The following is a 144,179-nucleotide window of genomic DNA, read 5'->3' on the forward strand; positions in this document are numbered from 1 at the left end:
GAAGAAATAGAAAATATGAACAGACCGATCACAAGTAATGAAATTGAAACTGTGTTTAAAAATCTTCCAACAAACAAAAGCCTGAGACCAGATGGCTTCACAGGTGAATTCTATCAAACATTTAGAGAAGAGCAAACACCCATCCTTCTCAAACTCTTCCAAAAAATTGCAGAGGAAGGAACACTCCCATACTCGTTCTATGAGGCCACCATCACCCTGATACCAAAACCAGACAAAGATACTACACAAAAAGAAAATTACAGACCAATATCACTGATGAATATAGATGCAAAATACTAACAAACAGAATGCAGCAACACATTAAAAGGATCATACACCATGATCAAGTGGGATTTATGCCAGGGATGGAAGGATTCTTCAATATACGCAAATCAATCAATATGATATACCATACTAACAAAATGAAGAATAAAAACCATATGATCATCTCAATAGATGCAGAAAATACTTTCACCAAAATTCAACCCCCATTTATGATAAAAACTTTCCAGAAAGTGGGCATAGAAGGAACCTACCTCAACATAATAAAGGCCATATAAGACAAACCCACAGAAACACCATTCTCAATGGTGAAAAACTGAAAGCATTTCCTCTAGATCAGGAAAAAGACAAGGATGTCCACTCTCACCACTATTATTCAACATAGTTTTGGAAGTCCTAGCCATGGCAATCAGAGAAGAAAAAGAAATAAAAGGAATACAAATTGGAAAAGAAGAAGTAAAACTGTCACTGTTTGCAGATGACATGATACTATACATAGAGAATCTTAAAGATGTCCCCAGAAAACTACTAGAGCTAATCAATGAATTTGGTAAAGTTGCAGGATACAAAATTAATGCACAGAAATCTCTTGCATTCTTATATACTAATGATGAAAAATCTGAAAGAGAAATGAAGGAAACACTCCCATTTACCATTGCAATAGAAAGAATAAAATACCTAGGAATAAACCTACTTAGGGAGACAAAAAACCTGTATGCAGAAAACTATAAGACACTGATGAAAGAAATTAAAGATGATGCCAACAGATGGAGAGATATACCATGTTCTTTGATTGGAAGAATCAATATTGTGAAAATGACTCTACTACCCAAAGCAATCTACAGATTCAATGCAATCCCTATCAAATTACCAATGGCACTTTTTACAGAACTAGAACAAAAAAATCTTAAAATTTGTATGGAGACAAAAAAGACCCCGAATAGCCAAAGGAGTCCTGAGGGTAAAAAGCGGAGCTGGAGGAATCTGACTCCCTGACTTCAGACTATACTACAAAGCTACAGTAATCAAGACAATATGGTACTGGCACAAAAGCAGAAATATAGATCAATGGAACAAGATAGAAAGCCCAGAGACAAACCCACGCACCTATGGTCAACTAATGTATGACAAAGGAGGCAAGGATATACAATGGAGAAAAGACAGTCTCTTCAATAAGTGTGCTGGGAAAACTGGACACCTACATGTAAAAGAATGAAATTAGAACATTCCCTAACACCATATACAAAAATAAACTCAAAATGGATTCAAGACCTAAATGTAACACCGGACACTATAAAACTCTTAGAGGAAAATATAGGAAGAACACTCTTTGACATAAATCACAGCAAGAGCTTTTTTAATCCACCTCCTAGAGTAATGGAAATAAAAACAAAAATAAACAAATGGGACCTAATGAACTTCAAAGCTTTTGCACAGCAAAGGAAACTATAAACAAGATGAAAAGCCAACCCTCAGAATGGGAGAAAATATTTGCAAATGAATCAACGGACAAAGGATTAATCTCCAAAATATATAAACAGCTCATACAGCTCAATATTAAAAAAACAAACAACCCAATCCAAAAATGGACAGAAGACCTAAATAGGCATTTCTCCAAAGAAGACATACAGATGGCCAAGAAGCACATGAAAAGCTGCTCACCCCCACTAATTATTAGAGAAATGCAAATCAAAAGTACAATTAGGTATCACCTCACACCAGTTAGAATGGGCATCATCAGAAAATCTACAAACAACAAACGGTGGAGAGAGTGTGGAGAAAAGGGAACCCTCTTGCACCGTTGGTGGGAATGTAAATTGATACAGCCACTATGGAGAACAGTATGGAGGTTCCTTAAAAAACTAAAAATAGAATTACCATACGACCTAGCAATCCCACTACTGGGCATATACCCAGAGAAACCCAACGACAGACGAATGGATAAAGAAGACGTGGTACATTTCTACAATGGAATATTACTCAGCCATAAAAGGGAATGAAATTGGGTCATTTGTTGAGACGTGGATGGATCTAGAGACTGTCATACAGAGTGAAGTAAGTCAGAAAGAGAACAACAAATATCGTATATTAATGCATATATGTGGAACCTAGAAAAGTGGTACAGATGAACCGGTTTGCAGGGCAGAAAATGAGACACAGATGTAGAGACAAATGTATGGACACCAAGGGGGGAAAGCCGTGGCAGTTGTGGGGGTGGGGGTGCAATGAATTGGGCGATTGGGATTGACATGTATACACTGATGTGTATAAAATGGATGACTAATAAGAACCTGCTGTATAAAAAAAAGTTCACTAATTCATAGCTTTACCTTATATAATTAAGGTGTTATTTATAAACCACTTTTAACCAACCTGTCAGAACTTACTTTGCTACTGTTCACTGTAGTATCACTGTATATAATTACAGTAGAATGTTATCTATAATTTATACCTTTCATTACCTTGTAATCTGGTCTTTGCTTTTCTTTCACGGAAATAACCAGATCTGTAGCTTCCCCACCCTGCCCCCAAACTCCTATACCCCATAGGTATATGAATGAGCTCACGGTGAAATGCTTCTCCTGCCTCACTCCCACTTTTTCCTGGGCTAACGGGTTTGTACTTAGATGCCATCACTGTTGCACTTTTTGCTGACACTTGGCAGAGCTGAAAGGCATCTTCTGCACACCTCTGTACAGAATGACCAGAGCTCTCTGTATGTCCTGTACCACAACCCTTTCACTCCTACCTGGGCCTTCAGAAGCATGTTGGTGGCAGGTAGGAGTATGTTTCTCAAGCCCACTGGAGCCATCACTCTGCAGCTTTCCAGCAGCCCCTTTCCCACTCTCCAGCCTCCATCCTGGAGCCCATGAGCATGAAGAAGGGATGCGGTGGTGCATTGAGAGCAGGGTATTTAACAGGAAGTAAAAGAGAACATCAACGAATTATCATTTTTTTGTATGTAACTCACAGGTGAATTAATCAGTGTACTTGTGTAGAAGTGGATTATCTATTCTGGTGCAGTAGCAGAAATTAAAATTTCTGACTTGCCTTGTTTTGCCAGTATTAAAGCATTTTGTTCTATTGAATGTGACATGTACAAACTTTTATTTAGTCTCACACCTGAAAAGAGAAGGCATAAGGCATGTAATTCACGTGGTTTCTCATCCAATCATTTTAATCACTGATTACTAAATCTAGTTGAAAACACTAGGAAAAAGGATACAGTTGTCCCTCCAACCAAGGGGGATTGTTTCCAGGGCCCCTGTGGATACCAAAATCCAAGGATGCTCAAGTCCCTTATAAAATGTTATAGTCTTTGCATATAACCTACACATATGGTCCCACATACTTTATTCATTTATTTTTTATAAATTTATCTTTGGCGGCATTGGGTCTTCATTACTGCATGCGGGCTTTCCTCTAGTTGTGGCGAGCGGGGGCTACTCTTCTTTGCAGTGCGTGGGCTTCTCATTGCGGTGGCTTCTCTTGTTGTGGAGCACAGGATTTAGGCGCGCGGGGTTCAGTAGTTTTGGAGCACAGTCTCAGTAGTTGTGGCTCGCAGGCTCTAGAACGCAGGCTCAGTAGTTGTGGCGCCCGGGGTTAGCTGCTCCGCGGCATGTGGGATCTTCCCAGACCAGGGTTCGAACCCGTGACCCCTGCATTGGCAGGCGGATTCTTAACCACTGTGCCACCAGGGAAGCCCCCCACATACTTTAAATCATCTCTAGATTACTTATAATTCCTAATACAATGTAAATGCTATACAAATGGTGGCAAATTCAAGTTTTGCTTTATGGAACTTCTGGAATTTTTTTTCTAATATTTTCGATCGGTGGAGGCAGAGCCTGTGGGTGTGGAGGGCTGATTGCTATTTTCCCTACTATTTGTTCTATTAACCTAGCTTCGCAGTATAGACTATCTTGAACTGTAAAGTCTTCCGTTTATAAAATAACATTTCAGTTGTTGCTGTATCAAAAGATCAGCACACTCACCTGCTAAAAGTAGGAAATAACTGTATGTTCCTCCCTATAGAATGAGTATTTCAGAGGTCTAAGAAGGAAAGAAAATTCTGAAAAAGAATTCAAGAAAAATAGAAAGGAGAATGCTTCAAAGTAATGTGTCCACATCATTTCCCTCCAAGGCTAATTAGCAATGAAATACTTTTTGCCGACTATATGGCACTTCAAACCTTTTCCTAACTAACATTTAAATAGGTGATGACAGCAACTGTAGTAAAACTAGAAAGCCTTTCTACAAATGAACGTCAGAATTTACAATTTAGAAGGTAATCTGGAATACTAATTATTATATTCATTACATGGTTTGCTTCAGATCTGCTTGTTACAAAGTCTGGGTTTGAAAAACATGCAACCTCATTTCACGATGCACTGTAACTAGTACTTAGTTATGCTAATAACTCTGAATTATGTAAAATAATAGATAACCCAAACATCGTCTCAAACATGTTTCAGAGATATTTTTGGTTATTTGGATCTCGGTATCCTTGATCTGAAAATTCACTCAATCTCAAGTAAAATAACAAAGCCGCAACCGAAAAATCTGAAGATGTGAACGTCAAGAAATTCCCTACTTTTAATAGGCGATGCAGCGCATTCTTGCTCTCTCCCTTCCCTTAAATCAGCAGGTGTCTCCGCAGCTCCAGCAGACTGAGAAAAGCAAAAGGAGGGGCGGAAAGGAAAGGAAATGTCTATGTGGCTTCATCGTGGGGGTGGGGATGGAGGCGGGGCTGGGGGTGGTTTAGTATCATGATTAAAAGCTTTCCTCCTCGGTTTTAAAGTTCGTTCCCATATTAATGATGACATTAATGCGGCAGAGCTTGGGTCTGTCCATCTGTAACTTATAAAAGGAAGGGATCGGAGGCAGCAAAGGGATACAGGGAGAGAGCGAGATGTAGGCGCGTAGGGACGGGAAGGGAGGCGGATTTGGCAGTCCAAGTGGGGACGAGAGGAACAGGAATGGAAAGTGTGGCCTGGCCGTCCCACCCGGCGGTGCGGAAGGTGGGGCCCACGACGTCTCACTTCTCTTCCCCCCACCCTAGGCTTTTCCTTTGTAGGTAGGGGATCTCTGGGCTTCTAGAAAGGGTCGGTCGACTAAAAAAGGATGCGCAGGCTCGAGACCTCTCTCCTGGGGCAAGCGGGCGTGTGGGCGGGCAGGCGTGGCAGGGACAAGCATTGGCCCCAAGGCGACGGCTTTGCGGGCGCTGGGGAGGAAAAGGCCACCAGCCTAGATCCCGCGGGTCTACGCGCCCCACGTCAGGGCCGTCCGTGCAGAGGAGGCTACCGCGCTCGCCCCGCCCCACAGGCGCCACTCGGGAACGCTCTATCCCTGCGCGACCCTTTGCAGGCCTCGCCTTGTCCCCCCCAGTCCCGAGCCTCTAGTCCGAACCCCCTCCTTGCCATCTGGGGCGACAGTCCGCAAACAACATGGCGGCGCAGCGGCGGCGGCGCCTCGTCTCCTGGCCCCAGGGGTTAGCAAGGGCGGCCGCGGCCAGCGTCCAGGACGCGCGACCCGCGAGCCCAGCAGGGGGCGGGGCGGGGGCGATTGAGGAGAGCAGCAGCCGGGAGCGGCTGCCGGGTGGAGCGAGCGGGGGCGGGGGCGGGGGCGGGGCATCCGGGCGCGCGCGCGGTGCGGGTGCGCGGCGGGTGCGCGGGCGCGGGCGCGGGCGCGGGCGCGGGCGGGGGCGGAGCGGCGGCTGAGGTTGGACGCGACGGCGCAGAGCCCTCTCGCGGCCGCGGCGGCAGCAGCGCCAGCCCCAGCAGCAGCCCGGCCGCCGCTGCCGCCGCCGCCTAGCGCTCCCGCTGCTCAGCTTGACATGAGTGAGGTGGATCGGGTGCCCTCGCCCGCCGCGCCGCCGGCTGTGGCGGCGACTGCGCCCGAGGAGAAGAAAGGGAAGGAACCGGAGCGCGAGAAGCTGCCGCCCATCGTGTCGGCTGGCGCCGGTGCGACTGCGGTAGGTGCCGGGCGGGGGCCGCGGGGCGCCCCGACGGCAGGTCGGGACGGGGGGAGAGGGCTGCCCGGGGACCCGCGTATCCTCCGGGGAGCCCCGGACCCGCCCGGGGAGAAGCGCTCAGGCTCCCCTTTCTCGGGCCGAAATCAAAGAGTTGTGCCTCGTGGGCAGCCGTGATCACTTCGCGATCTGCACCTTCCACCCTCGGGAAATGTCGGGGTGGCCGGATACGCTGGCTGTTTTCGGTTATTTTCTGGCTTGGGGGGTTCCCACTTTCTCTAAGGAAATGACCAGCATCTTGGAGTCGGCATCATCTGTTGGATAAGGATAAGGTGTCAGGCAGGCGGGAGTGGGTTTTCCGCTGAGCTTGGGAGAGCGAATATTTCCCCCTTTTCCTCGCTTTTCTTTCCTTCCCCCTTCAGATTGAACAGTCTGCGGCGAGTTTCCACCTAATTGTGACCTTTCCGTTACTGTCAGCCTCGATGGTGGTTTTATTTTTCATATGATACAGGCGTGTGACGTAAGGTGGGGAAGCTTTTTTAACCTTTTATTTAAACTCAAGTGATCTAAGCTTCACGGGGATGATTTCCCAGATGGATTTTTTTAAGGATTATTTGGAGAGCGCTCTCAGGCTTCAAACTACATATTGCCAGATGATGTAATGGGACAGCCCCTCTTCCCCGTTTCTACTGGTGGTTTTGACTGTTTACTTAGGAGCACACACACAAAATTAACCTCTGATTTTTGAGATTTTTTATTTGACATCATATTTAAATACTTCTTGAAACTTTAGTACATTTAAAGCGCATGACTTGTCATGCAGCCGTGCATGACAAAATGGTAAAAGTTTAGAGACCATGGTACATTTTGTTTATTCCTGCTTGCAATTCATTTCTTAAAACCTTCCTCTTAAATGACTAAGAACTTACTAAAATAGCTCACTCTAATTTAAAGTATTATAGGAATAATGTTTTGATTTAGTAGGTTTTTCGAAAATGTCTAAGGACTGTGAACTGGAAATTGTTAGAACAAGCTCTTTACGTTAAATGAGCACAGCAGAGTGTAGACAGTGATAAAATGACACTTTAAAAAACTAGTACAGTTGATTGATAAGTTGGAGTTGCGGGTAGAAATTACCTTGGGAAATGCTTTGAAGGAATTTGTCACCCAACTGCTTGTAGACCCAGTTCTTGCTGTTGGTTTCCTGGGCTTTCAGAGCTTATCTGGGAAGTTCTTAACTGGCAAATAGGCAGTGTTTCAACAGTTCATTTCTAAGTCAGTTTAAAACAGTGAATGCATACATGCTTATAGGAACAGTTATGTGAATGAATTTAGGTCCTCAAGTAAGCACGCTCCCCCAAACTTATTTATTTCTGTGTAATTGAAAAACTGAAGGCTTGAAATAAAAACTTGGAGAAATTGATACAGTGTGGATACAGGTCTACAGACTGTTATCTGAAAACCTTGGGGCTTTGAAATTCAGAGTTCTTCGGATTTTAGAAAGGTAATTCAGTACATATATTATGTATAATATCCACAGTGGGGTCCTGGCCATTTCCCCATAATCAAGCATATTAACAGCTCTGCAGTGAAATGTATGTGTTGTTCACACCAAATGAGGTAAGGTCTATAAGTAGCTTCCTGTCAGTTCAGCTCAGGTTGGATTGTCGGAGAGTTCAGATCAGGTACATGTTTTATCACCAAATAAGCTCTTTCAGTTTTAAGAGCTTAGAGGATTTTGGAAGTGTAATAAAGGAATATGGACTTGTACTGCTAGACAAACAGAAGAATAGAGTGCAAGAAGTTTTTTAAGATCTTGAATAAAACCTTGAAAAGACAGGTTAAATCAGAAGAGGATACGAATGAATAGCAACACTTGAGATTTCTGAAGGCAGTTTCTGGTGCCTTACAAGCAGGGTTGGTAGCATTGTTTTTTTGTTTTTTTAAGTGACAGAGGTTTATCATTAGCACTGATGTTCTGAGTCACATCAGGAGAGAAAAGGACTTAGGTTTTGCAGCAAGAGTTAGGAGAGCAAGGGAGAGATGAGCAACTTATCGATGATGATATGTGGTATGTATTTGTCAGAGATTTCTAGAGCTGGAATTCTGAGCTATAGCAATGTAAAGCCTTAGTCAAGAAAATCTGTGCTTGGTCCTCCAGAGGGCGAGAAAAGCAGGGAGCTGGCACCATGTCCGAATTCATCTGTGGGTGGAGAATGCCTCGGTGTGGGGGGCAGGGAAAGACAGCTTGTGGCCTGCTTGGTTGTTTTCCAGCCTCCATGTGGATCAAATAGAGCTTCTGGAGGTTTGCTTAGGAACCTGATTGCCATCAATAACTTAGCTCTTTGAACCATTTTAGTGATTCTTCCTTTTTGCCCCAGGTTAACAGCTCTTTCTTTGTAGATTGAGTTTATGACTCAATTACTGTAGCCCTACAGTACTAGCTTTTTCCAATAATCATTGTATCACATTTCTGTGAGTTTAGTTTAGAGTGACGGTTCCCTGAAATAAGTAGAAGGTCAGGTTATGATGACCCCAATTAAGCTTAAAGAGTTGGGATTGTATCCCAAAATTTTTTAAAAAGGTGCAGGGGCGGGATTGAGGGTGCAGGAAAGAACAGGCCTAACATGATTGATCCTAAGACTGCCTAAGTGTGCAGGAAGTCCATTCTAGCCAGCAAGTGCCTAACACGGTGGTCTCAAACCTGGCCATCATTGCCCAGGCCCGAATGCAGGCCAGTTAAATCAATTTCTGGGAGTGGGGCTCAGGCATCTTCTTTTTTTAAATTCTCAGGTGTAGCTAAGATTGAAAATTGACGCTCTGTGTAGTGAATTAAAAGCTCCTTGGAGTCTGTATTTTAAGTGCACTGCCCCGAGTCTGCTTAGTTAATGGAGCAGCATTTGAAATGGAGTAGGGAAAGGTATGGATTAAGTGAATGAGGCACAGCAGAAATCAGATTTAGTGGGGAGTTGAGAGAAATGGCAGCAAAGGTGGTTCTAGTTAGAGATGCTCACAGGTCCAAGATAGAGCCCCCAGAGGCCTCTCAGTGTTCGGGGTTGGCCTTGCTGCTGTGGAGAGGTGATGTAGGCCTACAGAGCTAAGGGGAATAAGGAATATGAAGGGCTAACGATGTGAATATTTACTGAAGTTGACAGATTAGAGTGGAGAAGAATATTATAAAGTAGTTGCTGCTGTAATACAGAAGTTAGAAAAAATTGGTGAATGGGGAAGAAGAAAAGGGTCAAAGGAGGAGCAGATAATAGTGATGAGTGAGGATGAGTTTGTCTACTTCATCATTTAAGTCAGGTGAGAAGAGAAAGGGAGATTCTCCATGGCATAGGGTTCAAGAAAGAGCTAGACTTTACTTAGGTCAGAGAGGTGAAAGGAAACGGAGGAAATCATTTTAGGATGGTAAAGGGAAGTTTGCCCACAATGAAGGTCAGGAGACTTGTCAAGCAGGGGGAAGGTGAGAGCAAAGCTTAAGGTATGTGGAGAGGATTTGGTAGGAAGTCGGTAACAAGAGTGAGAAGTTTGTACATGTTGTGTCAGGAGTGTTTAAAGGGGCTTGATGGAACCTCTGGGCCAAAATGTAACTACCAATTATTGAACATCTATTATGTTGAGCTTTGGGCTAGATGCTACAGAAAACACAAAGTTTAAAAAAAAAAGATTCCTGCCTCAGAGTAGGCAGGGCTGACACATGAAAACACAGCAAAGCAAAGCAATGTGTAAAAGCCACCATGTGCCATAGAAACAATTTGCTCTATAGGAGATCAGAGAAAGGATATCAGTGGGTGCAGAACTGTAAAGAAAGGGCTTAAAGTAAAGGTAATTATTTAGGCTGGCTGGCCATTGAAGGATGATAGGATTTGGATGGGCAAAAGCAAGTGGGAAAAGTAATCCAGTGGGGAAAACAATGTGAACGAGGCTTAAAGGGAAGAATTAGGGAGTAATAAAGTAAGCCCAATGGGAGCATGCTGGCAACTTGTGGGAGGTAAGTGAGATTGCATGGGGGCTGGACCAAATCAGCAGGTGGGGAAGTTGGGACTTTTTTTTTCCTGTTCTTAGCAGGAAACCATTGGAGTTTCTTAAATAGAGGAACAACATAATGAAATTAGTGGTAGTAATTAGAGGTAGTTAGACTGGAGGAGGAAGGAGAAAGAGGGCAAGGAAGGAGCTCTGCAGTTCATACTGGAGATCATGGGGCATCCGCTAGAGTTGTGGCCATGTGATAAGGTATAAGGGATGGAAGAATCCACACGAAGTGGAATCTAGTGGAACCTAGATAACAGGGATGAAAGAGAAGGAAGATTAATAAAGAAAAAGGATTCTAAAGTTTGCGGATGAGTTCTCTCAGAGAAAAACATTTACGTAAAAAGGCAATCCAGCCAACAGCATTCCAAATAAACGTGTATGTGTGAACTTCGATAAAACTTGCCCATCTAGGTGTTTGGAACAAACTTATTTTTGGAAAATTTTGTACCCTTTTCAAACGAGATGAGATGGGAAAGAATGAAGGCTATGGTGGTAAAAGTGTCTTAAGCAATTTAATAAACCACAGATATTACAAAAATGCATCATTTATGCATATGTGTAATACATATAAATAATACAAGTGATTGCCACCGTTTACTTCAGTACCTACTCTGTGGCAGGCATTTTCCATGTATCTTTCATCTAGTCAGTTAGTGCAACCAAAGCCAATCACCTAACTGCTGTGACCATGAGGAAGATACTGTTCCCACTTAACAGGAATCTGAGAGTCAGGTTATGTGTAGTATACCTTGCCAGAGGGTAAAATGGCTAGTAAGGGGCAGAGCTCGGTTTCAATTGAGACTTTTCTGGCTCAAAAAAATGCCATGCTCTTTGCCTTATTCTATGTACTCTGTATCTGTGGTCAGAAACCATGGGGTTCAAAGAACCCGTACCTATAGCAGTATTTCCTAGTTTAGAAGAAAGGATGTGGCCCAGGGACAAATTTGTTCAAAACTTTGTTCCTAGAGATAGAACTGTTACGGGAGAGAAATATGTATTCTAGAATATCTGATAATATCAGTTTTAATTATGGTATGAATGTATCATTAAATTCTATGTAAAATAAAGCAATCTCATTAAAGAAGAGTCATCAGAGATTCATAAGACACAAAAAGGGAAGGCTGTCGCTACATAAATACATAACCAAGGTGTATCTAATTTTGAGTGGGTTGTAAAGTCGTCTGTCAACTTTTTTTTTAATTGCAAAGCCATATTGTAGTTGCTACTTATCCTCCCATTCAAAATTAACTCAGGATGTTAGGACATGAATAATTTGACTATATTTACAGTTGAAGAAAAATGGTCATTATAAGTTACAAACCAGGGGCTTCCCTGGTGGTGCAGTGGTTGAGAATATACCTGCCAATGCAGGAGACACGGGTTTGAGCCCTGGTCTGGGAAAATCCCACATGCCGCGGAGCATCTAGGCCCGTGCACCACAACTACTGAGCCTGCGCGTCTGGAGCTTGTGTTCCGCAACAAGAGAGGCCGCGACAGTGAGAGGCCTGCGCGCCGCGATGAAGAGTGGCCCCCGCTCGCCACAACTAGAAAAAGCCCTCGCACAGAAACAAAGACCCAACACAGCCAAAAATAAATAAATAAATTAATTAATTAATTAATTTTAAAAAAAAAGAATCTGCCTGCCAATGCAGGGGACACAGGTTTGAGCCCTGGTCTGGGAAGATCCCACATGCTGTGGAGCCACTAAGCCCGTGTACCACAACTACTGAGCCTGCGCTCTAGAGCCCGCGAGCCACAACTAGTGAGCCCGCGAGCCACAACTACTGAAGCCCGCGCGCCTAGAGCCCGTGCTCCTCAACAAGAGAAGCCACCGTAATGAGAAGCCCGCGCACAGCAATGAAGACCCAACACAGCCAAAAATAAATAAATAAATTTATTTATTTATTTTAAAAAAACCATAACTTATGAACCAGAGAACCTCTAGAAGTGTCCAGTATGATACTGCCTTGCTATTTGTAGCTCCCTTTCTATAAAATGGGGAAAATAGTAATAGAACTTACCTCACAGGGTAGATAAGAAGACTAACTTAGTTAATACACATAAAATATTTAAGAAAGAGCCTTGACAAAGTAAGCATTCACATAAGCCAGCCAGTCCTTTCCCATCCTGTCCTGTGGCTTCAGTACTTTCCTTTACAAGCTTTCTTGGTTTTTTTTTTTTGGCTGCGACTTGCACGCATCTTGCGGGATCTTGGTTCCCTGACTAGGGGTCAGACCCGGGCCACAGCAGTGAAAGCCCTGAATCCTAACCACTAAGCCACTAGGGAATTGCTTTACAACCTTCTATATCAAGCCTCAAGCTCTACAGATACCACCTTTGTCAACCTACCTGCACCACCCCCCCTACACACACACACACACACACACACACACACACACACACACACACGGGCCCTCTCTGAATTAAGGGATGTCATGTGCTCTCTGAACTCTTCAGGACTGGGGTATGGTACGTATGAATTTTTCTGAAAGGGAAAAGTAATGGCTTCAGAAAGGGGTACTGCTCACTGTTCCAGTGTAGCAGCTTAGTCTGGCATAGTGTACGGAAATTAACTTGCTTATATTTACTTGAATTGAGGAAGAGAGAGTAGCGAAAGGTCAACAGAAGATGAATGAAGAAGGAGGTGGAGCTGAAAAGCTCTGGAAAGTTTGGATTTTTCTACTTTTTCTCCTGTGATAAGGATCCCTTCTTGCACTATAAAAATGTTAGACTGCTAAGCCTTATATGAATAACTAGTTGTTCTTAAGTTGATATTTATAACTTGGTGACAGTTTAGTAAGCAGTCAAAAAACGTTTTGCAGGGAATAATTATAATAAATGTCTGTGCCTTTTAAAAATAGAAACTATTAAAATTTTACTAATTCACCTTAATTGAAAGGTCATTGTGAAGTTTGAACCTAGTCATTAAAGAAAGCTGTGTTTCAAATTAACTTGGTTTTGATCCAGACATTTTTATTAAAGAACAGTAAATTGGTTGAGAATTGTGACTACCTCAAATCACACATTTTAAAAGTAGTATTTTATCCTATAAGGGTAACCTGTTGATGCAATTTCCTTTTTTCCCATCTTGTGAAATAAGTGAATAAAATCACCCAAGCCAGTTTGCCTTTCTGATAAGCAAACACTGAAATTTCTGAGCATCAGGACTAACATTTCCTTTGTATTAAGTAGAGTTAGTTTTCAGTTATCTATAAGGTCAATCGCATTGTGATTTTTTTTTTTGAGTGTTAAAGTTTTGTTTCAGAATCCACATCCTTCCTAGTCTCCTTTGAAAGATGTGGTTTACATCACTTAAAGAAAGCAATTTCACTTGGGCCGGTGCTATTTAGTTGGGGAGGGAGATTCTTCACACCTTGAAAGTAGCCAACTTTTCACATCTTAGTAGAAGGTTATAGAGCACTGATTTTATAACCTAGTATCCGAATAAGGAACTGTGAAAAAACATACAAAAAAGAAGAACAAAATACCTTTACCCAGGAACAGGGCCTAAAATAGTCTCCTTTGTAGACTCTAAATACGGTTAAGGCCTCTCATCTGGTGTGGCCCTAACTGGTAGTTTAGGTCAGTTTATTTTAAAAGTTGGTAAAGCAAAGTATATTCAGTGCTTTTTATTTTAACTTAAAACATATAAATGTACATTTGTTCACCAATCTTTTGACATAGTAACATTTGCTTAGTATCTCAGGAAGCCACTCAAGTCTTTTGTAAAGTAGTTTTTCTATGCACCATAGGTATTCCCTGGACTCATTGAGACTGAAGGATCCCTGCTTTATATTAAGAGCACTTAATGTATTGCTGAACTATTCATCTTTGGGTTTGAAAAATAAATTTCATTGAGGTGTGACCAAAGTGTACAGATTGCCATTGTCCCTATATACATAACTGAAATGACCAAAGCAAGAAACTCAGTTTTTATTACTTCAGATATCTTTGATTCTTTGTCTATATTTTATACCGTATTTAAATTTGTTACCTGTCCAGCAAATCTTTTCTTCCAGAATGATGCAGGGAAATGATGAAATCAAAATAATAATTCTGTCCTAATTCCTAAGATTGTATGTTGGATTGGATCTAGTTTAGGAAATTATTCTTTCATCTATATCAGCTCTGTCCAATAGAAATAGAATGTGAACCACATACATAATTTAAAGTTTTCTAATAGCCACATTAAAAAGAATAAAAATAAAGACGTAAAATAAATTTTAATAATGTATTTTATTTAATACAGTATATCAAGAAATTTACCATTTCAACATTTAATCAATATAGACATTTAATGAGATATTTTATCTCTTCTTCATACTAAGCCTTTGAACACTGTGTATTTTACACTTACTAGCACATTTCAAGCGCTCAGTAGCAAATGGTTATATTAGTGCAGATTTAAATGTTGTCTTCTTGTTCTCCAAAGATTTCTTAGATTCATTCTTCGTTCTAATTACTGTTTATTCCTACTGCAGCAGTCCTCAACATGTGGTCCTCAACATCCTTTTAGATGTCCATGAGGTCAAAACTACCTTTGTAACGATACTGGGATGTTATTTGTGTTGCCTTGTTCTCTCTCATTCTCTCGAGCGTACGGTGTAGTTTTCTGTGTGACACATGATATTGCAACAAATTGAATGCAGAAACAGATATAAAAATAGATTTGCAAAATGTAAACCATGCCACTCTTCTCACTGATTTTTGTTTGGGAAAATAGTTAATTGTCCATAAGTGGGTTTATTATATTTTAAAAGGAATTGTACATACATACAGTAATTTTTAAGAATGCAGAGAGGTCCTGAAACTAGAAAGTTTGAGAACCACTATGCTAGTGTATGTAGAATTTCCTTTGTATTATTACCATTAATGCTTTTTATTTGGTATTACTGATGACAGATATTCTACATAAGTGAATTTTCCAACTAGCCAAGTGTTGTTGGACATTTTAGAATACCCAGTCATTGATTGTATGGAACATTTTCTGAAATAACATTATGTACATCTCTTCTCAAATAGAAGATACTGAACATAATTTAACATATCCTGGTGACTGGATCCCCTATGACAACTTTGCACAGCCAACTAAACCAAAGAGCTCTATGGAGAATCCATCTACCTGTGCATTTGTGTGTGTTGTCTCTATAGTAAATAAAACTGCCAGTCTCACTTATCTAATAGCTAGAATGCAACATTAATTTTTACTTGATATGATTTAAAATGCTATCATTTCCAGCTGGTTGCAAAGCTAGTAGTTTAAAATATGTTGTGAATAATGAATTTTGTAAACATTACAAAATAATGAATTTTGTAAACAGTTAAAAAAATTTTACTTCAGATACTCTAATATAGTGAGATATTATGACTTTAAAAAGTGTTTCATGATGGAACAGAGCCAGCAATTATTCTTTTATCAAAGATTGGTTTAGGGACTTCCCTGGCGTGCATTGGTTAGGACTCCACGGCTTCCACTGCAGGGGGCAGTTATAACAAGGAATGATATACTTTTTCAAATGTATAGGCTATTTTAATTTTATTTTTCTAATTAGCTAGGTCTGTGAACTTGAGCATATTGTTTTAATTTACCAAGATTATGCAAATTATGTAATTTACAAAGACTTTTATAGAAAAGTATTGCATATCACTATTTTATTAATCTCTTTCTCCAATTTTCTCTGTCCTCCTTGGGAATCTACATCTCTGTTAGAGATTAGAACTGATAGATGTTAAATGGCTTTATTGATTGAATCAGTTACTTGTGGGTTTTTTTTTTAATTATTTGAAGATTCCACAAGTGAACCAGGCAATGTTCTTTGGGATCTCCTTTTATTAAGAAGGAGTAGAGGAAGGGGGAGAAAAATAAAATAAAATATTGAGTCTTTCCCAGATTGCTAGAATATCAAAGATTTTCCTAAAGTACAGTTAGTTTTTCTGCTTATGTTAATTTCCTCTGGTTAGGTGAGTTGCTCCTGAAGCTATTATATTTCATTCAGCATATATCTATAAAAGTAGAGAAGATAACATCAACCACAAGAGTTGTGAAAACAGGCTGATATATGTAACATACTTCCTATCGCATGATAAATCCTTAATAAGTGATAGCTACTGTAGTGAGAAACTCTGAGCTATAGTGGTTTAAGAATACAGACATTAAGGTTATTCAGACTAGTTTGAATTCCCACTTCCCAGCTCTGTGAACTTCGGCATGGTACTTCAGTTTCCTCATTTGTAAAATGAAGTGTAAATATGCAACTCATAGGAATGTTGTATTAAAGCACCTAATATAATAGTAGGCATATACCTAGTACTCAATACATGACTTGTTTTAGTGAGTTATTATCATAGGAGTAACCATTTGTGAAACACTCAGCGTGTCATATGTTCTGTACAAGACCCTAGATGACGTTGTCTGTGATTCTGAAACTTCAGATTCATACCTACATCTGTTAGAAGATGACTTTATTTCAGTTGGGCAATATGTTTAACTTTTTTTAGGCTGGATCATGTAGCCTAATCCTAACACAGAAATATTGATTCAGACTTCACTGAGCCTAAATCTAGCCAAAAAGCAAGCAAAAACAAATAAAGCAAACAAACAAACAAACCCAAATTCTTTGAGCAGCCAAAGATGTCACACACACAAAATCGCATATGTACTTTCCTTATGGAAGCATTCCTCAAGTTCTCATTTAGTGCCCCTCACATCTCTGTTGTTTTGTTAGCTGAATGACTTTAGGTGAGTCTCAATTCCATTTTCCTCATCTATGAAATAAAGGAGTTAAATAACTAATTTCTAGAAATCTCAAGTCCAGAAACTTTTAAATTCTATGTGTATAGCATCTGAATTTTTTATGGCTTATTTTTCTATACTAATCTCTTAAAAAGAAAAAACAATAAATTTACTCTGAAGTATAGGATCTATGCACAGGATTCCCTGGACGTCAAGCTCTGTGATGAATAAGGAATTTCTAGTCCAGCATGAAGGACCAGTATGACACCAATTATAATTTCAGTGGAATAATTTAAGTAAATCACAAGTATAAATAAGAGTGATTGATTTTTGTGGAAATGGTGACCACCAGAAAAAGCTTTGCAGAGAAGTTATGATAGAATGGGTTAGGCTGCATTTACAAGGTAGTCCCAAGTTTCAGTGTTTGAAAATTGTAAAGGTGCATTTATTGCTGATGGTATAATCTAATGTTGGTCAGCAGTGGCTCTGCCTCACATAGTGATTCGGGGACCCAAGCCAACGAATGCTGTAGCATCTCAGCTTGTAGCCTCTGGGATTATTACAGTGGAAGAAAAGAGAGAGGAACTGGAGATTGTCCCACCAGCCTTAAATGCATCAGTACTTTCTGGTCCCAAAATGGCAGACATCACTTCTGCTTCTGGCCTGTTAGAATTAATCAGATGGCTGCATTTAGCTGTAAGAGAGTGGGCGATGTGGGAAAGTGAATATTTGGTGAGTGTAAATGTTTTTGCAACATGGCATCTGAGTTGATTCTAAAAAGCTAAGTGGAAATCAGTCTGGTAAATGAGGAAGGAGGAAATGAAAAACTCTCTACTCTGAAAGCAAAGAATGCCTAGCCATATTTTTCTTAAGTCCCCTTACACCCAAAGTCCAATCTCGTGTTTAGAGAAATAAATGAACTCTAAAAGATTTATCTTTTGACCTGAGCTTTTGAAGTTGCATCAAGGCTAGAAAACCTTTAATCAATCAACCTGCGAAGTATCATATGCATGTTAACTACTGAAAAAATATTTGTGGAGGTCACAAAAACAGTGTTACCTAAATACCAAGTTAAAATAGCAGATAACATGAATGAAACGTGTACTGTGGGCAAGGAACTCTGCTCATTGTTTTACATGCATTATCTCAGTTAAACCTCACAGTAACCCTGTGAGGAAGGTACTGTTATTATCCCCATTTCCAAACTTTATCAACCTGTAAGCAGTTAGATGGCATGACTGTTTTCCTTTTATACTTAAAACAATTTGGTCCTGGAAAAGGTAAGTCAATAATATATACAGGCTTTATCTATCTATCTATCGTGCATCTATCATCAGATTAAAATCTCTATTTTAAATGTTTACGATTTTTGCAGTAAAATAATTTAAATAGAGTGACTAGGAATTATGCTGCAATGTTAACTTTTCTGTTTTTAGGGTTTGGACAGGGGATCCAAAGGCCAGATTTCTACTTCCAGCAGTTTTGTTTCAACTGTTAACCAGAAGAAAGAAGCTGCTGAAAACAGAAGTTCACCTACACATCTTGTTTTCCCTAACATCAAGAATGGTAAAAAATTTTTAATTTAAAAAATTAATGTAGTTACAATTATTAAAAGTATATGTAGTATGTGTATCTTGGCGCACGTATATTATTGAACTATTAAAAAGTAGATTTTAATTATTCAGTGTTGTTCTACTAGGTCTAGTTAGTTAATACAATAAAAAATAAGCTATAAATATTTACAGAAAGGAGCAAAATCATTATTTTTAGGTAATTGTTACCTAGAGTAAGAGAATCACATACAAAGCTCATGAATAAGAAAGTTTGGTTAGGGTGCCTGACACAATATAAACATACAAAAATTCAGTAGATTTCCTTTATTTGAGCAGTAATCAATCAGAAGAGTTGATGGAAAATATACGAAATATTTAGAAATAAACCAAGGAGAAAGTGAGCAAAACCTATACGAAGAAAAACTATGAAACTTTATCAAAAGACTAAAAGGTGGTTTGAACGGAAAAACTTAAATATCATAGAGATCTCAGATACACCCGATTTACTCTCTAACATTTAATGAATTTTTCAACAGTTTTTTGGGGGGAAACTTAAGAAAATGATGCTCTATTTGATTTATAAGAATAAATGAGAGAATGCAAGGAAAAGTAATGAGGGAACCCATTCCTTCGTATTACTATATATTATAAAGCTGTACCAATGGTAGGGCTACCACCAAGGTAGCCAAATACATGGAGATGGATCAGTAAAACATAGTGTATATAAATGATATTAAATTATTCAAAAGATGGAATTAGGCCAACTAGCCAACTTTTTGAAAATGGTAACTTTAGATTTTTAAAAACTACAAAAGTACTAGAAGAAAACACAGGAAATTGTTTTTATAATAAAATTCTTGGAATGATAGCAATGTGAACAGCCATAAAACAAAAAAATTGAAAAGTTTGAAGGCATAAGAAAGTTTAAAAGTTCTATAGGAATTTTAGAAGGTCATAAACAAGTTAAAGTAAGATGTCATAGTCAGTGAAAACAAATCCTTGAATCATAGAGATCATTAATAAATCAGTAAAATGAACATTTCATTAGGAAAAAAAGACAAAGTGTATGAACAGACCCATCAAAAAAGGAAATATGAATAATTAATACACGTGAAAGGATGCTCAGTCTCACTAGTATTAAAGGAAGTACAGATTAAAACAAGTAGTTAACATTTCCCTACTCAGTGGCAGAGAATGAAGACATGTGTATCTGTGGGGTTGTCTAGGGAGTGTGAAAATGGGCACTTTTATGAGTAGAGGGCTTGGAAATTGATACAACTTTTCTGGAGAGCAAATTATTTGACATACATTCAATTTTTAAAATGTTCATATACTCGCTGATCCAGTGTTACATTTCTAGGAATTTATTCTAAGGAAATAATATATGTTGAAAGACCTATGGAAAGAATGTACATTGTTTATAATAGTGGTATTTGAAGCAATCTAAATGAATTGGTTGACTAAATTATGGTAATCCATATTGTAAATGCCATGCTTTTATTAAGACGTGACAGGTGTATAAATTTTCTAGGAGAAATACTTATAATACATTGTAAAATGAAAAGTGCAAATTACACAGTAATAGGTAGAATATGACTCCAATTTTTTTAAGTGTGGGGAAACCTTTTATACTTCTTTGAGCAGAATAAAGAAGTATGGAAGGATGCCCACCAGCCTGTTAATGGTTTCCTCAGGAAAGTAGGATTGGGTGGATATTATTAATATGCTCGATTTCTCTATATAACTCTATATTGTTTTATCACAGGGAATATATACTACTTGCATAATTTTAAGTGCCCCTTGCCCTGTAATGAAACAAAACAAATCTGCAAAGGTTTAGATGTCCCTCACACCTGGACAAAAAAACAACAAACCTCAGAATGTTTAAGGACCTTGTTCCTGGTAAATTGCTGTGTCCATAAGCTGCACATGGCATAAATTATTCTTGCGCATATTTTCTGTTGACACTCCAAAGGATTGCTAGACCTATTCTACACTCTTGCAAGTTAGTATTTATATTGTCTCATTTATCAACCTTTGCCTTTGATAATTTCTTTCTTCTTTTATTTATTTTTATTTTTTTATTTATTTTATTTTATTTTATTTATTTTATTTACTTTTTTATACAGCAGGTTCTTATTAGTTATCTGTTTTATACATATTAGTGTATATATGTCAACCCCAATCTCCCAATTCATCCCACCACCACCACCACCACCACCACCACCACCACCACCCCTGCCCCACTTTCCCCCCTTGGTGTCCGTACATTTGTTCTCTACATCTGTGTCTCTATTTCTGCCTTGCAAACCAGTTCATCTGTACCATTTTTCTACATTCCACATATATGCGTTAATGTACGATATTTGTTTTTCTCTTTCGGACTTACTTCACTCTGTATGACAGTCTCTTGGTCCATCCACGTCTCTACAAATGACCCAATTTTGTTTCTTTTAATGGCTGAGTAATATTCCATTGTATATATGTACCACATCTTCTTTATCCATTCGTCTGTCAGTGGGCATTTAGGTTGCTTCCATGACCTGGCTATTGTAAATAGTGCTGCAGTGAACATTGGAGTGCATGTGTCTTTTTGAATTATGGTCTTCTCAGGGTATATGCCCAGTAGTGGGATTGCTGGGTCATATGGTGATTCTATTTTTAGTTTTTAAGGAACCTCCATATTGTTCTCCATAATGGCTGTATCAATTTACATTCCCACCAGCAGTACAAGAGGGTTCCCTTTTCTCCACACCCTCTCCAGCATTTGTTGTTCATAGATTTTCTGATGATGCCCATTCTAACCTGTGTGAGGTGATACCTCATTGTAGTTTTGATTTGCATTTCTCTAATAATTAGTGATGTTGAGCAGCTTTTCATGTGCCTCTTGGCCATCTGTAGTCTTCTTTGGAGAAACATCTATTTAGGTCTTCTGCCCATTTTTTGACTGGGTTGTTGGTTTTTTTAATACTGAGCTGCATGAGCTGTTTATGTATTTTGGAGATTAATACTTTGTCCATTGACTTGTTTGCAAATATTTTCTCCCATTCTGAGGGTTGTCTTTTTGTCTTGTTTATAGTTTCCTTTGCTGTGCAAAAGCTTTTAAGTTTCTTTAGATCCCATTTGTTTATTTTTGTTTTTATTTCCATTACTCTAGGAGGTGGGTCAAAAATGATCTTGCTGTGATTTATGTCATGGAGTGTTCTGCCTATGTTTTCCTCTAAGAGCTTTATAGTGTCTGGCCTTACATTTAGGTCTTTAATCCGTTTTGAGTTTATTTTTGTGTACGGTGTTAGGGAGTGTCCTAATTTCCTTCTTTTACATGTAGCTGTCCAGTTTTCCAGCACCACTTATTGAAGAGACTGTCTTTTCTCCATTGTATATCCTTGCCTCCTTTGTCATAGATTAGTTGGCCATAGGTGTGTAGGTTTATCTCTGGGCTTTCTATCCTGTTCCATTGATCAACATTTCTGTTTTTGTGCCACTACCATATTGTCTTGATTACTGTAGCTTTATAGTATAGTCTGAAGTCAGGGAGAGTGATTTCTCCAGGCCCGTTTTTTTCCCTCAAGATTGCTTTGGCTATTCGGGGTCTTTCTTCTTTTATTTACATACACACATACAAGCACATTTCATTACCTCAGTCTTATTCTAAGGAGGCACCATTGCCCGTATGTCACAGTCCTGCAACACACAACAAAACAAACTTATAATTGTGATACCATTATACCATAAATAAATAAAGTGAGCCTATTTGATGGGGGAGAGGAGTTGAGAGAGATGATTTCTATTTTAGACATGAACTAGATACTAACTGTAACCTTTATTTGTATAATATTTACAATTTAGGGAAACCTTTCATGTAATTTTCTTTGAGCAATCACATAGAATAGGTATTAGAAACGTTGCCATATAGTTTTCTGTTGCTGCTTAACAAATTGTCACAAACCTAATGTCTTAAAAACAACACCATTTATTAGCTCACAGCTCTTTAAGTCAGAGGTCTTTGTGGGTGTGGCTGGGTTTTCTACTTGGGCATCTCTCAAGGTGGAACCTGGGCTGGACTCTGGGGAAGAATCCTCCTCCGAGGTCCTCAGGTTGCTGGCAGAACTCACTGTATGCAGTTGAGACTGAGGTCCCGTCTCCTTGCTGACTGTCAGCCAGGGCTGCTCTCAGCTTCCAGGGACCCTCACAGGTTGCCACGGGCTGCCCCCAGGCCCTTTGGCTGTATCCCAGCCTACTGTTTCAGGGCTGGCAGCAGGATCCCTTGTGTCGAATCCCCTTAGTACTTCCAGTGCCTCTGCCTTTGCCTTCTGCAACCAGTGGGAGAAAGCTCTCTACTTATAAAGGCCTCACGTTACAAGGTTTTGCCTACCTGGATAATCTCCCTATTTTAAGGTCAACCAGTTAGTAGCCTTTATTAGATCTGCACAACCCCTTTTGTCATGTTATGCAAGGTGATCAGGATGGAACACCAGGAGGCTGAGAATCGTCCAGCCATCTTAAAATTCTGCTTCTCACACCCATAAGAGAATTGGCTCAGACAGGGTAAGTGACTTGGCCACAGTCATGCTGCTAAGTGACAGAACCACAATTCAATCCCACATTTTCTGACAACAGAACTCTTGTTCTGAGAGACAGAGGAAACTCCTGATTGACTTGTTTCTCTTGGCTGATTAATCATATCACATTAATCACACAACTCTAATTACATCATCTCCATACTCCCTAGCTTCCAAAATTAAATAAAAATTTTTTACTTTGACACACAAGGATATTCGTAATATGACAGCTTTTCAACTTTATCTCCTGTCTTTCTCCTACATACTTACATTTCAACTATTCTCTGGGATGCCTCACACCTTTTTACCACAGTTTTTGCAATTTTTTCCCACTGCCTGGAACACTCTGTCCCCTCTTCCCTACCTGTCAGATCCTGTCTGTTCTTCACAGCTACCTTTTTACTAAACCTTTACTGATTCTCCCTAACCAGATGTAATTCTTCCCTTCTTACAATTTAGGGTTTTTTTTCTCACCTCTTTTAGTCTCTCAACCTTGTGTAGTATCACTTGTGTACTTTAATCTCCTAGACTGTATGTTTCATGAGGGAATAAATACCTTTGTAACCCCTGCAGAGCCTAGGACAGTCCCCTTATTCATCAGGGGATCTTAGCAAGTATTTATCGCATAGGGTGAAACAAGAGAGAACTCGGGACTGGAAAGAGCTGTGCGAGTGGGCGCACCAGAGCAGTATCAACAGCAGCCACACCAGCGACTTCATATAGTGCCCACTGCGTGTCGGGCACAATTCCAAGCACTGCACAGATATAGACTCCAGTAGTCCGTACAGCAGCCTGAGATAGGAATTATTTTCCTAGTCCAAGGGTAAGGAAACTTAAGCCACAGAGAGTTGTAAGTGCTTGCCCTGCATGAATTTATGTAGCTAATGAATGGCAGAGACAGAAAAAGGAAAAGAGAGTCAAAGGTAGTTTAAAAGAAGGAGAGTTGGTAAAAAGAAAAGGAAATGAGCCCTGAAGGAGCTAAGAGACCCAGGTTGTGCTATGACTTGGAAATTCAAGGGAAAAGAAAATTTAAAGAAGAGGATTTAGTCAATAATGCCATTGGTAAGAGAGGACAAGATGAGTAAGCACTGCGGCAGAGCCAAGGATTTGTTGGTTAATGTGTTTATGGTGACTTTGAGAACAGTTTCAGTAGGATGGGATGAGGAGAATTCAAATTGTAAAAAGTTAAGGGTAGATCTAATTAAGGCTACTAATTGGTTGACCTTAAAATAGGGAGATTATCCAGGTAGGCAAAACCTTGTAACGTGAGGCCTTTACAAGCAGAGAGCTTTCTCCCACTGGTTGCAGAAGACAAAGGCAGAGGCACTGGAAGCACTAAGGGGATTCGACACAAGGGATCCTGCTGCCAGCCCTGAAACAGTAGGCTGGGATACCGCCAAAGGGCCTGGGGGCAGCCCGTGGCAACCTGTGAGGGTCCCTGGAAGCTGAGAGCAGCCCTGGCTGACAGTCAGCGAGGAGACGGGACCTCAGTCTCAACTGCAAACAGTGAGTTCTGCCAGCAACCTGAGGACCTCGGAGGAGGATTCTTCCCCAGAGTCCAGCCCAGGTTCCACCTTGAGAGACTCCCAAGTAGAAAACCCAGCCACACCCACCAAGACCTCTGACTTAAAGAGCTGTGAGCTGATAAATGGTGTTACCACTAATCTGGTAAGAATCTAGGGGCAGTGGAGACAGCCTTTAGAGTAGCTTGGACTGGAAGGAAGAAAGAAAGAACGGTGGAATTTTTTTTTTTTTAAAGCCAAGTCAAAAAAAATTTTTTTTAACATCTTTATTGGAGTATAATTGCTTTACAATGGTGTGTTATAAAGCAGAAACTAGAACAGTGGAATCTTGCAGGGTAGTGTGGTCAAGCAAAAAGATCTGGCACCGGGAGAGGTTAAAGTTGCAGTAGGAATGTAAAATAATAAAATGAACAGAGAGAATAGGATCCAGGATGAAGACAAGCACAGGGGTTGAGGTGTTGGCTCCAGCAAGGAAAGAAGGGCACCTCTTGCTCAGACTATGGACTTGAGGGAGAGAGGGAGTAGGAGAAGGAAATGGAAGTTTTTCTTGCCATGAATTTAGTCATCTCCTTGGAGAATGTGTTCGTTTCCTAGGGCTTCTGCAACAAAGCACCACAAACTTGGTGGCTTAAAACAATAGAAATTTGTTCTCTCCTGGTTCTGGAGGCTATAAGGCTAAACTGCAGGTATTGGCCGGGTTGGTTCCTTTTGAAGCTTCTGAGGGAGAATCTGTTCCATGCCTCTCTCCTAGCTTCTGCTGGTTGCCAGCAATTCTTGGTGTCCCTTGGGGCTTGTAGATGCCTCACTGCAATCTCTGCCTCTATCTTTACGTGGCCTTCTCTCCTGTATGTCTTTCTGTGCCCAAATTTCTCTCTTCTTGTAAGGACACCAGTCACTGGATTAGGGCCCATCCCAATCCAGTATGACCTCATCTTAATTCAGTTACAACTACAAAGACCTTATTTCCAAATAAAGTCACATTAACAGGTCCTGGGGGTTTAGGACTTCAACATATCTTTCTGGCTGACACAGTTCAGCCTACAGCAGAAGGTTAGAAACCTTATGAACACTGAATTGTCTGCTAAGGAGAATGATAGGGAATCAAAAGGAAAGGATGCATAGCCATAACCTTCTTCGTTTGGGCTGTTTGTTCAAATTCCTTAGCTTTTGATTCCCACTGACACTATACTCCATTCTTTCTACACTGCTACTATCTTAATCTCTGAGCCCAGCTCACCAGCGTGTTGCCCACACCTGCCTGTCTCCTCCCTGGGTGCATGTATTGATTCAGAATGTGGTCCACCTACTTGGGCTCCCGCCACTTGTCTGCTTCCCTCTCATCTGTTCCATTATTGTGGAATCTGCAGTCAGCCCGACCCTAAACTTGGAGTATTTGTATATATGTCACTCTATAGGAATAGGCCTGTTAGCAGACTTCCTTTACCATGTTGGAACTCCTAGTGCTGACTTCTCCTAGCTGTTCTGTCTGGATGCCGCTTGAATTCGGCATGGAGTTCATATGTCAAGGCTGCTGCAAAAGAAGTCTTTTATTGAGTGAGGAGTTAGACAAAGTCTTCCAAATGTAAGTGTGTTTATAATTCCATGATCTTTTGCAAAGCCTCTCTTGCCAATAAGTTTGTTGCCTCAAAGATGCCTCATTCTTGGCATTTATTACAATTTCCCTCCCTCTAGCGGGACCTGTGCTGGGTATTCTCTAACAGCTTGTCTCCCCGTCTGATCTTCAAATGGTATTAGAGAAGCTGCAAAAGCCCAGCGTGGGTTTACCTAACAGCTGAGGGATGCCTTTCCTCCCTGTAGATCACATGACTAGGTATGCCTCTCGAGTTGGCTGTCCTTTTAAAGATCAGACAAGTGTGGGAGTTTTACCTACTATAACAGCTGCTGGAGATGATACATCTTCAGAAAAACAATGTAAATGGTAAGTAATGGTGTGGGGTGGTAAGCACTACATCCTCTCTTACTCTTTTGTACCTTCCTTTCTACAGTGATTGTGCTCCTGTCAGATTATTTAAAACATCTTTAAACAGCACAGACCATCTTTAAAAGAAAGGAAATAATTCCTCTCCAAACCTATTAAAATATCTGTGCGCTCTTGGTAATTCAGAAGGAGTTGACATTAACTCTGACAGTGCTCCGGGGCACTGTTCCTCTCCCGGCTCAGTCTGTTTTATGAGTTTACTCTAGAAGAGCCCTGAGGTGACATAATGAACTGTGCAGTTTTTACACGCTCTGGAGAAATGCATCCCATGCTCTTTGCTGCTCTGAAAGAGCCAAGAGAACAGAGTGGTCTTCAGCTCAGATGGTGCTGGATCTGTGTGTGGTGGGATGCTGTGATCTATTCGCAGGTGAAGTACCACAGCGTTTTCACAGTTTCTCCAAAAGCAGCTTTAGAGGCAGACAGGGAAACAAACTGTGAGAAGAAACCCAGCACAGGACTTGCCATCTGGGGAGAGAAAAGTACTCCCAATAACTGCTGTAGGATTTCCATCTTAGAGAAAGTATCTCCAAGGCCTCAAATGACCCCATTTCCAGGATTCTGGGAGAATGAATTGATTTTGGACTAAATCTCCAAGATCCTTTTGTAGGTCCCTCAGTAATCTTGGACTTAGCTTTTCTTAACCATGCCTATGGGAGCGATATATCTGTCAAGAACTTAGAGTACCTTGCTGCATTAATTTGTTGATTCGTCTGTCTCTTTACTAGTCTATAAACTCCTTAAGCTTCTTTTTGGAGAGGGAAAAGCCTAGTCTAATTTTTTTTATATTAAAGTTAATTTTTTGAATGGATAGCACACTTCTGTGTTTCAAAAATCAAAACTATAAAATTAGGTATGTTTCAGATGTCTCACTTTCACACTCTTCCCTGCTGTCTTCTGTATTCTTTCCTGTGTTTCTTTATGTAAATGAAAGCAAATATAAATATTCATTCTGATTTTCCACTTTATCTTAAAATAAAGTAACTACCTACACATTATCCAGCATATTGGTTTTTTTTCTTAATGTACCCTGCATAGCTTTCTATGTCAGTACATAAAGAGCTTCCTTACTCTTTTTTTATAGTTATATTCCATTGTATTGGGCTTACTAAGAGCCTATTAAAATAAATTAGTTGTTTTTTTGTCTTTTGCTATTATAAACAATGCCACAGTGAATGGCTCTGTACATTTGTCATTTTGTTCCTGTGCAGGTTTATCTGTAGGATTTCTTAGAAGTGGAATTGTTGAGTCCAACAGTAAGTACCTTTGCAATTTCTGTGTATCTCCAGGATCCAGTGTCCATGGTACACAGAGTCTTTACTCAGTAAATAATTTACTGAATGAGGAAATATATGGGAGGTACTTTTTCTGGGTTTCTGGCCAGTTCACCCTGTAACCTATCTCAAGGCTACAATAAGTTCTCTAAGATACGTCCAGTATAGGGCATCTATTCTATTAGAGATAACCTTGTATAAAAAGGACTTTTGAATATTTTTATAACTAGACCCATAAAAGAACATTTTATGTATGCTTTCATTGTAGTTTTACAAACACACATACCATTGAACTTAGTAAAAAGTACATCTCCAAACACTAATGAATGTGTCACTTTATTTGGCTCTGATGGTTAAAGTCCTGTGAGTCAGAGTGGGTTTTTTTTTCCCTTCTTTCTTCCTTTCTCTCTCCCACCTTCAATTTTATTTTTGCCAAATGTTCAGAAAAGTCATCCTATAGACAAGGATGTAAACACCACCTGTTATGAATAATCCACTCTGGTCTCTCCCTGTTTCCACAGCTTGCCACTACTGAAGTAGTCAGAAGCAGTACAGAGTACTGAACTGCTAGAGGGATCCTTCAGATTGTAGCTCGCTTATTGCCTGCCCAGCACTCGCAGGTTGTCAACTATGATACTAAATAAGAACTGCGTCTTTGAGTTTACTACTGCTAGTAGCTGTCATTGGGACCTTAGACGTTAAACCTAGCCCTCGAGACCCTTCGTTTACTCATCTATAGACTGAGAAAATGGAGAATTATGAGTTGTAAAATATCTTCTGCACCTGAGTTTTTTGATTTAAAGGGTTAATTTTCCAACATACTGATTTTGTTTGATCCTTGTTGAGTTTTGTTTGACATTTCATAGTTTACTAGCACCTACTTCCATGTAAATTTAGGATTCAGTTTTGCTACTTGTTTTTATACATGATAGAAAGTTCAGCTTTATTCTGTAATCTAGTCATACAGCATTCTGCCACATTTTTCATCCACAGAGAGCCACTAAAGCTGGCCCAGGTTCAAAGGGAAAAGAATTAGACTCCATCTTTTGATGGGAGGAATATCAAAGAATTTATGGACATATTTTAAAAGTACCACATCATGCGAATTGTAAGATGCAGATCCAGAAAGAGAAGCCAGGTCTTCTGAGGCTTATTTCAGAACTTTTTCCTTTACCCTGTTGTAGGGCAGGAGGTTGTAACTAAAATCAGGTGTTTAAATGACATATTCATGTTAAGTTTCCAGGCCCCTTCAATTTTTCTATTATAGGTCATTATATTATATTGTATAATAGAGAATTTTTACCTTTTTTGGTCGGTTTATAAGTCCTGTCCATTTTGTTCTTAAAAGTTTTAGAGATGGAAGTTAGAAATTATTGAACCAGTGGTTTTCAAACCTATTTTTGTTACTTTTATTTTCGGAGCAAAATACTTTTTGAAAAACAATTTTTCTCAGACCATCAGTATATTAAGCAGAGAAAAGCTTAGCTTCCCTGAGTAGACACGTCGACACAGCACCATTCCCCTGAGGTGGCCCTTGAAGTTCTTCTTAGGAGCCTTGGGAACAACAGACTTAGGCCATCTGTTTCATTTTATAATGTCACAGCTGAGGCCCAAGGAGTTTCACTGACTTGTCCACGGTTATGAAAGTTAGTAACCTAGCCAGCAACAGGACCTAGGGCCTTACTTCCAAGGCTGGTGCTTTCTCCATTCCTTATTACTTATTTAATTACAAATTATTTGAGATGACACTTAGGGTATAGCATTTTGCAACAGTGTGTCACCAGCAGCAAACCTTTATATCAGTGTTTCCTCTCCAGCAGTAGGGGGTTAAGGAACAGAGACCCAGGTGACTCCTATTGGACACCTAACCTACATAGAGACTCTTGTTACCTTTGATGCTGCTCTTGCTACCTGTGCTGGCCGACCAGGAACTGTCTTCAGTCTCCTAATCATATGACCAGTTTACAGTGTCAGTCTTCATCCTGGTGGTGCAGCTGTGGAAAGCTACATATTACTCATCTCCAAACAGAGTCAACCTGCACTAGCTTCTTGAAAACAGTGAGCTAGTAAAATTTGGCTAATAATCTCACACCCATATATATCGTTATATTATGATCTTCACATTTTTAAAAATACACTACCAGCCCCCACCATAACCCTTATTCTTCTTGCATGGCATTAAGTGTTTTACTTAATGTTTCTAAGCAACCAAGTAAAATTGGCAACACTATATTAAAAGAAAGGGAGAATGATTACCGTTTATCAATTTAGTACAGAGTAGTCCCAAGTATTGGCTGAATGAAACCTAAATGACAGGTTCACTGGTAAATATATTTTGACTTTTCTCAGTGTATTACGATATTCTGTATTGCAAAGAAAGCTGCATATGATAGAACAAAGATTTGCCTGTTCTATTTATAATATCGGTTTGAGATTTAATTAATCCTTCATCACCACAGTTATTGATTTTCTCTTTTGAATTAGATTTTAATAACCATCTGCGAGAACAGGCTGAAAGCCTGTCTCTGGAAACAATGCCTTGATATTGGGGACGCGAGAGCAGCTGTGAGCTGTTATTCTTCCTTTCTTAATAGCTGAATGTCACATCCTGTAGATTGGCTTTCATTCACTAATGTGAGCAAAGGAGTCTGCCTTTCTTTCTGACTCAAGTCCCATTAACATCGTACGTTAGCATTCTGCATTACTCTTCAGTCCAAGTTACCTTCCAAACTAAAAATAAATTCCATCTAGGCCTCTAATTCTAACCTCACCCTATAATCCTCTCGGCTTTGGCATTGCGATTTCTCTTATGTAAGAATCTCCCCACTCTCAGTCTTTGCCAAAATCCAGTTCTCTTACTAAATAAAATTTCACTCTTCCACCTCAGTATGGTATTAATAAAAATGAGTGGGTATAAAAATGTGTATATATGCTCTATGAGTGAATAAGTTAATTTATATATGAATGAGTTTGTTTGTTTCTAATAGTGGGTGTTTATAGCCAGGTTGAGAAAGGTGTGCAGGAAGAGATAGGAAAGGGTAAGCCTGGTGAAGAGGAAGAGAAACTGTAGAGGAGCCTCAAAATATAATAATAAAAGACTGGTGTTGGAGAGAGGTTCTTGTCTGCAACATTCTTTCCCTTTAATAATGATTGCCAAACATAACCCATAACAAATAATTTACAGAGATACCAAATTTTACTCACTAATAAATTGAACTTCTGTCCAATTTGTGCTTAAAGTACAAATTGCTAGAAATTAGTTATTTCCACATTTAATAAAGGGTTTAAAACTCAGTTATAGAACTAAATTAAAGAAATTTAATCATCTGTTTTATGTTGTCGGCATCATTGTTCTCTCCTTAAACCACTGAACATTTCTCAGTGTGATCCTCAGACTTGCATGTTAGAAATGCAGATTCTTGGGCCCCACCCCAGACCTACTGAATCACAAACTTTGAGAGGGCCTAGTAGTCTTTGTTTTAGTTCAACAAGGTCTTCAGGTGATTCTGATAAACAGTAAAGTTTGAAAACCGTTGCTGTTGAATATAAGAAATTGGCATCTCTGTACTATCTTCTAACGTGAAAGGTTATTTTAAAAGATACTCTTGGGACTTCCCTGGTGGCACAGTGGTTAAGAATCTGCCTGCCAATGCAGGGGACACGGATTTGATCCCTGGTCCGGGAAGAACCCACATGCCACGGAGGAACTAAGCCCATGCACCACAACTACTGAGCCTGCGCTGTAGAGCCCACGAGCCACAACTGCTGAGCCTGCATGCCACAACTACTGAAGCCCGTGCACCTAGAGCCCGTGCTCCGCAACAAGAGAAGCCACCATAATGAGAGGCCTGTGCACCGCAACAAAAGAGTAGCCCCGGCTTGCCACAACTAGAGAAAGCCTGCACACAGCAACGAAGACCCAATGCAGCCAAAAATTAAATTAAATTAAAAAAAAAGATACTCTTAACACTAATAAAATTTGAAGTCAGTGATAGATCCAAAGTTAGCTGCTTAATTGGGAGAGTGAATAAGGAAGGAAGGAGGACCTTATAGCTGTGTTACTGCTGTGATGATTGATGATTCTGTTTGCTTAGTAGAAAATATATTTTGATTACGTTAGAATGGAATTACATTTCATTATTGTAGAATTTAGAATCTATAGAATATTCATCTATTCTATTGGTTTGGAAGTATTAATACTTGACAAAATACAGTGACCAAAGTAAAATGCTTAGTGGATAGACTCAGCAGCAGAATGGAAGAGACAGGAATTAAAGAGCTGGAATATAGAACAATGGAAATTACCCAGTCTGAACAATAAAGAGAAAATAGACTGGAAAGAAAAAGAGAATCATCTCAGAGACCTGTGGGACTATAACAAAAGACATTACATTCTTTTTTTTTTTAACATCTTTATTGGAGTATAATTGCTTTACAATGGTGTGTTAGTTTCTGCTTTATAACAAAGTGAATCAGCTATACATATACATATATCCCCATATCTCCTCCCTCCCACCCTCCGTATCCCACCCCTCTAGATGGTCACAAAGCACCGAGCTGATCTCCCTGTGCTATGCAGCGGCTTCCCACTAGCTATCTATTTTACATTTGGTAGTATATATAAAAGACATTACATTCTTGTCATTGGAGTCTTAGAAGGAGAGGAAGAAGAGGGTAGGCTGCAAAAGTACTCAAAAAGTAATTGAAAGCTTCCCATACTTGGCAAGAGACATGAACCTGTAGGTTCAAGAAGCTGAGCAAATCCCATACAGGGTAAACCCAAAGAAATCCTCATCAAGTCATATCATAATTAGACCTCTGAAAACTAAAGACAACAGCAACAAAATGTTTAAAAGCAGCCAGAGAAACGGGATACCTTTACTGCTAGGGGAAAACCTTTCAAATAACAGCAGATTTCTTATCAGTAACCATGGAGGCCAGAATGAAGTGGCTGGGAGAACTCCCAGCACAGAATCCTACACCTGGTGAAAATGTTTTTCAGGAATGGAGAGGATATCAAGACATTCTCAGATGGAAGAAAACAAATAGAATTTGTTGCCAGTAGATGGTCTAAAAGAGTGCATTAAGAGGTCCCCTAAACAGAAAAGAAACAAAAGAAGGAACCTTGAACATCAAGAAAAAGAAATAACATGATAAGCAAAAACTAGGTAATACAATAGACTTTCCTTTTCCTTTTGTGTTTTCTAAATTATGGTTGACACTGGAAACAAACATTATAACACTGGTATGGTTCTAAATGTATGTAAGTAAATACTTAAGATAATTATAAACAGAGAAGTGTAAAGAGATGTAAAAGCAGGTACAATTTCTACACTTTACTCCAGCTGGTAAAACGATGACACCGTAGACTAAAATAAGTTAAGTGTATGTAATGTAACATCTAGAGCAACCTTTCAGTAACGCTACAGATAAATCAAAATGGAATTCTAAAAACTGTTCAAGTAACTCACAGGGAGGCAGGAAAAATAAGAACAACTAAATAGAAAACAAAAATATTAAATGATAGAACTTAAGCCCTAACATATCAATAATTATATTAAATGTAAATGGTCTAAATACATCAATTAAAAGAGGTTGGCAGAGTAGGTTAAAAACATGCCCCAACTATATGCTGTCTACAAGAAACTCAATTCAAATGTAGCAATATAGGCAGGTTGAAAGTGAAAGGATGGAAAAAGGTATACAGTAATGGCTATATTAATATCAGATAAAGTAGACTTAGAACAAAGAAAATTGCTGGAGGCAGAGAGGGATATTATGTAGTGATAAAAAGGATGATCATCAAGAAGATATAGCAATCATAAATGTGTACATACCAAACAATAGAGTTATAAAATATGTAGAGCAAAAACTGGTAGAACTGAAAGGAGAAACAGAAAAATCCACAGTTGGGTGTTGAAGTCTCTAACTGTAACTGTGGGTTTGATAGACCTAGACAGAAAAATCAGCAAAGATATAGAATATAGAAGAACTCAACAGCATCACCAACCAACAAGATCTAATAGACATTTGTGTTCCACCCAACAACAGTAGAATACACATGCCTTTCAAGTGCCCACAGAATGTGTACCAACACTGACCACATCCTGGACCATAAAACAAATCTCAGTAATTTTTAAGAACTGAAATAATGCAGAATATGTTCTCTGACCACAGTTGCATCAAATTAGAAATAAATAACAGAAAATAAAAGGAAAATCTCCAAACACCTGGAAACCAAACAACATACTTCTAAATAACCCATGGGTTAAAGAGGAAGTCTCTAGGGAAATTTTAAAAAATGAATGGAACTGAATGAAGATTAAAATACAGCATATCAAAATACTTCTAAAGCAGTTTGGAAAGGGGAAATGTATAGCAATCAATGCATGCATTAGGTAAAAGGGAAAGTTTCAAAACCAACATCTAAGCTCCCACTTTAAGAACCTAGAAAAAGAAGATCAAAAGAAACCCGAAGCAAACAGAAGGGAGGAAATATAAAGATAAGAAGGAAAGATCAGTAACAAAGAGAAAAGAGAAAAATCAGTGAAGCAAAGAGCTGGGCTTTTTTTTAACAAATGAATAAAATTGACAAACTTCTGTCATAAAATTGACAAAAAGAAGACATAGCTCATCAATATCACAAATGAAATGGGATATCACAACAGACCCTACAGGCAGTAAAAAGGGTGGGTGGGGGATGCCACAAACAACTCTGCATAAATTTGACAACCTACGTGAAATTGACCAATTCCTCAAAAAAATACAAACTACCACAACTCATCCAGTATGAAGTATATAGTTTGAATAGCCCTTTAAATATTAAAGAAATTGAATTCATAATTTTAAAACTCTTAAAAAAGAAATCAGGTCCAGACAGTTTTACTGGAGAATTCTACCAAATGTTCAGAAAAGAATTAACACCAATTTTACCGAGTCTCTTCCCAAAGTAGGTAAGGAGAGAACATTTCCCATTTCATTTTATGAAACTAATGTTACTCCAACACCAAAACCAAACAAGCATAGTAAAAAAAAAAAAATTATAGACCAATCTTTAACAAAATATTAGCAAATAGAATTCAGCAATATATAAAAACAATTATACACCATAATCAAGTGGAGTTTATTCCAGAAATGCAAACTGTTTCCATATTTGAAAATCAATCAATGTAATTTACTATATTAACAGTCTAATAATACAAATCATGTGATTATATCAAAAGCATTTGACAAAATTCAACACCCATTCATGGTAAAAAAATAAATAAACAAAACATAAAACAGAAAGTCTCAAAAAATAGGAATAGAGGAGATCTTCCTTAACTTGGTAAAGAGCATCTATAAAAAATGTACAGCTAACATTTTACTTAATGGTGAAAGACTAAATGCTTTCTCCTTTTAAGATTGGGAACAATGCAAAAAAATGTCTGTTCTCACCACCCTTATTCAACATAGCATTGGAAGTTCTAGTCAGAAAAATAAGGCAAGAAAAAGAAGAGCCATCCAGATCAGAAAGTAAGAAATAAAACTGTCCCTATTTGCAGATGACATAATTATCTACATAAAAAAATCCCCAGAAATCAACAACAAAACTCCTAGGACTAATAGACGAGTTTAGTAAGTTGAAGGATATAACATACAAAAACCAATTGTGTTTATGTTAGCAATAAATACATGTACACTGAAATTTAAAATATATATCATTTATAATCACATTAAAAAATAAAATACTTAAGTATAAATCTAGCAAGCATTACAAGACTTATATGCTAAGAATTACACATTGCTAATGAAAGAAATTTTAAAAGACTTAAATAAGTGGAGAGACATACTGTGTTCAGGGATGGGAAGACTCGATGTAGTAAAGATGCCAATTCTCCCCAAATTGATATACAAATTTAATATAATTTGTATCAAAATCCCATAAACCTTTTCTTTTTTTTTTTTAGCAGCTATAGACAAAATTATTCTCAAATTTATGTGGAAGGGCAGAGGAACTAGAAAAACAATTTTGAAAAAGAATAAAGTGGGAGAAATCAGTCTACCTGATTTCAAGATTTACCATATAGCTACAAGTAATCAAGACTGTGAGGTATTAGTGGAGGGATAAATACAGGGATCAGTGGAATAGAATAGAGAGCCCAGAAATAGACCCATGTAAATATGCCCAGTTACAATTTGACAAAGGAGCAAAAGCAATTCAATAGAAGAAAGATAGCCTTTTCAACAGTTGGTACTGGCGTAATTGAACATGTATAAATATCGACCCAGATCTCACACCTTATAAAAATATTAACTGAAAATGGATAACTGACTTAAATATAAAACTATAAAACACTTAGGGAAAAAACCAAAACAATAGGAGACAATCTTCAGGATCTAGGGCTAGAAAAGAGTTCTTAGTCTTGACACCAAAAGCACAATTCATAAAAGGAAAAACTTGTAAAATCTGACTTTTTGGTGATGGCCATTCTGAGTGGTGTGAGGTGATACCTCATTGTGGTTTTGATTTACATTTCTCTAGTAATTAGTGATACTGAGCATCTTTTCATGTGCCTGTTGCCCCCATCTGTATGGCTTCTTTGGAGAAATGTCTATTTAGGTCTTCTGCCCATTTTTTCATTGGGTTGTTTGTTTTTTTTGATATTAAACTGTGTGAGCTGTTTGTATATTTTGGAAATTAATCCCTTGTCAGTCGCATTGCTTGCAAATATTTTCTCCCATTTCATAGGTTGTCTTTTCATATTATGGTTTCCTTTGCTGTGCAAAAGTGTTTAAGCTTTTAGGTCCCATTTGTTTATTTTTGTTTTTATTTCCATTACTCTAGGAGACAGACCCAAAGAAATATTGCTGTGATTTATGTCAGAGAGTGTTCTGCCTATGTTCTCCTCTAGGAGTTTTACAGTATCCAGTCTTATACTTAGGTCTTTAATCCATTTTGAGTTTATTTTTGTATATGGTGTTAGAGAATGTTCCAATTTCATTCTTCTACATTTAGCTTTCCCAGTTTTCCCAGCACCACTTAGTGAAGAGACTGTCTTTTCTCCATTGTATATTCTTACCTCCTTTGTTGTAGATTAATTGACCATAAGTGTGTAGGTTTATTTCTGGGCTTTCTATCCTGTTCCATTGATCTGTGTGTCTGTTTTTGTGCCAGTACCATACTGTTATTACTGTAACTTTGTAGTATAGTCTGAAGTCAGGGAACATGATTCCTCCAGCTCTTCTTAAAAAACTAAACATGCAATGACCATTTAACCCAGCAATTGCCCTCCTGGGCATTTATCTCAGAGAAATGAAAGTTCACCCAAGAACCTATACACGAATGTTTATAGCAGCTTTACTCATAGTAACTCCAAGCAGATGTCCTTCAATGGGTGAATGGTTAAATAAACTGTAGTGCACCCATGCCATGGATTACTGCTCAGCAATGAAAAGGAATAAACTGTTCATACATGCAACAACCTGGATGAATCTCTGGAGAATTATGCTGAGTAAAAGAAAGCCAATCCCAAAAGGTTACATATATGTGATTCTGTTTATATAGCACTTTTGAAATGACAACATTATAGTCATGAAAGAACAGATTAGTGGTTGCCAGGGATTAAGCAAGGTGGAGACAGGGGGAAGTAGGTGTGGCTATAAAGGGTACCATGAGGGCAACACGGTGATGAAATGTTCTATATCTGACTGTCTGTGTCAGGGGTACATGGGATGTCTCTGTATTATTTCTTACAACTACATGGAATTCTACAGTTATCTCAAAATTTAAAAAGTTTAATTATAAAATTAAGTATGGCAACCCTAGAAGTTTAGGGAAAAACAGTTTTTTGATCCTCTGATGTACAGAATTTGATTAATCACAATTCTGGTTCATGACACTGACCTTGGTCCATGCAGAGCTCTATTGGTTGCTTTATTTTAATAATACGGATATGAAATAGTATAATATAGTATAATATAACATATTACAGTGTCATAGTTTATTTCCACTGCATGCTGTGTAAATACTGTGTTGTCTAAATATACCACAATGTATTCAATTCTCTGAGTAATGGATAACTGGATTATTTTCAGATTTTTTTTCCTGAAACAATACTTTTGTGAATATTCTTGTATATGTCTTCTGATGTACTTATGCAAAATTTCTCTTGGACATGTGTTTAGGAGTGAATTGCTATAAATTATTACCTTTTTTTTTTTGCGGTACGCGGGCCTCTCACTGTTGTGGCCTCTCCCGTTGCGGAGCACAGGCTCCAGACGCACAGGCTCAGCGGCCATGGCTCATGGGCCCAGCCGCTCCGCGGCATGTGGGATCTTCCCGGACCGGGGCACGAACCCGTGTCCCCTGCATCGGCAGGCGGACTCTCAACCACTGCGCCACCAGGGAAGCCCTGCTTTTCAGTTTTTTGAAGTGTTTGTGGAAGTTAATACACCTACCAACAATACGTGAAATATCAAATTAATCTACATCCTCTCTAACATTATCATACTTTTTAATTCTTGCCAGTTGAGTGGATATGATTGTGTCTCATGTTCTTTATTTGCATTTTCTTAATCACTAATGAGACTGAATGTCTTTTGATGTGTGTATGGTATATGTGTTTCTTTCTCTAGAATGCCTGTTTGATTCTTCTGCACATTATTCTATTGGATTATTTCTCTTTTTCTCAATGATTTTTAGGAAATATCTCTCTATTCTTGGTGCTCGTCCTTTGTTGTATGTGTTTCAGATTTTCCCTCCAACTTGTAACTTATATTTTTAATTCAAGATATCTTTGATGATCAGAAGTTTTTAATTTTAACATAGTCAAAAATGTCTGTTTTTTTATAGTTGCACTTTTTAGTTTCTCTTAAAGAAACATTTCTCTGTCCCGAAATCAGAAGGATTTTCCTATTCCTAGTTTTTAAGGTATGAGATAGGAATCCAACTTCATTTTTTCCCCATGTGGTTAACCATATTTTCAAATCCTTTCTTTCTTCCAATGATCTGCCATATATTTCATATATTGAACTTTCATGTGTGGATGGATATGATTCTGGGTTCTCTAGTCCACTGGTCAACTTATCTAATCCTGTGTCAGTAAAACACTGCTTTAGTTACTCTAAGCTCAAAATTTTTGATATCTGGTAGAGCAAGGTCCCCACTTCTTACTCGTGTTTCTTTAGAAATGCTTTAGCTATTCTTGTGCACTTCATCTTCCATATGACATTTAGAATCAGTTCTATGACTTTTAGAATCAGCAAGTTCCAAAATATTGCTGGGATTTTTATTGAATTGCATTGAATCTGAAGAACAGTTCAGAAAAATTGTCTTCTTTATGATCGTCAGCATTTCCAGCCATAAACATGGTATTGCTTTCTATTTGTTTAGATGTTTTTTCAATCTCTCAACAAAGTTTTAGTATTTTCTCTACAGAGATTTATAATTTATTTATTAGTATTAATTTTTAATAGTTCTACAAATTTTTAAAAATTATATTTTCTAGTTGTTTGTTGCTGGTGTTTACAAATGCAGTTGACTGTTATATATTGATTTTTTTTTAATCCATCCACCTTGCTAAACTCCTCTATTATTTCTAATTGTAGATTCTTTTGGATTTGTCTGTGTTTATAATCAAATCATTTGAAAACGACAGTGTTTTATCTTCCTTTCTAATCTTGAGTCTTTAAAATCTCTTTTCTGTCTTTATATATGCTAGGACCTCCAGCACGGTGTTGAATAAATGTGCTGATAGTACCTTTATTCCCATGTTATTCCAGTCCTTATTTAAAAGAGAATGTTTGTAATATTTCTCCATTAATTATGATGTTTGCTGTAGTTAACTCACTTTGTCCCCTTCAAATAGAATATAAATCTTTTAAAAAACAAAATTTCATAATATATGGACAGAGTTGTTTTCAATAAATTATTCATATGAGGAATTGTTAAGTTTATATTCCTTGACCGCAATGGCACAAAACTAGAATTAATAATAGAAATTTAAGCATACTGGCTGAAAAAAATTTTTAAATAGATTCTTTAATTTCTACATTAAAAAAATTAAAACTGAACTTATAGGTTTAGAAAATAGCAACTATGAGAATACTGCATGATGAATTATGAGATAAGACTAGAGCTATATTCAAAATAAAAGTCAAGCCTTTAATATTTTCACTCTGAAATAAAAGAGGGAGAATTAATTAGCTTCCAGTGTTGGATTGCTCCAGGGCTCAGTCCCCAGAACTCAATTCTCAGGCTTCTTCTCTATTTACACTCTCCTTAGGAATCTCATTAATCGAGCATTTTAACTGAGCTATAAACCTTCACACTTCCCTGAACTCAAGATTCATATCTACTCAACATCTGCATTTAGATGTCTCATGAGCATCTTACCTTTAATGGGGCCAAAAGAAAACTTTTGACTCCTCCCCCAGCCCCACTCCCCCATGCCAAAAAACTTTCTCTAGTGTTCTCCATTTCAGTAAATGGTCTCACCGTTCACCCAGTTGGTGAGGCTAAATTATCCGTCATCTTTGGCTCATCTTTCTTTTAACAGATTCTGGCATTTCTACCTTTCTGCCAATATACCTTCCAACAGCATATCCTATTAATTCTATATGCAGAATATGTCACAAATTCAACCATTTCTCATCAGTTCTACTACCACCGCTCTGGCCCCAGCCACCAACCATCTCTCACCAAGCCTACTGCCTTACCAGGTATTGATAGATATTATTAAACTATAGTAATTGAAATTGTTTGGTACAATAATAAACAGGTCAGTGGAATCATATGCATAGCCCAATAATAGACCCCCGTATATAAAAGAACTTAATATATGATAAGAGTATCAAAAAACATTGTGTAATGACATACTTTCATAAATGATACTCTGAAATGGGCCATTTAGGAAAAAATACTTATATTTTATGTTGTATTACCTCTTATAAAATAAATTCTAGAAATGATAGAGAACATTTATTGAGCATTTACTCTTTGCCAGGCAATGTGGTGAGTGTATCCTTCACAAGTACTATAATGAAGAAAACAAATTAAAATAGATAAAAGGTTATCTGATCTCTAGAGAGGGAAGGCTTGGCTTACTAATCATAAAAAATACTAAAGGAATAGGTTGATAAAATTAAACTAATACAAGTATTATTTAAATACTTTTCTGTTTTCAGAAATAAAATTAAAAGGCAAAAAGATTTTGTGAAGCTAGCAGGAGAAGCAGCATTGTTTTTTAATCTCCCTGAATCCCCAATGAAACATGCACACCACTTATATAGCAGAATTAAACATCATGGACATCATTTACTATAAAATTAGCTCATAAGATGTTCCTATAAGCCCCAAAAGACAGCAGGACAGATCACCAAAATCAGAAGATCTCTATGGTATAAGCAGAAGAAAGCATCTGGGCTGTTTGATGGACCCGAGAACAAGAGAGCTTAAGAATAAGCAACATGTACCTGTCCAGTTTTCCCAGCACCACTTACTGAAGAGGCTGTCTTTTCTCCACTGTATATTCTTGCCTCCTTTATCAAAGATAAGGTGACCATATGTGTGTGGGTTTATCTCTGGGCTTTCTATCCTGCTCCATTGATCTATTTTTGTGCCAGTACCATACTGTCTTGATTACTGTAGCTTTGTAGTATAGTCAGAAGTCAGGGAACCTGATTCCTCCAGCTCCATTTATCGTTCTCAAGATTGCTTTGGCTCTTCGGGGTCTTTTGTGTTTCCATACAAACTGTGAAATTTTTTGTTCTAGTTCTGTGAAAAATGCCAGTGGTAGTTTGATAGGGATTGCATTGAATCTGTAGATTGCTTTGGGTAGTAGAGTCATTTTCACAATGTTGATTCTTCCAATCCAAGAACGTGGTATATCTCTCCATCTATTTGTATCATCTTTAATTTCTTTCATCAGTGTCTTATAGTTTTCTGCATACAGGTCTTTTGTCTCCTTAGGTAGGTTTATTCCTAGATATTTTATTCTTTTTGTTGCAGTGGTAAATGGGAGTGTTTTCTTAATTTCACTGTCAGATTTTTCATCATTAGTGTATAGGAATGCCAGAGATTTCTGTGCATTAATTTTGTATCCTGCTACTTTACCAAATTGATTGATTAGCTCTAGTAGTTTTCTGGTAGCATCTTTAGGATTCTCTATGTAGAGTATCATGTCATCTGCGACAGCCTCTTCGGTAAGTGGTGCTGGGAAAACCGGACAGGTACATTTAAAAGTATGAGATTAAAACACTCCCTAACACCATACACAAAAATAAGCTCAAAATGGATTAAAGACCTAAATGTAAGCCAGAAACTATCAAACTCTTAGAGGAAAACATAGGCAGAACACTCTATGACATAAATCACAGCAAGATCCTTTTTGACCCACCTCCTAGAGAAATGGAAATAAAACAAAAATAAACAAATGGGACCTAATGAAACTTAAAAGCTTTTGCACAGCAAAGGAAACCATAAATAAGACCAAAAGACAACCCTCAGAATAGGAGAAAATATTTGCAAATAAAGCAACTGACAAAGGATTAATCTCCAAAATTTACAAGCAGCTCATGCAGCTCAATAACAAAAAAACAAGCAACCCAATCCAAAAATGGGCAGAAGACCTAAATAGACATTTCTCCAAAGAAGACATACAGATTGCCAAGAAACACATGAAAGAAACACATGAAAGGCTCAACATCATTAATCATTAGAGAAATGAAAATCAAAACTACAATGAGATACCATCTCACACCAGTCAGAATGGCCATCATCAAAAAATCTAGAAACAATAAATGCTGGAGAGGGTGTGGAGAAAAGGGAACCCTCTTGCACTGCTGGTGGGAATGTAAATTGATACAGCCACTATGGAGAACAGTATGGAGATCACTTAAAAAACTACAAATAGGGCTTCCCTGTTGGCGCAGTGGTTGAGAGTCCACCTGCCGCTGCTGGGGACATGGGTTTGTGCCCCGGTCCGGGAAGATCCCACATGCCACGGAGTGGCTGGGCCTGTGAGCCATGGCCACTGAGCCTGCGTGTCCGGAGCCTGTGCTCCACAAGGGGAGAGGCCACAACAGTGAGAGGCCCGTGTACCCCCCAAAAACATAAAAAAACTACAAATAGAACTACCATACGACCCAGCAATCCCACTACTGGGCATATACCCTGACAAAACCATAATTCAAAAAGGATCATGTACCAAAATGTTCATTGCAGCTCTATTTACAATAGCCAGGACATGGAAGCAGTCTAAGTGTCCATCATCGGATGAATGGATAAAGAAGATGCGGCACATTTATACAATGGAATATTACTCAGCCATAAAAGGAAATGAAATTGAGTTATTTGTACTGAGGAGGATGGACCTAGAGTCTGTCATACAGAGTGAAGTAAGTCAGAAAGAGAAAAGCAAACACCGTATGCTAACACATATATATGGAATCTAAGAAACAAAAAAAAAAAGGTCATGAAGAACCTAGTGGTAAGACAGGAATAAAGACACAGACCTACTAGAGAATGGACTTGAGGATATGGGGAGGGGGAAGGGTAAGCTGTGACAAAGTGAGAGAGTGGCATGGACATATATACACTACCAAACGTAAAATAGATAGCTAGTGGGAAGCAGCCGCATAGCACAGGGAGATCAGCTCAGTGCTTTGTGACCACCTAGAGGGGTGGGATAGGGAGGGTGGGAGGGAGGGAGATGCAAGAGGCAAGAGATATGAGAACATAATGTATATGTATAAGTGATTCACTTTGTTATAAACTAGAAACTAACACACCATTGTAAAGCAATTATACTCCAATAAAGATGTTAAAAAAAAAGAAAAGAAATGAATAAGCAACAGGTATTCATTGGAAAGCTCAGGAGCCCAGTTTGAGAACAAAAGCTGAAACTGGGAGGGGTTTTGCCAAGAACAGGTGAATGCAGAGGGCCCATGCTGAGATCTGAAGGGAGCAGGTAACCCCTGTGAATTCTCCAAACTAGGGATCCCTTCCAGGAAGGGGGGCGGAGGGGCGCATTCTGAGATTAGAATCAAATTTGAGCATCACTGGGACAATAAAGATTAAAGACAGAGATCACCTGAACAAAAGTGGAAGAGGGAAACAGGGCCTGGAAATCCCAGAAAGAAGCTACCATGTATTTGAGTTCTACAAAAAAAACAAAAAAAGGGGGTGCTACACCTCCTTCTGAAAGTTTGGGAAGATGAATTTCAAATAAAATTGGCTAGAGGAAAGAAACAAGGTCAAATTCTATAATTTTTAATTACAAAATTGTATTATAATAAAAAAGAATAAGAAACAGAATAACAGCCTCTTGAACAATGGGAGCACATCAGAAACACATGCCCACAAAAGTAGATAAAATACTATTTCAAAATGAGCTAAAGCTCATTAAGAAAATGATATGACACTTGAAAGAATGCCATAAATCAGAATTGCAAAAAATGAAAAGTGAGGTGACAATAAAGGAAATAATTAGATTTTTTTTAAATTTTAGAAATAAACTAGAAGGAACACAAAAGCAAACAAATGTAACAGATAATGCCTTAAGAGAACTAGAAGATGAGAAGAAGGAAGTATTTAAAATTTTAAAAAGAAATGAGGAAAGAGATAAAAAGAAATTGAGAGAAATTAAAATTAGAATAGGCAGAACAAGAAAGGGTTGGTAGCACTATTCCTTGACTGGTTAGTGGTTTCAGAGGTGTTTGCCTTATAGTAATTCATTAAGCCATACATTTGTTTTGTGAGATTTTTCTGTGTTTGTTTTATTTTACAATTAAAAGGTTATAAAATGCAACAAAAAGGCAAACGATGAACTGGCGGATATTTGGAAAAAAAGAAAAATACATAAAATGTTCATGCAAATTGATGATAAAATGCTAAATCTCCAATAAAGAATTGCAGAGGATATAAATAAATGATGTACATACACAATTGACCCTTGAACAACATGGTTTTGAATTGGGTGGGTCCACTTAATGTGCTGACTTTTTCAATAAATTTCGATAAATACATAGTATAGTACTACAGAATCTGTGTCTGGTTGAATCCGCAGATGCTGAACCACAGATGTGGAGGGCCAACTGTAAAGTTACATGGGGGATCGGTGCCCAAACTCCACATCATTAAAGGGGCAAGTGTATTCAAAAGCTAATAAACACTAAAAACATCTAGTCTCACTGAAATAATCCCTGAAAGAAAATTTATGGGAAGGGAGGCGATGAAAGAAAAACTCTGTATTGTATCTACAGATAACTTTTAATGTCAGATACAGCCTAATTTATCTGCTATGGGTGAAGTTGGGTAGGTGGCAACAGACCCTCCAGTAAGTGCCCTTCAGTGTGCTGGGTGTTTCTGTTATATGATCCCAAGGGAATGCAATACAAAATAATCCGTTGTTTTCTGTTCATGTTGAGTTAGCCTGGCATTTTATAATTTGGAAAGATTTTATGATCAATTACATTGAAAACTTTTTTATCCTTCACAGTGAGAGACCTACCACCAATTTGCCTTGATGTTAGACAGAAACAGCGCACCTCTATAGATGCTTTATCATCTGAAATGAAGACCCCAGTTCTTCCAGAACCCATCCTTCCCGTTCAGCCAAAAACTATGAAAGACTTTCTGTAAGTTTCGGCTCACTGTTACATGTAGACACATAGTCATCTGCCTGTCAGCACTTTACATAATTTAATATTTTTGTGTGAGAAATTAATTGAACTTGTGGCTCATTATAAAGTATTAGCCAAGAGTGAAGACACAAAAGACTACATGTCTCAAGTTGAAGGTGAAAACAAACATATAATTAACCAGTAAGGGATAGATAATGTTACAGCAAAAGACACTAAATAAGAGAAAATGAGTCAAAACAGGCAAGAGAGACTTCCCTGGTGGCACATTGGTTAAGAATCTGCCTGCCAATGCAGGGGACACGGGTTTGAGCCCTTGTCCGGGAAGATCCCACATGCTGTGGAGCAACAAAGCCCGTGTGCCACAGCTACTGAGCCTGCGCTTTAGAGCCCGTGAACCACAACTACTGAGCCCACATGCCACAACTACTGAACCCCACGCTCCTAGAGCCCATGCTCCACAACAAGAGAAGCCACCACAGTGAGAAGCCCGCACACCACAACGAAGAGTAGCCCCCGCTCGCCGCAACTAGAGAAGGCCCACGTACAGCAACGAAGACCCAACACAGCCAAAAATAAATAAATTAATTAATTTTAAAAAAGAAAAACAGTCAAGAGGAGCTAAAGGTGGTAATAAAATAATAGAACGTGACATATAAATCATAAAAACCATGTTAGTAGTAAAAACTACTAAAAAAACCCAAATGGACACTTGAAGGACTAAGTGGGAAAGAGAAGGTAGGGACAGAATGTAAACAAAATCTGTCAAGAAATTTGGCTCTGAAGTGAAGGAACGGAAGAGTGATAATTGTAAGGAGCATGTCAAAAATTAACTTCTTAAAAAGCAAATAAATGGGGAAGTTGAAGCTGGATTAATATCTTAATGCAATTAAGAATTATAAATTCATAAGCTACCTTTACATTAACTGGAACATATTTCTGTATTCAGCTTCATTATTTCAAGTTGCATATTGGGTGACATTTATCTATAAAGAATTAATGCTATTTTATCTGAATAACATTTTTATCTGTTATGGCTAATAAATGTTTTTATTTTAGGGAAGATGTAGAAAAAGCTAAGTCATCAGGAGATTGGAAAACAGTACATGATTTTTATCTCACAATGTTTGATTCTTTCCCAGAACTAAATGCTGCATTTAAGGTAATGATACATAAAGCACATTTTTCACTTTTAGTTTAAATTTTCCAAAAAAAGATACTATAAATTAACTTCTTTTTCTACCCAGTATTGGCTTAAGCAGCTGTTTAAGCAAACATAAATAGGTATTAATTCTGAAATTGTATGTATCACAAATAAGTATTACTTAAGTGATATCTTAAAGATTGTTTTTAGTTGTACTAATGTTAATGTTTGACTCCATTCTTTCAGTTTTAAAAAAGAAAGTTATTAAAATAACCCTTATATATTTATTTTTAGCAATCTTGCCCTGACAGTCCTTTTTTATCATCATACTAGGAATATTAGAAATTATGTAGGAATAGTTATGGTTCAGATATTACTTAGATTAGTTCTTAAAATGTTATATACACTTGGTTCTTTAATTGAATTTGCAGAAAGATGCCTCTGCCTCGTTTAATACTATCGAAGACTCTGGGATTAATGCTAAATTTGTGAATGCTGTATATGATGCCTTACTTAATACTGTAAGTATTATTTATGAACACATGCAAATAGCATAATTGTTTGACTCTTCTGTATTTTAAAAGCAGCCAGACAAATATTGTAGAACTCACCTTGTAACATAATTACATGAGAAACTCTGATATAATTTTTGGTAAATTTAGTTGAAATTCTCAGAGAGTTAGATTATTCTATTCTTATATTTTTCTAATTAAATGAAAATTCAGTAGAAAATACTTTTATGTTCAGTCCTTATTTAAAGGCTTGCTAAGATAAAAATCATGCTTTACTGACTCAGCAAAAGGAGGTAAATTATTTGGTTGTATTGGAATTACATTGAATCTGTAGATCAGTGGTTCTCAAATTTTAGCATGTATCAGAATCACAGAAAAGGCTTCTCAGTATTCAGTAGGTCTAGCATTAGAGCCCCCAAATTTGTGTTTCTAACAAGCTCCAGGATATGTTGATTCTCCTGATCCGGGGGGCTCTCTGTGGCCATGTGAGTTTGAATTTCATTGTAATTATAATTGAAAGTCATTGAAAGATTTGTGTTTCTAGCAAGTTCCAGGATATGTTGATTCTTCTGATCCGGGGGCTCTCTATGGTCATGTGAGTTTGAATTTCATTGTAATTATAATTGAAAGTCATTGAAAGATTTTAAGCTGGGAACAAAGGGATGACGGACATGATTTATAGTTTAGAAAGATCTCTCTGGATGTTATGTGGAGGATGGTCTATAGTGGGGCAAGAGAAAGGAGTTAGGAAGGCATTGCTGAAACCTAAACGACGGTCAGTGTTTGGACTAGGGTTTTGGCAGTGGAACTAGTGAGACGTATTCAGACTCTGAGTATATTATGGAACAGAGCTAAACATACTTCTGTAGATTGGATGTGGGACTTGAGGGAAGAAGGGAACTGAGTGGATGGTATTGCCATTTAATTAGATGGATAGGGCTCAGCTATCAGCAGAGAGAAAAAAGGTGTTTCAAAGAGGTAATAATTAATCCTGTCAAATGCTGCTGAGAGATTTAGTAAGATTTGGACAGAGAATTGAGCACTGTCTTTGATAAGGTGAATAATTGATGACTGAGTTTAATAAGAGCTGTTTCCGTGAAGTTGTGAAAACAAAGCCTACTTGGAATGGGTTGAAGGGACCATGAGAGGAGAGGAAATAGAGATAGTGAATACAGACAGCTCTTGGAGAGTTTTGCTGTGAAGGGAAGCAGAGAAATTAAGGGTTAGCTGAAAGAGTACATGGGTCCAAATGAAAGGTTTTTAGCATGAGCAATATATTAGCCAGGGTCCTGGCAGGAAACAGATGACACACTCTAACTGGTAACCTGGAGAGGACTGTTTACAAAAGTATTAGCAGAACAAGGGAGGCCCTTAGGAGTAGTACAGTAGAGTGAATCTGGAGATGAGCTGTCGGGGGGGAGAGGGCTGCCTTACAGGAGATGAGGGGCATAGCCAGCCCATGGTGACCTTGCAGGGAGGGCGTTGGGGGAATAAATACCCCAACTTTCCTCTCTTCCCTCTTCTGTCAGTGTTCCCTATGGCTGAATCCAACCAGAAGGCAAAAAAAGGCAAAGGAGTCTGGTTGATGTAGTCCTTAGTAGTCAGCCTCTTAGGGCATAGATCAGGGTGGAGAAGAGTGAAAATGCAGAGACACATCTGTGCAGATGGTATTAGGATGTAGTGTTCTACTGATGGGAACGACCTAGTAGTGTGGAAGAAATGGATGATATGGGGGAGATAGAAGAAAACTGAATAACCAGGTCCTTGACAAGGTGAGAGAGGATGGAGCATAGGGCTCAAGTGAGGGGGTTGGGCTTGGTCAGTTGTAGTGCAGGTAAATGATTAGAATAATAGTGGCAAGATGAATCTGTTCTCATTTGGGTGCATCTGTTTTCTCTCTAAAGTGTGTGGCAAGATCAGAGCTGGGAGTGATGATGGGAAGGAGGTGTTGGAGGTTTGAGGAATGAGAAAAAGGTTTGAAATAGTTGTCTTGGAGAGCAGGGAAGTAGATGAACTAGGGAAATGTTGAAGGACTGTCAGTGGTGTTGAGTGTCCTTTTGAGATTTGTGACATAAACTCAGTGTGTCTAGTCAGCACATTTGTGTGATTTTTCTCCTGCAGCCTTCCATTGCTCTGGGGTGCTGTTTGCCTGCTGGGTGTGAAGGGTCACTGCAAGCAGAGGAGGAGAAAGGAATGATGTATTAAATAGGTATATGAAGAAAGGTGCTAGGCTGAATGAGTCCTGACAGACATGTCTTAGAAGTGATGATTGTGTTTTTTAAAAAAATAAATCCATGATATATGCTTGTTTTCTTGACATTTGCCCCTTTCATATAACAATATGACAGAGAAATTTTAATGACTGTTTGGAGCTTCTAGTTAATGAAGGTTTTAGTCATTACTTCTTATAAGCTAAAAGCACCATCTAGATGTGTTTTCATTCATTCTTATGGGACATGTTTGGTAGTAATTAACTTTTTTTAGTATTTGAATTATTAAACTATAAATGATGTTATTTAGTACCTTTTTTGGATCCTATAACAAAAAATCTTTATCTTGTTATTTTTTTATTGAACATAATTTGGTTGTACTTAATAATGAATTGTGGGCTTAACTGCTAATTATAACATGGTATTGGTAGGACTAAATATGTCCAAAACGTATGCAGTCATTTTATATTGTTAAACATGCTATTCTTAGACTTATGTTCATGATTTTATCCTGTCAATCCAGAGAAAGTGAAATTGTTTTTCTTTTTCTGTTTTCAGTGTTATATAAAACTGATGGTAGTCATCAAACAGCCACCATGTATGTTTGTGCAGGTTGTACAGTGCACATCCCAGGGAGCATTCTCATTATAATCTCTCAGATGTGAAATTGAGACTACCGTTAAGTGGTAGTCCTTGGTCATCAAGTCTGGTTTTAACTATTGAAACAGATCTGTAAATATAATTAACATATAAAAGTCACCTAAATAGCTAATCCTAATTATTTCATGATTTTCTTTTGCCTACAGCCTCAAGACATTCAGAAGACAGTATTAAAGGGAATCATTAACAGCCTGTTACGAGAATGGAAAGGGTAACTGAAACTAATATTTGGCTAATCAGTATAGATGGTTAATATACACAGCTCATCCATCTTTAATATATACATATGTGTTTTACTCTCAGAAAAGATTTTAGTTGCTACAATAAAAACATAGATCAGAATGAAATTATAAACCATGTATAACAAAGCTTTTTAACTTGAGACTTACGACTTCTCAGGATGGTCCACAGGTGAGCTTCAGAGGATCTGTGAATTCTTTAAAATTGTATATAAGATCTGTCATGTACAGATATATGTGCTTTACAAAAATAGGATGGGTACTTAAATCAGTCACCTAGAATGAAATAATATGGGCGTTAAATTTAGCCTTGGGCTTTCTGGTAGCAGAGCAAAATTTTTCTTATTTCTAATATAAGAGAAGTAAATTTAGCTACTGAAATATTTTTTCCTGGAACTAAATATTGAATTGTTATGTAAGGAATGATGGACAGTGTAATTGATAATGTTTTGAACTGTGAATATGCAGAACACAAAAATATATTTTTAAAAGTACATATGATTTAAATTGGTGTTACTTAACATTATAATTTAAATGATAGCTTCTATTAAAGCCAAATAATACCATTAAATTTTAATTTAAATGTTTATATTAAGCCCAATTTGAAAATACCAAACTAGAGTTCTTAACGATAATGTTAAATGTACCCTATATATTTTAATAACATTGTTCCAATTTTCAGAGAAAATTGTGGTTTTTATAGAAAATTGAGAAAAGTCAAGGTAGTATAAAAAAGTAAAAATGTAACATTTTGCAGTTTTTTTCTAGTCATCTTTTTAAAACAATTGAAATCATACTGTATTTTTCATGTGATTTTTAACTTAACAGTATTTTCCTAGTTTATCATTCTAGTAATACTTTTGCATTTTCCTTGAATTTTATGTTTCTGGTTGAATACATAATGCTTCATTGAACATGAAGAGGAAAATTTGGAATGTAAAGTGCACACTTAGGAGAGTGGGGAAGTCCAGTGGTCCGAAACTGCTGGGACCTCAATCCCCTCCAAGCATGCTCACACAGCTTTCTAACCCCTGCTCCTCAAACGTGTGCCGGAGACAGATTAAAATAATTTGATGCAACTTACTTATCAAAGGATCATGTGGTCTTTACCCCCAAAATCTTGTTTTATTTTGGATTTATAATAACGACAACAAGATCTACAGTTTATTGACTATTTACTATGGGCTAGGCACCTTTCAAACGATTTTGCATGTATTTCTCATTGAATCTTCACTACAATCCTGTGAAATAGGTAATATGATTAGTTTCATTTCACAATTGAGGAAACTAATTTACAGAGAAGTAAATTGCCCAAGTTAACACAGTAAGTGCCTGAGTCAGAATTAGAACCCAGGCTGTCTGGCAAAAGAGCCTGTGGGGCTTCCCTGGTGGCGCAGTGGTTGAGAGTCTGCCTGCCGATGCAGGGGACACGAGTTTGTGCCCCGGTCCGGGAAGATCCCACATGCCGTGGAGCAGCTGGGCCCGTGAGCCATGGCCGCTGAGCCTGCACGTCCGGAGCCTGTGCTTCGCAACGGGAGAGGCCACAACAGTGAGAGACCTGCGTACCGCAAAAAAAAAAAAAAAAAAAAGAGCCTGTGATCTTAACTACAATTTCTGTACCCAGAACTGTATACTGTACTAAAATACTAGTGCATAGAACAGGAAAATGGAAGTTTTCATGGTACAGCTATAAACTGGGAAAACAAAAAACGAACTCTCCTATCACCAGGAATTTTAATATTTATGAATTGCTTTGAGCTTTTTAAAATGTTTTCAAATATAATTTCTAAAACAAAACAGTAGTCCTATTGAGAAAATAATCTGACAATTATGTAGAATAGTATAGAAAGAAATAGTTTAGATTTTATTTAAACCTAAATAATTTAAATCATTATTAAGATAATTCTTCCACAGAGAAATATTACTGCTAATTCAAAAATTATATATATACATGTGTATATATATCAATTTCAAAATGTGATACATATGTTATATATTTATATTTCAGATGATGTGGCTTTATATCTTGTAAAGATCATCTAGTACACTTTGGGCAATGATTTATGTTTTCAGGTTTAAGTCTAGTTTTTGGCTTTTATCAAGTCAATTCTCACAGAAACATTGATAATTTTTTATTAGATACTGTAAGATTAAACATTCATCTCTAATCAATTAAAATTATTTCTGTTTCAGTCCACGAACAAAAGATGATCTTAGAGCATATTTTGTACTTTTACAGGTAAGAAAGCAAAAGCATAGTTGAAGTGTGTAATTCATATCTCAATCTATGCATGTGTAAGTGAAATGATATCAAATACTAAGTATTATTTTGAGCAACATTTTTGATACTTTTTTAGATTATAATTACTTGTAACCAGAGAATTAAAGCTATAACAAATAAACAGTGGAAGGCTAAATTAATCTCCAGGATTAATATTTTAACTTGCCTTCCTGCTGTGGGATTCTGGAACAAACAGAATGGAAGCACTTTTCCTCCTCCAGTCAACTTCCTTTCTTGTAACTAGTTTTTTAAGGGACTCCAAAACTTTCTCTTATTTCCCAATTAGTGGGTTTCCAACTTTTCTGTGTATTTTCAATAAATGTTTAAACTAGAATTCTAATGGAAAAATCAAAGTGGTTGTTTATATTTGCTAAAGCAAATATGATGAATTTTTTCCTCTTGAGAAATACAGATTCACTGATACAAAAAAAAAAATAAGGTCCAAACAAATGAAAAGCAATTTTAGTTTTTATAATTTTTTGAAAAGTACATTATTCCCATAGCTAGCATACTATGTTTGTATTATTCTTTACAATTTACCAAAGGTGTTCATATAAATTATTATCTCATTTAAAGATAAGAAAAAATTATATTAAATAAGATAGGATATTTAGTTCAATATTATGTCCAATAAAAGGAAATATGGAAGATAGGGGTAGAAGAAGGAGGAGAGAGGAAACAAAAAAAGGGGAAATAGATAAGAGGTGGTTGAGGGATGTAAGGAGAGGAAGGGAAGTAAAGAGGTAAGAGGAGAAAGACAAAACTAGAAAAAAGAGGAAATATACCTGGAGAATAGTAAAAGCTAGAAAGTGACAACATGAAGCTCAAATTTTTAAGTGAGTGTATTGGTCAACAGTAAGCTCTGCTCATGACATCTTGTTCTTATGAGCTATCACTTGATGAGTTTATCATCTGGGGTCACTCCCTCATTTTGAACTATCCTGACCATAAGTCAATTTTGAAAAACACATGGTGCTCTTTCATTTTTTACAATTTTGGTTTATTGTTCACTAATACTCATTTTTTCCATGGAGCTCTGAAATGTACACTGCGATGGAGTTTTAGATTTTGGAAATATAACTAGAGGTTTTGCTTGGTTTACAAGCTCTACTCTAACGCTTAAAAGTTCTCTGAAGCTATTATGTGGTTCTCCCCTTGTTCTTTGTGAAATATGCAAATAACTCATTTCACAATGGCAAATGTTTCATTACCAGCTTTTATTTTTCTAGCATTCTCTCTCCCCTTTTTTTTTAATCAAAGAAGAGCCAGGTTTTTGTTTAGTTGGATAGTAGTGATTGCCACCATTTATACCAGGCAGTGAGCTACGTGCTTTACATACAGTTTTTTTTAATACTCAAAACAACCTCCAAGATAGATGCTATCATTCCCATTTTTCAGATGAGGAAGTTGAGAATCAAAGTTTAAGGAACATTCCTAAGGGCATATAGAGTAGTAAGTGGTAGAATTAGCCCTCAGACCCAGATCTGTCTTAATTCCAAAGCCACTGGACCATAGTGGAAATCCAAGTCTCTGGTAATTAAATAATTAAACAAATAGATTCTTGTTTTCAAGGATTTCACCTAGTATTTCATAATCTCAAATTTAGTTTTCTGAATTCGCCACTTAGCTCATTAAGCATAGTGTCTTTCCTTTTACATGTTAACAAAATTTTAACGCAATTATCTTTAATATCTTTTTCAGAATCCTCAATTTAATAACACATCTACATATGTCATCTATGCTCACTTGCTACGCCAGATAGCTACCTTAGTGGAAGCTGACCATCATTTCCTAGTTCACTGGTTTAAAAAGTAAATTATTCTATGATATTAAGAACTTTTATAATCTTAAAGTTTTAAGTTTGTTAGTAACTTTATAAGAGAATATATTAAATGTTTTCAGGTCTTGAGAAATGATACTTATAATTCACAGTGCTTCAGAAGCCAATTATAAGCATATTCTTTAGTACTACATAGAGGATACATTAAAGATCTGTTTTGTATGTAAGTAATCGTTTTGCTTGTGCCAGCTGTTGTTGAGATCTCTGTCCACTGCTTTCGCATTTTATACAGCACATTCCTATCATTGATTTTTCATATATCTCAAAGATGGTGACTGGATTTGCTCATACATTACTATTTTAATTTGTGTCTTTTTATTTCCTATCAATAAATTTTACCATTATTTACACAATGCCTTTTCCTTACCTAAAACATCATTGTAAAACATACTAGCCATCAATATCAATTTATAAAAGTACAGTACTTTTTTCCACAGAACAATACTTACGTTAACATTTACATTTCCCCATGACTAATAAAAGCTAAAGAAGCTAAATAGTCCCAAAATTAATTTTAAATACGGTTAATTCTTATTATTAACAATAGTTATGTTCTACAAAGCTACTGGGAACACTGAAGTGGTGAACAGTGAAATACAGGGTTAGCTTCCTGCGAGCCTTTGGTCACAACATTTTTATCAACCAATCAGTACATAACCTTGCTTTATCTGTATTTCTATTTAAAGACACCTATTTGATATAAATTTTTGTTTTATTAACATTGAACTCACGGCCAACAGCACCATAACTCATGTCTGAGCAAATTTTATCTGACATAAGTACCTTCTCCATAAGGCACATCACATCCTTCTTTACTTAGGAACACTAGACAGAACTTTAGCACTATAGTTAAGGGCCGTTTTAAAACAGCAGAATCGCTAACAGAAAGCACAAGAATTTGAAGAACATGACCCTAAGTAGACTGCATAAAGGACACTTGTTTGCAGTATGAGAGCTAAAACAAGAAGGCAGAGCGTGGCCTTGTTCAGCCTCGGCATAAGCAAGTCCCATTTTTTGCCACTCTTTGCACAGCCATGAAATGACCACGAAAGCGCCACAATTATTGATTTGGGGATTAGAATTAAATTGTAGGGAATGGGTGAATTTGCAAATACAAAGTCTGCGAATGAGGATTGACTGAATACTAAAAGCCTTAAAAGTGAAATGTTTAATGCTAACTTTATAGTAATTTTGGTGTTTATTTCTTATTTAAGAAATGATATTCGAGGTAAGATTTTGCATCTTTTCAAAATTTTGGCAATTTAAGAAATAGAATTTGGGGGAATAGTCTAAAATTTTATGTATAAAGGATGAACTTTGATCTCTAACAAATATATTGCCAAAGTAGAAAATGTGAATTTTGATTGGAATTATTTCAAAATCTTTACCAGATTATCCCAGAAGAGGTTCAAACAATTGGTAGAGAGATTGCTGCAGTTTATTTCTTTACGCCTGTTTCCTGCAAAGCCTGAAGAATTTCCACCTATATCAAAGTGTTCCTGGTGGATCCCATCAGCATCTAAAGTGTTGGCTTTACTTAGTAGGTTTTATTATTCAATCATCTTTACTTTTCTTTTGTTAAATATAAGAACATTTCCATAAGGATCTCACAATACTATAGAGGCATTCTTACATCTTAAACCATTCCTTTGAGGAGAAGAGTTGTAGTGATTTATTTTCTATTTTGCTAATGGATTTCACAATTAATGTATAAGCATGAAAAAGCTTTATGCATTTTATTGGGCAATATTCTGTTTTATGGCTCTCAGCTGCATACTACCTGCTAAGTAGTGATTCCTAAGAATACAAGAACTTCCATTCATTCCTGCGGACCCCGAGAACACCCTGATGGGGAAATAGGATGCATAGCTGGCCATCTGCGTACTCCCTTTACTATACGATTATAATCCCCACGATTCAAGTTTTTTTTTTAAAGCAGGAAATTATTGGCTGCATTTTGACCACAATTTTAAAACTACCTTTTCGTTTGGCACTACAATTGCTTAAAATAGGAATTTCTAGATAAAGCTTTCTGGTGGGCATTAAAATGTTCTTCTTATTATTAGAATGAATCATGTACATGTTAGGAAAGATCATTATGTTAGAATTTATCTTTACAGATACTGCAAACAATTTGGTTCATCCTCCCCTTATTCCTTACACTGATTTCTATAATTCTACATTGGATCATATTGATCTCATGGAAGAATACCACACCTGGCAGAGCTTTGGAAATTCTCACAGGTATGATCAAAAGCTTATCTGATTACTCACCTAAATAAAATGGTATTCAAAATAATGACTGGCTTTTAAGTTTGTGTAAATAAATTTAAATATACACATACCTTTGCATATAAACTTATAAATGTAGTTTAGATATCCAGCCTTGAAATATCATTATATTTCTTAAAGCATTTTCTTTTTCTATTACATTTTGAATTTATAGTTATGTTAATATGGTTTTGGCTTGATTAGTAGCATCTTTTTAAGAAGGGAAAAGTTCTATCTTAGTATGCAGTTTCTTATATCTTCTTATTCTATGTGCCATCACCTAGCACAGAGGTCGACCAACTTTTTCTGCAAAGTACAGGATTATAAATGTTTCTGGCTCTTTGGGCTATACAGTCTCTGGTCTACTATTATAGCACGAAAAACAGCCTTAAAAAATATGTAATTGAAGGGGTATGTCTGTGTCCCAAAAGCTTTATTCCCAAGCCTATGTTGTAGGCTGTATTTGTCCCATGGGCCATAGGGTGCCAGTGCCTGATCTAACACAATGATCACACATGTGTGCACATACACACATACATTCACTCTTTTTCTCCCTTTTTCTGTGGATGAAGTGTTTGTCCTTTATACACAGTATTAAAAGAACGGATGTTACAGAGAAATGGCTTTACTAGAAATGATTTATCACAGTAGTATAATAGATTTTGGAAACACTTGGCCGAATTCTTTATTACCCTGCACCTTATATCCACACTTACATTTTGGATTAAACCAGCAAGACTATCCCAGACTTAATTTATTCCCAGACCACAAGATATCCTGCAGAATGCATTATTCTAAAGGAGACTGACTAAGAAATAGGATGTGGATATAAGTAATCTAAAACGTCAGGTTACTTCATAAATTGATTCGAGCTCCCAGGGACCCTTTCTACCAGAATTGGCCTAAAACATAGACTAGCTTTCTGGACGTATCTCAGTCCACACCTGACCTAAGAATTCCGTTTGTGGGGACCTTGGTCAGTCTGATGGATATTTTCTTGACAAAGTTTATTTTACACTTTAATGTAATTGTAATGTTGTGGACAAAACCACAATACAGTTGCGAGAGTTATTGTGCATATTTCAGTGACATCTTTTAATGCAGAGCTCCTCTAAACACTGTGCCATAGCATTGTTGTACCAAAAAGGAGTTAACAGAGGTTTGATTCTATGATCCCTTGAGCCCTTGGGAAGCCACACTGGACCTAGAGGGGGACCTGAGCCCCAGGGCAAGTCACATGTCTGGCCATGGGCAGCCTCATCTGTTTATCTCAGTGTGTCATACACATAGTATGGTGTCTACGTGCCGTGACTAGGGAAAGGCTGAGATGCACTGTTTTAAAGTACATAAGACCAACATTATCCTACTAAGTTCATTGCACTTCCTTTTATTTCCAAATTTCTAGTTAGCACTTAGTGATTCAAAATTATTACACATTAATACTGAACAGTTTTCTTACTGCTTTTTAACAGTTTCATCCCAAGGGGAAAGCCATTTCATTTTCAGTTCGCACTAGGGCTATTTCCTTTTTCCTCGTAATCCCTATCTTGCACAGTGGTCACAGATGCACTGCTTCACTGTCCTCAGTGCATTCCAACTGTAACTGATGGATGCATTACAGCCACTTCTGGTGGGAGTCTAACTCCTGAAGTGTCATTGCTACGATACTAGTTCTCTCTAAGTGCATTTCTCTGTGTGGTTTGTGGCTCTTTTATATAACATAGAATGAGCTCTGAGCCAGGAAAGAAGTTATTTTCATAACTTTTGATCATATGTTGTATTTTTACAAATACATACCATTTCATCTTACTACATCATTAAATACAGCGCTAAAGCGACATACCTTTTTCTAACTTTTATTTTATTGCTCTTAAATTTACTACTTTTCCTACCATAGTTATTGCTAGATTTCCTCATTTCTGAAGCTCACGCATCAGAAATATCCATATAGTAATGGATTCTTATATTAATTTCTGCACATGAATTTTCTGTCCTAAATCCTTCATCAACACTTCTGCCTCCTGGTTCTGCTGTTGCCCATATTTTTCCCAGGTAATGATATACAAGTGACTATCTAAACTGAAATTATTTGTACAAACAATATAAGCAGTTAGCACATATTTCAGAACATTAGGTGTAGCTTCCTCTAGAGAATAAAGGCACTGCACATCTAATAATGAAGCATACTTCACAGGGCTGTGGGGATTCAAAGAAGTGATGACCATAAAATCATTCTGTGAATGGTAAAACACAATACAAAAGTAATGTTTAATATTGTTAGAAGGGGTACCTTAGATTCCCTTAGTATAATTTTGCTAAAAATACACCATTTTGCTTTTTCTGTTTTCACTTGTTGAGCAGGTTTTCCTTCTGTCAGTACCCATTCGTTATTTCTATAGCTGCAAAAAAAATCATTATTCAAAGAGACTCAGAGCAACAGATGATAAGCATCGCAAGGGTAAGCCAGCTATGAAAACATTTATGCTGACTATAATCAATATATAGTAAATAATTTAACAAATAAGTCAAATGTCTTGTGAATTGTTCTAGCATAATCAGGAAATGTTAAAAGTAAAATTCATATCATGCTCCCTCAAAAAGTACTTAAACCTGTTCATGATATGGGGAAAAGATACCCCTCATCAACTTCTCATTATATTATAAATATAGCATGGAGATTAAATGCCTCTCACAGATCCAAAGTACTCGGAACTTGTTGGACATCATTTTGTAGATAACATCCTCCAGGGTCACTAGCAGAGCACTGGTGAGAAAAAAGTACAGTGAGGACAAGGAAAGGAGTGTCCTTAAGAGCAAACTACTCAAACCACTGACACATTTTCTAGATTTTATGACAGTCAAATAGAAACAACTGAAAAATTAGAAAATGTAACAAAAAGTATAGTCTTGAAAAACTGAGAAAATATGTCCAAAGAAGGCGAGAGATGTTTAATGATCCTTAGGGAACCAAAATGCTTGGGGGCCCATTGAAACAGGGGTAGCAGTCAGGCTGGCTTTAGACAAATTAATGGAGCAGGATGAAGTTCATCTCTGGGCCTGTCCTGTTCACAGCCTACCATGGTTTCAGCACAGCACAGTAAAGTTAGGTACTTTAATATATATCAGATTGACTGAGCTTTTTTGTTTTAGGTTAGAGCTCTAGACTATACATTTAAATGCTCATATATTTTGAGTATCTGCTTTTGTGACATGATTACTTGCAACTTTAAAACTTAGAGGGAAGGTTTGGCTGTAGTCTTCTTAAAATAAAGAGACCCAAGACAGACCCATAGAGTAAAAGGAAATGATTTCTGTGTCTTGTCCAAGAATATAAAAAGAATCCTAATGCATAAATTGTAATACTTCAAAATACCATAAAAATAAGAATTGTTTATTCTTCAGTAATTCACCAGAAGGTGAGTATTTTTTCCTGTCACAGAGCGGGACAAAAGATTCGAGTGACTAGTGACATCCGAGAGTCAGTTTACACTGAGTATTGGAATATTACAAGAAATGTTATTGCCTATGTGTACCAAAGGAGTAACATAGCCACATTACCCTGCTGAAAAGTAGATTTCAACAGGTATATTTAGCACCAGAAATATTACCTAATCTTGGGTAGATATTGGCTCAACGATTAGTCTACATAGCTTGTCATTTTGACGTTTTCGGTTAGTTGCATTTATGCAATTTCATGTGCCTTTTTAGTGCTTTTTTTTTTTAACCTTGGGTTATGATTTTTTATATTTATAAGGGAAAAATCCAAAGAGCTAGAAGTTTATCTAAGTTCCTCTGAGCAGTCTTCTGCTGTGTCACTCACACTTAAAATATTAAATAATCTTCTTTTAACTTTTCTTCCAATTAAAAGGAGAGTGACAGCTGTAGACTGTGTCCCAGGCTATCTTCCACAAGGCATGGGCACAAATGAGTAGCAATTGAAGTGTCAAGTAGCATTGTCGGTTATGGGTGTTTCCCAGCATTTTAACTTGTAAACTGCCATACCACTTGGAATTAATGACTGGTAACTATTTTGACACAAGGACAGCCTTATAAGTAGTTAATGCAAGCAAGAGCTTATGTAGTATACTTTAAAGTTGCAAAAGACATTCCCCAGCCTAAAAATAACTTCCTCATCAGACTATGTCTAAAATTCTACCATTGTTAGTTATTTCTTTCATTTGAAACACTTTCTATTCAATATGAATTCCTGATGGGAGGAGTAGCCACTAAGCCTTGTCTTCCATTAGCATCCTAATTGAAATTTGTGTGTTGGATATTTCCAGTGTGACAGCTTCCCAGGAGCTAGACTGGGAACAGAAGATAGTAAAGGGTTGGAAAACAGGACCATGACACAGCATACTATCCTGGAAATATAGATCTCTTTGAGCACAAAAGAGAGGACACAGAGAAGAAATAAAAACTACTAAAAGCCTTTAGAATTGAATATTGGAGAGATGAGGAAGGGCTCTGAATTAGTGTATTATTATAGTAATCTACAAAATCATGAAAGTAGCCTTATATAGATTTGGGGTATTAAAATTTTACCTAGTAAGCAAATTGCTGCATGTATTTAAAATGTCTGAAGTGTTCATCTTTAATCTGTACAATAATCCATTTTCTTTGTTACCAAAGAGGATGAGGTAGTCTGAAAAAGATTTAGATAAAGTAAATATACAAGCATGATATTTATATATTCCTTATATTTTTTAAATCATATTTCCATCACTCAAGCATAACTATTGTTAACAAATTTTCTTTTGATAGTTTTTACCTATATTGTCTTTAAAAGGCAGCAGAGTTTAAACAATATTGTGTATACAATTTTGTTTCTCCACTTTTTTTTTCAGTTGTATATTCCCTAAACATTTTCCATGTTATTTACATAGTATTTATGAACATCATTTTTGATAGCTGTATTATATTCCATTAGAGAGATACATACTTAAGATATTTCTAAAGTTTTGCTCTTATAGATAATGCTGTGATGAACATCTCACTGTATAAAATATTTTCTGTGTTTAGAATTCCCAGAAGTGGAATTACTGGGACAAAGGATATGAGCATTGTTAATGGTTTCTGAAATATGTTGAAAATTACTTTCTAAAAGTAGACTAATTGTGCTTTTAGAGTAAATCCAGTATCTAAAAAAGCTTAAGCCAAGTTTATCGTCAGAAGTATATACCTTGTTTCCAATGTTCCCACTTTGTTTGTATTTACTAAACAGAAAACTTTGCCATTTAAGAGATGAGACATACAGAAACAGTAATGCAACATTATTTTACTAAAGAAGATGAATTATTTTAGGTCCTCCATTTTGGATCCCCTTTGGTTATTATTGTCCCCAAATGAAATAATTGTAGGGCATTTTCATAAATCAAAATGTGTATAATCGAGTTTATGAAATTGTTTATGAGAGATGGCAAAGAGAGGAATATAAGTGATTTTTACTAAAATGTTTAAATGTTTTAAATGAGATTATAGTTTAAGTATAAATGAAAATGTTTGCTTTCTTTTTTAATTAGCAAAGTCTGGTGGATAAAGTATCTCGAAGACAGAGACCTGATATGAATATGTTATTTCTAAATATGAAAGTAAGGCGGACACATCTGGTCAGCGATTCTCTTGATGAGGTATTGATCATTAATTCCAGAATAGTATTATTTGATTAAAGCTTTAAATAAATTTGATAATATGGCTTATTACTAAAATCTTAGTAAGCTATCTTTTGTTTCTGTATGCCAGTAGTGTGCCTGCTTTTGTGTGTGTGTGTGTGTATGTGTGTGTGTGTGTGTGTGTGTGTGGTACACGGGCCTCTCACTGTTGTGGCCCCTCCCGTTGCGGAGCACAGGCTCCGGACACGCAGGCTCAGCGGCCATGGCTCACAGGCCTAGTCGCTCCGCGGCATGTGGGATCTTCCCGGACCGGGGCACGAACCCGTGTCCCCTGCATCGACAGGCGGACTCTCAACCACTGCACCACCAGGGAAGCCCTAAGATAATATTTGATTTAGTTATGTGATTTTTTTTAAGTTTAGCGTTGAAGGCAATGAACTACTTTGTACTGTATTCTGCTAAATTAAAATCTTGGAGACAATATGATGCTGGGAGACAGTAACCTTGGGCAAGCTACCTGAGCTCTCTAATTCTGTTCCTTGATCTCTACAACAAACATTACCATACCTGACTAATACAGTGTTGGGAGACGGATGGATGGATGGAGTTTTGTGACATTGTAAATAAGATAATACATATTCCAAAATTTTAAAAATTAATTTCCTTTTTACTGCCCTTTGTTCTCCTCTACTTTATAATTTCTTCAAATAGTTAACCCGGAAAAGAGCAGACTTGAAAAAGAAGTTGAAAGTTACGTTTGTAGGGGAAGCTGGTTTGGATATGGGCGGCTTGACTAAAGAATGGTTCCTTCTTTTAATTCGCCAAATTTTTCATCCAGATTATGGTGAGTAGTTAATTTTTATGAAAGTGTTTTCTCCCTAATTGTTAGATTCAAGTAGTCGCTCTTATTTTTAATTTAGCCTATGATTTTACAGATTTTTTTGTCAACCATAAATGTTGAATGATTTTTTAAAGACTGTTAGTTACATTTTTTAAACTGACCAAATTGATGAACCTAATAATCATTATCTTACTGGGAATCCTACACAAGATGTCTTTGCAAGGAAGCATCCACATGTTTTCTGACTAAGCCAAATGCATGAAAATTTGTCACTGAAATAAAAAGAACATTCGAAATTAAAAAACAGAACTATAGTTTGCTCTTCACTCATATTCAAAGTCTCTTTCATTAAAATATGAGCCATTTTAATAAATAAGAATCATTAAATAAACCTTTGAAATTTAATTATATTTTATTTAGAGAAAACACCTATATAATCCTTAGTATCATTAAATGTTTTTCTTCAAAAGAGAGTTTTAAGTGTTTTTCTTATTCTTTATTTTTCCTAATTTGGTGTATATGTATATACAGCATCTCTCTGGTAATGGGAAATGAGAAGACAGAGGTAAATTGAAACCTCCAGATAATCCTCAAAATTAATTTTGATCATAACTTATAAAGTATAAAATTATAGTTTTTATAAATCAACTGATTAATTTAGTTTCTGTCTTTTTACCCTGTTTCTACCCCTGGTTCAGGATACCAGTGAACAATAAAGTGCTCTTGCAAATTCGTTGGACGTGTATTTGATACATTTTAACATGAAAGGTAGTTTCTAACAGAACTGTTGCTGAAATGTGTTGCTTCTAATAGATGAGATGCCATGTACATGTTTACTGCTCTGGGTTTTTTTAATCAATCATATTGATGAAATTATGCTTCTATTTTCCAGGCATGTTTACGTATCATAAGGACTCATACTGCCATTGGTTTAGCAGCTTTAAATGTGACAACTATTCTGAATTCCGATTGGTTGGAATTGTATCCTTTAAACTTTCCACTAGGAGGTGCTAGTAGACTAGAGAGTTTTAAGAATTTTATCTGAATTTTGGAAAACTGTTAATAAGCATTTTATTCAGATTAAACATTCTTGTCAAATTACTGGTAGATTTTTCAGTAATCTTTATTATTTTGTAATATCACAGCTATGTAATATCAGCAGATTTAGTTAATTGGAAGGAGTGACTGAATTGTTCACACTTTTCTCTGAAAACCTTATCTCAAAATAAATATTATTTCCTATTTCATATATAACCTAAATTATCAGAAATTTAAGACATTTTTTAAAAGTCATAGTGTCTTTCCTATTCATAGTGAACTATTTTTCTGTTAGTTCCTTCACTTTGTGCTTATTTCACCCAGTTTTCTAAATTGAAAGTATGGAAATTAAGTCTAACTCTTAACGTGGCCTCAAATCCTGGGACATTCATAAAAAATTAAAAGTTGAATGGAATGGGAACATTTAAAGCATATGGCATTATTTTATAGTGTTTTTTAAAATTATATAAATTTCTATGCCATCCTCTGATCCCTATCAGGTGTGTTGGAGAGGGCATTCCTGCATTGGCTGGGAGACTGGACAGGATGACTTCTGCATTCATTTTTAAATTCTAAAAAATATAATTGTGGAAGAAAGGAGGGAAGAATAAATAAATAAGCAAACACTGGGGATACATAGGTTAAAAGAAGGAAAAGAAAACTACCTTTAAGAAGCTTACCATCTAGACAGACAGATGACCACCAATTCAGGGTGGTCTGTTCTCAGAGTCAAATGACCATTTGGCATTAAGTTCTGAAGAGTTCTGAGAAGGAAACGATTCAGTGTGTTCTTCCCAAATTTTAAAATGGAACCAATATATTTGATTAACGCAGGACTGGAGAGAGTAGGGCATAGACTGGGAGAAAGGCTGGGGACAAGTCCGCGTTGTGCTGGCCCTGTTACAGAGCAATGTGGAGGTCCACTTGATGGGAGCAGAGGGTGCTCCGAGAGTTATGGAAGGTGCTGGCAAAATAAGAATTAAGAGCCATCTGATGGAGAGCTTTGAATGTCTGTCTTTCTTGCATTTGTTGGAGTAAATCCTGAAGAATGTATATGAAAATTGAGAGGCTGGATGGAAGAAAAGGTAGTGAGGAAATCCACACCTTGTGATGGTAAACTTAATCTGAAATTTTGTATGTGTTGTCGTATCTAAAGGTCCAAAGTGCTAAGCCCACAGTAAGGAACGTTTAACAATTATTAGACTCCTGTTTTTACTCTCTTATCTCCAGTAGTCACTTGTTGAATATTTCGACTTCATTGAAGGCCTGAGTCATTGATGCTTCTCACCACACTAGGAGCTATTTGAATTTCCTGATAAATATGTTTGTCATTACTTTACATTCTTATCATGGCTTAGATTTGGCTGATACTTTGACTTTCTAATATTTGTAATAAAGTATCAGCTCTTATGCCACATTTTTAGAGTGGTATATGTAATATTGTGAATTTGCTTTTTGTGTGTGTGGTTTTTTTTTTTTGCAGTAGGCATTAGTTTCTATTCAATCATTACCCAAAAGAGCATATTAAGTGTATTTACATGTTGTGTATTACAAGTTAAACAATTAATCTAAAATTAAATTATAGCCACTATTATCTCATTATTATGTGTATTTATCTCACACACACAAAAGAAACTACAGAAAGTAAGTTTGATGCCCTAAACAGCATGATAATATATACAAACATGTGGGATGACAGTGGATTGTGATCACGTAAGTGGTGGAGAGATCTGTCAAAGATGAGGAGAACAAAAAATTGAGAAGTAACAGGTATGATGATTTAGAAAATAGAGTTGGTTCCATACATAGTTCCAGTTTCTAAATTTCAGGACCAAAGATTTATTGTTCTAGTAGTTCTCACAGTATTGTATTTCTAATATAATTATTTTTAAATATTAAGGCCTTGGAGTTTACAAGAAGTGTTATAGTAAAACCTATAGAAATAATTATAAAATGTTTTGAAGAGTGTATGAAGAGCCATAATCTAACAGTTTTTTAGGAGTAGAATTACCAAAGGGGCACTGGAACTAAGGGTAGCGGGCGACATAATATAGTGCAGGGTTTTCAAAGTCGGCTCTGTTTGCACCACATGACGCTTCAGTGGCTCCAGCAGAATTCCCACATCCCCACCCCTGCTTCAACCAGAGCAACTTGATTTAGTGCGAAATGCAGCATGACTCTTCTGGGTATGGAAGTGCCCTGAAGCAGATCCTATGAACCTACTTCCTCATCTGTTAAAAACCTTCCTTCAGGATTATAAATTTTTTTTGTAATTTTTAATGAAAAATGCTTAGAACTTGTCACTATAGTAGATGATCATAAATGGTAACTACAGTAGTATCATGCTTATTACTGTTATTGCTGCTATCACAATTACAGGCATATATTAGAACTTAATTTCAGTATCTTTACCCTAGAACACATTGCTCAGTCTCTGTTGATATGGTTACCTGTAAAATCACATATCTGTTCCTTAAATTATTATTAGCCTTCATTCTGCCTTAGCAAATTGAAATATTGGCTGTCTTCTAATCCTTTAAATTGTTTTCAATAATTTATCCAGCCCATATATTTAGATTTCCTTTTAAGTCAATAAAATTTGACTTCCTTAAGCACTTGATACTATAATGTTTATTTGACAGTTGAAATATTATGAAATTTGATCTAAAACACCGTTTTTAGACAATGGATAAATTACATTCTGCTGTATAACTGATAAACAAAATACAGTCGGGCAAAGTTTATAAATATAACATCTGTAGCTTTTTAACTTTAACACTTTAAGTAAACTCCATATCAGTAGTGCATGTGTATGTAGATGTCAGTGTGTGTGTATCCATAGGACTACTCAATACAGCTCTCTCTACATAGCCTGTATTTAGTTGGGGTTTTTTTTGTTTTGGTTTTTGGCTTTTTGGTTGTTTTTTTCTTGCGGTATGCGGGCCTCTCACGTTCCGGAGCACAGGCTCCGGACGCGCAGGCTCAGCGGCCATGGCTCACGGGCCCAGCCACTCCACGGCATGTGGGATATTCTCGGACCGGGACACGAACCCGTGTCCTCTGCATCGGCAAGCGGACTCTCAACCACTGCGCCACCAGAGAAGCCCTGTATTTAGTTTTAAAATAGCCAAAATGATCACCAAAATCAATGGTGTTGTTCTGCAGTGAGTTCTGAATAAATTGCTGCTGCTTATGAAATCACCTACATCTTTGTTTAAATTTAGAAAGTTTTCTTATATGTTAAATACTTTACAGAAATGTATGAAATTGCTATCTATTGTGATCTTAGATAAACTTTTCTAGGGAAATGATTAAATACTCTCACCTGATCCTCTCCTTTTTACATGATTTTTGGTAATTGTCAATATATTATGTAAAATAAAGGGAAAATAAATGAAAGGAAAGAGGAAGTATGTGGGATTAATTAGAAAGTCAGTGTTAGATCTGAAAGAAGTATGCGAGAAATAGACTGATGCATAATTCAAAACTCATTTGTTGTCATGGATTTTATGTTAATGCTTAACATTTAGTATGCATAGCTTATGGGACTAGCTGTTTATAACAGCATTACTTTGGATATTCGTTTCCCCCCCTGCTGCTACAAGAAATTATTGAGCCCTCCCATCGTTCCTAATGACCAAAGTATGCCAGTAGGCATCTGCAGTGTTACCACTGATGACCTGTGTCAAATTATGCCTGTAAGTATAAAGTCGTTTAGCATCTTATCCCGTAATTCTAGATCATCTCTCTTCTACTGCAGTCTCTCTCCTCCTAACACTATTCTTATGTTTAAATATGGTTTCCCTCTACCTTTGTAACCCATCTCCTTTTTTGTCTAATTTTCTCCTTCCTTATAGAGACACATAACCCGCTTTGCAGCACTTCTAAGTTCCTCTAACATTAGTAGAACAGGCTTTGAGTCAGGGACAGAGATTTGAATCCAGCCTCTGCCACGTATTAGCTCTGTGAATGTGGATAAGTTGTTTATGTTTCTGAGCTCTAATTTCCGTGTGTGAACAATGGGATAGTAAAACTTCCATACTGGGAAGATTACATGAGATAATAAAGTACTTAGTACCTGATCACTACTGTGGATTCTTACTAATGTGTCACTGTTGCAGATGTTATCGTTAACAACATCTGCAACACCATCCCTGAATAAAATTAATGAATTTCACAGGCCTGTCTCTGATAACATTCCTCAATTCAGAAATTAGATTTCCAATCATCAAGTTTAATCCAGTGCAAAAACGTAGTAGAAGAATGGATAGTATACACATCATCCTGAAAATCCTCTACAGTAATGCTTTTTTACAGCTGGGTTTTGGTAGCCATTGGTCAGCAGAGAATTCCCCATAATATTCTTAGTAAGTACCTGGATGTGGATTAAGGGCCTGTTTAAATATCTCTGTGTCTGGATGGTCAAATGAGTTTGGTGTAGGGTTGGAACCTTCCTATCAAAGTTGAGAAACCTCTCCAGAACATGTGACTAATTAGAAAACCATTCTTCATGTGATATCAGATACATTTTTGGAAATTGGTTTGGATTCTTTCAGATTAAGAGCCTAAATCTATATTTTTATAAGACTCAGTAGTTGGAAAAAATTGCAAAAGGTATAGAGCAGACTACTTAAGAAACTGAAAGGTTTGCCCTTTATAGTCTTGTATTTTGGCCACACACTACCTATGAGCCCTGGACGATTCAATTAATTTCCTTATTTGTGTAACAGTGGGAGTTATTGTTATATCTATACACTGATATATATAGTAGTTAGTATATATTATATTTATATATATATATATATACACACTAACGGATGAGCTACCTTCTCATTTAGATTTCTGTGATTTTTTAGTCCCATATATGCAGTTTCTGTTAGATCATTTACCAATAAATTTCCTAATTTTATTATTGGTTTTTACCAATAAATTGTCTAATTTTATGATTAAAGCTATTTGAATTTGACTCATTTAGATCCAGGTGTTTTTAGTCAATAATAATGGATATTTTATGAATGACTATACCAATACGTTGTTTTATATTATGGAGCTGAAGGTGATACTGAGTTAATTTCATGTTCTTATATTGCCTCTTTAATAGTGAATCAAGATTGTGCATATGCTATGAGATCAGCTGTAGAAAAAACTGAGTCTCTATGCATGCATGAATAAAGATTGAAAGGAAGCAAGAAAACAGCCATGTTAGGATAGTGGAATGTGGGGAATTTTTTTTTAATTTAAAAATGGATTATCGATTTATTAATGGCATCTATTAAAAATTAACACCTAATTCCCATTTCATATATGGTAAAATATATCGATAAAAAAGTTTTAAGTGCTTTTTTATTCAGTACTTTGTTTACCATTTGTATTTGTCCACTATGTGTTTTAAGAAGAGTAAACAGGAAAGCAAAGAGAAACCTATAGCAATACATTTCTTAATTTAAACACAGTATCTGTGAATAAGGACAAAAAATAGGGAAAGTAAGCAAAATATTCAATGTTGGAGCCTTCAATAAATACAGTGTTAATAGGCCAGTGCTTTTCGATGGCCATGTTAATGAAAACTCCATTGGTTTTATAGAGACGGATCCGTGACTCAAAGCATCAGAACTGTCCGGCAGCAGCAACAAATCTTCCCCACACAGCCTTGTGAAAATTACCCTTGAGGTTTTTAGTTGAGAATGGAGGAGAGGCTAAGTGTAACCTTGAATCAGGAACTGCAATAGCTCTTTTCTTTTTGCTTAAGTCACTCTCAAATATACTCTATTAAATAATACCAGGGTATTCAAACAGTGTGTAAAACCAATAGTCTGTATCTTCACACACTCTTAATTTTACATTTACAAAATTATAAAGGTGTTGAACTATATGGGTAATTAATATTTTAGAGATAACATATTACAGTTAAGAGTCTAAGAACAGATAAACAACAACAACAAATCAACAGAAATTGGGTTTTGAAATACATAGGCTGGGAATAAAAGGCACTACAGTCCTGAATAAAGCAGATCTGAGTATATAATTTTACTACCTAATTGACTTTGTATTTTATCATTAAAAATTTAATCTTTGAAAGAAGATGGTAAATACTTTCCATTAGATTCATCTACTAGTCCCTTGAATTGTTTAAAAAACTGCAAATCTCCCAATTATAATTTTCAGCATCCGTAATTTTATTAATAATTGAAACAAATGATGAAAATCATATTGGAACCTATGCCAGACTAGATTTGTTTAAATTTTTCTTATTTTAATGGAATGGAAATTTTAATATGTAAAGTGTGTAAGGTCATTCTAATCATGCTGTTCCTTATATTTTCTACTAATATTTAAAATAAATTAAAACTTTTTTTCATAAAACCTGAAATTTTAAAAAATACTGGCTTAGTTTTTCTATTTTTCAATCTCTGTTCAGGGAAATCATGAGTTACAATGTAGGAAAATATTTCCTCCAGTGTTCTCAAGTTGTTCTTGGGAGAGGAAGGCACTGTAACTGAAATGTAAAAGCCACTTAACATGTATGAACTGTGTATTTTTATGTTTAAAAGATGAATCCTAAAACATTAACAGAGTTTTTTAAGAATATAAACTGAAAGTGAGAAATACTGCAAATTCATAAACAGTGATGTTACAGATAGCAGTGAATTATGATGGAAACTGTGCTCTTAGCTCACTGAATAAGAATAGACCCCAGAATTATTCCTCTGTGGGTATAATTGGGTATGTTCCTTTATGTGACATTTTCCAATAAATTTTTCCAAGCCCTTTACATGGTAGAAATCATTAACCAGCATTTTGTGCCCTGGAAAAAAAATATCAAATATTATCATTATTTCAAAGTCTGCGTTTATCTACTCTGTCTCACATGTAACTGAACTGTAGTAGATCTGCTTAACTATTTTGGGTAGTACTATTTGATTTAAAAACACAGATAACAGATTTCTCTTTATAGGAGTTGGCCCATGGATTAAGTGAACTCCTGTCATATGAAGGCAATGTTGAAGAAGATTTCTATTCAACATTTCAGGTATCCTTAAGGGCAAATAGCTTTCCGTTAACCAGGTATTTCATATGTGAAAATTACCCTTTGTTACCATACACCCACCATTAGAAAAGATGAACAAGGCCTGATCAGTACATACCACCCCCTATCTTAAAGGATCTTAACCTGATAAAGTAGAGATAAAGAGGCAGACACATATAGGTGAGCAGTCAAGGAAAGTGCTTAAAGAACATCAACAAGGGTGAGTGCACTCTGCCAGGCACCTGGCCTATGTCCTTGACTCAGTTACTTTCTCAGAGCTTTTCAGCTTCTAACAACAAGCCCCTTCTATTGCTTCAATGCAAGAAGTTAGAAGCAGAAGCTAATCGACCAGACCAAAACTCTCTCACTTCCACTCCCCTGACAATAATCAGGAGGTGGGAATTGTAGTAATCCACATGGCTCCAAAGACCTGAGTGCTTCCCTAAATGCCCGCGCAAATTTTGTTAACATCAGTAAAGTATTTAACTGTATTCAAGAGGGTTAAGTCCCTACCTTTTTACCCCAAAATGCTTCCACGACTCTATTCTTAATACAAATATCACAAAAGCCTAGCCATTCTGTAGTTTGTATATTTAGAAGAGGGGGGAAAAGGTTTTCTTTTTAAATTTTACAAACCTGTTCACTGAAGGCTGTTAATATATCAGCATACCAGTAAATACACTGTGTTGGAATCTCCCATCAGGTGTTTCAAGAAGAATTCGGAATAATTAAGTCCTATAATTTAAAGCCAGGTGGTGATAAAATTGCAGTTACCAATCAAAATAGGAAAGGTAAGTTAAAACACGATTTATTAATTAAAGCGCATTAGTATTTGCCATTTACTTTTACTACTTAACAGATATAAAATTGTTTTCCAGAATATGTACAGCTTTATATTGACTTCCTTCTCAACAAATCCATCTATAAGCAGTTTGCTGCATTTTATTATGGATTTCATAGTGTGTGTGCTTCAAATGCCCTAATGGTGAGTTTAAAACTTCATGCTTTCAGTTAGGTTTTGTAATACTATGATGTTGACAAATAATTCCTTAAATATTTTAGTAGATAGGCTTTTAAAATTAAAAAAAAAAAGGTTTCTAGGGTTTTTTTTTGTCTTGAGGAAAATAATAAAGATTTTTTTAACGTCTTTATTGGAGTATAATTGCTTTACAAAGGTGTGTTAGTTTTTGCTTTATAACAAAGTGAATCAACTACACATATACATATATCCCCATATCTCCTCCCTCTTGCGTCTCTCTCCCACCCTCCCTATCCCACCCCTCTAGGTGGTCACAAAGCAATGAGCTGATCCTGTGCTATGCTGCTGCTTCCCACTAGCTATCTATTTTACGTTTGGTAGTGTATATATGTCCACGCCACACTCCCACTTTGTCCCAGTTTACCCTTTCCCCTCCCCACGTCCTCGAGTCCATTCTCTACGTCTGCGTCTTTATTCCTGCCCTGCCTCTAGGTTCTTCAGAACCATTTTTTTTTCTCTTTTTTAGATTCCATATATATATGTGTTAGCATACGGGATTTGTTTTTCTCTTTCTGACTTACTTCACTCTGTATGACAGACTCTAGGTCCATCCCCCTCACTACAAATAACAATTTCGTTTCTTTTTATGGCTGAGTAACATTCCATTGTATATATGTGCCACATCTTCTTTATCCATTCATCTGTCGATGGACACTTAGGTTGCTTCCATGTCCTGGCTATTGTAAATAGAGCTGCAATGAACATTGTGGTAAATGACTCTTTTTGAATTACAGTTTTCTCAGGATATATGCCCAGTAGTGGGATTCCTGGGTCATATGGTAGTTCTATTTTTAGTTTTTTAAGGAACCTCCATACTGTTCTCCATAGTGGCTGTATCAATTTACATTCACACCAACAGTGCAAGAGGGTTCCCTTTTCTCCACACCCTCTCCAGCATTTATTGTTTGTAGATGTTTTGATGATGGTCATTCTGACTGGTGTGAGGTGATACTTCACTGTAGTTTCGATTTGCATTTCTCTAATGCTTAGTGATGTTCAGCATCCTTTCATGTGTTTGTTGGCAATCTGTATATCTTCTTGGGAGAAATGTCTATTTAGGTCTTCTGCCCATTTTTGGATTGGGTTGTTTGTTTTTTTGGTATTGAGCTGCATGAGCTGCTTGTATATTTTGGAGATTAATCCTTTGTCAGTTGCTTCATTTGCAAATATTTTCTCCCATTCTGAGGGTTGTCTTTTGGTCTTGTTTATGGTTTCCTTTGCTGTGCAAAAGCTTTTAAGTTTCATTAGGTCCCAATTGTTTATTTTTGTTTTTATTTCCATTCCTGTAGGAGGTGGCTCAAAAAGGATCTTGCTGTGATTTATGTCATAGAGTGTTCTGTCTGTGTTTTCCTCTAAGAGTTTGATAGTTTCTGGCCTTACATTTATGTCTTTAATCCTTTTTTTTTTTTTTTTTTTTTTTTTGCGGTACGTGGGCCTCTCACTGTTGTGGCCTCTCCCGTTGTGGAGCACAGGCTCCAGACACGCAGGCTCAGCGGCCATGGCTCACGGGCCCAGCCGCTCCGCGGCATGTGGGATCTTCCCAGACTGGGGCACAAACCCGTGTCCCCTGCATTGGCAGGCGGACTCTCAACCACTGCGCCACCAGGGAAGTCCTTTAATCCATTTTGAGTTTATTTTTGTGTATGGTGTTAGGTAGTGTTCTAATTTCATTCTTTTACATGTAGCTGTCCAGTTTTCCCAGCACGACTTATTGAAGAGGCTGTCTTTTCTCCATGATATATTCTTTCCTCCTTTATCAAAGATAAGGCAACCATATGTGTGTGGGTGTATCTCTGGTCTTTCTATCCTGGTCCATTGATCTATGTTTCTGTTTTTGTGCCAGTACCATACTGTCTTGATTACTGTAGCTTTGTAGTATAGTCTGAAGTCAGGGAGCCTGATTCCTCCAGCTCCACTTTTCTTTCTCAAGATTACTTTGGCTATTCGGGGTCTTCTGTGTTTCCATACAAACTGTGAAATTTTTTGTTCTAGTTCTGTGAAAAAATGCCATTGGTAGTTTGATAGGGATTCCACTGAATCTGTAGATTGCTTTGGGGAGTATAGTCATTTTCACAATGTTGATTCTTCCAATCCAAGAACATGGAGGAACATCTCTCCATCTCTCCATCTGTTTGTATCATCTTTAATTTCTTTCATCAGTGTCTTATAGTTTTCTGCATACAGGTCTTTTGTGTCCTTAGGTAGGTTTATTCCTAGGTATTTTATTCTTTTGTTGCAATGGTAAATGGGAGTGTTTCCTTAATTTCTCTTTCAGACTTTTTCATCATTAGTGTATAGGAATGCAAGAGACTTCTGTGCATTAATTTTGTATCCTGCTACTTTACCAAATTGATTGATTAGCTCTAGTAGTTTTCTGGTAGCATCTTTAGGATTCTCTATGTATAGTATCATGTCATCTGCAAACAGTGACAGTTTTACATCTTCTTTTCCGATTTGGGTTCCTTTTATTTCTTTTTCTTCCCTGATTGCTGTGGCTAAAACTTCCAAAACTATGTTGAATAATAGTGGTGAGAGTGGGCAACCTTGTCTTGTTCCTGATCTTAGTGGAAATGGTTTCAGTTTTTCACCGTTGAGAACAATGTTGGCTGTGGGTTTGTCATATATGGCCTTTAGTATGTTGAGGTAAGTTCCCTCTATGCCTACTTTCTGGAGGGTTTTTATCATAAAGAGATGTCGATTTAAATATGACAAAGGATCTGAATACACATTTTTCCAAGTAAAATACACAAATGTTCAAGGGCATATGAAAAGATTCTGGATATCATTAGTCACCAAGGAGATGGAAATCAAAACCACAGTGAGATTCCACTTGACAACAATTAGGATGGCTAAAATCAAAAAGTGAGGCAATAAGTTTTATTGAGGCTACACGGAGAAATTTGATCTCTCATATGGGGTGGAATGAAGATAAAATGGCAAAGCTGCTCTGGATAAAGCTCTGGGAGATCCTCAAATATTAAACCTAGAATTATCATAGGACCCATCAATCCCACCTAGGTACACGCTCAAGAAAATGAAAACACATGTTTGATCAAAACTTATATATAAATTTTATAATAATGTGATTCATAGTAAGCAAAAGGGAGAAACATCCAAATGTCCATTAACAGGTGAATAGATAAACAACATGTTTTATCCAATCAGTAGAATATTATTCTGACATAAAACAAAGGAAATAGTCACACATAGTTGTCTCTTGAAGAAATTATGCTGAGTGAATGAAGCCCTTCAAGAGGCCATGTATAATTCTTTTAATATGAAAGAGCAGAATATGGAAATAGAAAGTAGAGTAGTGGTTTTCTAGGCTGGGGCATTGGAGGAGGATAAGAAGATTAGCAATGATAGCTAAAGGGCAGAGGAGTTTCTTTTTCAAGTCACAAAAATCGTCACAAATTGTGGTGATAATTGTGTGTATCTGCAAATATACTGAAACCATTAAAATGTACACTTAATGGATGCCTTCTAAAGTATGTGCATTATATCTCCATAAAGCTGTTAAAATAAATCAATGCATGAAGTATTTTGCAATGTAAAAAAAAAAAAAAGTGTTGAATTTTGTTGAAAGCTTTTTCCGCATCTATTGAGATGATCATATGGGTTTTGTCCTTCAGTTTGTTAATACGGTTTATCACATTGATTGATTTGCATATATTGAGGAATCCTTGCATTCCTGGAATAAACACCACTTGATCATGATGTATGATCCTATCAATGTGCTGTTGGATTCTGTTTGCTAGTATTTTGTTGAGGATTTTTGCATCTATGTTCATCAGTGATATTGGCCTGTAGTTTTCTTTTTTTGTGATATCTTTGTTTAGTTTTGGTATCAGGGTGTTGGTGGCCTCATAGTATGAGTTTGGGAGTGTTCCTCCATCTGCCATATTATGGAAGAGTTTGAGAGGGATAGGTGTTAGCTCTTCTCTAAATGTTTGATAGAATTCGCCTGTGAAGCCATCTGGTCCTGGGCTTTTCTTTGTTGGAAGATTTTTAATCACAGTTTCAATTTCACTGCTTGTGATTGGTCTGTTTATATTTTCTATTTCTTCCTCGTTCAGTCTCGGAAGGTTGTGCTTTTCTAAGAATTTGTCCATTTCTTCCAGGTTGTCCATTTTATTGGCATATAGTTGCTTGTAGTAATCTCTCATGATCCTTTTATTTCTGCAGTGTCAGTTGTTACTTCTTCTTTTTCATTTCTAATTCTATTGATTTGAGTCTTCTCCCCTTTTTTCTTGATGAGTCTGGCTAATGGTTTATCAATTTTGTTTATCGTCTCAAAGAACCAGCTTTTAGTTTTATTGATCTTTGCTATCATTTCCTTCATTTCTTTTTCATTTATTTCTGATCTGATCTTTATGATTTCTTTCCTTCTGCTAACTTTGGGGTTTTTTTGTTCTTCTTTCTCTAATTGCTTTGGTGTAAGGTTAGGTTGTTTATTTGAGATGTTTCTTGTTTCTTGACGTAGGATTGTATTGCTATAAACTTCCCTCTTAGAACTGCTTTTGCTGCATCCCATATGTTTTGGGTCATCGTGTTTTCATTGTCATTTGGTTCTAGGTATTTTTATATTTCCTCCTTGATTTCTTCAGTGATCTCTTGGTTATTTAGTAGTGTATTGTTTAGCCTCCATCTGTTTGTATTTTTTACAGTTTTTTCCTGTAATTGATATAGATAGCATTGTGGTCGGAAAAGATACTTGAAACGATTTCAATTTTCTTAAATTTACCAAAGCTTGATTTGTGACCCAATATATGATCTATCCTGGAGAATGTTCCATGAGCACTTGAGAAGAAAGTGTATTCTGTTGTTTTTGGATGGAATGTACTATATCAATTAAGTCCATCTTGTTTAATGTATCATTTAAAGCTTGTGTTTCCTTATCTATTTTCATTTTGGATGATCTGTCCATTGTGAAAGTGGGGTGTTAAAGTTCCCTACTATTATTGTGTTACTGTCGATTTCCCTTTTATGGCTGTTAACATTTGCCTTATGTATTGAGGTGCTCCTATGTTGGGTGCATAGATATTTACAAGTGTTATATCTTCTCCTTGGATTCATCCCTTGATCGTTATGTAGTGTCCTTCTTTGTCTCTTGTAATAGTCTTTATTTTAATGTCTATTTTGTCTGATATGAAAACTGCTACTCCAGCTTTCATGTGATTTCCATTTGCATGGAATATCTTTTTCCAGCCCCTCACTTTCAGTCTGTATGTGTCTCTAGGTCTGAAGTGGGTCTCTTGTAGACAGCATATATACAGGTCTTGTTTTTGTATCCATTCAACCAGTCTGTGTCTTTTGGTTGGAGCATTTAATCCATTTACATTTAAGGTAATTATCGATATGTATGTTCCTATTCCCATTTTCTTATTTGTTTTGGGTTTGTTATTGTAGGTCTTTTCCTTCTCTTGTGTTTCCCACTTGGAGAAGTTCCTTTATCATTTGTTGTTGAGCTGGTTTGGTGGTGCTGAATTCTCTTAGCTTTTGCTTGTCTGTAAAGCTTTTAATTGCTCTGTCAAATCTGAATGAGATCCTTTCTGGGTAGAGTAATCTTGGTTGTAGGTTTTTCCCTTTCATCACTTTAAATATGTCCTGCCACTCCCTTTTGGCTTGCAGAGTTTCTGCTGAAAGATCAGCTCTTAACCTTATTGGGATTCCCTTGTATGTTATTTGTTGCTTTTCCCTTGCTTCTTTTAATATTTTTTCTTTGTATTTAATTTTTGTTAGTTTGATTAATATGTGTCTTGGCCTGTTTCTCCTTGGATTTATCCTGTATGGGACTCTCTGCACTTCCTGGACTTGATTGACTATTTCCTTTCCTGTGTTAGGGAAGTTTTCAACTATAATCTCTTCAAATAGTTTCTCAGATCCTTTCTTTTTCTCTTCTTCTTCTGGGGCCCCTGTAATTCAAATGTTGGTGCATTTAATGTTGTCCCAGAGGTCTCTGAGACTGTCCTCAATTCTTTTCATTCTTTTTTCTTTATTCTGCTCTGCAGTAGTTATTTCCACTATTTTATCTTCCAGGTCACTTATCCATTCTTCTGCCTCAGTTATTCTCCTGTTGCTTCCTTCTAGAGAATTTGTAATTTCATTTATTGTGTTGTTCATCATTGTTTGTTTGCTTTTTAGTTCTTCTAGGTCCTTGTTAAACATTTCTTGTATTTTCTCCATTCTGTTTTCAAGATTTTGGATCATCTTTACTATCATTGCTCTGAATTCTTTTTCAGGTAGACTGCCTATTTCCTCTTCATTTAAACCCTCTTCTGGTGGGTTTTTAACTTTCTCCTTCATCTGCTGTGTATTTCTCTGTCTTCTCATTTTGCTTAACTTCCTGTGTTTGGCGTCTCCTTTTCTCAGGCTGCACATTCGTAGTTCCCATTGTTTTTGGTGTCTGCCCCCAGTGGCTGAGGTTGGTTCAGTGGGTTGTGTAGGCTTCCTGGTGGAGGGAACTGGTGCCTGTGTTCTGGTGGATGAGGCTGGATCTTCTTTCTGGTGGGCAGGACCACGTCCGGTGGTGTGTTTTGGGGTGTCTGTGACTTTATTATGATTTTAGGCAGCCTCTCTGCTAATGGGTGGGGTTGTGTTCCTGTCTTGCTAGTTGTTTGGCATAGGGTGTCCAGCACTGTAGCTTGCTGGTCGTTGAGTGGAGCTGGGTCTTAGCGTTGAGATGGAGATCTCTGGGAGAGCTTTTGCCATTTGATATTACGTGGAGCCGGGAGGTCTCTGGTGGACCAGTGTCCTGAGCTCAGCTCTCCCACCTCAGAGACTCAGACCTGATACCCGACCGGAGCACCAAGACCCTGTCAGCCGCATGGTTATAAAGAGTTCCACAGGGCTTCCCTGGTTGCGCAGTGGTTGAGAGTCCACCTGCCAATGCAGGGGACGCGGGTTCGTGCCCTGGTCCAGGAAGATCCCACATGCCGCGGAGCGGCTGGGCCCATGAGCCATGGCCGCTGAGCCTGCGCGTCCGGAGCCTGTGCTCCGCAACGGGAGAGGCCACAACAGTGAGAGGCCCGTGTACCGCCAAAAAAAAAAAATATATATATATATATATATGTATATATATATATATATATAAAGAGTTCCACAGATATGGCTTGAAGTCTATAGACAAATCATTGATCATCAACTTGTATTGTCCTCTTCCCTCACAGCCTGGATACAAACCTCCAAGCTCATTTAGATTGATGGCAGAATTCAGTCCCTTGTGGTTGTGGACTAAGATTCCCATTTCCTTGAAGACTTGGATGGGGTGACTGCCAGCTCTCTCCGATTCTCTCACATGCTCCCCTCCATTTCAAAGCCAGCAGCAACATGTACTTGGAAACTCTCTGGCTTCCTCTTCGGCTACCAGCCTGTGAAGACTCTTTTCTTCTTTTCTTTTCCTTTGTGCTTAGTCTTGTTTCACTTGCTCATAGGGTGCCGTGTGGGGAGGGCTCGCGCCAGGCACTTCGCAACAGAGTCCCTAGTCAGTTTTCTAATTTTTAAAGTCAGAGCTAGAAATAAAAATAGTTCTCTCATTTCAGCCTTAATTTTCTAAAGGGAAAAAAGACCCGTCAACTCCATTCCCTCCCCACCCCACTCCACCTTACACTATGTCTTATACTATGGCTTTTAAGGCTTTAAAAAATTTCCTCAAGCAGAGTGGATGAAGAGATCCCAAGGGCTCCAGGTCTTTAATACTGCGGGGCAAAGCACAGAAACTAGTCAACAATAAGCTCCAGGGCAAAAGGCACACCTTCTTACTGTTTAAGGAACAGGTTTAGGGGTTGGCATATAGTTGCTTGTAGTAATCTCTCATGATCCTTTTATTTCTGCAGTGTCAGTTGTTACTTCTTCTTTTTCATTTCTAATTCTATTGATTTGAGTCTTCTCCCCTTTTTTCTTGATGAGTCTGGCTAATGGTTTATCAATTTTGTTTATCGTCTCAAAGAACCAGCTTTTAGTTTTATTGATCTTTGCTATCATTTCCTTCATTTCTTTTTCATTTATTTCTGATCTGATCTTCAGGGGTCTGCCCAGCAACTCTTGAGTTGCCTTTTACCCCTGCCTCTTCAGGGGTCCCCCCAGCAACTCTTGAGTTGCCTTTTACCCACAGGATGTAGTTTGTCACCAGAGTCATGGTGGACTCCAGTTGGTTTGACCTTTTCTTAGCCTTGTGAGTATGGGTCAGTTGCTGTTGAGAACACTATGTCGGAAATGTCATAAGATAAAAGCGTAGTTTCTCTTCACCGCTGCTCCCCTGGGCACACTCCATCAAGCCATTTGCACCTCCATGCAGTTTTATAAGCGGGGTTGGGAGCAAGGTCTTCAATGTGAATTATTTTGCATAGGAGAGAGCTTGTTTTAGAGTGATCTTTGTCACATGTTTATTGAAAGTACCTTTGGAAATGGAGCACCTGTTGATTTCGAATTGAGTTTTGTCTGTGACGCACTATAGTTATGGGGGTGGAGGGAGGGAAAATAAATAAATAGCATAGCAGGTCTCTGTTTTTAAATTGTAATCTCTTTAGGTGGGAGACAACCTATGTAAGTGAAAAAAAAAACAAGTGAACAACACAAGACAGACTAACCTACTACTCAAACTCTACAGTGTACACAGGAGGCTTTATGGATGTTGGAACCAGGCATGTCAATAGATGCTAGAGTATTGATAGCTGAAAGAGTTTCAGGCTGGGTTTCAGGGAAGAGTTGTAATTTGGACTTATGCTTAGTCATCTGCTTGTTTTTCTAGCAAACTGCTAATTGCTATTATTTGCAAAAGGGGGAACCTAACAGTTTGACGAGATTTATAAACTTTCAGAAGCAAAAATACCTTACCTTAGTAGGAAAAATATAAATGGAGATTTTTCTTTAGCAAAAGTGGTTTGATTTACTATAAGAACGTCATGATTTTTGTTATTTGGTTCAGTGAAAATAGTTCCAATTTCACTTTTTTTAATCATCACTTTCTCTTATCATTTTTGATAAATAATTATTGACAGCTGCTTCGTCCAGAAGAGGTTGAAATTCTGGTGTGTGGAAGTCCTGAACTGGATATGCACGCCCTGCAGAGAAGTACTCAGTATGATGGCTATGCGAAAACCGACCTGACTATACGGTGAGCTTTTTTTACTTCTGAGAGTGAGGGTGCTGAAGAGAGAATGAAAGAGAGTGTGGTTCGTTTATTTGCATAACTTACAATCTTTGAATCAAGTTAAGTCAGCTGAAATACTGTACAGCCCACACTGCTTTATTTTATCTCTTGAAAATAATGTGAGAATATTAAATATGAAATCACTTAGCAGTCCCCTTAGGAGAAAGTAATATAAGTAAGTTTCTACAAAAGCATAGAGATTTGACTTTTTTTTTTTAATTACTTTGGTTCTAGAATTGCAGGGATGCCATGCTTATAAATAGCCTTTTAATAGCACTGTGTTGAAAAATAAGGAAAATTATATAGGAGAAAAATGGCTTTTGTACTCTCTACTGTTGGACTATTTTTATAATGATGTTAGTCAAAAATCTAATTTATATCAGAAGCCTGTCATTCCTCAATTTCACATTAAGGGTATTATGTACCTTTAAGGGAAGTTGTTTCCCTAGAGCTTACTTTATATTACTTTATTCTGATCTGCAGGATTTTTGTCAAGACATTTTATATAAATATCCTTTGGTGTTCTCTAGATACTTTTGGGATGTTGTGCTTGGATTTCCTCTTGATCTTCAAAAAAAGTTGCTACATTTTACCACAGGAAGTGACAGAGTACCTGTAGGAGGAATGGCTGATTTGAACTTTAAAATCTCAAAGAATGAAACTTCTACTAACTGGTAAATTTCCAAATTGTAATTTTTTTAATCTGTAGGTTTGGCTAATAATAATATGTTTGGAATTAGAGGATTCTTTGATTCTGAAGTGGTTTTCATAGAAAACTCTTGGGAGTAAGCATGGCTTTGAAATAAGAGAGACTATGGCTTAAGGTTCTGTATGAATTTTGAGAACTACCAGTACGAACTGATAATAATTCCTGTGCATCAACTTTTTACTTTGATAAGTCAACTGCTTTGTAGTTGCTTCCAGAATCTAGCTTGCTTTTCATAGATTATCTAACCTTCATTTTTACTTAAAGGTGTTTTTTATTTAAAATACTAAGGTGAGTTTTTGGCTGTTATAATTAGTTCTTGTGCTGGAATACCGCTAGTGCTAGTCTTTTTTTCTTTATCTAGTGCTCTTTGCATATGAAAGTGATGCCGATGATGGCTTTAAATTATTTTCTATAGTGTTGATGGGTTAATGCTAATCTACTTACTTCTTTTCCCAATCTCCTTGTAATTTCTAAAGCTAATTTGAGTAGACACTACTTTGATTATAATCATTTTTTTCTCCTGCCCCATATATTCCCTGAGCTTTGTCAGTTCTTCCTTTCATAAATTAGAACTGAAATCTGTCCTTTCCTTTCTCACCGCCACCGACAGCTGTTCTGATGCTGTGGAGTTCCTAAAGACTGAGGGAAAGGGTCTAAGAAATCTGTAGGAATTTTGAATAAAGATAACAGTGTCATCGGGTAGAGGGTTGGGAGAGCTGAACAAAAAGATTCAGAGGATGAATGTTGCTTGTACCTTGAGGGCAGCAACATGAGGAGCATGGGTATCAAGTGTCCCAGAAATGTTCTTTTTATTATTTTTTGACAGTCAAGACTAAAAAAGTAGTAACAGTTATATTATCTACTATTCTGCTGGGTGTTTTATGTAGACAGCTCTTTTCATCTTCCCACCCATTCAAATAGTTTGCCTTATGATGGTGATGAGGCAACTGAGATTTGGAGACATGAAGCCGCTTGAACAAGGTCTCACAGCCAGAAAGTGCAGGAGATGGTATTCAAATTCAGATTTGTCTGACTCCAAAAATAATGCCTCTAGAATATGAGTTTTGTGAGAGCAGGGACATTGTCTTGTTGGTAAACCCAGCCCCAGTGTCTAGAATGGTGCCTAATACACAGCAGGTACTCCAAAAGTATTTGTTCAGTAAAGGAGTGGATGAGTCATCTCATTATAGTAAAATAGATTTGAATGTGTGTATCCAGGTACTTTGAAAGTTGCTTACCAGTCATTCTGTGTTTGTTTTAGGACTTGGTATCTTTAAAAAAAATTTTTTTCTCTAGGTTGCCTGTGGCCCACACCTGCTTCAATCAACTTTGCCTTCCCCCCTACAAGAGCAAAAAGGACCTGAAACAGAAACTGATTATTGGAATTTCAAATTCAGAAGGTTTTGGACTTGAGTAACCTAGAAGACTTGAAATATATTTTATATGTAGCATTCACTTCCCTCTTACTGTGCCTTTAACCTTTTCATGTTTCTGTCTCAAAACACCTTGACAAAGCTCACCAACTTTAAAATACTGATTTTTTTTAAATCAAATATGAAGTATGTTCAGTAGAGGCATGGTTTTCTAAAAACACAACACTGCTTGAGTGAGAAAAAGACCAGATGGCAGAGACAGGTGTGGGTCCAGTCCCTCTTTTTTATAGCACTTTATCATTCTCCATAAGTAGTTGTCACAGGTGTTCCACTGGGAAAGCATCGTGCAGTAAAGAATGCACAGATGACAGAGTGGAGCCCAGTGGCACCTTGTGCGCTGCTAGCACACGGTAGCAACACAGATAGCTACATTATCATTAATGTAAGGCATGTAGCCATATTTTCATATAGCGGTTAAACAACAGTATAATTGCAAATGCAATTTACAGGGTTTTTTGATATACTGGCTTTGGTCCTCTAAGATTCTTTTCAACCATTGCTGAAAAGCGTGTAAATAACTACATAATAGCCTGAGAATAATGGGATTTTGATAGTGCCATTTATTGCTAAAGATTTATTTTTACAAAGTAAATTCAGGGTTTTAGATGTGTATACAGCTTTTACAAATCAATAAAGATGATTGTACAAGAGTGTAACTATTTTCAGACTAATTGGATTCAAGGTTATATTCTTTTACATATTGTTAGTCTGCATGCATATGCGCAGTAAGCTAGTTACTTGGAGCACTCTGTAATATTTGTATAATCATTTCTTCTTAAGGGTCAGAATATTATATAGAAAGGAAGTAGAACTGACTAATCACTGATAAATTAAGTCAATCACAAGCACAAAAAAAGAGAACTGTTTTTATATATACTTTGATTGATGTACAAGACTTATTTCTAATATTTTTTGATCACCAGTTGTACTGAAACACTAATTTTTGGAAAAAAGTAGGATAAGATATTTGACAAAAGTGAATACAATAATATTTGTGTCCAAATGACGTAGCTTGGTGTAAAAATAAAGTTCAACATTTTGGCCAAAATGTTTGTTTTCCACTGGATTCTGAATATAGCAAATTCAAAAGTACCCTTTTTGGAGTTTCTTAATAAAGTAGCATGTAAAAGGAAACTGCATTTTTTAAGTCAGACAGTAAATGGTTTTCTTTTTAATTTACAGCAAATGAAGCAGTTTTATTAGCATGTTATAGATATTTCCAAATCAAGAATTCTCTATTATACTTTGATAGCTTTCCTTCAGAAAACTCTGAATATATATTTGCAATAATAATGAAGCCAGCACTTAGTACCAGCACATGGTTCACATGCAAATAATACTTTCCCAAAATTTTTTCTGAGTTACACTACTATCTTATTACTATGCTTCCTACACCCCACCAGCAGAATTCTTTTAGGGTGGAGGAACTAATCAGCTTGTTCTGCTTTTTTTCTGAAGCCAACTTGTGAATCTTAGAGGAAAAGGAGTTAGTTAGTTTACTGTTCTCTTGAGACAGAAGTGACTCCGCTTTTCCACTTGGACATACTATTTAAAGGATTTTTCTTACAATTTTTGGAACACCTAAGATTTAAAGGCATGTTGGTTTTGTTTTGTTTGCTCTGTTTTTAATCCATATGCAAATAAAACTGCTTCTCTCTTATACTGCTTGAACTAGAAAGTAAGATTTTAACATAGGTTACTACTAACTAATAAGCACAAAAGAATCATGTGTAAGAAACCAGATTTAAGTGTTTTAAATAAAATGTAAACAAAGTTTTTATTTGGTAAAGACGGAAAAATTGTGTTGGTTTGGTCTGCATGTTTAATGATGTGCTTTGTATATCAATAGCTATGTCATTTTTAAATAAAAGTACACAAGCCAAATTTTTAAATGACAGAGTCCATAAATAACTGGAAAATTTTTGTTGTCTGTTGTTGAAATTTATAATCATTTATCACTAAATTGCACATTGCCTTTATTTATTTATGCTCTGGTTTTGGTTTACAGTGTAATTAATACCTCATTTTTTAAAAGAACCACTACTGTTACATTTCGTTAATTTAAACAGCTAGAAAATTCATATAGTTGCTTTTTTTTATATATAATCTGTTAATGAATTCTTGATTTTTGTATCTGCCACAGTAAATTAAAGCATTGCACAGTATTTATTAGTATTTACAAAATGTCCTGTCCTTTTTTAATCTTTCCTTAATTAATCATATTTTTGTCTGTATGATCAGAAGTTTTAACAGTCCCTCTTTTTTGTACAAATGTGTATTGTATTACGTTGTTAATTTCTGGATAAATTTTTTTCAGATATTAAAGTTATATAATCAGCCAGGCTTCAGTTCATTTTTTGAACATTAGGCAATGAATTAAAACCACAAGTTTAAAATATAAATGTAAACTACTCTCTTTGTTACACTGTCTCTTAAACTGGTGCTTAGGAAAATTGCTAATACATACACCTTCAAAAGATATGTGTTGTTGACACCAAATGTAACTAACTTCTAGCATTATTTTTCAGTACAAAACAATGTATAGCCAATGGCTGCATGATCACACAGATATTCCACCAAATGAACGTTATACCACCATCAAGGCCACCTAGAAATGAACTAAGTATGACATTTCATTGGCCACCGATAGACAACTTCAGATCTTAAGTATTCCCCTCCAAAACCATTAATTTGGCCCTTTTTCCCCGCATTTTCTATGCTTAATGGAAGAAGAGAGGAGATTATGAGAAAGTAGGAGAGAATGTCATGGGTGATGGATGGAGGAAGAAGGTAGCTGGGTGGAAGACTAAGGAGAGTTTTCACAGGGGAGGGTACAAGATCAATTCACCCAGACCACACACAGCCTTTAGTCCAGTGAGTGGTTAAGAACTGTGCTTTGGAGCCAGACTACCTGGGTTTGAGTTTACTGTTCAATAGTTGTGTTTCCTTGGGCAGGTTACTTAATCTGCCCATGCCTCAATTATCAAGTGAAAATAATTTATAAAATGGAAATAATAAACCTATCTATCTCTCTGATAGGGTTCTAGGGAAGAATAAATGAATTAAGATGTGTAAAGCACTTACACAGTGCCTGGCATATAGTAAGCCAGATAATGTGATGCCAGAGGAACCATGGTGGCAATAGGATTACATCTTACAACCACTGCTTCTGAAGCCTTCTGGAGGTTTTTGACTCTCAGACATCAGGTGCGACCGCAGATTAAAGAACACAAAGTGTTTCTGAGGCATTAAAATTGTGTTAGGAGAATATTCTTACTCTAGAAACAATGCTTTAGGATTTATCCTTATAGATGTCTCAGTAGGCAAGGGCTTTTAATACTGTTTTGCAGATGTGTAACAAGATGTCATTTTAAAATTCAAAACTAAATGAGCAGTTTATTTTTTTAGCATCTTTGAGAATAATTGCTTTACAATGTTGTGTTAGTTTTGAGTAGTTTATTTTTAATGAAACATTTCAAATATAGAGAAAAATTTCAGAGATTAACTTAATAAAACATCACGTCCCCACACTCAGATCTAACAAATGTTAACATTCTGCCAGATTTTTTTTAAAAAATTAAAAATTAAAGATGCAGTGGCAGCCCCTTTTTGTGCTCCTCTCCAAACCCAATATACTCACTCTTTTCCCCATTAAGCTGCAGTTGGTGTGAATCCTTCCCACACTGTCTTACATTTGTACTATACATGTGTCTCTCTAAACACAGTTGACCCTTGAACAATGCAGGGGTTGGGGTCACGACCATCGTGCAGTCAAACAATCCAAAATCTGCATATAACTTACGTGGTTCCTCTGTATCCACAATTTGCCATCCTCAGATTCAACCAACTGCAGGTCATGTAGTGCTGTAGTATTTACTGTTGAAAAAATCCGTGTATAAGTGGACCCTCACAGTTCAAACCCATGTTGTTCAAGGGTCAACTATATAGTATTGTTATAGTTGCATATACCATATATCATACTCTCCCTATCTTCACACAACTTTTTATACTCAGTATTGTCTTTTCTAGATTTATCCCTGATTATACATTAATTCACCCATTTTAATGCAGAATAGAATCCTGTTAAATGAATATACCACAGTTTGTTGATCCATCCTCCTAAGAACTAATGTTTCCATGTTTTCTCCAGTGTGGCCCAGGCTGTGATGAGCACCTTGCCTATACTAAGTATGCATGCACAGTCCCCCAAGGTTGCAGCCCAGGTGTGGAGTGGCGGGATCACAGGCTGCATATCTTCAGCTCTACCAGGTATCATCCAGCTGCTCTCCAGAGTAGTGCTTCCAGCATGAATTTCCACATTATAGGAGTTGTAATTCTCCACGTTCTTCCAACACCAGGTTTTAGTAGATTTTTTTTTTGCTAATCTGACCAATGTGTTTTAATTTGTCTTTCCAAAATTGATGATGTTGCACATTTTTGTATGTTTACAGGCCATTCAGATGTCTTCTGTGAGTGGCCAGTTCAATATTTTTTGCCTAACTTCTATTCTTTTCCTCATTGATTTTCAGAAGTTCTTTCTTTATTCTGGACATTGATCCTTTGTTAACGGTTATGAGCTACATTGCTTCAGTTTGAATCCCAGATCTGTCAATGACTATGTGACTTTGGACAAATTACTTAACATCTCTTGACCTCAGTTTACCTGTCTGTAAAATAAAGAAAATAATAATACATAGCTCATAGAATTGTTAAATAAGCCTAAGTAGAACAGAAGTATATATGTGTGTGTGTATATATGTATATATCTTTTATATAAATATAAGTAATGTGTGCATATATATGAATTAGATATATAGATATATGCTTATACATAAAACATATATATACTTATATGAGACATATTTAACATATAAATGTATATAAATAAAGAAGTGCTTATATCATGCCTAACCTATAATAAGCATTATGCGTTTGGTATTATTACTATTACCTTATTATTATAGCTCATGCATTGCAGAGATCTAGTTGTGGCCAGACTTTTATCTTTTATAATATGAATTTTTAATACACTCCATAAAATATTATTCTATATATTAATAGTTTGTTTAGATTTAACCACGTATTTATAGTTTCTTTGCACACCATTCCCTCTTCTATTGTTCTTCACAGCCACCTCTGGGATCAATTTTTTTCCTCCTAAATTACATGTATTAGAAGCTGTTTTAACGACAGTTTGTTGGTAGTAAATTCTTTTTCCACTTGTCTGAAAATGACTTTATTTCACCTTTATTCATGAAAGATAGATTCATCAAGCATGCATTTCTATTGTGGTGCTTATTGTTTTCTTAGGCCTTTTTTCTTCTTCTTCTTTTTTTTGTGGTACGCGGGCCTCTCACTGTTGTGGCCTCTCCCATTGGGGAGCACAGGCTCCGGACACGCAGGCTCAGCGGCCATGGCTCACGGGCCCAGCCGCTCCGCGGCATGTGGGATCTTCCCGGATCGGGGCACGAACCCGCGTCCCCTGCATCGGCAGGCGGACTCTCAACCACTGCACCACCAGGGAAGCCCTCTTAGGACTTTTAATGTATAATCCACTGTCTTTGAGCTTCATTGTTGTTAGGAAGTTAGCTGTCAGTATAATTGTCATTCCTTGGTAGATAATCTCTTTTACTCTGGCTACTTTTAAGATATTTTTTTTCTCCTGAAACTGCAAAACATCAAAGACAATGTGTATATTGTGTATTTTTTTATCCCTCTTAGGATTTGTTATGGTTCTTGAAACTAGGAATTTCTTTCAATTTTAGAAAACTCTTCAGCCATTTCCTCTTTGAATATTGCTCTTCCCTCTTCTCTCTAATCTCTCCTGTTAAACATAGGTTGGACCATCTCACTCAACCATTAAATCCCTCTCAGTGCCTAAACTGTTGTTTAACCAATGTTTATTTCAGTGGTTGTATTTTTTATTTCTAGGAATTCTTTTTGTTCCTTTCCAAGTCCACCTGCTCTTTTTACATACTGTTCTTTCTTTCATGTGTTTTTTTAAAAATAATTTTCAGCATAATTATTTGATACTCTCTTTTAGATTGTTTTACTCTTCTCAGTTCTCGAAGTACTAGTTCTTGTTTTGTTCATACACTGGCTCTCATAGTGATTTGGTTCCTTGAGTGATTTATAATTTTTTATTTTTGCATTTTTTATTTCATTTTGTGCCCTGAATGGCGCAAGCGCCCCTAGCAGAGTAGTTTCATGTTGTTCTCAACCAAGGCCCTATGGGTTTCCCACACCAATTTTTTTTCCTTGGATTAGTGTTTCTTCCCCACTTGTGTAAATTTGGACCCCCTCACCTAAGTGGCACAGGTTGGGGGTTATGAGTAAAGTTTTTCTATCCCCTTTTCATAGACGTAGTAACCCTTTTAAACTCTAGGCTTTATGAAGTGGGATCAGCTATGGCTCCTCACCTTGAATAGGCTTAAGGCATATCTGTTGAATTCATGTGGGCATTAAAATCCATTAGAGAGTTCATGACCCCCGTGAGTCACCTAATCCTGCTTACTTCTTCTGACTTTTCGTTTCTTCCTCATTTCCTATAACTGATGACTTCCCTTCTTCCCTTCCTTTTAATCTTGGACATTTATATTTTAAGATTTTTGTAGCTATATGTTGCCCCAAATTTATAAAAGTTTATAGTAGTAAATGGCCTCTTCCCTTTCATCTCAGCCTATAAGGCCTGCCCCTTGGGGTTTTTTTTTACCCTATCCAATGCATACAACTTTTAAATACATTGTTCTCTGTAGATTATCTGCACCAGTGTTTATTTATTTGTTAATTTGACATTTGTGTATTTAGTGCCTATTATATTTCAGCTGGAGGCTGATCTTCAGCTCCATACGTCGTTTGCTTATTCTTTACAAACATAAGAAGCGAATGTAGTTCTGAATACTTACCTTGTAAAGCATTAAAATGTGTATCATAGCAAGAAAATTTCTCCAGGACTTACATGACAATTATACAAATCAATGTTTTCCTGCCATTTAGATATTACAACTCTGATATACATACCATAGAAGCATTAGTCACCACTGAGTTAAGCTGCTAGATTTTTTTGGCAACCCAACTTGACATTTTCTATGTACGCACACACATGTGCACACACACACACGTTGTGATAGAAAAAAATATAGACTTATTTCAGTAGGGTTCCTCAAGGAGCATAATCTTGTGCTGTGTTTCCACCTGCAAATAGACCAGCTCTGCTTATAAGGCCTTCAATATGCCTTCCTTAGGTGTCTATTTCTGTCACTGGCAATCTTATTCTCCTGATTCGCTTGGCTTGTAAACATTGGTCTCGTTTTGACTTTTCATTCTCTTTAACCTCATGTCTGCAAGGCTCATCTTTATGCTGTTTCTCAGGTTTGACCCTTCTTTCTACTACGTTCCTACAGACCCCTTCTTAGTTTATACCCTCAATCCTTCATAGCTGACTGGCTTCTCTGACTATAGGCTTACTCTTCCCCATTTATCCTAAGGTCTCTACTGTTAATCTTTATAAAATTCTGTTCTTACCACGTACCTTGGTATCAAGTGCTTATCTGACCTCCCAACTCCAAAGCCTAGCGTGTGTTCCACTTTCATTTTGCATATTCCCCGGTACTGACTTCCAAAAGGATCTCTCCTTTACTGTCTCCCGAGCACACCCTGCACTGTCACATCACTCCTCAGCCCCGTGCTTCTGAGGTGCTCAGGTCTCCTGCACTCCAAACTTCCCCAGAATAGAATTTTCTCTCCCCTGCCAAACCTTGTCCTGAACTACCACCAACCCCCAAACAAAAAAGCTAGCTGGAAGGCGTCTCTCCCTCTTTTTCACACCCATCCTACCCATCTTCATTGCTCAGGTGGCTCTTAGTATTTTCAAACTTGCTGTGGTTCATTGTGTGCATATCAGCAACTTGAGAACAGAGGCATTTCCTGTGTCCCCACCTAGCACAGACTGGGGTCAGTCAACTCAGATAAAACCCTACCTGACTTGTTGACTTGACTGGGCAGGTGAAACACTCATCAAATCAGTGGAGCAAACCAGAAACCCGCCTGGGTTTCATCTTTCATTTGTAGCCTCTTGCCCTGACTCTTACAAACCTGCTGTCATCCTGGTTGTCCAGGCTTCAGTGTGTCAGCCTCAGGGAAACGCCTGTGAACCCCCCGTTTACGACCATGTTCCCATCAGTCTAGGCCGGCCTTTCCACTCCCAACACACAGAGCCTTAGCCTGCCCACCTCCAGTTACCAAGTGCTCGTTCCCCAGACGGAACAAAACCAGTGAGCAGCGGTGCCATTGTGCATTAACTGTGTAAGGGAAAAAGGTGGTTGCAGAATAGCTCTGAGGCATCGTCCAACTTTTGAGGGTGCGTGTGTGACTGAGGGTGAATATATATGAATGTGTGTATGTTCTGAAAGATCATATCACACTTTGTTAATAGTAGCTATCACTGGGATTATACATGATTTTATTTTTGTCTTTTTGCCTTGTTTGTTGTGTGTTTCTTTTTAATTTCTCTGCAATGAACACTTTGTAGTAAGAAAAGAAACCATTTTGTTTAATTTTTTAAACCAGTTATCCAGTACCTCAAGCATCTATAGAATATTACTTGAAGGAGCAGAGATGGATGTTTATTGATCACCTGTGGTGTATGAGGTACACTATTTCACGTTTCATTTAATCTTTACAACAGCATAAAATTGATGTTATCATCACCATGCTGTAGGTAAGGAATTGAAACTCAGAGAGACCTAGAAGCTTGCCCAAGGTCACACAGGCGTCAAGGAGCCAAGGCAGAATTTGAACTCATGTCTCTCTGACTCTAAACATCACGATTTCCCATTTCATATGCTCCCTCAGCTAGTGAGGCTTTCCAGAAACTCCCAAGCTTGAACTATTCTGCTAGGTATGGATAAAACATGTTCTCCCTGTTCGGACCAGGAGTCAGTCAATGTGAACTCTAGTCCTGAGTCTGACACTTAATGGCTGTATAACCTTAAATGATTTTTTTGCTTCCCTTTTTGTCTTCCAAAAAAGTGATAGATATCCTTAGAATTTTAAAATGTAGTACAGATTAGGATTTGCTCTGGGTCAAGGAAGAAATTAAGTCTATAATAAGGACTACTTAGAAAACCATGACGGTGACAACACTATATATTTGATCACCTGGGATATAGGCAAAGGGTATTCGTGAGGAAATTTATAGCTCTAAATATTTTTATTACTAAAAGATAAAATTAATAAATTCAACAAATAAACTTTCAGGGAAAGGGGCAATGGAGAGGGAACAAAGAAAAACAAAGAGAAGAAGATAAAAGCATCAATAAATAATTCAATTAGAAAACATAGAAACAGTATAATTGCGGCATAAACTCAAAAGGAGATTTGAGCTTGAAAAAGCTGATAAAATCTATAAACTTCTAGCAAATATTAATCAGGTACGAAGGAAAGACACACTAGATTAGAAACAGTAAGCAGTTGCAAATAAGCAGGGGTGTGCCATGGAGTGCGTTGACCTTACGCAGCAGACATTCACCCAACTCAGGCTCTCCTTCCAGGTCTGCTCTGTCCCTCACCCACCCTCTCCTCTGACCTCCACTCTGCTCACACCACCCTGGAGAGCGCTCAGTCACACACAGTCGCAGGCTGGATTCTCCGGACACAGGTGCTGACATGAAGTTTGGGGGCACACGAAGGTTACTGGGAATCAATACCTGTGAAAGGAAAAGGAGAGGAAGCAGAATTGGGCAGTGGGAGAGGTCAAGCTGTAACACAGTCCTGACAAAGCAATGGAGCCAATACTGCTGGTCAGAGTTGTCCTCTCTTGGGCCGAAATGGCCAGCCTTTCTGTCAGGCCTCAGGCAATCAGGCAGCCCCTTGGAAGGGCTGGACATGGGGCGAGGCAGCTCTCCACAGCTGAAGCCGACCCCGAAGGAGCTGACAGCCAGGACTCTCTGCTGACTGTACTTCCTGGCCCTGGGCAGCAAGGCCTTCCTTGGGGGCGTGGTTCTGGAGGCCTGCAGTCTACCTCTCATGGCCACACCTGACCGCCAGCGAGTCGGAGGAATGTGGTCCCGCTGCCTAAGAAGAGGGAGAGCCAAGTGTGGTGGCATCTGGCAACCAGACAAGATCTCAGCACGTTCTCCAAACCGACTTTCCAAAGTTACCTGATAAGAGCAAGCAGTATGATCTTCGTTTAGCCGCTGGTTTACCCCACCTGCTAGGACCCTAAAGGGAGCGGGGTGGCAAGCACGGGACCTAACCCTAGCAATAATGTCTGTAAAGTGCCTGGACAGGAGGTGCCCGATCAATGTGGCTTCCGTCTCCAGCTTTCACAACTGGATGGGCTTCTTCCGAGAGCATGACCAGCCCCACTGGAGCCCCGCTCATCACTGCTCGGAGTGATTTATTAAGTAAAAGGAGGAGATGAAAATGGCCTCTGGGTTACACAACTGCCCTTGTTTATGTGTGGGCCTGTCAGCCTTGACCTCCGAGATACCGAGGGCCTACAATCACTTTCAGGTCCAAGAGAAAAATCTGGAGACCTAGAAATAAATCCCCCACTTTGTACCAAGTGACCTACTTTTCCCTTTTGACTGTCACTTCTGAGGTTCCCGTGGTCAGAGGAAAAGTTGGGCAGTTCTCTGTGCAGGTCACAGATGCCAAGCACTCCTCTTTGACCCCTTACATGAGAACATTAGGAAATTCCAGCCAAACATCCTGACCATCCAAGGAGGTTGAGAGTTAGCTCCTGGTCATCTGGAAACAGGATTGGGTACCACGGCACCTCCCCAAGCAGGAAACCTGGCTGGCTGCCAGCTGAGGTGGGTGAGGAAGGGCCTGGCTGGATGGGCAAATGTGGGCCCTCCCCTCCTCCTGCCACCCCTCAGTGGTGCCCAAAGCTGGCATTCCCCTTAGGGAGCCCAGGAACCATCACAGAACCAGGTGGAAGAGACCATCTCAGCCCTGCTCAGGCCCTAGCCCACTCCGTGACCTTGGGCAAGTGACCTCACAGAGCCTCCGTGATCCAACCATTAAATGGATCCAGAATACTAAGTCCCCCTACCTCTCTGGTGGCCTTGTAAACCAGGAGGTCCATGTGCATTCTCTGGAGGCCAGTGGGCTCTTCTCTGTCATTTTTCTTTTTTATCTTGATAACTAAAATGATTCCCACAAGCCGACTGGCTAGTTCCTGGTCATCTGGAACCACAGATGCGTCATGATTTAAGTAAGACACAGCATTTGTGTTTCGATCCAAGGAAGGGCCAAGTGTCAGCATGCTAGAGACAAACGAATGGAGGTGTCCTCGTTTCCTATTGCTGCTGTAACAAATTACCACAAACTTAGAGGCTCAAAACAGTACATATTTGTCATCTTACAGTTCTGGAGATCAGACGTGTGAAATGGATCTTAATAGGCTAAAGCCGAGGTGTCAAAAGGACTGCATTCCTTCCGGAGGCTCTAGGGGAGAATTTGTTTCCTTACCTTGTTAAGCTGCCCGCATTCCTTGGCTCATGGCCCCTTCCTTCTTCATCCTCAAAGCCAGCAGTGTAGCACTCCGACCCTCCTGCTTCCTCTTTCACTTATGAGAGCCCCTGTGATGACATTAGGCCCACCCAGATAATCCAGGATAATCTGCCCGTCTCAAGATCCCTAATTTAATCATATCTGCAAAGTCTCACTTGCTATGTTATGTGAGATACCAAATTCACAGGTTCCTGGTATTAAGGCATGGACATCTTTGGAAGCCACTATTCTGCCTACCACAGAAAGTTTTCCATTGTCCAAACAGTCCAGTTGAAGGCAAAATGGACAAAAACAAAATAATAAGGAATGGTTAGAATAGGGAAGTGCATCTTCCATTTATTCACTGATTTCCTACAGCAATCCCTATCGTTCCTGTGATCTTTTTCTTTAACTATAACTGAAGTATTTAAAAACTAATTTCAGATATTCTCCGTTTCCTAAATACAGCAGAAACAATACTGAAAATGAAAGAAAAACAACAACAAAAAACAAGCTTTATATACTTCATGGTTACCTCCTTTTTCTAGATTCCCTAATGCATTAAGAAGACCTCTTCCTGTTAAAAGGAATGAAACGAATCAGCATGTGTTAACGTGGACAGATATCCAAAACAGGTGGTTAAGTATGAAAAACAGCCTTCAGAGCAGCATGTTTAGTGTGATCCAATTTCCATAAAAGTCATAAGATTTATTTTTGTTTTCACATAGAAAATACCCACAAGAATATAAACCAAACTGTCAACTGTGTGTTCGCCTGGGCGCTGGGGCCAGCAGGAAGGAGGCAGCCATAGAACTCCAGGAGATTTTCACTTTCTAAATCATCATGTCTGTAACGTTTAATTATAGTTATATGTATTATATATATTATAGTGTTGTACTTAAAATCGTAAGTTTGCATATATAATATATAGTTACTGTATATTATATCAATATAAAAATATGACATCATACATATAACATATCATAAATAATATAATTACATAATATGACAGATATAATAAACTCATCTTACCTTTTGTAACTATGAAAAAATAGAACAATGCTTATTTGCATTTAAAGACTAAGGGGCGCTTCTAAAATACAGCTTTTTCTGGAGAATAGCATCAACCTGAGTTTCAGTATTCTGCCCAACTGATGTGAGCCCAGCCTCACCTGAGTGCTGTCCATTCCCTCCTCTCCAATTCTTCCTTAGAAATCTTAGCTCTGCCCCCAGCCATTGCAATCACAGGGCATGTAGGTCAGGTAATTAGTAACCAGGGTTTATTTCCTTCGGAAAACAGTACATTTGGGCAAAATAGGCCAGTTCCCATTCTTGATGGCAGAATCCTAGAGCTTTCTCGAGGGGAGGGGCGCTGAGGTCACTGAAAGCCAGGGCCCCCCGTTGTACCCTGGGGCCCACAGCTAGGTCACCAGCTAGTAAGCACTAGTACTGGGATGCAAGCCAGGTCCATGGGACTCCTGAAGTCATGTCCTTGCCACTTGACTGCCCCTGGTCAACCACTGAACATGGTCCTCCCTGGGATTCCAAGTGGGGCTTGGAGTGGGGCTCCAGAGACTGGCAGAGCCCAGATGTGCAGTAATGGCCCCACTCATGCCCCACTTCACCTTGGGCTGGGACACTGGTGACCACAGGGAGCGACTGGGAGCATTTGTCACTCAAACAGCCCAGAGATGCACATGTCACAAGTGGCTGGGCTGCCCCTGCTGCAATGCAGCACCATCTGGGTTAACACTGCAGTCTTGATCTCTTGGGTGGATTTTGGCTCCTTAAATGTGGAGTTTTACAACCAGGCCACTTTCTTGACTGACCTAAATATGATATGACTCATGGATCCCAGGATGGTTCTGGCTAGTGAGACTATCAATACAGACAAGTGGGCGCAGCTTCCAAACATCACTGGGTGTGGGGGGGGGGTGTTTATATCACCTACCAAGCATCAAGTGAGCTGGAAGACTCACACACAGAAAAGCCTGAGACCCACCCAGAGGGTCAGGACAGGAGGTCCCAGGACACAGCGGCAATTGCCCCAGGGCTCACAAGTGGGCAGGAGTCTAGACAGAAAGGTAGCCCAGCTGGTAACCAGCTTGGAAATGCTGCTGGGCATTTTCTTCCCAGACTCTTTTCTGGTACTGATGTGGCCACCATCCCCTCCCCCAACCAAGCCAGGGCAAGCAGTGGTGGATGCTGGGGACACATAACGTTGGTGAGCAGGGTAGAGCTGCTTCTGTGTGACACCCCCAGGGTGTCACCACCTGTGAGCAAAGCCTGACCCCAGGAAATCACCAAGCTTTGTCTCCAAGGAACTTGGATCCCAGCGCCACACCACGTGGGTCCAGCTACTGCCCTGCTCCGGCCCTTGAAAGCTGGAAACACGTGCTTTGTTCTGTGGAGGTGAGATGAGTAAGAACTGGAGCGTCCACCCCAGAGCAGCATCCTTTTACCACTGAAGTGTCTCCCCCAGAGCCGCCTACAGTTTTGTTCTCATTGATCCCAGTTTGCAAGGACTCACCAGTGGGGGAGGACAACCAGCTGTTCTCCGTGCCAGAGGGGTGGTCCTTCTATCCCACCCAAGAGCACAGAGAGGGCCCTGGAATAGGAGCCATTCTCCCTCCCACTGCCACCCCCAACACACACACAGCTTATAAGCCTGTGTCGATAAGCAGGAAGCACCCCATGCCTGGGTCTTCCACCTAGAATCCTACTCAGGACAGCAGGCTTGGGCACGTAGGGCAGACGTGAGACATCGGGGAGCTCTGTCTCCCGATGGAGGCATTTCATTCCTTCTGAGCTCCTCTGTTCAAATGCCTGGGGACCATGAAGTCCTTTCTGTATCACTATGGGTTGATTTGTTAAAGGCCTGCCTCTTTCTTTCCTCCTTACCGTGGCCAGTATGGCAGCCTGACCTTAAGGGAGGTCAGAGCCCACAGGACCAGAAACCTCCTAAGCTGGGTCAGAACTCAGAGACCACCTAGGAGGGAACAGAGTCACAGCATTGGGAACTTTGTACACAAGTTCACAAAGGAGATGAATGATCTTACGGCAAATACGGCCCCCAGAGCTCTGTGAATCATCTCAGGAGAGTAACCACCTTTGCACGTCAGCTTTTCAGTTTCACTCTCCAGGCTGTGCCAGGAAGCAAGAAAGGGCAGGTGGCTTCCCCCGCATCCCACTGGGCCCCCGACCACCTTGGCAGCCTTCCCTCCCTCCTCCACTCCCAGGAGTCGAATGACTCACCACAGCATCGCCTTCCCTTCCTGAGGCTTCTTCCCTGTCTAGGGGAGTGGGCTGTACTCCCCTAGAAGGAGCCAGGGTCCAGGCAAGGAGGAGAGAAGGGCGGTGAGCAGAGATGAGGGAGCCCGGGGACCTGCTCTGCGAGGCCCCGCATGTATGGAGCAGCGCTAAGGGGAGGCCATCTCCTCACCCCCTTCTGGATTCTGAATTTTGAATGTGTCACTGTGAACGTGCAGTAAGGAACCGAGTGGAATTTCTTCATGGCTTGTGCATGTGTATGTGCACATGGGCTCTTCAGCAGAGGCGGGGGAGGAAGGCAGAGCGCTGGACAGCACAGGCTGGAGGAGGGAGAGACGCTTGCAGCCAAGCACGCAAACCAAAGAGAAGAGCGGCTTCATGTAACATGGGGGTGAGGGACTCAGGCCTCCGGCCACCTGGCCTCTGTCTTGCAGCTCCCCCGAGGCCTCTTTGCAGAACCTCAGGGCTTCCAAAACCCTAAGCAGAAAATGTCAGCCATCCAATCCAGCCCCTCGGGGTGCAGCTGCAGGAGGGAAAAGCTGCCCCGTCGCCTCACAGTCCTGGCAGGGCTCTGCCCTCGCTCCCCTGGTGGCTCGGCCTTTACTGAGCCGCTCTTCCTCTTTTCAAGATTTCCTGGAGCTCTGGCAGCCACGTCAACTTGCAGCAAGGCCCGCGGTTGCATCATTCCTTGCCCCAGACAGTATGCAAGAGGGTTTGGTAACCCTGGCTCCTCGGTGCTGGTTGGCCCAGAGCTGAGACACATGGCGGGGTTGGGGGCTGCCCTCACCGTCTCCCTGTCCCCAGTCCGCCTCTGCTCACTGTGTCTGATGCCTCTAAACGAACGACTGTAGGACACGGATGAAGCACCGTGTGGACAGAGGGGTGACAGCAGGGGCGACACAATGGTCTCTCTGGCATCTTTTAAAGGGCATTCCAAACAACAAGGATGCGGTGGGGGACGTGTGTCTATAAAGCCCTAGGGACTGGCCTGTTGGCTGGCATCTGCTCTCAGAGCCTCTTGTATCTCTGACCCCCTCGCTGACCTCCCCACTCCTCCCTAAGTCCTTGTGCAGGTGTTTAATCCCCAAAGAACTTAGGATCTCCACCCCTCTGCCCTCCATTAATGGGACCTTTGTCCCAACTTACTACTCCCTGCCTATAAGATCTCAGGATCCTTCCTGCTAGTCTCAGCCCCCAGAACTCTGCCCAAGGACTCTACAACCAAGCTTCTATACAGTCCTGCTCTGGACCGCCTTCTCTGCTCCCTTGGCACCGGGGCACAGAAAACAGAGATGAGGTAAGACCTAGCCCCACCCTGGCAGAGCTCTCCACCTGGTAGAGATGGGATCTCTATGCACTGATCCCATAGAGCTCATGGCAGGGTGTGCTGTGGGAGAGAATCATCACAGAGCCATGGAATCCCAAGAAGGGAACAATCATATCTGTGAGCAGATCCGGGATGGCTCAGGGAGGGTCAGGAGCATAGAAGGATGAAGAGCAAGGACTCTTGGGTTGGGCAGATCAGGTGTAAACCTCCCACTTCCTGCTGTATCTCTTTGTCCATGTTAATATCTCTGTGCACAGTCTCATCTATAAAGTGGGGGTAACACCCCCCTTACAGGGCTATTGAAGGCTTATTGAAGGCTGTGTACTTGGTGATTCCCCCCTTGTGGATGCTCAATAGGAATTTTTTTTCCCCTTCAAGGAGCAAATAGTGTAAACTCTGTGAAGCCAAGGGCCAGAGCAGGATTTGGGCATGCCTGTGGAATTAGAAGACCTGGGTTTGAATCCTGGTAAAGGATGTGGCCTTCCTAAACTTCAGTTTCCTCATCCATAAAATGGGAATGATAACAAGACCCAACTCAGAGGGTCGTTGGGAGGACTAAATGCAACAAGCTCGTAAGACGATTAGCTCAGGCCCTGGCATTTATTAAACACTTAAATGCTGGCTACTGTCACAGCTTGTGGGCTCATACAGCCTAGGCTGACTGGTACATGTCACTCCCCGACCCAAATCCCAGATGGCCTGTAATGACACAGGGCAAGGGTCTCTCGGGGGCCACAGTGAGAGCAACCACAACCACAAGCTTCTGATGGCTCTTTCCACCAAAATGGGTCCTTTCTGCCCAAAGTCACAAAGGCTTTGTGGAAACTTGTGTTTGCTCAACTGGTTTCGACACCCCTCCTGTTCGCCCCACCTCCATCCCATGAATTCTAACCTGTGTGAAACTTTCTTCCTGACGAATGGTTTACAAGTTCAGCTTCAAGTAATCAATGGTGTGTATCATCCACCTGCTCCTCAGTTTGGTCACTCTAAAGACGAGGCAGGTCAGACTCTGATCTCGCCTCTGAGCTGTTATGATAAATGTTACTTACGATGGTGAATAACATCTGTCTGGCATATGCAGCATCTTTGCTACACACTCTCACTCAAATCTCACAACAACCCCATGAGGCTGATGGGGCAAGTCTGTCCCAGCAGGTTAAGAGTAGACGGACCTTTGGCATCTGCTCTAGGTTTTCTAAATTGTCATTTCTTTGGGTCAGCCACCTGAAAAGGGGATTCTCTTGAAATTTGGTGTGCACGGAACACACTGTTGTGGGTTGATCTGGGGGTGGCTTGGGGAACGGATAGCTGCCCCTGGGGACCACCAGACCTTCATTATCATGTAATTTAACTTTCTCATTCTACAAATGGAATAAGTTGAGGCCCAAAAAAGGGAAGCAAGTTCCCCAGGGTCATGAGACAGTCAGTGCAGAGCCTGGGATAAGACTCTGGTCTCTCAAAATTAACATTTTCTTGGCCACCTAATAGGTGCCCAAATTGAAATTTAAAAGGTTTCTTTATGGCAGGGCTTCTCAGTCTTTAATGTGCATTAATTTCTAAGAGTAAAATCATTTTTAAACTTCTTCCAAACTTTAAGTCCTTTTTCCGCAACAAACACTTATCAACGTCATGGTAAAGAACACAGTTGAGAACAGCTGGTCTCATCTTGCCTGTCTATTTACATCTAAACAAAAACCATTTTGTAAGCCAAAAATCAATCCTGATTAAGAAGACAAAGATAGGGACCTCTTCTTGGGAAAAAAAAAAAAAAGTCCCAGGCTTCCCTGGTGGCGCAGTGGTTGAGAGTCCACCTGCTGATGCGGGGGACATGGGTTCGTGCCCCGGTGCAGGAAGATCCCACATGCCGCGGAGCAGCTGGGCCCTTGAGCCATGGCCGCTGAGCCTGCGCATCTGGAGCCTGTGCTCCGCAGCAGGAGAGGCCACAACAGTGAGAGGCCCGCGTACAGCAAAAAAAAAAAAAAAAAGATTTGGTATGAACATGAGATTACCTTGGCTGCAGGTCCTTCCTCCAGTACCCAATGCCTGGAAGTTGGTTCCCCAACTCTCAGCAGGGGAAGCTTGGGGGAGTGTACCAGATTGAATCTTTCAAAGATGGCTGCAAAAATCTCTCCTCTCCCACATCCTTTTCTACAATGCAGACTTGCTAAGATGTTATTAGGAGGCAGAATCAGTTTCCCTTCCCCTTGAGTGGCAGGAAAGTAATGCTGTGACTTCTGGGGCTGAGTCATAAGAAGTGATGCAGCTTCTGCCTTTTGCTCACTGGAAATTCATAGTCATGTAAGAAGTCCAGCTACCCTGAGGCGGCCATGCTGTGAGGAAGCCCAAGCCCCATGCAGATGCCACATGTAGGTGCTTCAGTCAGTAGTCCTGGCCTTGAAGTCAAATCAGCCCAGTACCAGACATGTAAGTGAAGGAAACTGCAGATGATTCCAGCCCTGTGGACGAAGAATGTCGCCTGCCTTTCAGTAAACAAAGGATGTTGTGGCCATCGAGTCATCAGCCACTGTAGCTGTCCCAGACTGTGCACCCTCAGGGGATTCAGGATGGAGAAAAGCAGGATACTGGCCCTAGATAGCTAAGGTGTATAACAAAGGAATGATTTCAGTAAGCCCAGACTATTGCATCTTCCCATACATAGACAAGCACTAAATGTATTAACTTGATTTAACTTTATTAAATTAATTAATTTATTAATATCTGGTTTTCCTTAATTTACAGTAATCTTTCAATGTTCCAACTACCTGGGGTTTTGTTGCAAAAACTCCTATATATCCTGGCTCCTGCCTTACCTCTTCAAAGCAGTCCCTCATAGTTATCTGAGAGGCTGTCTTCTGGGCTTAAGTCCTCAGCATGTCCACCAAGTAAAATATAATTCTCAGCTTTTAGGTTGTGCATTTTTTCAGTCGACAGCTCCCTGTTGAGTCACCCCCAGGCTCTGAGTCTTCCCAGCTGAGGTCCCAGATGTCACGGAGTAGTGACAAGCCATCCCCTTTGTGCTCTGTCTAAATTCTTGACCCAAAGAACCTGTGGGCATAATAAAAATGGCTGTTGTTTTGAGCCACTAAGTTTTGGGATAATTTGGTATACAGCAATAGGAACTGGACTGTGCATAACACAGGCATGAGTAAGCATGTTTAAGTTGAGGGTTTAGATTGGTATCAATGTTCTCTTTTATATCGAGAGGGGATTCCCTTCTGTAAGCTTTTTTGTTTGGCACTCAACCTTTTGATGGAGGACTCATCTACTCAACAATACGTGTTAAGATATAGCTCTATGCAGGATCAAAGAGACAAAGCACTAATATGGTACCATCTGCATGGAGTTTCTATTCTATGTGGACACTTAGACAAATGCTAGTATCACACAACTGGAAATACTCAACAAGAAGGAGTGACCAGGGGAGGAAAAAGGCAGAGAGACGCCCCTGGGTAACCAGGAAATAAATAAAGCTCTGAGAGCTTCAAGTCATGGAGACAGTAAGCCAATGGCTTGAAGCCGGAAATGGTTTTCCAACCAGCTGTGACTCTGAAAATCCCATACGTGGCACACCATTAAGCTGCTATTTCGGATAGTCTTTCATCTTTTTCAGAGACATCTCAGGGGCCCTTCCTTCCTCTTGGAAGGCAGCCAGTTCTCTGCAGAAATCACTTCATCAGCAGGAGCTCAGGCATTTCACATGCAACTGTACAATTCTGGAAACGTGGCTTGAAACATATTCTCCCCTGGGTGAAGAAAGAACAATTGCAGAGCAATGTTTCTGTGAGCACCAGCTAGGTAGCTTTGGATGCACTTTCTTTTTTTTCTTTTTCCCTTTCGAAATGGCACCTGCATATGAGCATAATGCAGCCCTGTTGATTTCCTTAAAAGAGTGATGAGTCCACTTCGGAGTTACCGGGGTTTTCCATTATCACTAGTGTCCATGGCACCAGTGGTATCCTCTTAGATGTTCGGTTGAATTTATAATTATTCGTTGAGTGTCTGTGCCTAACACTGTGTTAGGAGTTGTTGGTGGAGTAATGGGCAAGACAGTCATAGCTCCTGCCTTTACATAATTCACACTCTAGGAGGGACAGCAGGCGTTACACAATTCTAAGAGTATAAGTATGACAAAGGGAGAGTAAGTTGCAGGTGCAACTCAAGGCCAGGGAAGTTCTCTCCAAGCAGATACTCAAAGGAGGAGTGGCAGGTACCAGATGAAAAGAGGGAGTAGAGCAGAGCTGGTGGAGGAAAAAAGCATGACCAAGGTCTGGCCACTAGAGACAACTGCAGGTGTTGGAGGAACTGAAGGAAAACCAGTGGGTGGAGAAAGTGGGAGGAAGAGTGGCCTGAGGTGAGCGTGGGGAGGGGGCAGGGCTGGACTCAGGCAGAGCCTGCAAGCACGCGGAGGATTTAGATGTTGTCTGAAGCACAATGGGACACCACTGATGTATGTTAAGCCATGTGAGCACATTAGTGTCTTGGAACGACCACTCTAGCTTTAGTATAAAATACGCATTGGAGAGAGCCAAGAATGATGTCACAGAGGCCAGGTAAAAGGCTACTGCGATGGTCCACGTGAACAACTGTACTAGCCTGGACTAGCTCAGTGCCAGAGGCTTCAGAGGATGTAGGGACGGGAGCTGGGAAGCTGAGAACTCTGACTTTTGTTTAACACAACACTCTGATGGGCCTTTTCATTGTAGTAAAAAGTGCTAGGGCTTGTGCAGAGGCAGAGGAGTTAGACCGAGGGAACTTGGTGCCTGGCCTGATAATGTGAGAAGCAGCTGAGGTCACTATGGGCAATCCCAAAGGAAGCCCAGGGATGGAGAGACGTTGTGGCAACCGCAATGGAGAGGGGACCCAGCGAGACGGGCAGAGGCCAGGATTCTGGAGAGAAGCAAAGACCAGGGACATTTAAGAACCAGGATGTGGGTTTTGTGCTGTGTGTTGCTACCATTGAACGAGTTCTCCTCCCATACCACTGCTGTTTCCAATCCCCCCACCTCCAAATCCCCTGAGAGCTATATGCAAGTAATGTTTTGAGAAAATGAAGGGAAATGGGCCACCATCCATGTCTGCGTGGGTGCTGGAAGGAGAAAAGCAAGAAACCTTGAAAAGTGTCTACTGAGCCTTCCCAAAACGGAAAATTGGAACAAGAGGCGCCCAGCAGTACTGTCCAGGGAAAGGCGCAGGACACAGTGTGTGCAAGGGGTTTGAGGCATTTGTAGCCGGATACCACAGGTCAGGTAAAATATCAAATGAATACTGTCTGTGAACTGTGTTTGGATTCTGATTTGAAAACCATCTACAAAAACTACGAGCTTTCCTGCAGGAACAACCTTCCTATAAGAACACGCCTCTCAAAGGATCTCCTTCATCTCTCCATCCCTCTCCAGAAGAGGAGAGGAAACACGAGAAGTGCCTGGTTCAGAGCCTCAAACCCTACTTCACGGATTCAAAATGCCCAGATGCTATCGAATCGCCATGGCCTGTAGCCAAGCACAGATGGTAGTTTTGTGTGTTGGCTACTGCACTGTCCCTGCCAGCCTGCAGGAGGTGAAGCAAGGCTTACAGAAGGATGCTCCCTCAGATGGAAGCAGCACTAAAAGCAGCAGGATGAGGGGGAAACCATCCTAATAAACACATTTTGGATAATACAAAAAGAAAAAAAAAGTAATTGAGACAATCAGGGAAATTTTAATGTGAACTGGATCTTAGGAATTATTAACTATGTTTATGTGATAATGGCATTGTATATGGGTGGGTGGTCATTGTTTGTTTTTTGCTTTAGTCCTTTTCTGTTACAGACGCATACAATATTTATGGATGAAATAATATGCTGTCTGGGATTTGCTTTCAAAATGTCTGGGAAAACACACACACACACACACACACACACACACACACACACACACACACACACAGAAAAGCCCCAGACCCAGACAACTTCCAAGAGAATTCTACCAACCCTTCAGGAACAGATCATTACGAGGCTGTCTAAACTGTTCAGAGTACTAAAAATGTATTCACGCATTTTATCCTCACAACATCCCTTGAGGCAGATGGTATCCTTAGTTTACATGAGGTCACTAAGTCACAGAGATGGGAAGAATCGACCCAAGATCACACAGCTGTAGGTGATGTAGGCAGATTTGAAACCAGGAGATGCAATCCAACGCAACTGCCCCTAACCTAGCGTTGCCATATATGATCCTTGTGAACAGCGTCCCCTGGAGTCATGCAGAACATAGCACAACATGTAAGAAGGTTCATGTGGGGCTACATTTACCACTGTGCTACTCAGCCTTTCATAAATGAATAAGTGAGTGAATAAATACATGATAAATGAATGAATGAATTCTCTTCATTTCTTCTTACTAGTTTCACCCTCAGCAGATGGGTTCCCTAAATTCTGCCTTGTTCTCAAGAAGGCTGAATGCAGAGCTCTCCATGCCAAGACTGCACTGATGGAGTTCCAGCAACCTCTTTGCTAATTCGGCTTTCCTGCTTGGCAACAAATCAATTGTCAGAATTGCCTGTTGGGAGATGAAGTGATGTTGGCCTGGCTCCATTTGGCTACCCTGGCTTCCTCCAACTGCGAGGGACAGCAGTCAGTCCCCTGTCAGAAATCCTAGCCTGAGATGAAGGCAGAAGCCACCCACGCAGTGGGGTGCAAAAGAAGCCAGAGGCCCACCTGCCCCAAATTACTTACCTTCCCTGGACTGCTTCTGTGCTTGAAACTCCTGCCATTGGCTTCTCCTGCCTGGATTAAGTAAGGCCCAGTCAAAAATGTGAATCTGTAAGCTGAGAGTAAGAGCACACAGCTAATCCTTGGTAACACTTTTACATGAACACAGACTCCTTTATCGTCGAACTAAGAAAAAGCAGCACCAAGAGGAATGGGATCCAGATGGATGTGATGAGAGGAGAGAGGAATCCCCAAAAGCCCTAAGTGTGGACCTTTTTGTTGAGAGGAATCTCCCATTTTGACGGGCGGGATGGTCTGGAAAGATGGTGCCATGTGCACATGTGGACCTCAGGAGACCAACAAAAGAGGATCTGGGAGACTGGGAGCTGTGAGAAGAGAGAAGACTGAGAGAGAGCTGTGATGGATATGATGGTTTTCATTTTTGTGCATCCGGCATTCCTTCCCATGCTCTTTCCTTTGGATTCTTTGCGGAATTCTTCCCATTTCATAAGGCCCCTGGCGTGGCTGTCAGTCAGTGTCTGACCCTCACGAAATGAGTATGTGACACAGGCTAATAATCAGTTAGACTCTTTTATGAGACTAATACATGGACTTTGATAGATAGAGGTCTGCCATAACAACATTTTTTTTTTAATTTTTAAATTTAAATTTTCAAAAAATTCAAACTTCCAGAAAAGTAGCAAGAATAGTACAATGAACTTAATTTGTCCTTCACCTAGATTAACATTTTGCCAAAATTGCTTTATCATTCTTTCTCTCTTCCCCTTCCCTGCATATCCTATTCTAGTCTAGTCTAGTCTAGTTTATTCTGATATTATATTGTTGTTATTGCTGTAATTATTACAGTATTTGAGAGTAAGTTGCAGACGTCGTGCTCCTTTATCCCTAAACACTTTGCATTTATCTCTTAAGAACAAGGATATTCTTTTATATAGTCACCATACAAAGATCAAATTCAGAACATTTAACATTGAAACAATACTACTGCTTAATATACAGTACATTTCTTTATAACAATTTTTCCCAAGATCCCATCCAGGATCCAGGTTGGTGCATTGCATTTAATTTTCATAAATGAAAGTGAGACTCCTCAGTCTCATTTAGCTTGAAGAGCTCCTTAGCCTTTCTTTGTCTTTCATGACGTTGGATTTTTTTTTAAATATAGGCTAGTTGCTTTGTAGAATGTTCCTGAATTTAGGTTTGTCTGATTATCTCCTCATCATTGGATTCACTTTTGGCAGGAGTGCCGGCAGCTTCCTGGACAGTCATGTAGAGAGAACCAGTTGGAGGAATGAAGGTTCACAGAAATTAGATGAACAGGGAGGTGGAGAAAGAAAACCCTCAGGAGCCCCTTGATCCAGCTGAAGCCACTTGCAGCTCTGGACCCTCCAGTTACGTAAGCTAATAAAGTCCTCTTTTTTGCTTAAGTTAATCTGAGTTGGGTTTGTGGCTCATACCTTAGCCAATAATCTTGGGCCACACAGTATCCTCAGAAGGCCCCATGTCAGTAGGATCAAATGAATTCTGACTAGAAGAACGTACCCCAGGCGTCCCTCACTAAATTGACCATCTCTCCTAGTAACAAGCCAGAGACCACACAGAGGTAACTACTTTCTTTCACTTGATTCCCACCTGAGGGTCCTTGTCTCTGGACAAAGCCCATAACCAGCTACGGTCTGTCCAAGACCTAGTGGCACAAGAGGAATCTTTCTTTTCTCTCTGCTTCAGGGCCTCCCCATGGAGACCTCCCCTCACTGTGCCAAAACTGTGTGTGAAAATAATATGGTTTATGTTGAACACCTGCTTTCCTTCTGGGAGTCTGGAATATTGGTACCTGCTAGGCAAAGAGTGCCTATATGACCAGTCTCCCGTACAAACCTGGGCGCTGAGTCTCTAATGAGCCTCACTGGTAGACAGCATTTCACATGTATTGTCATAACTTGCTGGATGAATTAAGCGTGTCCTATGTGACCCCACTGGGAGGAGATCTTGGAGGCTAGCGCCTGGGTTCCTCTGGACTTTACTCCAGGTACCTTTTCCCTTTGTGATTTGGCTTTGTATCCTTTCCCTGTAATAAACTTTAGTCGTGAGTACAACTCTGCACTAAGTCCTGGGAGTCCTCCTAGCAAATCACAGGAAATGGGGGTGGTCTTGGGACCCCCAACACAGATACCCTCCAGGATCTTAGATTTATCCCCTGGGGCTGGTCACACTGGGGCTTTGTCAGTGGAGAAGATGAGTGGAATGGCTGTGGGGAATGTCAAAACTCCACCGGACATATTGATACTTCATTGACAGTATCAATTAATCATTCCAACACTTAATGGAATGCCATGGACACCAGAAAACATCTGTAGGGTTTTTGTCACTTGCAACCAGAGTTTCCTGACTCATTACAAAGGTAATAAAGATGGGTATCATAACTGGAACAGAAATCTAAATTGTAAGGAACCTTACTGATAATCTCATTCAAATCCACCCTCCTCTTTGACCTCGTATTCTGTCAGAGAAGCCACAACATCATGGAGAGGATGTATAGGGGAAAATTCCAAATGCCAGGGACAGGACGACCAGCACATTGCCCCATCGCAGGCAGCTTTGCACTCTGAATAAGGGTGGATGTCCCCACGGTCGGAAATACTGGAGATTCAGCGGATGGTCTTAAGATCCAGGGAGCTCCTGGTCACTGTAATTGGATGCAGTGGTTCAGTCTGAAACCCCGTGTAATGATTAGTCAAATCCATTTCACCTGCCTTCACTAATCAAGGTTGTTTTAATACTTGCATGTCCTCCAAGCTGGACGTAGCCTAAACAATAAGATGTTTGCCTGAGCTATTTTCCAGGAACTTGGGATCAGCTGTGTCTAGTTGGAGCTGAGCTGGTTAAGACTGGATGGGACCACCGACCCTCCAACTGGGCATGCACGAGTGTCCGCTAGGTGACCTTCTGAACGTGAAAACTGGCGCCTAGTTACGCCTACGCAGAACGATTACCACAACTTTTTCCAATCAGCTTTCCCCAAGCCTCGGAGCGCCCTGCTGCTTTATTCGTTATCCTGTAAGTACCCTAGCCCCTTGCCTTCCTGGAGGCGGACGTGAGATTTTTTTTCTCCTGTCGTCTCCTCTGGCTGCCTTGCGAATAACCCCTCTTTTTGCTGCCAACCTCTGTGTCTCAGGGTTTTGGCCTGCTGCGCGTGGGGTAAAAAGAACCTGGGTCGGCAGCAAGATCAGTGGTCGATTCTCTCATCACAGAATGAGCAGGGGAAATAACTCCCAAGTCTGTTTTCACTCTGGTGTTTTCTGTCTCTGTATATCCCTCTGGGCTATGTCCATGTGAGGAGGAGAAGGTAGAAATGGCTCTAAACAACTGAACATCCAACTGCTTGCCACAGTGTTTGACACCTAGGATCCCCAGACATGTGAACATAGCCATGGCTAAAGAAGATCTTGGTGGAAGAGTCTGGGCTATCTAAGCACTCTGACTCCTCTGACCTCTTGCCATCGTTCTCCCATTTCAATCAATCAATGATCCCAGTCTTGGGTTGGGACAGAGAGAGAAGAAAGTAAAAGGCATGGTTTATGCCCTAAAGGAGCCTGCATGTAGCTGGGGACAGGAACAATGAGAAGCAGACTTGTGGGTGTTCTGAACCATATATGCAGTAGGATTTGGGGAATGGGGTTGTCATTGTGGGCTGAAGTGACCAGGGAGGCTCTCTGAGGCTTCCAGAGCGTGAATAGGTCTTGAGAGAAGAGTGGGCTTTAGACTAACATAGGAGGCGTAAGAACTGCAGCAAAGCGAGGCACAGCACAGCGATGAAGTCAATCTATTGGGGGCTCACCAGGGAGCCCAGTGGCTTTGGTGGGAGAAAAGCAGGAAACCCGGCGGCTGGGAAGGGGGAGGGGATCTTGAAAACAGAACAGTGCAAAGAGTTTGAGGCTGATGAGGGCCGCCAGCCATCAGCAGCTGATGCAGGCTCTTGGGCAGTGGTGTGGCCGGGGTCCAGCTGAGGTGCACAGAGGAAACTGGAGACAAGGAGAATGACTAGGAGACCTGCCCACACTGGCCTCCCACCCCCACTGCCCCAGAAACGGAGGTCTGGGTTTGGAGGCTCGAGGGAGGAGAATTCTACCAGAACTAAGAAAATGGACAGATTGGAGAAGCCCAAGTGAAGGCAGAAATGGCAGAGCTACAGAATTAAGCACAGGGAATAGACGCAGAGACCAGGGTCTTCTGCCCGGGAGATGCGAGTTCCTCGTGCACGCTTGAGCACACAGTCACTCCGTCTCTGCGTAACCCTCACACTGGCACCCTGAGGTGCTTAGGAGAGGAGCTCTTAGCACTGATGTTCCTCAGCCCCTTCCAGCACAAACACTGGGCTTGGTCAGAGAATCCTGCCACTCCCTCTGTGCCGGGAGCTCCCTCACACATCGGTACTCCCCTGGGACTCTGCTCCCTACACCCTCAGGGCTGAGAGGCACTGGGAGGGAGTTGGTGATACCAGGAGGCAGAGTCTGAACCTGATCAGGGAGGCTGCGCTGGAGGCCAGAACCAGACTAGGGATTCCAGGCCTGGGCAAAGCCTCACCACCTTCCTCCTCAGGCAGGAAGTACCCTCGAGGTGCATTGGAGGACCGTGCTGCACAGTCATTACACCTGGTGACCCCAAGTACTTTTTCTTCTTAATTTTCAAAAAAAAAAAAGACGTCATTTTCAGCAAGCTGTGAGCACTTTCTACCTTGCTAAATGGTACTTTTTGATCATCCCTGTTGAACTGTGGGCCCATTAAGGGCAGCATCTACTAGTTAGTCATCTCTATTATCCCCAGGGTCTAGATAATTCCTGAGATATACTAAGTGTACAGTAAATATTTCCATGTCTTACTAATTGATTCTGATTTCAAATGTGATAGCACTCATGTTGTTATAAAGTCCCAACAACACACAAATGATTAAACTTAGTAAGCAGAAAGTTTTCCCAAACACAAGTCCATCCTCCTTCCCCACCAGTAACCATTACTAACAGTTGGGCAGCAAACATTCTTTTATACTAGGGCTTTTCAACCTTGCCTTATTGGCATGTGGGGCCAAATAATTCTTTGTTGCAGGGTGATCAGCAGCGTATCTGGCCTCTACCCAGAAGATGCCAGTAGCATCCCCTCAGTTGTGATGACCAAATAATATTGCCAGACATTGCCAAATATGGGAAGGAGGAGACAAAATCACCCCTAGTTGAGAACTACTGTTCTGTACACCTAGAGAGAGTGAACCAAGTAAGCAAGAGCAAGAGAGCAGGGATAGCGATGGGCAGACATAGGTATAGACAACTATCTATAAATGGTTGAATGTTAATTACAATTCCTGTTCCTGATTCCCAGTCTTCTGTGGCCCTAGTCCACACATTCATTCTTTCCTTCATTCACCCAACATTTATTGATTACTTACTATGTTCTAGGAACTGTGCTCAGAGATATATTTAAAATACTAAACTATAACTAAATTTTCCACCATCACCCCCTTCTTCACAGATATTTTCACCCCCATAATGAAGAAGGGAGTGGGAGCGAGTCATCCCCAGGTTGGGGACAGTTACCCCTCAATCTCCCACCAGCACTGACCAGCCTCCCTCCCTGCCTGCTGCCCACACACCTCCATCCGACTGGCTGCCATATTGGGCTGGGAAGTGAGAAAAGGGCAGACAAGAGCAGAGAAAAAGGGAAAGGTGTTGCCTGTAACCTTGGCCTTCCTTGGAAAGGGACGGCTGGAATAAATGCCATCAGGAAAGCCAGGGGCTCTGGGTCCTCTCATACCCCCCATACCCAGCCCCACACATGCCAGCTCCCTGCAAGAAGTCCCCAAGCACTTTGTGAGGATCCCCCTCCCAGAAGCACTTACTCCCGGTCTTACTCAATTGGCCTCAGCCGTAACTGTTTACCTGGCCTGGTCTGTGAGCGGAATCCGTGGCCACCTTCAAATCAAGCAACTGGCACAGCCCCTGGCTATTGACTAATTCAAAGATTACAGTTCAGCAAACAGCAGCATGTTAATTTTTAATTTCACTGTGCTGACTGGTGATCAGGCTTCCTCCTTGTCCTGTGACCGATAATTACCCCATTAGAAGAAAGCAATCCTTGCCCCACAATAAAAGCCCACCTGTCTGGCCTTCCTGGCCCTAGCTGGGCTTCTTAAAGCAGCTCCCATATTGATCTGACCTTAATCAACAGAGAAGTAAGGGACTTCTGAGTTGGGCAGCCCTGGATCAACATGAGAGCAGGTCTTTGAGTCCTGGGCTTTTGGGTAGGGACAGGGTCTTTCCTCTGACAAGGAGAGATGTGACAGAGAAAGTGTTTCTTCCCATGGCTCCCAGCTCATGATAAGTCATCTCCTGCCACAGACACGCTTGCACCCTGGAGCCGGGCTGTTCTCAGCAGTGATTTCATCACAGCCCATGAGGCCAGAAAACAGCAGGGACACGGCGTCACCTCATCCTCACGGGGGCTCTGCTGTTTGCTACGTCCCTTATTCACATGGACGTCGTGCCATCCCCTGGGAGCTCATGGCCAGCACCCCATGGTGTGGAAAAGGAAACTGAGGATAGCTGTCCTGCCCAGGGTTCCACAGTTCACATCCTTACAGGGTCTGGTCATTTAGTGCAGACGTCTGCCAGAGATGTTCCTCTTTCTTTTCTCCTTTGGTTTTTGGGGCCAAATCGGTTTCAGTTTGAAAACCATGATGAATTTAACATAGATCAAGGAGAGCCACAGAAGCAATTTTTCTCATCTGAGATGGAATAGATGCTTCAATTTCATGCCATTCGTCTACCCTGTCACTAACTGCAGAGAAAACATTCTAACACTGTCCTTTGTGGCCTCAAGCCGTTTCCCTGGGGCTGTTGAACTAAAAAAATAGAAAACCAGAGAAATGAAAAATGTGGTCAGAGCCTGAGTGAAACTGAATTTTAGAGACCCGCGGAGCAGGAATTCATTCAGTTGGTTACTTTAAATAATTCACTCCAGAAAAAGACTGGTTGAGTACAATGTGTGCATATATATATATATATATATATATATACACATACATAGCTATAGATATAGATATAGATAGATATATATAACCAACTTCAACTTCATTCACAGTTGTTGGCAAGTGACTAAAATAAGAAGGGAAGCTTTGTTCAATGCTCAGAGATGAATGTACCAAATTATACAAGCCCCACAGAGTTTGAGAACTGCAGGGAGATGAGGAAATCAGTAGAGCAAGCCAGGGCTGGTAACTTTTTTCTGGGGAGCTACTTCTGAGTTTCCTTAAATTTCATGGTCACCAGAGACATAGCTGGAAAAGGAAAGGGTGGGGTGATAACTGAGTTATCATCGTCCTGCTTTCAGGTCTCACAAGTCTCCCCACTGCCTATAGCAGCGTTTCCATGAACATCAACCTCATGGGATTCCTCCCGGCAAAGCTTTGCCTGGTCACACATGTTTGGGAAGTGCTTCTCTGGGATAGTTGCAGTGCACACCTGCATACTGAATGCTGCTGCATTGAGAAGTCCTGGAATCAAGAAAACCTCATTCACTTTAAATCCCTAGTCTTATTTTGTGATGGTATCAGGTAGGACATCGCTGCAAGTCACAGAAACGCTGACTCAAAGCTGGGATAAACAATAAGGACGTGATGCCTCACAGAGCAGCTGTTTAGAAATGTGGAGCAGGCTCTGGAGACTTTTCCTCTTGTTCTTCTACCCTGGCATCCTCAGTGTCAGCTTCCACCTCAGGCAATCATGAGATGGCTGTCCCAGGAGTCACATTTAGGCCTGATACAGGGCAGAGAAGGAAGAACGACCATCTCTTCATGAGCAGAAACTTTCCCACAAGGACCCTGGCATCCATTCAGGTCTCGTTGGCCCGAATTAGGTCACAGGTCCACTCCTGAATCAACCATTGGCAAAAGGAACAGCCTTTCCATCTGATCAGTCCCCCTCAGGCTGGTGGTGGGTCAGCTCCCCTGAAGCAGGTGGCTGCGGGGAGCCGGAAGGCATCTCTGAACAAAACTGGAGCTCTGTTAGGAGACAGAGGAGAAGGGGTGGGCCGCCCACAGCATCTACTCCAAGTGTAGACCCCCTTTTACACCCAACACCTGTCATGGTCCATTCTCTGTGTCACTTGACTGGGCCATAGGGTGCCCAGACATTTGGGCAAACATTACTCTGGGTGTGTCTGGGAGGGTGTTTCTGGGTCAGCTGGTAGACTGAGTAAGGCAGCTGCTCCCTCCACCCGCTCAGTGTAGGTGAGCTCATCCAGTCTATTGAAGACCCGAATAGAATGAAAAGGCAGAGTAAAAAGTGAGCTCCTCCAGCCTGGCTTCCTGAGCTGAGACATGGGTCTTTTCCTTCCTTTGGACTCAGACTGAAACATCATCTCTTCTTGCGTCTCGAGCCTGCTGGCTCTCAGACTGGAAATTATACTGTCTCTTGGGTCTCCAGCTTGCTGACTGCAGATCTTGAGACTTCTCAGCCTCCCATTCCTTATAATAAATCTCTTTATACACAAACATTTACTACCAGTTCTTTTTCTCTGGAGAATCCTAACACACCCTTCTACGTGTCCCTTAGTACTTAGACTCCTTTGTATACTTTGGAAAATGCTGGAAAGCTTTCCTGGATAGAGTTCAAATTCCCTCATATAGCATTCAAAGCCCATGATGCTGTGGGTCCATACTGTTTTCTAGTCTCTGTACCAGTCTCCTCTCTAGCAAACCAAATGGTCTTTCAGGCTCCCGTGCTTTTGCGTGTGCTATTCTCTCTGCTAGTTGCCCCTTTCCATCTTTCAAGTGCCTACTCAGCTTTCAAGCACGGTTCAAACATCACATCCCTATGAATCCTTCAATGAACCTCAACCTCCAACCCCACAGACTGAGTCCTGGCTCTGCCGCTTACTAACAGTGGAAACTTGGGCAAGTTACTTAACTTCTGTGCCTCGGTTCCCTTTCCAGAAAATGGGGATCCTACAAGTAGATACCTCACAGGATTAAATGAGCCAATGCCCGCAAGGGTGTGGAGCAGTGCCTGTCTTTCCTCTTTGAGACTTGACACAAGTGGTATGTGACTAGTGCTCAGCAAATGCTTGGTGAACGAGTGGCTGAATGGTCATCAGACCTGAGGAACTGAAATTCCAACAAGGTGAAGTGAGTTGCACCACATCCCACTGACCCGAAGTGACAGAACTTGGAAACTGGCTCTCCTGACTGCAGAAATCAGGAGCTCTGCCTGCCTCCCAGAGACGGCTTCGCACCGTGTGACAGCATTCCTGTATTCAGCTCAACAAATCTTACTGGATACCTATGGGCCAGATGCTCTGCTGGGCGTCCATGATGCAGAAGACACAATCCCTCAAGACATCAGAGAGCCTTCCCCTGGACCAAAGCCTCTGCTGGCCTCCCTGCCTCCCAGCATCTGCCCCTCCCATCCATCCTTCAAGACACCATCAGAACGGCTTCTTGAGCCTAAGTGCTCCAAAAGTCATGGCCTCGTGGGAATAACGTGTACACTCCTGGGCTGCCACTCTGGTAACCCAACCAGCGTCTAACTTCCTTTTTCCACACAGGCTCATATCTGACCACTGGGCAACCCACTCCTTCCCACTATTGGGACAAGGCTTCTCACCACACCACAAACCACACAGCAGCAGACTTGTTTCCATCTCCACATCTTTGCTCATTGGGTACCTCCCACCTGACAAACTTCCTTTGCTTCTCAACCTGTAACTGGTGTAATCTACCTCATTAGCCTAGAGTTGTCACTTCTTTGTTCAGTGAAGCCCCTGGAGGTCCTGTATGTTCCTATTAGAACTGTAGTTCCCTCTTTATACTCTCCTAAAACTTGTCTAAGAACCCCAGGAGCTTTCTAAGTACAAATGAAACAACAACTAGAAAATCTGATCTGTTCACTTCCGCCTTTGCTTCTTGTCCCCTCATGCAGTTGCAGGATCACCCCTAAACCATCTTAGAACATTTGTGTGTCCCAACCCAGGTCGCAGGTTATAGCTCCTATAATCACACCTCTCTGCATGTCCCCAGAGCTGGATACCAGTGGCTTTGCACAGCTGCCTGTGTTGAGCCCACATCACAAAGCCAGGCACTGTAGACCTTGGAGTGATTTGCTACCAGTCAGTCAAAGGTCCTGGCCACCCGAGGCCACCCCCATCAGATTCCCCTCACTTCCAAGCTCTGCAAAAGGAAGTGGTGCTCTGGTCCTTTCCCATCCAGAAGATTCCTGGGCCTCAGATGCCAACTGACCCAACCTTCTTCAGAGCACTGCACACCAAGGGGGGAAGCAGCTGCTGTTAAGCCACAAAAGAAAACAAGTCCCCATTTCACCTTCCTCTCAGGCCAGTAGGGGTCTGCTTATACTTGCTTAACTGAGAGATGCCGTTTGAAGGACTCTCCGTGAGCCAAGGCGACCAGCCGTGTCCATCTTCTTGGAGGCATGCTGGCAGCCTCCCACTCCAAGCTGTTTTTCAGATTGCTCCTACCCAGTAACTTATTACACAGTCATATCAAGTCTCATCTTTCAAGGTCCTGAGAAAGTCTAAACTAATGTCTCTCTCCTAAAATTCCTATAGAGCTTATGTTTAGTCCGTATCTTGATTTACTCATTTACTGAGCAAACATATATTGAGCGCCAACTATGTACCAGGCCCAGGCACTAGGGATGCAACATCAAATGGGCCGCAGACTCTGCCTCCAGAACCTACCAAGCCATTGGATTTCATCAATATACTGGACTGTGTCACACTGTCAGTGTGACAATTGCCAAGGACCTGTGCCCACTGCTGTAATGCCAGAAGGCCCGCTAGCTCTACGACAGTTAATCTGGTGGATGACAGATAAGGTTGCAGCTTCGATCAAATTGCAGCCCAGCTTCTGCCTTCCCGTGATCATTACTGTAACATCTTTCTTACCCCAGCCCATCAGCACCTGCTCCATTTGGAAGGACCATGAAACAGGATCGCCTACCATCCTACACGAGTATGGACGTGGTAAGGCTGAAAGCATCTTAGCTGAGCGTACCCACTAAGGATTGGGTTGGATTTCTGAAAAGGATATAGCTCCTCAGAACACTAATTCAGTTCCACAAATGTATGGCCTGATGAATAGTCAGGTTCCATAAACATTTTGGACCTTCCCTGTTTTTGTTGAGACAAATAATAATCCTAATATACATAGAGGTGCTTTGTAAATGTAAATTCCTCTTTGAGTGAAGGGGAAGCAAAAGAAAAAGGAAGGCCTGGGAGTGAGTGGGTACCTGCCTACAAAAAAGATAACTGTTTGATTGAGACCCTGGATGTTAATAAAACTTTCCCCCAGTTTGGGGGCCCAGGTGGAAGAAATAGTACAGGTTTCCAAGTGAGTGTAGAATCCAGGAGAAAGAACTAATAGCCCTTAGTGTCTGTAAAAGGGCTGGACTGGAGGTCCAGCCGGTAAGGACCGGGCTTTATCAAGCGCTGGGCTGAGCGAGCATGCTGGCCAGACAGGGCAGCGAGTAGATTGCACACGGCTGGGCCCACCTGGACTCTTGACTTTAGAGCATAGCTGTAAATTGCCTTCCTACATAACACATATACCCTGAAATTCCTCACAGGGGAGCCAAATTTATCTCTGGGTGGATCATATGCTTAAGATGATTCACCACGAGAGAAGTTGAAAGGGGAAGGAGGAACGAAGGAGTGGAGTCTTAGGCCTCAGGTCACAAGTGAGTCAAGCAAAAGGCCTCAGCTCCTTGAAGGGCTGGGAGTGACCAACGGTGAAAGGGGTAGCCTCCCATTTGATGGTGTCCTGGGTAATGTGACCATCCAGGACCTCACCACAAGCTACAAGCATCGTTTGTCTACTGGAGAGACCACGAAGTCTCGTAAAGGGCCAGTTGGCAGGGAGAAGGCAATCACACTGTACACACTTGGGCAGGGTCCCAGCTGCAGCCCAGCTCTCCTCTGAGTGGTGGGTCTCAGAGATGCCCTTGCCATCCCCAACTGGCCAGCATCAGTGAGCTGAGAGTGGGCCACTTCCTGGGTGAGCTTCGAGGCAATGCACAGTCATGAAATCTTAGCTCATTGTCAAGGTGATGCCCACAGAGGACATGTGGAACAAGGATTGGCCAGGACATGTTGTCCAGGGTGATGCCTCAATCTTCCAGGAGCCCAGACCATAGGCCTGGGGTATAGGATAGGGCAGCTTTCCAAAGCATTCGAAGAATTAAAAGAAAAATTTCTTGGGGTGTGATTGGTGAATGGCTTTAAGAGCAAGCGATCAGAGAATTAGAAGGGAAGGGTTAAGAAGTAACGATTAGGGGCTTCCTTGGTGGCACAGTGGTTAAGAATCCACCTGCCAATGCAGGGGCATAGGTTCGAGCCCTGGTCTGGGAAGATCCCACATGCTGCGGAGCAACTAAGCCTGTGTGCCACAACTACTGAGCCCGTGTGCCACAACTACTGAAGCCCGTGCACCTAGAGCCCGTGGTCTGCAACAAGAGAAGCCACTGCAATGAGAAGCTCGCGCACCACAATGAAGAGTAGCCCCAGCTCGCCACAACTAGAGAAAGCCCGCGTGCAGCAATGAAGACCCAACGCAGCCAAAAATAAATAAGATTTATTTTTAAAAAAAAGAAGTAACGATTATCAAATATCTACTATGCACCAGCTGTTTTATATGCAGTATCTCCCTTAATCCCGAAAAAATGCCATAAAGGAAATGTGACCTCTCTGCATTTAAGTGAAGGAACAGATTGAGAGAAAGAGAGTGAACTGCCTACGAATGCTAGTAAGTGTGCGGGTTAAAATGCAAACCTGGCTCTTATTATTGGCAGAGCCTATGTTTTTCCCAATTAGACTAAAAATCTAATTCAACAACAATGTTCAATGCCTACTATTTAATAAGGCATAGAGCTGGGCCTGTGGGCGCATGCAAACGTGAACAAGACGCACAGTCCCTGCCTCACAGGCTAATGGGAGTCCCAAGACCTGTAATTATAATGGCTGAAAATATTCTAATAACAGTTAAAATAGTCAATATTAGCAGCTCAATCTCACCTTGCACCCTCCTCCCCTCAGTCACTAGAGCTCAGTAGACTAGCCTTGCTGGTCCGCACAGGCCCAGCTCAGCTCCACCCAAGAGTCTCTGTGTTTGCCTTGCCCTCTGCCTATCCTGACCTCCCCCAGCTCCAAGTCACTTTCTCAGAGTCCTTCCCTGATCTCCCTTGTCCCCTCTGCACACATCCCCTCAGTCCCCTTCCTCGTTCTGTTTTATTTTGCTGGCTTTATTTTCTTCCTAATACTTAAGTGCAGGTTTGAAGTCTTGTCTGGCTTCTAGGTGTGTGATTTGGGACAAATCGCTAACTCCGTGACCTTTATTTCCTGTCTGTCAGCAGATAGTAATTATACATAGCACAGAGGGTTTTTGTGAGGACCAAAGGGAATAATAATTAATGAAAATATTAGAGCACATAGAAACTGCTTAATACATGACAGCTATTATTGTTTTTATGTGTTTCTTGTGTTTCTTCCCCACAATGTGAGCTCCATGAAGGCAGAGACTTGGTCTGTTCACCATGGCATCCTCAGGGTCTGACACATTGTAGGCTCACAAGAATATTTATTGAATGAATAGCTAACTTTCTATGTGCCAGGTTGATCCCACTTAAGCTTCACAATCACTCCATGAGGGAAGAATCATTTACCATCCTCATTTTATAGACCAGAGCCAGGAAGGTTAAGTACGTTTCCTAAGGCCACCCAGGCCAAAAGGGTGAGCCAGGATTCAGACCAAAGAGCAAAGTGCAGTGAGAAAGAGAAAAGCAGGGGATGATGGACACTCAAAGAAGAGGGAGAATTCGTTGTTTTGCGACCTTCAGTTTAGGTATCCATGAAAGGCTGGGTGCAAGCGGGGCTTCTGAGCAGGCCTCTGAAGGATGGGCAGCAGGTGTGGGTGGAAATTGAATAGAGAGCATTTATGAAAGAGAAAAAATGAAGGAGGTAGAGCACAGCCCTGCAAACAGGAAAGTTCTGAGTATGTTTAAGAAACAGCAAATTGTCTGACTAGGACAGGAACGCCACAGGCAGTGGCCCATGAGTCGCGCTAGCCCAGTCACTGCCGGAGTGAATGCAGATTTGTAAGGCGGTGGCTGGCTAGATGGGCTGGTGCAATGCCTGCCTCTTCTGCATCCAGACGTGGAGCCGGCAAGTCACCTAGGAGCGGACTTTGTGAAAGCCACTTGAGTGAGCCCTTGTCCAGAGAAAGGGAGGAAGAGGGAGTTTTTCCTGCGCTCTAGCCAGGGCTTCTCCTCCCCGCCCCTTTGTCTGTAGAGCCCTGGTGCACTGGGGCCAGGAAAGGATGCGAGGCCATTCCCAAATGAACCCTTCTGGTAGGAAAGGGACCACAACACCACCCCTGCTTCCAGAGCAGAAGGGTAGAAGTAGATAGACCTGACTCTGACTACGGCCCAGCTAGCAGGGAAGGGCACTGGTTGCCCCAGAAGGAACTTGCCACAAGGTAAAGGGGGCCCTGGGCTGGGGTCCTGAGTTTAACACAAAATTAAAGCAGTTAGGGTGGCACATGAAGACACAGGACACAGGGTCCCTCGGGCCCCAGCCTTCCTGACCCGTATTATGCTTTGGAAGCATCCACTGAGCACATGAGAGAACTGAGTACTGTGGCCTTGAGTCCAGAGCACTGTCCTGCTATGATCGGAGCTCTGGGCAGCATCAGACAGCAAGGACGGAATCCACAGACAAATTGGTGATTCTAATGTCATGACAGAGGGCTCCAGGCCCCTCTCTGCCTTGATTTGGAAACAGTATTGATAGTCACCTGTGATTTGGGGCTAATTTTGAAGGAGATAAGCTTCAAAGGAGGATATCAGACTTTCTTCTACTAAGAACAGAGGAGCTAGAACAGCTAACTGGAAAAAAAACAGGTTGAGACGTGATTACAGTTTTTACGATTACAGTTTTCCAGGAATGAGCAAAGGTGTCCCCCAGCAACATTCGGCAGCAATGAGGCAGGTGGCTGGTGCGATGCAATGTGGGAGAAGAGGGAGGACCCTGAGAGAACAGTCACCCAACAAAGGCTGCGTCAGGTGGGACCCCGGTGTCAGGGGCGGGGGGCAGTGTGAGGACAGCAGGAAGGAGCGTGAAAGCAGCCCGGGGCCACGGAAGACACACTGTCTACATCCAGGGCTCTCCCTGGCCTCCTCTTGTCCCCATCTTCCACTGCAAAGGTCATAGAGATACTTAGAGCAGACCTAAACTACCACACAAGCAATATAATTTTTATATAAGTCAGACTCTCCTAACACAAATTAGCTAGAAAGATTGTGAGATTGCATTCCATGAAGATATAATAAGAAGAAGAACTGATTCTCACTGGTCATCAGGAAAGGTACTGGGTAGGGCAGTGGTTGTCAAACATTTTCAGTCACGGAAATCTTTATTAGAATAAAAGCTTACACAGAACCTCAATATTTAGACTAGAGAAAGATGAGCAGTTTGGAGGGAACCAGCAGCAAGATCCACTGGGCCTTGAATACAAGACCTTCCGTTGTACTTCCCCCCCACCCACTATGTTGGTCCTGAGGGGTCTCCTAGGAATAACTAGGACTGTGTAACATACAGGTTAAAAACTGCTAGGATAGGAGATGTGGTCTGGTGAAATAGACCCTAAGGCTAAGTCCCCTCTTTCTTGTGAATCTTGGCTTTTAACACAGGATCCAGGACCACAGCCACCCCTAGAATAGAAGAGGGGGTCCCTGTCCTTGGTCGAGACCACTGGCGCAGCTAGAGTAATGGGTCACAAGTCTCCTGTGTGCCCCTCTCAGGCCACTTGCTAATGTCCGTATGAGCACGTCCACAAGGGTTAACTGATGCCAGTGTTCCAAGGCTCTGCCATTTCTTGGCATTGGTTCCCAGGCTGCATAACACCCATCAGTGATGGGGGAACTAAAGTGGCATGGCTCCCGCCACTAACAGCTCCTCAGCCCAGCTCATTTTGAACTACCTCCAAAGCATCCTCAGAGAGGAGTGCCTCTTCAGAGTCCCATGGTGCCAGGTGCCATAGATGCCATCACAAGGGTGACAGGAGAGCCAGGCTCTGCCCATGGAATAACCAGAGATGAAGGTGACAGACACCAGCCCAGACCCCAAATGACAAGGTCCAGATGAAGGACCCATAACCCCATACTCACGGTGGCTTGCTCAGCGTCAACTCTCCAGAGCCTGGCACAGGAGTTGGGACATGTAGATGCTCAGCAGATGCTTTGCTGAATGAGTAAAAACCCTGAGTCAGGAGACTAGGATTTGCTCTGGCTGTGTCACCAGTGAATGTGTGACTTAGGACAAGTCATTTCTCCTCGCGGGACCTCACTTGCCCAATTATAACACAGGCAATTATAAAACCATATAAGTTGTTCTGTGTGCTGCGAGTTTCTGAAGAAAAGTTTTTCACTAAAAAATGAACATCTTAACTCCTTAGGAATCCATTCACTTTTGTTATTTGGGTGTACATTTGGATTCTGCATACATTTATTTGAAAAAAAAAAGGGGGGTAGATCTTATTTTTAAAAGGTTGCAAAAAAAAAAAAAAAAGGTTGCAAACTACCAAATCAGACGATCTATAAGGATTCCATCAAGTGTTGACATTTTTTGAAACTTAATTTCCTGAATTATTCATTGCCTATTCCAAAGGGATGGTGACGTCAAACTGAAAAAAGTAAATTCAGTGTCTTCTTAGTTCCACCTCCAGATAAAATTGGGAGAGAGATGAAGGTAGGTTCCCATGTCCTCAGCACAGCCTCATCTGATGTCACTGCCCTTGGACACTATTGTGCAAAGCCAGTGAACAGAAACTGTTCTGTTCAAATCATTGTCAACTCATCTGCTGCAGAGCTACGCTAATGCCTCAGGATTAACAGGCTGAAAGGGACCATACAGTCACCTACTAACCTACTTGGTAACCAAGGCCCAGAGCATGAGAATGATTTGCCAAAGACCAGAAGCTAAACTCAGCTTTCCCAGTTCCCAGGCCAGGGCTCATCCCACTAAACAGTAGATCTCACCACTGACTGTACATGACGAGATCATCTGGAGGGCTGTGTAAAGGGCGGTACTCAGGCTCCACCCCCAGGGAATCAGATTTCATTTGTCTGGAGTGAGGTCCAGCGATCACTAATTTTTTTAAGATTTTTATCAAAGTATAACATATATAAAGAAAAGTGAATCAATTATAAATGTATGTGTTAATGAATTTTCACAAACACCCATGAACCCAGACCCCCAGACCAAGAAACGGAAGCTCTCTAGCACATAAAATTCCAACCAAAGATAATTGCTATCCTGATTTCCAACACATAGATGACTTTTGCCAGCTTTTGTATTTTGTGTAAATGAAATATACAGAATATTCTTTTTTGTGTCTGATTTCTTTTGCTCGGAATTATGCTTATAAGATTCATCCATGCTTGCTACGGTTGTAGTTTGTTCGTGCTCATGCAGTATAGTATTGCATTGTGTGAATATACTTCAGGTGGTGATCCGTTCTACTGTTGATGGACATTTGGGTGGTTTCCAGTTTGGGGCTATTATAAATAATGTACATTCTAGCACATATCTGTCGGTGAACATGAATGTGCATTTCTTTTGAGTATATACTTAAGAATGGAATTGCTGGATCATTGGATATGCCTATGTCCAGCTTAGTTACTGTGAGACAATTGTCTAAAGTGATTTATCGATATATACCCCCCTCCCTAAATTGCATGAGTTGTTCCACATCTTCACCCATACTTGGTATCATCAGTTTTACTGTGTGGTCATTCTGCTGGGTGTGTGAGGGTATTACATTCTTTTAAGTTCCCCCAGTGATTCTAAAGGACAGAAAAGGATCAGAACCCCTGCTTTATCCCTACCCTCATGACCACTTGGGGCTTTTATTATCTAACTCAGTGCTTCTATGATATTCTACAAGCCAACCTAAAATGTCAGGCCAGGCCACTAAAATAAAAAAAAAAACTTTTTTAAGCTCTCCCTAATTTGTACAAAAAACAAATTGGTGGATAAACCTTTACTTAAATTTAAGTTTTTCAGTAAATTTTTCTTATATTTTTGGTACCCAATGCTGCTTCCCGCTAGTGAATGCTAGCAATCAACAAAATAAACAAGTAAGAAATGAAACAATAACCTCTTCCAATCCCTCACATGGAATTCTGTAATATGTAATTTGGAAGTTTCTTTGGTAACCACAGGCATTTCCTGCTAAGTATACAAGTTTCTCTGTGCTAAAGAGCCCTTAATGTTCTTCACCCTTCTCTTTAGAATTCCATCTTCCTCACAGAGGAAAATGCAACCCCATGTACCGCATAATCCTCTCCCAACTCCAAGTAACTGCACCAAGTGTAAACCCCTGACTCCAGTTGGGCCAATCAGACTCTCTCTTTCAGGAATTAGGAATTAAGACTTAAAGGATGAGTTGGTTATTTGCAGCCATACAGTTATGTGAAATTGAAACCAAAGTTGGTACCAAGTTACTTGAAAGCCACATAAAAGCTGGTGTGACACCAGCATGAGCAGAACTTAAGAGTTTATACCAACAAGAGAGCTTGAGAGGGAAATCCAATACGGGTGCACAAAATAATTTCAATTACGAAAATCCAATTTATTTTAGCTCTGTGGTACCATGGCAGGATTAAGGGAGATGGATGTCAACCAATTCTTATCATTATATCAGAAAGGCATGGAGCCTGAAATAAAGAACCAGACTCAAGAAAAAAAACTCTTAGCATGTTAAGAAGAGTGATCCTGGGCTTCCCTGGTGGCGCAGTGGTTGAGAGTCCGCCTGCCGATGCAGGGGACACGGGTTCGTGCCCCGGTCCGGGAGGATCCCACATGCCGCGGAGCGGCTGGGCCCGTGAGCCATGGCCTCTGAGCCTGTGCAGTCCGGGGCCTGTGCTCTGCAACGGGAGAGGCCACAACAGTGAGAGGCCCGCGTACCGCAGGAAAAAAAAAAAAAAAAAAGAAGAGTGATCCTGAAAAGGTCCTCTTGAATAAGGGATGATAAATGGAAATTAATGGTTCACACCCCACTGATGCTAAATTAACATGTATTACATATCATTGATTTTGGTATTTGATATCATTAAATATCAAATATCATGATTCTGTCATTTGCTGTGCTGTCTTTATGATCTATTTTAATGAACATAAGGTGATTCATAAGCTCTCATCAGCTAATCTATAATCATTGTCCATTTAGTATAATTTTCCTGTACAGTTCTAAATCCTTCTAATATGAATTCTCCAATCACAGGGCTATTTGGTACTAGACCTCCAAAGCTGGAGATGAACTGTTCGATTAACAGCAAAGTTATGAGGAAATCAGCAATGTTTCACTGAACAGATTATTGGTTTATTTTTGATAAGTGTCTCTATCAGTTACGATAGGCTAGGTTTTGCTGTGATAACGAAACTCCAACATATTAATGGCTTAAACAAACAAAGATCTATTTCTTGTTCACACCACCTTGGCCGTAGGTTGACAGAGGCATACGACTCATAGCAGCCCCAGGACCCTGGTGAACAGAGGCTCCGTCTTAGCCTGGACTTCCACAGAGACTGCACCACAGAATAGGGAATAAGGAGAGTCACACACTGATTTTAAATGCTTCCATTCACATTTATTTGGCCAAAATACGGTATACGGCCATGCCGATGAAAAGAAATGGAGAAGGAAAAGCTCACCATGGGCCTGGAAAGAGAACCAGAATATGTGCAACTGGGCTTAACAACTAACACAATGTGTGGGATTACGTTGTTAAACTGTGTGCTTTTCTTTCTTTCAAGTTTATTGAGAGATAATTGAAATACAGCACTGTATAAGTTTAAGGTGTACAGCATCATGATTTGACTTACGTACATCATGAAATGAATATCACAATAAGTTTAGTGAACATCCATCATCTCATATAGACACAAAGTAAAAGAAGAAAAAATTTTTTTCCTTTGATGAGAACTCTTTGGATTTACTCTTAACTTTTTAAAAAACTTTTATACAATTTTTAAAGGTTACTTTCCACTTACAATTATTACAAAATGTAGGCTGTATTCCCCACATTGTACAATACATCCTTGAGTCTGTCTTTCGCCCAGTACCTAGTACCTCCCACTCCCCTACCCCTATATTGCCCCTGCCCACTGGCAACCACTAGTTTGTTCTCTGTATCTTATACTGTATGCTTGTAATACAGCTAGCTGTTCTGCTGGTAAAGTGGCTTTTCATTTGTAGGATGGAATTAAGTCAATAATTCACAGGGCTCCCCAGGTACACTGGCACCTGAGTTTATTTAAAAGCTGCTGGCCGAACCCATGGTGGGAATTTCAGTTATATGGGAAGCTATTGGGGGTTGACTGAGGCCCACATGTGTCACATCCCACAGGCAACCTTGCCCACCAAACCTCAGGCCAGTCCTCTTTCCAGAGCCTGGTGTAAGTGGAATATTGTAAATCTGGTCTCTAGTTTGGGTTTTGGTAGGGATGGAACTGGGGAAATGGAGCAAAATGAATAGGCCACTCTGAGGGAAAAGAATCCAGCCTAGTGTTTGGGTTCTGTTTGACCTACAGCACCCTAGGTGCCCCAACAGCTGGGGGAGGTGAATACCGCAATGTTATGTCATGAACAGTTTCTAATGCTCGAAAAGCCACATTCCTTTTCTGAGCTGTCAAATGAGGAGGTTGGAAAACAACATTTTTTAGTATAAAACTCTTTCCAGAAATGTCATAGTCAGAATCCCGATGTATAAAATAGATACAAACCGGTGGTAAAGAAGGAGTGAAGGACCAGCCCCACATCCCCTTAGACCTCTCAGCAAAAGGCAGTCCCTGAACCAACTTCATATAGATCTTTTAGCGCTCCAGGGAACATGACGTTAAAATGCCATGATTACGTAGCCTCTAAGATCCTTTCCTGCGACTCTGTTGATCTAGCTTTGATGCCAGCACTTCCTGGTTGGAATCTAAAGAAACATCCAGCACTCACAGCCACCTTCCCTGGGCCCGGCCCACTCCCCGGGCCTTGACAACCGTTATTATTGCAGCTCCAAAGCTCTGTGCCCAGAGCTGCCAACAGCGCTGACATCTTCTGCCTCTGTTAGGGAGAGGGCAGGCCGTGCCCGTGAGTGAGAAATCTCACAAGCCCAAGCCCTCTGTTTCTTACCCGGGCTCCGTTTCCTCTTCTCTCCTCATCAAGTGCGGCTTTTTCATCATCCCAGTGCCACAAGGGTTGGCAAATTGCAGAGGAAGGAGGCTGTCATGCCACCAAGAACCCCTTGGTAGTTCTCCAGGGCATTAACAGGACTCCCGGAGACACTGGGAACGCCTTTGGAATGTTAAACAAAGAGGCTTTTGTTCTGCACAAAGAAGGGCTGGCCTTGCCTTGGGGGGGTGGGTGTGTCTGAACATCCCTTGGCCATCACAGCCCCAGGCCTTCCCTTGACTTACTGGTTGGTCACCTGTCAGGGTGTTTCTGGTGGACGAAGGACAGACTCATTTTAAGGCTCTTGTAACAACTAGAACACCCTTTCCAGTCATCAGTCTGTGAAATGTTGTACTATTTGCCAACAAACCCTGTCTTTATCTAGGTCATTTGCTTTGTCTTGAGCTGAGCCATTCTCTAGCCGCTTGCCCCTCAAAGAGTGGTCTGGATCCGTAAGCATGGCCTGGGAACTCACTAGAAATTCAGAATCTCAGGCCCTACTCCAGACCAACTGGATCAGAACTCTCATTTTAACAAGATCCCCAGATCACTAATCTAGTCTAGGTAACTCTACGAGTGCGAGCAACTTGGTCAATGCTGACATCCCAGCTGTCTCGGAGAGGCACCCCGTGTGTCACAGAGACCACTGGTCCGGGAGTCCGGAGACCTGGCTTCCAGGTCTGCCTTGGCCACTGCCTCGCTGAGTGGCCTTGGCCAAGTCACTTATCCCCTCTGGGATTTTGGATGAACTGGGCTCCTGACTCCAAGTGCCTGCTCTGAGGACAGAAAACAGAAAGGCAGCTCTCTCCTGGCTGCTGATAATGAGGTTTTATTGCCAAACACTTAACAGATCACTGTACCCAAGATCTAAGGACTACCAAAAAGAGGAGCTTCCGAGGGCTGTCACTGCCTTCTTGTTTTATTAACTGTCCCTCGGCATTTCATTGTTTTATTCCATGCAGTGTCTGTCTATGGCAACTCACTTCATTCAGTTAACTTGGGGGGATGGGGGAGGAGGGGTCTCTTTTGTAACCTCTTTGCACTTGAGTTCTCCCAGCTTACAAAATAGGAATAATCATACCTGCCCTGCCTATCCTATAGGACCGTAGTGAGGATCTGCTGAGAAAGCACCTTGAAAAGTGTGACGGGCTAACACACAATGCAAGTGGAAAGCCTTCCTGGGAAGGCCTTTTGTAATGTGAATTTTTTTTAACCTTTAAAATATGGACACACCTCCCAGTACATCATCTGCTAGGCATCGACCCTCAGGAGAAAACGCTATTAATCACCACAGCATTGTGAGTAATAGTGAAAAATCGCACATAACCCAGATGCCCAACGACAGGGAACTAGTTAAACTAGTATATGGTGGTACGCCCAGAACAGAATTCCATGAGCCATTAAAAACCATGCTGAAGACAAGTACTGAAAGATGTGGAAATCTGTTGGTGATTTCGCACTGATGAATGAAAATATAAACAACTGAAAGCACACACGTTGTCTGTGAAAGCTGGTACACTCTGATTATGGGTAGGTTTACGTTTCTCATTTTGTTTATCTGTATTTTCCATAGTGAAGGTGCATTACAAAAGGAAAAAGTTTCTTTAGAAAGAAAGGCAGAGCATTCCTTACAAATTAGCTTCTAATTCGTACTCATCAGTGGAGGAATCCCCCTGCGACTGGGGGAGAGGGACCCAAAGGACAGGGTTCCACGTTGGCCACATTGCTGTCCTCACACCCACCAGGTAAGCAGACTTTGACACCCCAAAGCACCTGCAGCGGGTGAGGAGAGCTACCTCTTGCATTCAGGGACTCAGAGGGGAGGGGGAAGTAGGAAGGAAATCAGAAATTCTTCCTGGAGGACAGAAACGGAAACTTGCAGCCCTGCCAAAAGAAGGGCAGCAGAGGTAGATGGTGTGCCCCCTGCAGGGCCAGCAATCCAAAGCTCCACTCTAGAGCCAGGCCAGGGGCGTGCGGGCAGCGTCTGTCCTGTCTCCTTCAGCTGGAAGCAGGGGGCCAATTCACCTGCCAGGTGATTTGTTTTCAAGAGGAAAGAGGACTTTGATTCTATGATTCTTCCCTTTGAGTTCATTGAAAGTAGGTTTGTCTTTCTCATTTAAAATCACTCCATCAGGTAGTGAGCTGGATGGACCTACAGTCTGTCATACAGAGTGAAGTCAGAAAGAGAAAAACAAATACAGTATGCTCACACATATATACGGAATCTAAAAAAAAAAAAAAAAAGGGTTCTGAAGAACCTAGGGCAGGACAGGAATAAAGATGTAGAGAATGGACTTGAGGACATTTCAAGCGGGGGAAGGGTAAGCTGGGACGAAGTGAGAGAGTGGCCTGGACTTATATACACTACCAAATGTAAAATAGATAGCCAGTGGGAAGCAGCCATTGTGACCACCTAGAGGGGTGGGAGGGAGAAGGAAGAGGGAGGAGATATGGGGATATATGTATATGTGTAGCTGATTCATTTTGTTATAAAGCAGAAACTAACACACCATTGTAAAGCAATTATACTCCAATAAAGATATTAAAATTAAAAAAAAATATCACTCCAGGGCTTCCCTGGTGGCTCAGTGGTTGAGAGTCCGCCTGCCGATGCTGGGGACGCAGGTTCATGCCCCGGTCCAGGAAGACCCCACATGCCGCGGAGCGGCTGGGCCCGTGAGTCATGGCCGCTGAGCCTGCGTGTCCCGAGCCTGTGCTCTGCAACGAGAGAGGCCACAACAGTGAGAGGCCCACATACCGCAAAAAAAAAAAAAAAAAAAAAAAAAATCACTCCGTCTGGAACAGAAGAGAACTAAGAGTGTTGGGAGCCCGCTTTGTCTTGTCCGTTATAAATAATAGTGGTGGCAGTGATAGTAGCAGCAGTGGTTCTGGTGGCAGTAAGAGCAATAATTTGTGCCAGGTATTTTGCATGTATGATTTTATTTAAATCTTCATAACAACCCTGTGAGGTTGGTAGTATTATCGGGCTGGCCAAAAATTTCGTTCTGGTTTTTCATAACATCTTACGGAAAAAAACCTGAACAAACTTTTTGGCCAACCCAATACAAAGGAAGAAACCAAGGCTCAGAGCAAGTAACTGGCCCAGAGTCACCCAGTGAGTAAGGGCTGGAAGCTGGATTCCAACTAGGTTTGTGAACTCCAGATATCCTTCTTTCTAACATTACACAGTAGAAAAGTAAAAGTGCTACCAGTCCCAGTTTTATTTAAGTTGGTTCTAGAATTGTCTGCAAGAGTCCAATTACACTCAACAAACTCAGGATGCTTTTCTTTTTTTTTTTTTAATTCAGTCTCTTCTTACGTCAATAGTTAATGAAACTCAAAATATTTTCTCTCCACTTCACAAAAGAGCCACTTCACTTTCCAGGAGATATCATTCTTCCACCTGGATAATGTACCAGCCAACATTCCCTGATTTGGCTATCACCGAGTGGGAAGTTTTCCCTGGTCTCTCCCCTGATAGAACACTATTTGCTGATGTGCAGAATTTGATATGACTGGTCCTCTCCAACTCTGTCCAAGAGTATTGAGTTAGAAAAGGCTGGAAAGAAAGTTTATTTCTAAGCTTTTATAGAGTGATCTGATGTCCTTTTTTTCCCCAGGGATGAAACTGTGGCTAAGCAAGTTGAAAGACATTATATAGCAGAAACATTCTGCAGTGGCCTAGGTAACATGAATAAAACTGCATGTCCAGGAAACTCCCACCTCTGCTGAGCCAGAAATGTGGGGATTGTCAGGGGATTAGGAGAGAGGTGTCTCCCAAAATCTGAAGTCCTTATAGGGAAACTCCCAGTATCTAAGAAGGTACTTATTAATTCAGTGTATTTATCCATTAGGTGCCTTCTGTGTTCCAGGCATGGTTCTTGGCACTGGTAATTCAATAGGAAGCATATTAGACAGAGTCTATACACTTATGGAGCTTAGAGAGAAAGAGGAATGCATCAGGAATATTCTCAGCTACAAGTAACAGAAAATCCAATAAGCAGTACCTTTTTAAAAAGTGGAGCTGGGCTTCCCTGGTGGCGCAGTGGCTGGGAGTCCACCTGCCGATGCAGGGGACGCGGGTTCGTGCCCCGGTCCGGGAAGATCCCACATGCCGCGGAGCGGCTGGGCCCGTGAGCCATGGCCGCTGGGCCTGCGCGTCCGGAACCTGTGCTCTGCAACAGGAGAGGCCACAACAGTGAGAGGCCCGCGTACCACATAAAAAAGTCTTCAGGGGCTTCCCTGGTGGCGCAGTGGTTGAGAGTCTGCCTGCCGATGCAGGGGACATGGGTTCGTGCCCCGGTCCAGGAAGATCCCACATACAGCGGAGTGGCTGGGCCTGTGAGCCATGGCTGCGTACCGCAAAAAACAAAACAAAACAAAAAAATGTCTTCAGCGGCTCAACAATACCATCAAAGTCCCTGTGTGTTCCCTTCCTTCCACCCCAAATGTTCAGCATGGTGGCTTTTTGTTTATCACCATGTCTCAAGATGGCAGCCACAACTCTAGATATTATACCTATTTTTAAGACAAAAATAGAGGGTAGAGTCAACCATATCTGATTATTTTATTCAGAATGCAAAGGCTTTCCAGGAAGTCCCTCAGCGGATCTTTGCTTAGATTCCATTGGCCAAAATGATTAATTGAACCAGCCCTAGCTATAAGGGAGACTGGAAATGTATCTGGTGAATGGAATTACAGTGAAGGACTTTGACTAATCATGACTCAACTTCTGAGACTAGGCCATTGCCATCCTAAACAAAACCGGGGTAATCAGAAGAACTAAACAAAACCATGGCATATGGGGAGAGGGGAGGCATGGCAGGTGGCTGACTAAAACTGTCACAGTGAGTAAGACTCAAACCAACATGGGGAGACCCCATCAGAGTTTAACGTCTAAGGCTACAAACACTTGGCCATCCAAGCTGTACATCAGGCTGAAGACATACCTTGGGATCCCAGGCACACTTTGCTCAGCAGGGAGTATGGAACCAGGGCCAGAAGCAGCAATAGCTGCTGTGGAATCAGTGGTGACAATGTTGTATGTTAGTGTTCTTGTGTGAACTACTGTGTACATGTGTCCTGGGCTTATAACCTATCTGATTACTTGGATCTAGAGGTGTCTTTTCTCTCTGCTATTACTGCTAATTCCTTGGAATTAGATACCTAGAAGCTCCTTCTTAGACTATGGATCTCTAAGTGCCCCTTTCTTTACTTAGGCACTTGTTCTCTTCAAAGAAAGAAATATGAACCTAAATTCACACCAAATGGGAATGGTTAAAAAAACTGATATATCTTTACCATGAAATACCATAGGCAATTAGAGAGAATGATGCAATTCTATATGTGCTGATGTGGAAAGATCTCCGAGGTGTTTTGTTAGATGAAAAAAAGCAAATTGTAAGACAACACCTGTAGCATGATAACATGTATATCTCAGATAACTTCCATGGTGTCTGTAAAATATGTCCATAAATGCTGTGACACAACTCCCTCCAGTCCCTCTCTCCTTGAGTGTGGGTCATATTTAAAGATTCACTTCAAACGAATAGAACGAAGCAGAAGAAGTAGTACATGACTTCAGAGATGAAGTTATAAAAAATACCAGGGCTTCCACCTCCTCGTGTTATCTTAGATTGCTCACTCTGGGGGAAGTTAGTTGCCAGTCATAAGGACACTCAAGCAGCCTATGGAGTTATCCATGTGACAAGAAACTGAAGCCTCCTGCCAATAGCCATATGCGTGGGCCATCTTGGAAGAAGGTCCTACACACACAGTCTAGGCTTCAGAAGATTGCAGCCCCTGCCAACATCCAAACCCACAAGAGACCTGAGCTAGAACCAGCCAGATAAGCTGCTCCTGAATTCCTGACCCATAGAAACCGTGAGATAATAAATGTTTGTTATTGCAAGCCACTAAATTTTAGCGTAATTTGTTATGCCATGATAGATAACTAATAATGACCCCCTTATTTACATAAGTTATAATAAGACAAGTCCTTATTCTGTGTTAGTCACCATTTTAAAAGCATCAACATTTAATCCTCACAACAACCCTCTAAAGTAGAGACCAATGTTATCCTTTTTTTTTAAGAAGAAACCAAGTCACAGAAGAGCAAAGTAATTTGCCCAATAGTGTACAGCTCTCTGAACCAAGGCAATCTTAGAGTGACTACTTGTAACCTACTATACTATACTATACTATATTATACTATAATATACTGTACTATAATGTGTGTGTGTGTTGTGTTGCAGGTCTTTTGGTGTGGTGTGTGGTATGCACATAGAAAAAGTATGGAAGATACATATAAAACTGTTGACCACAGTTACTCCTAGGGACAGAGGTAGAATTGGAGAGAGAGAAGGAAAAAGGGAAATTCTCATTTTTTCTCAACCAACTTCTGTACTGTTTGAAGTTTTTTACAATAAAAATGCTTTAATGAAATATTGGTGTAATTAAAAATTTAACTGAGCTGGCTAACAGATGTATGCTGTTCAGAGAAATGAAGTGCTAGGGCAAGAAGGGGCATATGTGACCAAATACAAGTCATCAGCCATGGATCTGCTTAGGACTGACTCAGATGGGCACTTGCTGTGAATTTGCAGGGGGACGGGGGCACCCCCAGCTCCCCTTCCCCTCCAGCCCCTCCAGCCTAGGGCCTCCCCCTTTTCCCACAGTCCATGAGGCAGGTAGAAGGTGTACCCTCCCTGATCCAAAGAATTCTCTCAAGACATGCCCAGAAGTCCTACCACCTCCACAACAGCTGCCCATGTGCTCATCAGGTTGTGTGACACGTGATGTCTTATCTGGAGACCACAAGTGGGACAGTTGGCCGGGAGCCAGGGAACCTATTCTCAGTCTGGGCCTGAACATGGTTCAGGAATAGACTCTGAGAGCAGAGTGTTTGGGGTTTCTACTCTTGTGACTGGGAAGGATTGTGCAGCCGGTGTGCTCCCTGCCACTGTCCTTGTCACTGCGGGCAAGAAATATTTAGCATCTGACCCATGCCAGAGCTGTCAGTAGGACCTCGCTGCCTTGGTAACTCCAGGGCACTGGTCACAACCTAACCCCGTCTATTTTTATAAGCTCAGTTTGTGGAGTAGTGATAAGTGTTATCTTTCTGATGCAACACAGGATCAGATGGGCCTGCCCCAGTGGCCTGTTGGAGTCTGTGCACCAGGTGATGAATGGCCTTGACCTTCTGATACGTGAGAAGTCATACCACCACCTACCCCCCTCCCTGACGGCTGCAATGGGGTAGGAGTTTCAGCCAGATTTAGAAACAGGGCTGTCACTCATGAGTGCCAGACACCTGAGGAAAATGCCCAGGAAGAAGGCTTCTTCCACACCCCTAAAGAAAAAGAGACCAGGGCTTAGATACACATTCTTATTACAAAAGTCTCCATTGCTTGAGCAGCAATCACAGCAGACCTCATTAATCAATCCCAGTGATCTTTTCCACTGAGTCCCCAAAATTTCCTTGGGAGACCATCCCTGGAAACCTCTACCAATCAACACCAGTTCTTCCCTCTGATGAAAACCGTGCACCATCCTTGGGCTGGAGGGACTGAGAAAAAACAGCAGTGGAGACTTGATTAGGAAAGAGGGTGAAACACTGCTGAGTTCAGAGGGTGGTGGTAGGATGAGAGAGCCTGCATCACAGTGGTAGGGAGGAATTAATGAGGCTGAAAGATGGAAGTTGGACATTAATACCAGCTGGTGAAGACACTAGGTACAAGACAGGATTAGAAGGACTGTTTCTTTTCTCGTGTGACCCTGGGTCCTGGGTCACCCTGGGTAAATCCATTCGCTACCCCAGTCCTCAGATGTCTTACCTGTAAAATGAGTGAGTTAGACCAGAAGACTTTATGACCACTTCTAACTCTGACATCCTATAATTCATGATATTTACTATAGCACAGAATTCAGTGACTGCCAGCTACAGTGCCCCTTAATTTTCTCTTCAGGGACATGTGGAAGAGACTGCTGGTGACTCCTCAGTATCCTTTCCCCACTTCTTCATTAGTATGAGAACCCCAGTTTTTAGCTGAGCAATTGCCACTCAGCTAAAAGACTCGATTTTGCAGGTTCCCAGCAATGTAACTGTGTTCTATCCAATGAGATGTAAGTGGCAGCGTCATGTGGAACTTTGGGGAACTCTCCTTAAAAAGGAAGAGGCGGATGTGATGGATAGCACAATATCTGCCTTCAGGACAGAGACAGAAGGAGAGACAAAACACTGGAACTAATACTTAAATGACAAAGACATACATGCCTTTGTCTTTCACCAGTTCTTCTGGATGTTTCATTCAGTCTTCTGGGAGGAAGAAAGCAATTGGAAAAACTTAACTTATTCCACAAACATCGGATACCCATTATATTCCAGATTCTGCTGAATTAATCAGATACAAAATTTGACCTCAAGATGCTTCCAACCCAACAAACACAGAATATTGACTTAATATTTAAAAATTATGTTTAACATTAAAATACAGATTTTTTTTTCAGCTTCTATCAAATTATGGAAGAGTCAGCAACATGGAATCTATATTCCCACCTGACAACGATTTGCCGGAGCTGAATAGCGATGCCTGCTTTCACAGGGGTTGTGTTCTCCAGTTTATGACAATTGCCACCACTCACCAAACTACTTTTCCTTTCACCAAACTACTTTATCCATTCCATCATTTCCCACCTGGCCCTGTAGGGCATTGGGGGGTGTGATCCCTGACCTAGAAGCTAGAATGCAAAGGGGGTCATATGTTCCCAGCATCAGAAACAAACATCTATTGAGCACTTATATCAGAAGACTAAATTTGAAATATAGTAGTCTTTCAGATCTACTCTGTGTTGATATTTGGGAAGAGAGAGAAAGAAAAGAGGAGAGAAGAGATGAGGTGGAACAGTACAAAGAACAATAAGATCCTATTTCATCCTTTAAAGCGGGGAGGGAACACTACTTCCTGCTGTTTCTATTTGGCTGTCTGGGACACAGATGTGATCATGGATCTCTAGCGTCCATCTTGGACTTCAGGGTGAGGGCTACACGCTAGGAATGATCGATCAGAGATGTGGAAGGAGTCTGAGTGCCCGAAGACTTTATGGAACTACCACAACCAGTATTATGTGAGAGAATAAAACCTTGGGGGTGGGAAACATTTTTTTCTGTTTCCTGTCTCATGAAGCCAACCCTAATCATACTGATTACAGGCTCAAGTCCGAATCCCAGATCTGCCTGTGTGACCTTCCTGGGAGCCCCCAGTTTTCTGCAGGAGCAAAATCCAGCTGCTACCCAGTTGACAATCCCAAATACGTTACTCCCCCTTCAGCCTCCTGGGAGTCACAGGATCACTCCAGCCACTCCAAGGGGCCACCTAAACACAGGATTGGGAATCAGATCCTACCTGGCCATGTGTATCAATAAGGATGGTTTGGGCAACAGATAACAGAAAATCCAAGTCAACTATTTGAAACAATGAGGACATTTTGTTGTCTCCCTTGACAAGAAGTTCAGAAGTAGAACCGTTTCAGGGCTTGTTCATCCAGTGGCTCAGCAACACCGTCATGCTCTCAGGCTCTTTACATCCTTCCACCTTGCCATCCATCCACAGTGTATTGGCATCTGTCCTCGCTGTGACCCTTCTTGGTTGCAATTACTCCAAGCATCCTGTCCTCATCCAACAAACTCCAAAGCCATGGAGACTAAGTAGCTTTTACTGTCATTGTTCTTGAAGATTGTGGAAAACTTTCCCAAAAGCCCCATCAACAGGCTTCCCTCATGCCTCATTGATTAGAGCTGTGTTATACACTCAGCCCCAAACCACTCACTGGCAAAGAGGGTAGAATTATTATGATTGGGTCAAACCAATCAAGATTTATTCTCTGGGGACAGGGAGGGGTAGGTAAGATCTTCCCTGACACCATGGCTGCCCGGTAGCAAACAAAATTGGGGTTCTGCTAGGAAGGGAGCAGGAAATAGCCGTTAGATAGGCAATGAACAGTTCTACCAAACCATGTAAACTTGGGTCACTCATTTTTCCCTCTCTGTGCCTCAATCCCCTTATCTGTAAAATGGGAAGAATGCACTAGAGTTCTAGAGCCCTCCAAGTTATCTTCCCAATTGATGATGAGTGTCTAGTGCTAGTGGCAGAAGATGCTTCCAAACTGACTGACATTCAGAGATCACTGCAGCATCGAAGTAGCCTATGAACGGCTAGGAAGGGCTCATGAAGGTGATAAGGCTGTCGTGTCTTTTGTGACTGTAGCCTCCTTCTCCGGGGAGCCCCTTTATAGTACGAAAACCCCCCTTAAACTCTCTCAGGCCACTGGCCTTTCCAAGGGAATGACGTTGTTCATCACTGACCAGACCTCACCCATCGGCCCAGTCATTCATTCATTCATTTGCCACTTTGGACCTACTGTATATTCTGAGCTCTGCATTGGGCCTCCACTCTGCTCTATCAGGGTACAAAGTGAAGAAGGATTTAGGGGTAGGGGGTCGGGGACAAATGGAAGAACAGCTGTAAAATCCAGGGACAAGATTTTCCTCTGCCGGTCAAATTCTCGTTCACAGCTCACTTCTCCCAGGAGCCTTACCAGGTTCCTCCAGCTTTCCTTTCAACATGGAGCATGTATGCTCCTGGAGACACCCTCTGGTCTGCCAGGAGAATGAGAAGTCACAAAATAAATATGATGCATCTTTCTGAAGCATCAGATCATATGAAGTTTGGGAAAGAGGGTAGGTTAATACACGAAACTCGTCAATGGTTTAAAACATTAATTTAGGTTGAATTGACCATGGGCGTATTAGAAAGAAAAGACGGTATGAATTTTTTGAAAGAAATAAGATTTCTAAGAATGTCGGCCTTCTTGAGCTCTGGCCCACAGATCACTTAGAGAGTGACAGACATTCATCCTCCTTGGTCACTATGGGAACCAGGAGAGGAGAGTCTGATACCCCATTCATTCAAATCCCTGGCTCTGCCACTTACCAGCTTGATAGCTCAACATTTGGGGGCAAAGTATTTAACCTCTGGGAGCCTGTTTTCTCTTCTCTTAAAGGAACTCCATTGTTAAATGGAGGGGTTAACCACACTGACCTCACTAAATGAGTTTAAGGGCCAGAAGTGATAGTGCCTGGAAATGCTTAGCATACTCATTTTTATTGAGCAATAAGTGCTTCCTAGTCAAAAAACAACAAACAACCAATGTGTGTTAAGCACCTTCTATGTGCCAAGTACTGTGATAGCCATTAGGGAAATAAAACTAAGAAGGCAGTATCCATCAATCAAGTGCCTATGCTGTACTGAGCAAGGTCTGAACCAGGTGCTTTCACATACTACAAAGACAAATAAAATGCAATCCCTGTATTTTAGGGGCAAGGCAGGTACGCTGAGAGTGCAGAATGCTCAGTGCTTGGAACTTCACTTCATTGGATCCTCATGACTGTGACAGTAATGACATAACCATGATAGTGTCTTAAACCTACTTCCTTTAATTTATAACAATGCACCCTGTGAATTCTTGGTAGATATATGTTACAATCAAATATCAGAAGCAAAAGGCTAGAGACAACGTGGACAACTACCAGTTACCAAAACCCTACCACCTCTAATTTACCTTAGCTATCACCTCCAGCCTCCTAGATCATTATATCACTGGTTTTTTGTTTGTTTGTTTGTTTGTTTTGTTTTGGGGTTTTTTTTGCAGTATGCGGGCCCCTCACTGTTGTGGCCTCTCCCGTTGCAGAGCACAGGCTCCGGACACGCAGGCTCAGCGGCCATGGCTCACGGGCCCAGCCGCTCCGCGGCATGTGGGATCTTCCCAGACCGGGTCACGAACCCGCGTCCCCTGCATCGGCAGGCGGACTCTCAACCACTGTGCCACCAGGGAAGCCCTATATCACTGTTTTTTAAACTGAGGTATAGTGGATGTACAATATACAAGTTTCGGGTATACAACATAGTGATTCACAATTTGTGAAGGTTATATTCAATTTATAGTTACAAAATGTTGACTATATTCCTTGTGTTGTACAATATATCCTTGTAGCTTATTTATTTTATACATAGTAGTTTGTTCCTCTTAATCCCCAACCCCCATGGGGCCCCTCCCCCGCTATATCACTTTTGCGCTTTATATCACTTTTGCACTCAGACCACGTGCCACAGTTGGAATTCTGGCTGTGTCCCTTACCAGCTGAGTAACCTTGGGCAAGTCCCTTGACCTCCTCAGATTTCTTTCTTCTCATTTGTAAAATAGGAATAAAAATAGCTCCTTCCTCAAAGGACTGAGTGGTTCTTTCCTGTGTGTTAAGCAGGACAAAAATAGTTCCAACCTTATACAATTTAAGGAGATAATATACCTAAGCCCTTAGCACATTGCCTGGGACACAGAAAGTGTCACATAAATGAAGCAGCGGGGCTTCCCTGGTGGCGCAGTGGTTAAGAATCCGCCTGCCAACGCAGGGGATACGGGTTCGAGCCCCGGTCCGGGAAGATCCCACATGCAACTAAGCCCGTGCGCCACAACTACTGAGCCTGCGCTCTAGAGCCCGTGTGCCACAACTACTGAAGCCCACGCGCCTAGAGCCCGTGCTCCGCAACAAGAGAAGCCACCGCAGTGAGAAGCCCGCGCACCACAACGAAGGGTAGCCCCTGCTTGCCGCAACTAGAGAAAAGCCCGCGCGCAGCAACGAAGACCCAACGCAGCCAAAAATAAAATTAAATAAATAAATTTAAAAAATAAATAAAGTAGCGGCTGTTATAATAATCATTATTATTGCTCCTTACCGCTCTGCATAACCTTTTACCAGAGCTATAGCACACTGGCTCATTCTTCTACTTGGTGTGAGTCATCTCCTGTCATCTCCCCTGGGATAAGTATGAGAAAACCAGTGGGAGTCAGTGAAACACGGAAGCAAGTGAGTCCTCAGCTAGAATAATCCATCTTTGGGGATGATAAAAGAACCAGCCCTGACCGAGCAGGTGTGCTGCACCCTTCACTTGCCCCTTCAGAGCCCATCCTCAGGTCACTCTCTGAGAAAGTCACCAACACACATCCACAATGACTCTTCATGAGCCCCCTATTCTTCATCCAGAATCTAGAGGGGAAATTCTCCTCCGACATCACGAGATATGAGGCAGTTATGGTGTTTCCCTGGCTAGCTGACACTCAACAGGATGACATCATATTATATAATCATCCCTTACCCCCATGTCAGCCTATTTGAATTTCTTTTCAGGGTGTTTGCATGTGCATCTGTGTGTTTTCCATTTTCAGCCCAAGTGAGCAAACTGTCCTCTGGCTTATTGGAGTGCACATCAGATATTTTTGGTGCTGTATCTCTTCAGAAACAGGAAATAGTCCTTCTTTCTAGATAGAAAGGCAGACCATTCCCATATGTTGGTTTCAGAGACCGTTGAGAATTAAGGAAGAAGCTTCCAGGGTGGGAAAGCTCACGGCAGTGGTGTCTGGCACAAGTGAACTGACATCGGGCATCTTAACCTGAACCTCACGCTTTTCTCTTCTGCAAAATGGAGGCTTTGGACCCCCACGATCTTAAGCTTGTTTCATTTACCCATTAAACAAGTAACTATTGAGCTCCTGCTGTATGCCAGGCACTGGAGACACCACGATGTCTAAGACAGACTCGGTCCTGCTCTCACTAGAACTAGCTTACGTTCTAGTCACAAAGACGATAAACAAATCACTTCAGGCAGTGAGGACCACAAAAAAAAATTAAGAAGGACGATGAGATAGACAGTGCTCTGTGTGCATCAGGGAGACTCACCTTCGGTGGGGTGGTCAGACAAAGCTCCTATGGAAGCCACATTTAGGCTGAGAATTGAACAGGCAGGAGCCAGCCGTCGGGGAAGAGGTGTCACGCAGAGAGAACCGTTATAAAAGTTATAGAATTCTCCATGGGGAATCAATCTGGGTCTACAACACAGGTGCCACTGAGCTGGCCCAGATGAGGAAATGCTGTTTTTTCACACACGCTGTGATGACACAGACCTCCAGCCCCTAGGAGGGGGCATGACCTGACCACCTCCCTGCAAAGGTCTGAGAATGCCTACTACGTGCAAGGCTCAGCGCCTCTAAGTCAGAATCACTGCTCAGAGCCAACTGGCTGGGAGCGAGAGAAATGCACGCTGACCTTTCTGAGCAGCAATGACAATGATAAATGAAGGGAGATTTGGATGCTCGCCCTTGACTATAAGAGGAAACAGGCCGATTGTGAACTGGGGTTCATGTTCCAAAGCTTAAGTTTCACCAGCTATACAGTTTCCAGAGCTGTTTGCTCCCACAGAGCACAGCAGGAATTTGGACTTAAGGACTGACCTCCTGGACTTAAGGACTACTCAGCTCTTAGCCAAGATCTCTGAGCTGGGAAAGCTTGCAGCCGCGGCTCTGGGATGGGCTGCCCGGGTGGGCACACGGGTGACAGGCAACGTAAAGGGCCGTGCTGGGAATCAGAACACCTGGGTCACAGTCCCAGCAGAGTCCACAGGAGTCAGGAAACATCTCCAGCCATTATAATCGAAACAAGAGAGCATCCGCTGGGGGCCAGGCGTGGGGTGGGCTCCGCACACGGGGTATCTCATTTACCCCTCGGCACAACTCCTTAGGGTAAGTACTACCGTCGTCCCTACCAGACAGATGAGGCTGCAGGAGGTTTTGCAACTTGCCCAAGGTCACTTTCAGCGGCAGAGGTGGGATTCTAACTTGGGTCAAGCTAATTTCAAGTTACCTGTTCACTCTCTTAGCAATTCATCAGTTACAGGGGAAGAGTAATGATATGTGTCCTACCCACCTCGCGTAGTTGTTGGGAGACTCAGACAAGATGAGAGGGTGCTTTGTAAACACGGATGCCCTGTTCCTGTGTCTGCTGGTCCCAGGGCAGCTCCCAGCAGCCCAGCTGTCTGCACAGCTCCTGCCCACCCCACCTCCGCTCACCGATTTCCACCCTCCCAGGCCTGGATGGACGCCCCCCTGCATCAGTGCTGCATCCACCCCTGAGACTGCTGCCCACGCTGCCCCTGGGCAGTGGCACATCCCTGCCTTTCTCCAGAGCAGCAGCCCTGCCCCCCCCCCCGGGGGCTGGGAAGTCTTGGCATGCAGCCAGCAGGATGGGGGCGGGTGTGTGGAAAATCTGAGGAGATGTTTTCCTTTCTTGGGAAGAAAGCCAGACTGCAGTTTGCTGGAATTCTATAAATTATGCACCCAAAGAAGATTTCATTTAGGAAGAAAAGAGAAAAAATATATTTTGTTATTTGCTTAGTGAGCTGGGTTGGCTGAAGCCAGGGCCAAACCGCACATAGTTGACCTAACTTGCTGTGTTTGCAGAGCAGCCCGTGTTCCAGGGGATGGCCGGGAAGACCACAGAACAGCCAGCAGTGCTCTGCAGGCCTTTTCCAGCCTGCTTTCCAGCTTGCTCCAGCCTGGGCCTGGGGCTTGGTTTCTTGGGCCTGGAAGGCTGGGGGGCTCAGAGGAAAGGTGGGCAATCATGATCTCTCTCTGCACACACCTTTCTCACGCCCTACCCCTTCAACCCTGTGAAGCTCAACCCCCAGGGGAGCTGACACCGCCTCCGGGAAGCCTTCCCAGGGCCCTGAAGCTGGGTCAGGCTCGCTCTTAGGGGCTCCCACAGCACCCAGTACTCACCACACTGTATTATCAACCTGGCCACCAGCTAGTCTTCTGCAGGCTCTGAGGGCAGGGACCTGGTCAGTTTTGCTCCCTGCGGTATCCCCAGTGTGGCATTTCAGTGAAGAAATCAACGAAGCCCGCATAGGAAGGGTCACCCAGCTCAGCAACAAGAGTTCCCCCAGCAGAAGACAGGCATCCTGGGTGTTGTATTGTGTTTTCTGTGCCATGTTTTCCTCCATCTGTTTTCCTGGCCTCATCTCCTACTCTTCTTAGGCTTCCACTACATGCTGCTTGCAATTTCCCACCATTCTAATTCTGCCCCCATCCTTTGCTGACCCCGGCCCCTCTGCACCCCATCCTTTCACCCTCAATCCCAGTCCAACCTGCTCTCATGGAGGAAGGCCTGCTCCACCCCGCCCAGTGCCGCCTCCCCCATTGTTAGAAACCCCTTATCTTGGGTCCCTACAACCCTACCATGCTTATCACTGGGCTGACCGCAAGGCCTCCAGTGATTTGTTGATATAGCTGTCCCAGCACCCCCAGACTCCAGGCTGCTGGGGAGCAGAGGCCTGTCCTAATCCTCTCCCTGTCCCTAGCACTAAACACGCAGCAGCTGTTCAATACATGCTTGCTGAATTAATTAATTAACTAACACATGCAGAAGGTAATAATAGCATGTGTGTCACGGGGCAAAGTGTGATTAAGATCCCGGCCAACCCTGTGAGCTCAGAGAAGGGAGCGATTGCCGCGGGCTGGAGTGGGAGAACACCCTGTAGAAAGAACAACCGATGGAAGATAAATCACCAAAGGCAGGACGGAGAACAGCCAGAGGGTAGCAGGGGAAAAGTGAGAAGAAGTCTGGGCTGTAAAAAACATAAATCAGAT

The 144,179-nt window shown here is 40.6% G+C and overlaps 1 protein-coding gene across 5 annotated transcripts; it reads left to right on the forward strand.

Annotated features, from left to right (window-relative positions):
* The first annotated feature begins 6,073 nt into the window (after nucleotides 1–6,073).
* Nucleotides 6,074–85,843, forward strand: HECTD2 (HECT domain E3 ubiquitin protein ligase 2). Of its 5 annotated transcripts, XM_060125500.1 has the most exons (21): nucleotides 6,074–6,256; nucleotides 18,458–18,587; nucleotides 45,410–45,548; nucleotides 46,611–46,713; nucleotides 47,127–47,216; nucleotides 50,224–50,288; nucleotides 52,510–52,555; nucleotides 54,299–54,408; nucleotides 55,829–55,977; nucleotides 56,558–56,681; nucleotides 59,070–59,166; nucleotides 62,231–62,338; nucleotides 63,032–63,164; nucleotides 64,054–64,142; nucleotides 67,739–67,897; nucleotides 71,155–71,229; nucleotides 71,930–72,017; nucleotides 72,105–72,211; nucleotides 81,265–81,380; nucleotides 81,947–82,090; nucleotides 83,422–85,843. In XM_060125500.1, exons 1-21 carry the CDS (start codon nucleotides 6,119–6,121, stop codon nucleotides 83,540–83,542), a joined length of 2,331 nt encoding a protein of 776 aa, XP_059981483.1. In that variant the 5' UTR covers nucleotides 6,074–6,118; the 3' UTR covers nucleotides 83,543–85,843. The 5 variants fall into 5 exon arrangements, 4 of the variants coding, with proteins under 4 accessions (XP_059981483.1, XP_059981485.1, XP_059981484.1 ...); XM_060125502.1 differs by lacking the exon at nucleotides 81,947–82,090; XM_060125501.1 differs by lacking the exon at nucleotides 47,127–47,216.
* Nucleotides 85,844–144,179: the final 58,336 nt, after the last annotated feature.

The sequence above is a fragment of the Lagenorhynchus albirostris genome, chromosome 16 (genome assembly GCF_949774975.1).
Source record: "Lagenorhynchus albirostris chromosome 16, mLagAlb1.1, whole genome shotgun sequence".
In the NCBI taxonomy this organism is placed as follows: Eukaryota; Metazoa; Chordata; class Mammalia; order Artiodactyla; family Delphinidae; genus Lagenorhynchus; species Lagenorhynchus albirostris.

Excerpts from the sequence above, each read along its gene's own strand:
- HECTD2 (XM_060125500.1), top strand. The coding sequence starts at position 6,119 with ATGAGTGAGGTGGATCGGGTGCCCTCGCCCGCCGCGCCGCCGGCTGTG. Across the intron at positions 56,682-59,069 it reads AGCTTTGGAAATTCTCACAG|GTTTTCCTTCTGTCAGTACC; the intron begins GTATGATCAAAA and ends CTTGTTGAGCAG. Across the intron at positions 59,167-62,230 it reads AGATGATAAGCATCGCAAGG|CAAAGTCTGGTGGATAAAGT; the intron begins GTAAGCCAGCTA and ends TTTTTTAATTAG.